The sequence below is a fragment of the Bubalus kerabau genome, chromosome X, assembly GCF_029407905.1.
Source record: "Bubalus kerabau isolate K-KA32 ecotype Philippines breed swamp buffalo chromosome X, PCC_UOA_SB_1v2, whole genome shotgun sequence".
Lineage (NCBI taxonomy): Eukaryota > Metazoa > Chordata > Mammalia > Artiodactyla > Bovidae > Bubalus > Bubalus kerabau.
In genome coordinates this window covers 18268018-18412196 of record NC_073647.1, presented here as the reverse complement: position 1 = coordinate 18412196, position 144179 = coordinate 18268018, and the positions used below count along the sequence as shown (strand labels likewise).

Here is a 144179-nt window from a genome sequence, read left to right as displayed (position 1 = left end):
TAAGAGCCTGGTAGGCTGCAGTCCATGGTGTCGTGAAGAGTTGGACACGACTTCACTTTCACTTTCACTTTCAGTGGGTAGATGAGGGCTTCCCAGGTAGCTCAGTGGCAAAGAATCCACCTGCCAATGCAGGAGACGCGGGCTCAATTCATGGGTAGGGAAGATCCCATGGAAGTTCAGTTCAGTTCAGTTGAGTCACTCAGTCATGTCCAGCTTTTTGCGATCCCATGGACTGCAGCACACCAGGCTTCCCTGTCCATCACCAACTCTCAGAGCTTACTCAAACTCATGTCCATAGAGTCAGTGATGCCATCCAACCATCCCATCCTTAGTCGACCCCTTCTTCTCCCACCTTCAATCATTCTCAGCATCAGGGTCTTTTCAAATGAGTCAGTTCTCTGCATCAGGTGGCCAAAATATTGGAGTTTCAGATTCAACATCAGTCTTTCCAATGAATATTCAGGACTTATTTCCTTCAGCATCGACTGGTTAAATCTCCTTGCTGTTCAAGGGACTCTCAAGAGTCTTGTTAAACACCACAGTTCAAAAGTATCAGTTCTTCAGTGCTCAGCCTTCTTTATAGTCCAACTCTCACATCCATACATGACTACTGGAAAGACCAAAGCTTTGACTAGATGGACCTTTGCTGGCAAAGTGATGTCTCTGCTTTTTAATATGCTATCTAGGTTGGTCATAACTTTTCTTCCAAGGAGTAAGCGTCTTTTAATTTCATGGCTGCAGTCACCATCTGCAGTGATTTTGGAGCCCCCCAAAATAAAGTTTGTCACTGTTTCCATTGTTTCTCCATCTATTTGCCATGAAGTGATGGGACCAGATGCCGTGATCTTAGTTTTCTGAATGTGAACTTTTAAGCCAACTTTTTCACTCTTTTCTTTCACTTTCATCAAGAGGCTCTTTAGTTCTTCTTCACTTTCTGCAATAAGAGTGGTGTCATCTGCATATCTGAGGTTATTGATATTTCTCCTGGCAATCTTGATTCTAGCTTGTGCTTCATCCAGCCCAGCATTTCTCATGATGTACTCTGCATTTAAGTTAAAAAAGTAGGGTGACAATATACACCCTTGATGTATTCCTTTCCTGATTTGGAACCAGTCTGTTGTTCCATGTCCAGTTCTAATTGTTGCTTCTTGACCTGCATACAGATTTCTCAGGAGGCAGGTCAGGTGGTCTGGTATTCTGATCTCTTTCAGAATTTTCCACAGTTTGCTGTGATCCACACAGTCAACAGCTTTGGCATAGTAAATAAAGCAGAAGTAGATGTTTTTCTGGAACTCTCCTGCTTTTTCAATGATCCAACGGATGTTGACACTTTGATCTCTGGTTCCTCTGCCTTTTTAAAATCCAGCTTGAACATCTGGAAGTTCATGGTTCATGTACTGTTGAAGCCCGGCTTGGAGAATTTTGAACATTACTTTGCTAGCATGTGAGATGAGTTTCAATTATGTGGTAGTTTGAGCATTCTTTGTCATTGCCTTTCTTTGGGATTGGAATGAAAAATGATCTTTTCCAGTCCTTGTGGGCACTGCTGAGTTTTCCAAATTTGCTGGCATATTGAGTGCAGCACTTTCACAGCATCACCTTTCGGGATTTGAAATAACTCAACTGGAATTCCATCACCTCCACTAGCTTTGCTCATAGTGAGCTTTCTAAGGCCCACTTGACTTCACATTCCAGCATGTCTGGCTCTAAGGGAGTGATCACACCATCATGGTTATCTGGGTCATAAGATTTTTTTGTATACTTCTGTGTATTCTTGCCATGTTTTCTTAATATCTTCTGCTTCTATTAGGTCCATACCATATCTGTCCTTTATTGTGCCCATCTTTTCATGAAATGTCCCCTTGGTATCTCTAATTTTCTTGAGAGATCTTTAGACTTTCCCATTCTGTTGTTTTCCTCTATTTCTTTGCATTGATCACTGAAGGCTTTCTTATGTCTCCTTGCTATTCTTTAGAACTCTGCATTCAAATGGGTGTATCTTTCTTTTTCTCCTTTGTCTTTCACTTCTCTTCTTTTCACAGCTACTTGTAAGGCCTCCTCAGACAACCATTTTTCCTTTTTGCATTTCTTTTTCTTGGGGATGGTCTTGATCACTGCCTCCTGTACAATGTCATGAACCTCCATCCATAGTTCTTTAGGCACTCTGTCTATCAGACCTAATCCCTTGAATCTATTTGTCACTTCCACTGCATAATCATAAGGGATTTGATTTAGGTCATACCTGAATGGTCTAGTGGTTTTCCCTACTTTCTTCAATTTAAGTCTGAATTCGGCAACAAGGAGTTCATGATCTGAGCCACAGTCAGCTCCTGGTCTTGTTTTTGCTGACTGTATAGAGCTTCTCCATCTTTGGCTGCAAAGAATATAATCAATCTGATTTCGGTGTTGACCATGTGGTGATGTCCATGTGTAGAGTCTTCTCTTGTGTTGTTGGAAGAGGGTGTTTGCTATGACCAGTGCATTCTCTTGGCAAAACTCTATTAGCCTTTGCCCTGCTTCATTCCGTATTCCAAGGCCAAATTTGCCTGTTATTCCAGGTATTTCTTGACTTCCTACTTTTGCATTCCAGTCCCTTATAATGAAATGGACATCTTTTTTGGGTGTTAGTTCTGGAAGTTCTTATAGATCTTCATAGAATCATTCAACTTCAGCTTCTTCAGCATTACTGGTCCAGTCATAGACTTGGATTACCATGATCTTGAATGGTTTGCCTTGGAAATGAATAGAGATCATTCTGTCATTTATGAGATTGCACCCAAGTACTGCATTTCGGACTCTTTTGTTGACCATGATGGCTACTCCATTTCTTCTGCGGTATTCTTGCCCACAGTAGTAGATATAAAAGTCATCTGAGTTAAATTCACCCATTCCAGTCCATTTTAGTTTCCTGGTCGGCCCCGCTTGGCCCTGCTCGAGATAATCATGACAGTGTGATCACTCACCTAGAGCTCGACATCCTGGAATGTGAAGTCCAGTTGGCCTTATAAAGCACCACTATGAACAAAGCTAGTGGAGGTGATGGAGCTATTCCAGTTGAGCTATTTCAAATCCTCAAAGATGATGCTGTGAAAGTGCTGCATTCAATATGCCAGCAAATTTGGAAAACTCAGCAGTGGCCTCAGGACTGGAAAAGGTCAGTTTTCATTCCAATCCCTAAGAAAGGCAATGCCAAAGAATGCTCAAACTACCACACAATTGCACTCATCTCACATGCTAGTAAAGTAATGTTCAAAATTCTCCAAGCCAGCCTTCAGCAATACGGGAACCGTGAACTTCCAAATGTTCAAGCTGGTTTTAGAAAAGGCAGAGGAACCAGAGATCAAATTGCCAACATCCACTGGATCATCAAAAAAGCAAGAGAGTTCCAGAAAGACATCTATTTCTGCTTTACTGACTATGCCAAAGCCTTTGACTGTGTGGATCACAATAAACTGTGGAAAATTCTTCAAGAGATGGGAATACCAGACTACCTGACCTGGCTCTTGAGAAACCTGTATGCAGGTCAGGAAGCAACAGTTAGAACTGGACATGGAACAACAGACTGGTTCCAAATAGGAAAAGGAGTACGTCAAGGCTGTATATTGTCACCCTGCTTATTTAACTTATATGCAGAGTACATCATGAGAAATGCTGGGCTGGAAGAAACACAAGCTGGAATCAAGATTGCCGGGAGAAATATCAATAACCTCAGATATGCAGATGACACCACCCTTATGGCAGAAAGTGAAGAGGAACTCAAAAGCCTCTTGATGAAAGTGAAAGAGGAGAGTGAAAAAGTTGGCTTAAAGCTCAACATTCAGAAAACTAAGATCATGGCATCCGGTCCCAACACTGCATGGGAAATAGATGGGGAAACAGTGGAAGCAGTGTCAGACTTTATTTTTTGGGGCTCCAAAATCACTGCAGATGGTGACTGCAGCCATGAAATTAAAAGACGCTTACTTTTTGGAGGGAAAGTTATGACCAACCTAGATAGCATATTGAAAAGCAGAGACACTTTGCCAACAAAGGTCCGTCTAGTCAAGGATATGGTTTTTCCAGTGGTCATGTATGGATGTGAGAGTTGGACTGTTAAGAAAGCTGAGTGCCGAAGAATTGATGCTTTTGAAGTGTGGTGTTGGAGAAGACTCTTGAGAGTCCCTTGGACTGCAAGGAGATCCAACCAGTCCATTCTGAAGGAGATCAGCCCTGGGATTTCTTTGGAAGGAATGATGCTAAAGCTGAAACTCCAGTACTTTGGCCACCTCATGCGAAGAGTTGACTCATTGGCAAAGACTCTGATGCTGGGAGGGATTGGGGGCAGGAAAAGAAGGGGACGACAGAGGATGAGATGGCTGGATGGCATCACTGACTCGATGGACGTGAGTTTGAGTGAACTCTGGGAGTTGGTGATGGACAGGGAGGCCTGGCATGCTGCGATTCATGGGTTCGCAAAGAGCTGGACACGACTGAGCGATTGAACTGAACTGAACTGAACTGAAAATGTCAATGTTCACTCTTGCCATCTCCTGTTTGATCACTTCCAATTTTCCTTGATTCATGGACCTAACATTCCAGGTTCCTATGCAATATTGCTGTTTACAGCATCGGACTTTACTTCCATCACCAGTCACATCCACAGCTGGCTGTTGTTTTTGCTTTGGCTCCGTCTCATCATTCTTTCTGGAGTTCTTTCTCCATTGATCTCCTGTAACATATTGAGCACCTACCGACCTGGGTAGTTCATCTTTCAGTGTCCTATCTTTTTGCCTTTTCATACTGTTCATGGGGTTCTCAAGGCAAGAATACTGAAGTGGTTTGCCATTCCTTTATCCCCTGGAAGAGGAAATGGCACAAACTTATCCAGTATTATTGCCTGGAAAACTCTACGGACAGAGGAGCCTGGTGGACTGCAATTCATGGGGTCACAAAGAGTTGGACATGACTTAGCGACTGACCACAAACACAAATGGGTAGATGCTAGAAGAATTTTGAGGTTCATGATATTAGAAGCCTAGATTGCCTCAAAGACAATTTTGCCTGAAATATTAATATTAAAGATGCTTTTTGAGAGGTTCTTCCCTGGTGGCTCAGACAGTAAACAATCTGCCTGCAATATAAGATTCCCAAGTTCAATCCCTGGATCAGGAAGATCCCCTGCAGAAGGGGATGGCAACCCACTCCAGTATTCTTTCCTGGAGAATCCCATGGACAAAGGAGCCTGGCGGGCTACAGTCCACAGTGTCACCAAGAGTTAGACATGACTAAAGTGACTACTGCTCCTGCTGCTAAGTCGCTTCAGTCGTGTCTGACTCTGCGTGACTCCATAGACGGAAGCCCACCAGGCTCCCCCGTCCCTGGGATTCTCCAGGCAAAAACACTGGAGTGGGTTGCCATTTCCTTCTCCAATGCATGAAAGTGAAAAGTGAAAGGGAAGTCCCTCAGTGGTGTCCAACTCTTAGTGACCCCATGGACTGCAGCCCACCAGGTTCCTCTGTCCATGGGATTTTCCAGGCAAGAGTACTGGAGTGGGGTGTTGTTGCCTTCTCCAACTAAAGTGACTAACAGATGGAAATGAGAAACAAGTTGTTGGACACCACAAGAAAGGTGATCCTTATTAAAACATAGCAAAGTACTTGGCTGAATTATCTTATGCTGTTGGTAAGTAGAACTTGTAAGTGATGAAATTTAGTTAGCTAAGAAAATTTCCTCACAAGGTGTAGAAGGTTGTAGTGTAGTTTCTCCTTAATGCTTATAAGAAGAGAGAGGAAAGAGATAAATTAAGGAACAAACTGTTAAGCAGAAAGGAATCAGAATTTGAAGATTTGAAATATTCTCAGCCTAACCACATTGCAAAAAATGAGAAAGGTCACTCTGAAGAGAACAACAAAGGTGTGGCTGGACAATCTTTAATAAGAGGTTATGAGTATGACTTTAGGATCCAATCAACCACACCAGCAGAAGCTAGGAATAGAGATGTAGTTAGCCAGTTGAGCTCTGTGGATAAACCTCTTTACCAATGGCATGGACTTCTGTGAATTGCAGGGAGGCTGACAGAGTTTTTGAGAATTTTACAACTCAATCTGGCCTCGAAGGAATAGAGAGGAACACATGAAGGAAGAATAACTGGAAGAGCCATGGATGCAGACACCAGAGCCAAAGATGTGGTTTTGGTGGGCAGTGCCACTGACCAGGCATGAGCAGGTGGGCTCGAAGTTAGTGAAGGAGGGTATGGGGCTGCTAGTCAGGGCTAGTGGATGGGGCCACCACCAGAGTCCATGAGACTGGGGCAGGCATCAGGGATTCAGAACAGGGTTACTTCCCAGGCCTGAGAGCATGGGATCTCTACCCAGAGATCAGAGGGTGGGGTCACTGCCCAAGCCTGAGAGGGTGGGGTCACTTCCCAGAGATCAGAGGGTGGGGTTACTGCCCAGAGATCAGAGGGTGAGGTCACTCTCCAGGCCTGAGAGGGTGGGGTCAGAGCCCAGATCACAGAATGATGTCACTATCTGGAGATCAGAGGGTGAGATACCTGCCCAGATATCAGAGGGTGGGGTCACAGTTCAAGCCTGAGAGTTCAGGGTGACTTCCAAAAGACCAGAGTTTGGGAGCATAGTCCAGGCCTGAGAGGATGCGGTCACTGTCCAGAGATAAGAGGGTGGGATCTTTCCCCAGAGATCAGAGGATAAGGTCACTGCACAGGCCTGAGGGGGGAGGTCACTTCCAGGATGGAGAGACTGAGGTCAGTGCACAGAGATCACAGGGTGAAGTCATGTCCAGCCTTTAGAGGGTGAGGTAAATGCCCAGAGATCAGAGGGTGAGGTCATTGCCCAGAGATCAGAGGGTAGGGTCACTGTCCAGTCCTGAGAGAGTGTGGTCACTAATGAGAGATCAGAGATGGGGTCACTGCCCTGGCCCAAGTAGGTGGGGGTCATTGTCCAGGCCTGAGATGGTGGAGTCACTGCCCAGAGATCAGACCGTGATGTCAATATCCAGAGATCAGAGGATGGTCTCTCTGCCCAGAGATCAGAGGGTAAGGTCAGTGCCTAGATATCAGAGGGTGAGGTCACTTCCCAAAGACCAGAGGGTGTGGTCCTCTCCAGGCATGGGGTGGGGGGTTGCTAACCAAAATCAGAGGGTAGGTCATGCACAGGCCAGAGATAGTGGGGTTACTGCCAAGAGATCAGAGATGGGGTCACTGCCCTGGCTGGAGAGGGTGGGGTCACTGTGCGGAGATTAGAGGGTGGGATCTGTGCCCAGAGATCAGAGATTGAGGTGACTGCCCAGAGATCAGAGGCTGGGGTCACTGTCCAGGTCTGAGAGGGAGGGGTCACTGCCCAGAAATCAGTCTCCACCCAAAGATCAGAGGGTAGAGTCATAGCCCAGGCCTAGAGCATGTGGATAAATCCCAGGCTTGAGAGGGTGGTGTGACTGCTCAAAATCAGAGGGTGGGGCACTGTCCAGGCCTAGAGGGCAGGGTAACTATCCAGAGAACAGAGGGTATGATCTCTGCCCAGAGATCAGAGGGTGGGGGTCACAGTTCAAGCCTGAGAGTTCGGGGTCATGTCAAAAAGATCAGAGTGTGGGGGCATAGTCCAGGCCTGAGAGGATGCAGTCACTGTCCAGAGATCAGAGGGTGGGATCTTTCCCCAGAGATCAGAGGGTGAGGTTACTGCACAGGCCTGAGGGGGTGGGATCATGGCCAGATCTGAGACAGTGAGGGTGAAGTCATATCCAGCCGTGAGAGGGTGGGATCTCTGCCCAGAGATGAGAAGCTGGGGTCACTGTCCAGGTCTGAGAGGGCAGGGTCACTGTCCAGAGATCAGAGGGTGGGATTTCTGCACGCAGATCAGAAGGTGAGGTCAACTGCACAGGTCTGAGGCAGTGGAGTCACTTCCAGGACTGAGCGACTGAGGTCGGTGCCCAGAGATCACAGGGTGAAGTCATGTCCAGCCTTGACAGGGTGACATCACTGCGCAGAGATCAGAGGGTGGGGTCATTGCCAGACCTGAGAGACTGAGGTCACTGACCAGAGATCAGAGGGTCAAGACATGTACAGTCCTGAGAGGGTGAGGTAACTGCCCAGAAATCAGAGGCTGAGGTCATTGCCCAGAGATCAGAGGTTGGGGTCACTGACCAGAGACCACAGCATAAGGTCAGTGTCTTGATATGAGAGGGTGAGGTCACTTCTGAAAGATCAGAGGGTATGGTCACTCTCCTAGCCAGAGAGGAGGGGTCACTAGCCAGAGACAAAGGTTGAGGTCACTGCTGGGGTCACTGTCCATGCCTGGGATGGTGGGGTCACAGTCCAGGCCTGGAAGGTGGTGTCACTGCCCAGAGATCAGAGGCTGGGGTCACTGTCCATGTCTGAGAGGACCAGTTCACTGCACAGAGATCAGAGGATGATGTCACTACCCAGGGATCAGAAGATTGGGTCACTATCCTTAGATCAGAGGGTGGGGTCAATGCTCAGAGATCAGAGGCTGAGGTCACTGCTCAGAGATCAGAGGCGGGGTCACTTTTCAGAGACCAGAGTGTAGGGTCACTTTCCAGAGATCAGAGGGTGAGGTGTCTGCCCAAAGATCAGAGGGTAGGGTCACAGTCTAGTCCTGAGAGTATGGGCCACTGCTAAAACATGATAGGGTGAGGACACTGTCCAAGCCTGAGAGGGTGAAGTCGCTGCCCAGAGATCAGATGGTGAGGTCACAGATCAGGCCCGAGAGTGTGAGGTCACTCTACAGAGAACAGAGCGTGAGGTCACTGCCCAGGCATGAGAGGGTGGGGCTACTGCCCAGACATCAGAGATAGATGAGAAGGTGAGGTCACTGCACAGAGATCAGAGGATGAGCTGTCTGCCCAGAGATCAAAGGGTGGGGTCACTGTCTAGTCTTGAGATTGTGGGAATCACTGCTAAAATATCAGAGGGTGAGGACAGTGTCCAGGCCTGAGAGGGTGGGGCCGCTGTCTAGAGATCAGAGGGTCGGACTCTGCCCAGAGATCAGAGGGTCGTCACTGTCCAGAGATTAGAGGGTAGGGTCACTGCCCAGAGAGCAGAAGGTGGGGTCACTGTCCAGTGATCAGAGGGTATGGTCACTCTCCAGTCCTGAGAGGGTGCAGTCACTAATGAGAGATCAGAGATGTGGTCACTGCCCTGGCCTGAGTAGGTGGGGTCATTGTCCAGGCCTGAGATGGTGGAGTCACTACTCGGAGATCAGACGGTGATGTCAATATCCAGAGATCAGAGTGGGGGTCAGTGCACAGAGATCAGAGGGTGAACTCAGTACCTAGAAATTAGAGAATGGGTTCACTGTCCAGAGATCAGAAGCTAGGGTCAGAGCCCAGAGATCAACGACTAGGGTCACTGCCCAGAGATCAGAAAGTGGGGTCACTGCCCAGAGTTCAGAGGGTAGTGTCACTGCCCAGACACAAGAGGGTGGGATTCCTGCCCAGAAATCAGAGGGTGTGGTCAATGTACAGGCCTGAGAGGGTGGGGTTACTCCCCAGAGATCAGAGATGGGGTCAGTCCTGGCCTGAGAGGGTGGGGTCACTCCATAGATCAGAGGGTGGGATTACTGTCCAGAAATTAGAGGGTGTGATCACTGCAGAAGCCTGAGAGGGTGGCATCACTGTCCAGAGTTCTGAGTGTGGTCACTGTCCAGGTCCAGTGGGAGGGGTCACTGCCCAGAGATCAGTCTCTGCTCAAATATCAGAGGGTGGGGTCACTGTCCAGGCCTAGTGGGTAGGGTAACTATCCAGAGAACAGAGGGTAGGATCTCTGCCCAAAGCTCAGAAGGTGTGGTCAGTGTCCAGGTCTGAGAGGGCAGGCTCACTGTCCAGAGATCACAGGGTGGGATCTCTGCACACAGATCAGAAGGTGAGGTCACTGCACAGGCCTGAGGTGGTGAGGTCACTTCCAGGACTGAGAGACTGAGGTCAGTGCCCAGAGATCACAGGATGAAGTCATGTCCAGCCTTGAGAGGGTAGGTAACTGCCCAGAGATCAGAGGGTGGGGTCATTGCCAGACCTGAGAGACTGAGGTCACTGACCATATATCAGAGGGTCAAGTCACATCCAGCCGTGAGAGGGTGAGGTAACTGCCCAGGGATCTGACTATGAGGTCACTGCCCAGAGATCAGAGGGTGATGTCAGTACCCAGAGATCAGAGCATGGGTTCACTGCCGAGAGATCAGAGGTGGGATCTGCCCAGAGATCAGAGGGTACAGTCACTGTCCAGAGATCAGAAGGTGATGTCACTGTTCACAGATCAGAGGGTAGGATCAGTGCTCAGAGATCAGTGGGTAGGGTCACTGCCCAGAGATAACAGAGTAGGGTCATTGACCAGAGATCAGAGTGTAGGGTCACTGTCCAGAGACCAAGGGTGGGATTACTACCCAGAAGTCAGAAGATGTGCTCACTGCACAGGCCTGAGAGGGTGCAGTCACTGTCCAGAGATCAGAGCATGGGGTCACTCTGCAGGTCTAGAGGGAGGGGTCACTGCCCAGAGATCAGTCTCTGCTCAGAGATCAAAGGGTGGGGTGACTGTCTAGTCCTGAGATTATGGGAATCACTGCTAAAACATCAGAGGGTGAGGACACTGTCCAGGCCTGAGAGGGTGGGGTCACTGTCTAGAGATCAGAGGGTGGGATAACTGACCAGAGATCAGAGGGTAGGGTCACTGCCCAGAGGTCAGAAGGTGGGGTTACTGTCCAGTGATCAGAGGGTATGGTCACTCTCCAGTCCTGAGAGGGTGCGGTCACTAATGAGAGATCAGAGATGAGGTCACTGCCCTGGCCTGAGTAGGTGGGGTCATTGTCCAGGCCTGAGATGGTGGAGTCACTACCCGGAGATCAGACGGTGATGTCAATATCCAGAGATCAGAGAGTGGATCTCTGCCCAGAGATCAGAGAGGGGTCAGTGCACAGAGATCAGAGGGTGAGGTCATTGCCCAGAGATCAGAGAGTGGGGTCACTGCGAAGAGATCAGAGGGTAAGGTCAGTGCCTTGATATTAGAGGGTGTGGTCAGTGGAGGGGGGGGGTTGCTAACCAAAGTCACAGGGTGAGGTCACTGCACAGACTTGAGAGGGTGGGGTTACTACCCAGAGATCAGAGGGTAGGATTTTTCCCCAGAGATTAGAGGGAGGGTCACTATCCAGATATCAGAGTATGAGGTCACTGTCCAGGTCTGAGAGTTTGGGGTCATTGTCCAGAGATCAGAGGGTGGGTTCTCTGTACACAGATCAGAAGGTGAGGTCAACCCACAGGTCTGAGGCAGTGGGGTCACTTCCAGGACTGAGAGACTGAGGTCAGTGCCCAGAGATCACAGGGTGAGGTCATGGCCAGCCTTGAGAGGGTGAGGTAACTTCCCAGAGATCAGAGTATGAGGTCACTGTCCAGAGATTAGAGGGTGAAGTCACTATCCTTAAATCAGAGGGTAGGGTCAGTGCCCAGAGATCAGAGGGTAGGGTCACTGCCCAGAGACCAGAGTGTGGGATTACTGCCCAGAAATCAGAGGGTGAGGTCACTGCATAGGCCTGAGAGTGTGGCTTCAATTCCATGACTGAGAGACTGAGGTCAGTGCCCAGAGATCACAGGGTGAAGTCATGTCCAGCCTTGAGAGGGTGTGGTAACTGCCCAGAGATCAGATGGTTGGGTCAATATGAAGAGATCAGAGGGTGATATACTATCCAGAGATCACAGGGTGAGGTCACTACCCTTAGATCAGAGGGTGGGGTCAATGCTCAGAGATCAGAGGCTGGGGTCACTGTCCATGTCTGAGAGGGCGTGGTCACTGCACAGAGATCAGAGTGTGATGTCACTATCCAGGGATCAGAGGGTTGGGTCACTGTCTTATCCCGAGAGTATGGGATGACTGTTAAAACATCGGAGGTAAAGGCCACTGTCCAGGTCTGAGAGGGCAGGGTCACTGCACAGAGATCAGAGGGTGGGGTCACTACTCAGAGTTCTGAGTATGAGGTCACCTCCAGAGATGAGAGGGTGGGGGTCCGTGCCCAGAGATCAGAGGCTGGGGTCACTGCCCAGAGACCAGCAGGTGGGGTCACTGTCTAGAAATCATAGGGTGGGGTCACTGCCCAGAGATCACAGGGTAATGTCAGTATCCAGAGATCAGAGCATGGGTTCACTCTCCAGAGTACAGAGGTGGGATCTGCCCAGAGATCAGAGGGTAGGGTCAGTGTCCAGAGATCAGAGGCTAGGGTCACTGCCCAGAGATCAGAAAGTGGGGTCACTGCCCAGAGTTCAGATTGTAGGCTCACTGCCAGAGATCAGAGAGTGGCATCTATGCACATAGATCAGATGGTGAGGTCACTACACAGGCCTGAGGGGGTGGGGTCACTTCCAGGACTGAGAGACTGAGGTCAGCGCCCAGAGATCACAGGGTGAAGTCATGTCCAGCCTTGAGAGGGTGAGGTAACTGCCCAGAGATCAGAGGATGAGGTCACTGTCCAGAGATCAGAGGGTGATGTCACTATCCTTATATCAGAGGGAGTTGTCAATGCTCAGAGATCAGAGGCTGAGGTCATTGCCCACAGTTCAGAGGGTGGAGTCACTGCCCAGAGTTCAGAGAGTGATGTCAGTACCCAGAGATCAGAGCATGGGTTCATGCCCAGAGATCAGAGGGCAGAGTCACTCTCCAGAGATTAGGTGAAGTCACTGTTCACAGATTAGAGGGTAGGGTCACTGTCCAGAGACTAGAGGGTGGGATTACTGCCCAGAAACCAGAGGGTGGGGAGTAATCACAGTACTGCACAGGCCTGTGGTGGGGTCACGTCCAGAAATCAGAGGGTGGGGTCACAGTCCGGGTCTATAGGGAGGGGTCACTGCCCAGAGATCAGTCTCTGCCCAAAGATCAGATGATGGGGTCACTATTCAGGCTTAGAGGGTAGGATAACTATCCAGAGAACAGAGGGTAGGATCTGTGCCCAGAGATCAGAGGGTGGGGTCATTGCCAGACTTGAGAGACTGAGGTCACTGACCAGAGATCAGGGGTCAAGTATTGTCCAGCCATGAGAGGGTGGGGTTGCTGCCCAGAGATCAGAGGGTGGAGTCACTGCCCAGAGACCACAGGGTAAGGTCAGTGCCTTGATATGAGAGGGTGAGGTCACTTCCCAAAGATCAGAGGGTGTGGCCACTCTCCAAGCCAAAGGGGAGTGGTCACTAACCAGAGGCAAAGGGTGAGGTCACTGCTGGGATTATTGTCCAAGCCTGAGATGGTGGGGTCACTGTCCAGGCCTGAGAGGGTGGGGTCACTGTCCAGAGATCAGAGGGTTGGGTCACTACTCAGAGTTCTGAGTATGACGTCACTGTCCAGAGATGAGAGGGTGGGGGTCAGTACCCAGAGACCAGAAACTGGGGTCACTGCCCAGAAATCATAGGGTGAGGTCACTGCCCAGAGATCACAGGGTGATGTCAGTATCCAGAGATCAGAGCATGGGTTCACTCTCCAGAGTACAGAGGTGGGATCTGCCCAGAGATCAGAGGCTAGGGTCACTGCCCAGAGATCAGAAAGTGGGGTCACTGCCCAGAGTTCAGATTGTAGGCTCACTGCCAGAGATCAGAGGGTGACATCTATGAACACAGATCAGATGGTGAGGTCACTACACAGGCCTGAGGGGGTGGGGTCACTTCCAGGACTGAGAGACTGAGGTCAGCGCCCAGAGATCACAGGGTGAAGTCATGTCCAGCCTTGAGAGGGTGAGGTAACTGCCCAGAGATCAGAGGGTGAGTTCATTGCCCGGAGATCAGACAGTTGGGTCAATATCAAGAGATCAGAGGGTTATGTCACTATCCAGAGATCAGGGGGTGAGGTCACTATCCTTAGATCAGAGGGTGGGGTCAATGCTCAGATCAGAGGCTGAGGTCATTGCCCAGAGATCAGAGGGTAGGGTCACTGCCCAGAGACCACAGGGTAAGGTCAGTGCCTTGATATGAGAGGGTGAGGTCACTTCCCAAAGATCAGAGGGTGGGGTCACTGCCCAGAGACCACAGGGTAAGGTCAGTGCCTCGATATGAGAGGGTGAGGTCACTTCCCAAAGATCAGAGGGTGTGGTCACTCTCCAAGCAGAGGGGAGGGGTCACTAACCAGAAAAAAGGGTGAGGTCACTGCTGGGGTCACTGTCTAGGCCTGGGATTGTGGGGTCACTGTCCAGGCCTGAGAGGGTGGGGTCACTGCCCAGAGATCAGAGTCTTCGGTCACTGTCCATGTCTGAGAGGGTGGGGTCACTGCACAGAGTTCAGAGCATGATGTCACTATCCAGGGATCAGAGGGTTGCATCACTGTCTTGTCCCAAGAGTGTGGGATCACTGTTGAAACAGTGGGTAAGGCCACTGCCCATGTCTGAGAGGGTGAGGTCACTGGCCAGAGACCAGAGGGTGGGGTCACTCACTACTCAGAGTTCTGAGTATGAGGTCACTATCCAGAGATGAGAGGGTGGGGTCAGTGCTGAGAGATGAGAGGGGGTGTCACTGCCCCGAAACCAGAGGGTGGGGTCACTGCACAGATATCATAGGGTGAGGTCACTGCCCAGCGATCAGAGGGTGATGTCAGTATCCAGAAATCAGAGCATGGGTTCACTGCCCAGAGATCAGAGGTGGGATCCGCCCGGAGATCAGAGGGTAGAGTCACTGTCCAGAGATCAGCTGGTGATGTCACTGTCCATAGATCAGAGGCTAGGGTCAGAGCCCAGAGATCAGAGGCTAAGGTCACTGCCCAGAGATCAGAAAGTGGGGTCACTGCCCAGATTTCAGAGTGTAGTGTCACTACCCAGAGACCAGAGGGTGGGATTCCTGCCCAGAAATCAGAGGGTGTTGTCACTGTACAGGCCTGAGAGGGTGAGGTTACTCCCCAGAGATCAGACATGGGGTCACTGTCATGGCCTGAGAGGGTCGGGTTCCTGGCCAGGCCTGAGAGGGTGGGGTCACTGTCCATATATCAGAGGGTAGGATCTGTGCCCAGAGATCACAGGCTTGGGTTACTGTTCAGAGATCAGAGTGTGGGGTCACTGTCCAGAGATGAGAGGGTGAGGTGTCTGCCCAAAGATCAGAGGGTGGGGTCACGGTCTAGTCCTGAGAGTATGGGTCACTACTAAAACATTAGAGGGTGAGGACACTGTCCAAGCCTGAGGGGATGAGGTCGCTGCCCAGAGATCAGATGGTGAGGTCACAGATCAGGCCCAAGAGTGTGAGGTCACTCCACAGAGAACAGAGCGTGAGGTCACTGCCCAGGCATGAGAGGGTGGAGTTACTGCCCAGACATCAGAGATAGATGAGAAGGTGAGGTCACTGCACAGAGATCAGAGGATGAGCTGTCTGCCCAGAGATCAAAGGGTGGGGTCACTGTCTAGTCCTAAGAGTATGGGATCACTGCTAAAACGTCAGAGGGTGAGGACACTGTCCAGGCCTGAGAGGGTGGGGTCACTGTCTAGAGATCAGAGGGTGGGACTCTGCCCAGAGATCAGAGGGTCGTCACTGTCCAGGATTAGAGGGTGGGATCACTGACCAGAGATCAGAGGGTAGGGTCACTGCCCAGAGGTCAGAAGGTGAGGTTACTGTCCAGTGATCAGAGGGTATGGTCACTCTCCAGTCCTGAGAGGGTGCAGTCACTAATGAGAGATCAGAGATGTGGTCACTGCCCTGGCCTGAGTAAGTGGGGTCATTGTCCAGGCCTGAGATGGTGGAGTCACTACCTGGAGATCAGTCGGTGATGTCAATATCCAGAGATCAGAGGGTGGGATCTCTGCCCAGAGATCAGAGTGGGGGTCAGTGCACAGAGATCAGAGGGTGAGGTCATTGCCCAGAGATGAGAGGGTGGGGTCACTGTGAAGAGATCAGAGGGTAAGGTCAGTGCCTTGATATTAGAGGATGTGGTCACTCTCTAGGCATGCAGTGCAGGAGTTGCTAACCAAAGTCAGAGGGTGAGGTCACTGCACAGACCTGAGAGAGTTGGGTTACTGCCCCGAGATCAGAGGGTGGGGTCTTTCCCCAGAGATCACAGGGTGGGTTCTCTGCACACAGATCAGAAGGTGAGGTCAACTGCACAGGTCTGAGGCAGTGGGGTCACTTCCAGGACTGAGAGACTGAGGTCAGTGCCCAGAGATCACAGGGTAGGTCATGTCCAGCCTTGAGAGGGTGAGGTAACTGCCCAGAGATCAGAGGGTGAGGTCATTGCCCAGAGATCAGAGGGTGGGGTCACCATCCAGACATCAGAGGATGGGGTCATTGACCAGAGATCAGAGGGTTGGTCACTGTCCAGAGATCAGAACGTGAGGTCAGTGCCCAGAGATCAGAGGGTTTGTTCACTCTCCAGTCCTGAGAGGGTATGGTCACTAACCAGAGATAAGAGATGGGGTCACTGCCCTGGCCTGAGAGGGTGAGGTCACTCCCCAGGCCTGAGAGGGTGGGGTTACTGCTCAGAGATCAAGGATGGGGTCACTGCCCTGGCCCAAGTAGGTGGGTCATTTCCAGGCCTCAGATGGTGAGGTCACTGCCAGAGATCAGACGGTGTTGTCAATATCCAGGAATCAGAGGGTGCAATATCTGCCCAGAGATTGGTCTCTGACCAGAAATCACTGGGTGAAGTCACTGCCCAGAGATCAAAGGATGATGTCACTATCCAGAGATCAGAGGGTGGGGTCAATGTTCAGAGATCAGAGGCTGAGGTCATTGCCCTGAGATCAGAGGGTGGGGTCACTGCCCAAAGATCAGAGGGTATGGTCAGTTTCCAGGCCAAAGGGGAGGTGTCACTAACCAGAGAGAGAGGGCGAGGTCACTGGGCAGGCCTGAGAAGGTGGGGTCACTGCACACAGATCAGAGAGTGGGTTCACGGTCCAAGCCTGAGAGTTCGGGTCACTCCTGAAAGATCAGATAGTGGGGCTGGTCCAGGCCTGAAAGGATGCGGTCACTGTCCAGAGATCAGAGGGTGGGGTCAGTGCCCATAGATCAGAGGGTATGGTCACTGTCCAGGCCTGAGAAGGCAGGGTCACTATACACAGATCAGAGGTTGGGGTCATTGCCCAGAGATCAAAGGGTGAAGCCACAGTCCAGGCCTGAGAGTGTGGTCACTTCAAAGAGAACAGAGGGAAAGGTCACTGCCCAGAGATCAGAAGGTGAGGTCACTGTCCAGAGATAACAGGGTAGTGTCAGTCCTCAGGCCTGAAGTGTGGTGCCACTGCCCAATAATCAGAGTTGGGGTCACTGCCCAGGCCTGAGAGGGTAGAGTCACTGCCCAAAGATCAGAGGGTAGGGTCATTGCCCAGAGATCAAAAGGTGAGGCCACAGTCCAGGCCTGAGAGTGTGGTCACTCCAAAGAGAACAGAGGGCGAGGTCACTGCCCAGAGATCAGAGTGTGAGGTCACTGCCTAATGATCAGAGGGTGGGGTCATTGTCCAGGCCTGATATTGTGGGATCTCTGTCTAAAGATCAGAGGATGTGTCACTGCCCAGAGATCAGACAGTGGGGTCACTGCACAAAGATCAGAGGGCAAAGTTACCACCCAGGGTGCAGAGGGCCAGGCTGCCTCCTGTTTCTCTGAAGGCAGAGCTGCTCCCTCGGTTGCAGAGGGCAGGCCTCCTGCCCATGATGGAGGCAGCTGGCCACCAGGGACTGTCCATGTTCTGGGTTCCAGAGAGTGGGGCACCCTCCTGGGTCCAGCGGTTGGAGTCTCTGCACAGGGCTCAAGGTTCAGGCTTCCTCCCGGTTACAGAATGCGGGGCTAAGTCCTCAGCAGCAGAGGGCAGCATAGCTGCTCAGGTCTGAGGGGCAGAACCTCCACACAGGGCTTGGGGACACCACCGAGAGCCAGGGGGCCTGGCCACCTCTTCTTTCCAGATGGTGGGCTGCCACCTAGAGCTGAGGTGGGCCAGTGGATAGAGCCACAGAGAATTATTCTAAACCCGTTATTCCTAATGGGATTTGCCCTGTTGTGTTACAAACTGTTTTAAAGCAGCGGCAGCTTTTTTTCCTTCCAGTTTCCCTGTTTTGGAATGGAAATGTTTGTCCTATGCCTGTCCCATTGTTATATCTTGAAAGCAGGTAACTGCTTTTCTAGGTTTCACAGATTCACAGTTGGAGAGAAACTTTACCCCAGGATCGACCCATACCCCATTTAGATGATATTTAGATGTGATTTTGGACTTGAGTTGATCCTAAAATGCATTAAGACTTGGGAGGCGATTAGAATGTGATAAATGTATTTTTCATGTGGAGAAGACATGAATTTGGGGGGGAAGCAAAGAGCAGATTGTTATCGGTTGGATTGTGTCCCCAGGAAAGGATATATTGAAGTCTTCACCCCCAGTGTCTCAGGATGTGACCTTATGTGGAAATAGAGTCATTCCAGATATAATTAATTAAAATAACAACAGAATGGGAAAGACTAGAGATCTCTTCAAGAAAATTAGAGATACCAAGGGGACATTTCATATGAAGATGGGCTCGATAAAGGACAGAAATGGTATGGACTTAACAGAAGCAGAAGATATTAAGAAGAGGTGGCAAGAATACACAGAAGAACTGTATAAAAAAGATCTTCACAACCAAGATAATCACGATGGTGATCACTCACCTAGAGCCAGACATCCTGGAATGTGAAGTCAAGTGGGCCTTAGAAAGCCCACTATGAACAAAGCTAGGGGAGGTGATGGAATTCCAGTTGAGCTATTTCAAATCCTCAAAGATGATGTTGTGAAAGTGCTGCACTCAATATGCCAGTAATTTTGGAAAACTCAGCAGTGGCCTCAGGACTGGAAAAGGTCAGTTTTCATTCCAATTCCTAATAAAGGCAATGCCAAAGAATGCTCAAACTACCGCACAATTGCACTCACCTCACATGCTAGTAAAGTAATGCTCAAAATTCTCCAAGCCAGGCTTCAGCAATACGTGCACTGTGAACTTCCAGATGTTCAAGCTGGTTTTAGAAAAGGCAGAGGAACAAGAGATCAAATTGCCAACATCCGCTGGATCATAGAAAAAGCAAGAGAGTTCCAGAAAAACATCTATTTCTGCTTTATTGACTATGCCAAAGCCTTTGACTGTGTGGATCACAATAAACTGTGGAAAATTCTGAAAGAGATGGGAATACCAGATCACCAGACCTGCCTCTTCAGAAACCTATATGCAGGTCAGGAAGCAACAGTTAGAAATGGACATGGAACAACAGACTGGTTCCAAATAGGAAAAGGAGTATGTCAAGGCTGTATACTGTCATCCTGCTTATTTAACTTATATGCAGAGTACATCATGAGAAATGCTGGGCTGGAAGAAGCACAAGCTGGAATCAAGGTTGCCAGGAGAAATATCAATAACCTCAGACATGCAGATGATACCACCCTTAGGGAAGAAAGTGAAGAGGAACTCAAAAGCCTCTTGATGAAAGTGAAAGAGGAGAGTGAAAAAGTTGGCTTAAAGCTCAACATTCAGAAAACTAAGATCACCGCATCTGGTCTTAGTTTTGGCATCACTTCATGGGAAATAGATGGGGAAACAGTGTCAGACTTTATTTTTTCGGGCTCCAAAATCACTGCAGATGGTGACTACAGCCATGAAATTAAAAGACGCTTACTTTTTGGAGGGAAAGTTATGACCAACCTAGATAGCATATTCAAAAGCAGAGACATTACTTTGCCCAAAAAGGTCCATCTAGTCAAGGCCATGGTTTTTCCAGTGATCATGTATGGATGTGAGAGTTGGACTGTGAAGAAAGCTGAGTGCCAAAGAATTGATGCTTTTGAACTGTGGTGTTGGAGAGGACTCTTCAGAGTCCCTTGGACTGCAAGGAGATCCAACCAGTCCATTCTAAAGGAGATCAGTCTTGGGTGTTCTTTGGAAGGAATGATGCTAAAGCTGAAACTCCAGTACTTTGGCCACCTCATGTGAAGAGTTGACTCATTGGAAAAGACTCTGATGCTGGGAGGGATTGGGGGCAGGAGGAGAAGGGGACGACAGAGGATGAGATGGCTGGATGGCATCACCGACTCGATGGACGTGAGTTTGAGTGACTCTGGGAGTTGGTGATGGACAGGGAGGCCTGGCGTGCTGTGATTCATGGGGTCGCAAAGAGTCGGACATGACTGAGCGACTGAACTGAACTGAACTGTGGGACCATGGCCCCACGAACACCAAGCTTTTAGGCTCGTAGCCCCGAAGACTCAGACAGCAAATTTCTCTAGTTTTAAACCATCCAGTTTGTGATACTTTGTTACAGCCCCTAATCTGCTATGACTGGTGTCTTTTCTATTAGAAGACAAACACGTGAAGAGCCCTGGTACTACACACCAGAACTCCATGTGACAATGAAAGCAGAGACTGGAGCTGTGCTGCTGCATGTCAGGGAATACCAAAGACTACTATAAACATCAGAAGCCAGGAAGAGCCAAAGAAGAATTCCTCTACAGATTTTAGAGGGACCATGGCCTCACAAACACCAAGCTTTTAGGCTTGTAGACCCCCAGACTCTGAGACAGCAAATTTCTGTAGTTTTAAACCATCTAGTTTGTGATGCTTTGTTACAGCAGCCCAGGAAAACTAATACAGACTCTGATACTCCATGCTGTCCCACACATTGCTAATCCTCCTTCCTACTCATGCCCTGAATCCCCATGCTAGACCACCCTTCCATGAAAATACCCTCATTGACCTGCTTGGGCTCTGACAGTCCACACTGAGCTGCTCGTAATCTGCTCATAAATGTAATGCCTTCCTCTCTCCTCCTGGATTCTGATTCTTTACACCAAATCAAAGAAAGAAAGTGAAGTCGCTCAGTCATGTCCAGCTCTTTGTGACCACGGGGACTGTAGCCCACCAGGCTCCTCCATCCACGGAATTTTCTAGGCAAGAATACTGGAGTGGGTTGCCGTTTCCTTCTCCATATCAACCCCCAAAGAAAAACATCCTTCTCAGGCTCTGACTCCACCCCAGGCTGCCTTCATCTGTGGTTTTCCCCCTTACCACAACTGAGCAGCCCAACCCAGCACCACTCCTCTGCTTCTTGCTCTGTCCCATCTATTGACTTCAGGACTAAATTTTTATAGAAGTGATGGGAAGCGAAGGAAAGGAAGGGGTAAAAGAATAGTCAGATTTGGTTTTAAGAAATAAAATATGAAAGATGAAGTCAAAGTCTCTTTCATATTCTTTCATGATCTCATTCACCTCCCTTTCCCCCCAGGGGTACTACTATCCTAAATGTTTTTCTCTTTCATGCAGGATTTTATACTGCTACTACTACATAAATGGTTACCCATAAACATGATTCAAACTTCAAATAAATTCTATCATTCTGCAGCTTACTGGGTTTTGCTCAATATTATGTTTTTAAAGTACATGTTGTTAACACATAGCTACAAGTCTTTCACTTAAGTTACTGCATAAGCATGAGTGTAGCATAATTTTTATCTACTGAATCTCCTGTTGATAGGCATTTAGTAAGTCCCACATTATAACTGTGGATTTGTCATATTTTACATTCTCTATATCATTTTTGTTTCATGTATTTAGAGGCTCTGTGTTTTGGTGCATGTACATTTTAAAATCATTTTGTTTCCTGGTGGATTGATCCTTTTAGCATTATGTAATGTGCCTCTTCACCCCACACCAGTACTCCTGCCTGGAAAATCCCATGGATGGAGGAGCTGGTAGGCTGCAGTCCATGGGGTCGCTGAGGGTTGGACACGACTGAGTGACTTCACTTTCACTTTCATGCATTGGAGAAGGAAATGTGAACCCACTCCAGTGTTCTTGCCTGGGGAGTCCCAGGGACGGGGGAGCCTGGTGGGCTGCCATCTATGGGGTCACACAGTCGGACACGACTGAAGTGAGTTAGCAGCAGCAGCAGCAATGTGCCTCTTTGTGTTTACCAAGTAAAGTCTACTACATCTAATATAAATATGGTTGCTTTCTTTTAAAATTAATATTTGCTTCAAATACTTTGTTCCATTATATTACATTCAACTTACGTATGTCATTATATATGAAGTGAGTGCATCTCTTATAGACATATATAGTTGGAGAATATTTTTAATCCACTCTGCTAATCTCTGTCTTTTAATAGGTTTGGTTTTTTTTTTTTTTTACTTTTTTTTTTTTTTTTTACTAAAGTATAGTGTACCACATGGTGATTCAACATTATATACATTAAAAATTGATTACCACAATAATTCTAGTAACCATCTCTCACCATACAAAGTTATTGCAATATTATTGTGCTGTATATTACATCCCTGTGATTATTTCACGATTGGAAGTTTGTGCCTCTTAATCCCATTAACCTATTTCACCCAACCTCCTACTCCCCTCCCCTCAGGAGACCACTAGTTTGTTCTCTGCTATCTATGAGTCTGTTTCTGTTTTGTTTCATTTGTTCATTTGTTTCATTTTATAGATTGCACACTATATATATATCACACAGTATTTAGCTTTCTCTAACATTTCAATTTGCATAACACCTTCTAGGTCCATGCATATTGTCACAGATGGCAAGATTTCATTCTTTTTTGTGGTTGAGTAATACTCCATTATGGGCTTCCCTGATAGCTCAGACAGTGAAGAATTCACCTGCAATGCGGGAGACCTGGATTCGAGCCCTGGGTTGGGAAGATTGCCTGGGGGAGGGCATGGCAACCCTCTCCAGAATTCCTGCCTGGAGAATCTCCATGGACAGAGGAGCCTGGTGGGCTCCAGTCCATGGGGTCGCAAAGAGTCGGACATGACTGAAACTTAGCACACACACGTGGTGGTTCCAGTTTTAATTTTCTGAGGAAACCTCCTAATTGTTTTTCATAGTGGCTGTACCAATTTTACATTTCCTCCAACAGTGCATGAAGGTCTCCTTTTCTGCACACCCTCTCGGACACTTGATCTTGTTATCGTGGTGACAGTCACTCTGACGGGTGTGAGATGATAACTCATTGTGGTTTTGATTTGCATTTCCTTGACGATTACCGATGTTGAGCATCTTTTCGTGTGTCTTTTGGCTCTCTGTCTTTCTCAGGAAAATGTGTATTCAGATCCTCTGCCCATTTTTTTAATATGACTGGGTTTTTATCTTTTTATTATTTTTTTCAACATTAACACCATCATTATTTGTTTATTCCATTGCTAATGGGAAGAGATGGTAAAGATTGAATATGACTGGGTGTTTAAAATATTGAATTGTGTGATTCTTTACATATTTTGGATACTAACCTCTTATCAGATATTTCACTTGCAAATATCTTCCCCCATTCAAGAGGTTGCCTATTCATTTTGTTGATGGTTTGCTTCACTATGAAAAAGCTTTTTAAAATGTAATCCATTTGTTTAATTTTGCTTTTATTTCCCTTGCCTGACGAGACATTTCCAAAGAAATATTGCTAAGACCAATGTCAAAGGGCATATTATACTGCCTGTGTTTTTCTCTAAGAATTTTATGGTTTCAGGTGTTACATTTAAATCTCTAATTCATTTTGAGTTTATTTTTGTGTAATGATGTAGAAAGTGGTCTATTTTCATTTTTTACAGCTGTCTGGTTTTCTTGACACCATCTATTGAAGAGACTGTTTTTTTCCCTAATTACTGTGTTTAGATTATTTACATTTAAGGTAATCATTGCTAGGTTAGGGTTTAAGTCTGCTATTTTCTATTTGTTTTCTGTTCGTTTCCTCTGTTTCTCATTACTCTGTCTTTTATTGCCTTCTTGTGGGTTACTTGAAAATTTTCAGGACTCCATCTTGATTTATGTATCATGTTTTTAAAAGCATTTTGAATAATTTTTTTAATGATTGCTCTAGGAACTGCAATATACATAGGTAACTTACCAAAGTCTACTTTGAGTGACACATAGGAAACTTACTTCCATTTATATCCCTTTACATTGCCCATTTTTAAAATATAATTGTCTTAAATATTTCCTTTACATATACAAACACCACATTAGATGGTGTTATAATTTTTGCTTTAACCATAAAATATGATTTAAGAAACACACAAAAAAATAAGATAGTCCATTATTCTTATCCTTATTTTTACCCATTTTGATGTTCGTCTTTCCTTTCTGAAGTTCTAAGTCTTCTTCTAACTTTTTTTCTCTCTATGGTTCAGATTGAGTGAATTCTATTGATCTCTCTTTAAACTTTGTCTAAACTTTGAGTTTATCCTTTGTCTTTTTCACTCTGCTATTGAGCCCATCCAATGAGTGGGGTTTTTTTAATTTCCTGTTATCACATTTTTCAGTCAGTACTATAATTTCCACTTAGTCCTTTTTTAAGCTTCTATTTCTTTGCTGAGATTTTATTTTTTATTTCAAGAAAGTATGTAATTGCTTATTGAAGCATTTTTTAATGAATGCTTTAAAATCCTTGTCAGATAATTCTGACATCTGATTCATCTGACTGTTGGCGTCATATTCAAATTGTGATTTTACTGGTTCTCAGGATGATGAGAAACTTGCTGTTTAAACCTGGATATTTTAAGTATTATAAGGCCTGGATCTTGTTTATAAATTTTGCTTTAGGAGGCCTCCCCTGACACTGCTCTAGCAAGGGAATGGGGGAGGGGGTGCTGCCTCATTCGTATCAGGGTTGGGTGGAGGGGGGTGTTCTAATGTCCACTAGGCTACCTTGCCACCACTCTAGCAGAAAATAGTAAAGGTACCTCGTTACTGCTAAGTGGTGGTGGAAGTCTACACTTTCTGTGTGGATGTAGAGAGGTTAAGAGGTAGAGGGAAAGGAGATTGTTACTGCCCAGTGAGTCTAACAGTCCCAGCTCCTGAGTCAGCTTCTCTGACATTACCCCAGCAGCAACAGCTGGGACACCATATTACAGTCTGTTAAGGTGGGGTTGCAAGGTGTTCTACTCAGCCTTATCTGCCGTGGGTAGGGATGGAACCAGAGCTTTTGTCTGCAGTGTTCGCATGTTACACAGTTGTCTAAAAGTTTTCTGTCTCTAGGCTGTCCCCTTCCTGGTCTTTGGCTGAAGAGAGCAGGATTTTCTTGAGACTGTTTGTACTCATTGGCTTTTCTGGGTTGTTAGTTTCTCCAGTCTTCAGTCTGGGACATATGAAGAGAAACCCAGGAAATTCATCTCAGGTTTTAAGGTCTCCAGCAGGTCTTTCTCTTCTATTTCAGAGAAGATCATTCTTCCTGTGTTTTTTTTTTTATATGCAATGTACATGGTTTTTAACTACACTTAGTGGGAAGAATAGGGAAAAGTATACCTGTTCCACCTTTCCAGAAGTGGAAATCTTCATCTCTGTTATTGATTCCTAGCTTATTTCTATTATGGTTTGCATTAGGTCCCCAGGGCTGCCATAACAATGTACCAAAAACTGGGTGGTTTAAAACAACAGAAATTTATCATATCACAGTTCTGGAGGCTTGAAGCCTGAAATCAAGGTGCCAGCAGGGCCATGCTCCTTGTAAAACTTATAGGGGAAAATGCTTCCTTTCTTCCTCCTAGCTCCCGGTGATTGCTGGTAATCCTTGGTATTCCTTGGTTTGCAGCTGCAGCACTTCAGTCTCAGCCTCTGTTGTCACATGGCATTCTACCTTCATGTGTCTCCTTAGAGGGACACCAGCCATATTTGATTAAGGGCACCGGACTCCAGTGCCGGGGTCCAGCCCCGGCTGATCCAGGGTATTCGAAGGAGAGACGGCTAGGCGACCTATTCAAATGTTAATTAGAGATAATAAAGAGGAATAGAATGAGGATAGCTCAGTAGGAAAATTCAGTGGAGAAAAGAAGCTGAGTGGCTTGGTTTACGCGGAAAATCAATATAACCCGTGACACCAGGTTAGCTCTGACCACGGAGGCCGCAGGCGCCCTCTCGAATAGCGGAAGGTGCCCCACCTTAGACACCTTCTCGAGTGGGTCTTAGAAGCCCAGGCAAATAAATGGTCGCAGAGGATATCCACGCTCCAGATGGACACTCAGCTGGAAGTTAAAGGGAAGGATGACATGGGGAGACCAAGCGTTGGTGAGCAAGGCCCATAGCTTTATTTTCAACAGGGGCTTTTATACCCTAAGTTACACATAGAGGACAATAGGGGATGCAAAATCAGCAGTCTTTGATGCTTATCAAAAACCAGGGTTTCTTTCCTGCAGATTTATCGTATACAAATGGTTTAGGTGATTTACATCATCTTCTGGCCAGAGGCCTATTAACATTTTATGACTCTTGACAAGGACTTATCAACAAAGACTTATTTTCTCTAAGAGTAATTATTCTAAGGTTTGGCGCCATCTTCCGAAGATAAGATTACGTTCCTATAGGGTGGATGTGTAATGGGTTTACAAAGGAAAGAATTTACTACCTTAAGGGTCTAAAGTTACTAACACCAAGGCCACTACTTATTTTTTCTGCATACCAACTATATTAATTAATGCACATTCAAGGATACAATTCAAGGGATGTGAAAACTTGGCAACAAACATTGACTCATCAATGAAATCTTTTACTAGTTTTATTCTGACAGCTTCTAATTCTCTGAGAGGCTCTAAGCTATTTGAATATCTTAAGCTTCCCGTGCCTCTGGAGGCTGGGAGACTATAAACAATCGTATGCATAGCTGTAGGTGTCCGGGTAAACTTGTCAGGCGAGTTAGAGAGCCATCTGAGGGGTTTGGATTTAAACACTCCTAATTGCCCAGGAACTTTATTAATTGGAGCTGTAAGTTAACTCTTTGACAGAGAGAGTGAGATGGTGGTGGGGGACAGCCCCCAGTAAAGTCAGAGGTGAGAGCACAAAGCAATAAAGTAGGCAGACTCTGGTTTTTGGGGGGTAGATGCTCGAGAATATCCGGGGACACTCCCAAGGCTCGATCCCGCCTTTGCGTATGCCGAGCCCCCTTCCTCATGACCTTTGTCACGAGTGGAATGTCTCTCGCCGGCTCCCGGCACTCCAGGATGATCTCATCTTAACTAATTACATCTGCAATGATCCTATTTCCAAATTCTGTCACATTCTAAGGTATGATTACAATATATGTCTTGGGAGAATACAATTTAACCAAAAACATTATCAAAGACTATACTTTCATCATTTAAATGCTTTTGAACTTAAGACTTGTTTTATGGTCCAGAGTATGTTCTGTCTGTCTTGGTGCTTGAAAAGAATGTGTGTTTGGGGTTGTTGGGTGAAGTGTGGTATAAATGTCACTTGGGATGTGCTTGTTGACAGTTCAGTTCAGGTCTCCTAGGTCCTTTACTGGTTTTCTGTCTATTTGATTATCAGTTACTGAGACAGGAGTGTTGAGCTATTTCCACGTTGTTGTTGTTGTTTAGTTGCTCAGTCGTGTCTGACTATTTTGCCATGGACTGTATAACCTGCCAGGATCCTCTGTCCATGGGATTGCCCAGGCAAAAATACTGGAGTGAGTTGCCATTTCCTTCTCCAGGGGATCTTCCTGACCCAGGGATTGAACCTGCAACTCTTGCATTGGAAAGCATATTCTTTACCACTGAGCCACCAGGGAATAATCTATCTATTGCTTTCCTCCTATCTTATCAGTTTCTGCTTCATGTATTTTAAGGCTCTATTTCTTGTTACTTCATTTCTTTCTCTTTTTTTTTTTTTTTTGCCTTTCTGTGGGCTACCTGCACATGATTTTAGGATTCCATCTTGATTTATTTTTAGGTTCCACCAGGTTTTTGTTTGTTAACCAGGACCCCCAACATATTTTTAGCTGTGAAGCCAAAAAAAGAGCAATAATGAGGCCCCAGCTTTCCTGTCTCCACTAATTCCCCCTTCACTGTTTCACTTCACTGACTAAACATGCTTAGCTTCTCAGATGGCCCTGAGAAGTGCCTATTTGTCCTAATTGTCCTATATCTCCTATTTGTCCACTCTAGCCAGCACTTCAGCATAGATGCTTAGTGACAGTTTCTCAGATCTTCTTTCTCTCCAACTCTTTGAAAGTTGTGTAAGGTCCAATGTTATTTCATAATACATATAGTGGCCCTGCCACTCCCCTGACTGAATCCTGAGAGAGAATATGAGGGCATGTGGAGAGAAGGGCCAAGACAGTCCAGCTATTTCAACCTTCAGAGCCAAGGCCCCAGATACACGAGTAGAGCCATCTTAGACCACTGAAATTGGTACTTAAAAATAATGTGCTTTTGCAAAAAAGAAAAGAAGAAGAAGAAAGGAAAAAGCTAAAACAGGTGTATTAACTTTGGGACTGAGTTGTGGGGAGAGGCTAGAAAAACAGCTAGGAAAGTGTTAGTAAAGGTTGGGAAATGGGTAAACAAAGTAGAATCTCTGAGAGTAGTGAGGAAACTGTAATAGAAGGTTGAAAAATGACATCTCATGTCATATAGGTACAAAACAACTGGCAAAACTGTCATCTGCAGTAAATGGAAGATGGAAAATATGTACCTAATGAACTTGTGTATCTACCTAAGGAGAAGGTCCAGTCAAGCAGAATGCTGATAGTGCCATTTAATATTTAGCCACATGTGATAATGTACACAAAGAGAGAGGTGAGCTGAGCAGCATTTGCAAATGGAATTTTAGAGGAAATATAGAAGAGCCAGGATTTTCTGGGTCAGAAAATAAAACTTTCGCATTTCTAGTTTTCCAAGCCAGCAAAGATTAAGAGTGTAACATAATATCCTTTGTGAAGACCCCAGAAAGATATAAGTTGGTGCTTAAGAAACCTTTTCAAATAGAAAAAAAGGCATTGTATATAGGCAGAACACTGACATAAATCATACCTGTATGTTTTTTGGATCTGTCTCCTAAGAGAAAAGAAACAAAAGCAAAAATAAACAATTGGGGCCTAATTAAACTTAAAAGCTTTATGCAGTAAAGGAAACCATCAACAAAATGGAAAGATAATATACTGAATGTGAGAAAATACTTACAAACGATATGACTGTTAAGGGGTTACTATCCAAAATATATAAACAGCTCATACATCAAAATCAACATCAACATCAAATCAACATTAAAAAAAATCCAATTTAAAAATGGGCAGAACTGCATAGACTTTTTCCAAAGAAGACATTCAGATGGCCAACAGGCAAATGAAAAGATGCTCAACACAGCTAATCATCAGAGAAATGCAAATCAAAAGCACAATGAGATATCACCTCACACCTGTCAGAATAGTTATCATCAAAAAAGACTACAGATGACCAATGTTAACTAGGATGTGGAGAAAAGGGAACCCTAGTACATTGTTGGTAGGAATGTAAATTGGTGGAGTTACTGTGGAAAACAGTATGGAGGTTCTTAAAAAACCTGAATATAGAAATACCATGTGATCCAGCAGTTCCACTCATGGATACATATCCAGTGAAATAAAAAACACTATTTCAGGGCTTCCCTGGTGGCTCAGTGATAAAGAATCTGATATTCAATCGGGAGACAAGAGTTCAATCCCTGATCCAGGAAGATCCCACATGCTGTGGGGCAACTAAGCCCCTGCACCACAGCTATTGAGCCTGTGCTCGAGAGCCCGGGAGCCACAACTACTGAGCCCTCATAACACAACTACTATAGCCCACACACCCTAGAGCCTATGCTCCACAACAAGAAAAGCCACCACAATGAGAAGCCTGCACATCACAACTAGAGAGTAACCCCCACATCCCCTACAACTAGAGAAAAGCTTGAGTAGCAACCCAGCAGAGCCAAAAATAAATAAATAAAAAATACTAGTTCAGTAAGATGCATGCACTTCAGTGCTCATAGCAGCACTTATATGGAAGCAATCTAAGTGCCCATTCAACAGATGAACAGATAAAGAAGATGCAATGGAATATTAGTCATAAAAATAGAATGAGATTTTTTCCTTTTGCAACAGCATGGATGGACCCAGAGGGTATTATTCTCACTGAATCTTAAGTCAAATACAGAAAGACAAATACATATGTTATCACTTATACGTAGAATCTAAAAAATAAAACAAATTACTAATATAACAAAACAGAAACAGACTTACAAATATAGATAACAAACTAGTGGTTACCAGTGGGGAGAGGGAAGAGAAGAGGGGCAATACAGAGGTATAAAGTATTATGCATAAAATAATCTACAAGAATATATTGTGCAGCACAGGGGATATAGCCAATATTTTATAATAATTTTAAATGGAGTATAATCTGTAAACATATTGAATCACTACGCTGTACACCAGAAACTAATGAAACACTGCAAATCAACTACACTTCAATTTAAAAAGAAAAAAGGCATTGTCCCCAGCCCTTAACATGCTATCCAAAGTAGAAAGAAGCCCATCTCAAAAAATGTTGTGGGTATAACTTGCATTCTACGGACTCAGATTCATATGAACCCCATACTTTATTCCTTTGAATCTATAAATGTTCTATATGTTCCCTTCCTCTTACTGCGCCCCCAACTGAAGTTGCTATATAACACAGGGAGCTCAGCCCAGTGTTCTGTGACAACCTACAGGGGTGGGATGGGGGGACGGGTAAGAGGGAGGGAACATATGTATACTCATGGCTGATTCATGTTGTTGTACGGCAGAAACTAATACAACATTGCAAGGCAATTATCCAATTAAAAATAAATTTTAAAAGTCACTATAAGTTCTGTACAAATATACTACAATATAATAATTAAAAAAGTATGTGTGTGCATGTGCTCACATGGTAATGTATATGTTAGGGTTTCCCTGGTAGCTCAGATACCTGGTTTCCCTGGTAATGAATCTGGCTGCAAAGCAGGAGACACGGGTTCAGTCCCTGAGTTGGAAAGATCCCCTGGAGAAGGGAACCACTACCCACTCCAGTACTCTGGCCTGGAGAAATCCATGGACAGAGGAGCCTGGCAAGGGTCCCAAAGAGTTGGACCATGGGGTCCATGGGGTCCCAAAGAATCGGACATGACTGAGCAACTTCACTTTCACTTTCAATGTATATGTTTCCATTCTACTGTCTCAATTCATCCCACCCTCTTCTTCCCCCTCTGTGCCCACAAGTCTGTTCTCTATGTCTGCATCTCTATTCCTGCCCTGCAAATAGGTTCATCAGTATCATTTTCCTAGATTCCATACATATGTGTTAATATACAATATTTGTTTTCCCCCTTCTGACTTACTTCATTCTGTATAACAGGCTCTAGGTTCACGACCTCACTAGAACTGACTCACATGCTGAACCCACATTTTTAAGAGAACTGAACTAGCAAAACCCCTTCAAATAGATCTAAGAGGGTTTGAGATTGCTCCATTTGCAAATTCCAACTGGGCCCCCAACTTTCTGTGCGTAGGGAGGGAGCAGACTGAGAAAGCCACTAAGCTGCTAACATAGGCCTTTTTTTTTTTAAATAAAAGTATGACCCATGGGGTCATGTAAAGAGCCCAGAGGATGAAAATAAGAACTATGAATAACAGTAAACTAGGAAGCCACTCCCAGGGAATAGAATGAGGATTGAGCCAAGGATTTCTCTGCTCCAAGAAAAGGGGGACCTGGCAGCACATATCCAGGTGGTTCTATGGTTGCTATGGATCAATGACTCCTTTGTACCTCTCTTTTCAAGTGGGGGTGTTTACTGTAGTTATCTTGTCCCCATAACACCAATGTGGTTGGAGGGCGGTACAGATAACTTGTGTGGCAGATTGCGTTTTTCCAAATATGGGCACATTAATATATAGATTATCCTATATGCTGTTCTCACAATGTGACATTGACAGGTCTCTTCAAGATGCTGGCATCCATGTTCCTTGCCTTTGAGTTTTGGTGGACTTTTGTAACTGCCTCAGCCAAATAAAATGTGGTGAAAGTGATGCCGTAAAGGTAACAGCTTTTGCCTGGCACCCTCTCTCACATGCTCTTGCTCTCACACTCTCTCTCGCCTTGCCTTGGAAATGCAGTGCTGTGTTGTGAGGAAGCCCAGTCAATATGAAGAGATTAGTGTGGCTGTTCTAGCTGACAACCACAGACAGGCTACTAGCCAACAGCTACAAGCCACACACTTGAGTAAACAGAGCCTTAAGATGACGCCAGCCTTCACTGATGGAGAAGGCAATGGCACCCCACTCCAGTACTCTTGCCTGGAAAATCCCATGGATGGAGGAGCCTGATAGGCTGCAGTCCATGGGGTCGCTAAGAGTCAGACACGACTGAGCGACTTCACTTTCACTTTTCACTTTCATGCATTGGAGGAGGAAATGGCAACCCACTCCAGTGTTCTTGCCTGGAGAATCCCAGGGACGGCGGGGCCTTGTGGGCTGCCATCTATGGGGTCGCACAGAGTCGGACACGACGGAAGCGACTTAGCAGCAGCAGCAGCAGCCTTCACTGAAAGGGTCTTCCAAGTGAAGCCCCAGACATCATGGAACAAACTATACCCTCTGATGCCCTGTCTGAAAGAGAAGCCAAGAAGGTAATAAATTATTTTGCATTGTTTTAAGCCACTAAGTATAGGGGTAACTTGTTATGTGGCAGTAGATAACGAATGCAAACTGTTTTACGAGAAGCTACCTCTGGGTGTGACTGTAGACATAATTCTGGACATTGAGCTGAGGCTATAATTGGATGAAATATTTGAGGTCTTAGGAGAGATAAGTATATTTTGCACATAGGAAGAACACAAATCACAGGTACCAGAGAGAGGACAGTGCTATATTGTCATATTAATCACCAACAGTGGTTAACCCTCTGCTATATTGACTACGGGCTTGACTGTGTGACATGCTTTGGCCAAGATGATGAAAGCAAAATCTTGAAACTAGTTGCATTTTGGGGTTTACCCTTTCTTACTGCTGGGGAACCTAAGACCACCATGTGAAGCAGCATAGCCTTAGCTCCTAGAGGATTAAAAAACTCAGAGTGAGAGCCCAATTATACAGGTCATTCCAGTTGAGACCCCAGAATTAGCCAGGCAAAGACAGGGCACAGTCATGCAAGGCAGAGGCACAGAGTCACAAACCGGCTGGTTGTGTGCTGTTCTATATTTCTGTAAGGTCAGGTTTGAGAGGTGCTATTGCAATAGGGTCTTGTAGAGGTAGACAGGGACCAAGGCACAAAAATGTTTTATGCTTTGTTTTCATTCTTTCTTCTTTAGGATCATTAGGGGTTTTAAGTAAGGGAGAGACACGATCAGTTAGCAATTTAGAAAGATAATTTTAGTGGCAGAACAAAAGATGGATTAGAGAGGTGAGAGGTGGGAGATATGCAGAGGTTGTGCTAATGGTGTGGTCAAGAAGTGACAAGTGGCCTAATTGGAGCCATGGTGGAAGAAGTGGCAAGGAGAGGGAAAATATGGGAAACATTTAGGAGGTGAATACACTAGGGCTTAAGGATGGATTGAATGTCAAGGTCGTGGAGGAAAGGGAGGCATCTAGGAGCATTTTCTGGGGTCTGGCTTCAGTACTACTGGTACCAGTCACTGAGGCAGGAAATATAGGAAGAATAATAAGGCCTTTTTTTTAGTTCTGTTTTAGTGAGGGGAGGCTGAGTTGAGTTTTGAGTATGTCCGTTTTAGTTGTTTGTCAGACATCCATATAGAGATGTTTGGCTGGCAGTAGTGTATATAACCAGGCTAGAGTTTTAAATGCAGGAGTTGTAGTCATATATGTGAAAATAAAACAAGAACACATACAATGTACCGATTAAGAGTATAGCTTTTGGGCTCATTTAACTTGGATTCACAGAGAAGGCAATGGCACCCCACTCCAGTACTCTTGCCTGCAAAATCCCATGGATGGAGGGGCCTGGTGGGCTGCCGTCCATGGGGTCGCTAGGAGTCGGGCACGACTGAGCGACTTCACTTTCACTTTTCACTTTCATGCATTGGAGAAGGAAATGGCAACCCACTCCAGTATACTTGCCTGGAGAATCCCAGGGACGGGGGAGCCTGGTGGGCTGCCGTCTATGGGGTTGCACAGAGTCGGACACGACTGAAGCGACTTAGCAGCAGCAGCAGCAGCAACTTGGATTCAAATCTCAGCTCCATCACATATTACCCAGAGTCATTGAGAAAAAATGTCTTCATCTACAGAGACAGAGTAAACATAGACAAGGTTGTTGTGAGGATTAAAGGAGGCAAGGTTTAGCAAAGAATCTAAAATTAATAAATTCTCAATAAATGGTAGATATTGTTACTAAATGATCAAGAAATAACAAAGAAGTAGACCAAAACCATGGAGCCAAGAAGTGGCCAAAAGGCACTTGAAAAGATGCTTAACATCACTAATCATCAGAGAAATGCAAATCAAAAGTACAATAAGATAGCACCCCACATCCATTAGGAGAGCTAGTATAAGAAGGAAAGAGAGAAAGAGAGAAAAGGAGGGAGGGAAAGAGGGAATAAAGAGAAAAAGGAAGGAAGGAAGGAAATAACAAGTGTTGGCAACAAAGTGGAGAAATTGAAACTCTTGTGTACTGTTGGGGGGATGGTAAAATAGAATAACCCCCATGGAAAACAGTAAAGATCCTCAAGAAATTTAAAATACAATCACCATATGATCCAGCAATTCCACTTCTAGGTATATATATCCAAAAATTTTTGAAATAGGGTCTCAAAGAGACATTTGCACATCCATGTTCATAGGAGTACTATTCACAATAGGTTGTCTGAGGAGGCCTTACAAATAGCTGAGAAAAGAAGAGAAGCAAAAGGCAAAGGAGAAAAGGAAAGATATACCCATCTGAAGGCAGAGTTCCAACAAATAGCAAGGAGAGAAAAGAAAGCCTTTCTAAGTGATCAATGCAAAAAGAAATAGAGGAAAACAGTAGACTGGGAAAGACTAGAGATCTCTTCAAGAAAATTACAGATACCAAGGGAACATTTCATGCAAAGATGGACACAATAAAGGACAGAAATGGTATGGACCTAACAGAAGCAGAAGATATTAAGAAGAGGTGGCAAGAATACACAGAAGAACTGTACAAAAATGATCTTCATGACCCAGATAACCACAATGGTGTGATCACTCACCTAGAGCCAGACATCATGGAGTCCAAAGTCAAGTGGGCCTTACGAAGCTTCACTACAAACAAAGCTAGTGGAGGTGATGGAATTCAAGGAATTGAATATAAGAGTCTGTTCTTATATATCACTCACTCATGAATATTAATTATATTCCTTGATATAAGTGAAATCAAGGAATCTTTTGTGATTGGCTTATTTCAATTAGCAAAATAACTTCAAAGTTCATACGTGTAGAAGCATGTGGTATGATTTCTTCCCTTTTAAAGGGTGAATAATAGTGTGTTAAATGTATCTGTCTCTATCACATTTTCTTTATCCATTCAACCATTAGTGAACATTTAGGTTGCTTCCACTTCTTCAGTCCAGTTCAGTCCCTCTGTCCTGTCTGACTTTTTGTGACCCCATGGACTGCAGCACACCAGGCTTCCCTGTCCATCATCAACTCCCAGAGCTTGCTCAAACTCATGTCCATCGAGTTGGTGATGCCATTCAACCATCTCAACTTCTGTCGTCCCCTTCTCCTCCTGCCTTCAATCTTTCCCATCATCAGGGTCTTTTCAAATGAGTCAGCTCTTCCCATCAGGTGTTTCAGCTGGTATCTGAAGGTATCTGTAACAGTCCAATTCCTAGAAACAGAAAGCAAAATGGTAGTTCACCAGGAACTGGGACAAGGGAAGAAAGGAGAATTGTTTAATGGGTACAGACTCAGTTTTGCAAAATGAAAAAATTCTGGAGATCTGTTACATAACAATTTGAATATATGTAACATTGACTGCAGCCATGAAATTAAAAGACACTTACTCCTTGGAAGAAAAGTTGTGACCAACCTAGATAGCATATTGAAAAGCAGAGACATTACTTTGCCAACAAGGGTCTGTCTAGTCAAGGATATGGTTTTTCCAGTGGTCATGTATGGATATGAGAGTTGGACTGTGAAGAAAGCTGAGTGCCGAAGAATTGATGCTTTTGAAGTGTGGTGTTGGAGAAGACTCTTGAGAGTCCCTTGGACTGCAAGGAGATCCAACCAGTCCATTCTGAAGGAGATCAGCCCTGGGATTTCTTTGGAAGGAATGATGCTAAAGCTGAAACTCCAGGACTTTGGCCACCTCATGCGAAGAGTTGACTCGTTGGCAAAGACTCTGATGCTGGGAGGGATTGGGGGCAGGAGGAGAAGGGGACGACAGAGGATGAGATGGCTGGATGGCATCACTGACTCGATGGACGTGAGTCTGAGTGAACTCCGGGAGTTGGTGATGGACAGGGAGGCCTGGCGTGCTGCGATTCATGGGGTCGCAAAGAGTCGGACATGACTGAGCAACTGTACACTTAAAAATGGTTAAGATGGTAAATTTTATATTATGCATTTTAGCACAATGAAAAGATTCATGAAAGAACATGGAGACAAAAGTACAGATTCCCGACAAACCAAGTGCAGTCTCAGCTATTAATATATTTACCATCTAGTGAGTTCCTGGGCAGCAAGAACTATGCTCTACTCACTGTTGTATCCTCAGCACCCAGCACAGTGTCTGGCAGAGCAGGCACTCAATAAATGTTGGATAATCTAATGTAAGGTGCCTACGAGCTACGTCGCGTCAGTCCTGTCTGACTCTTTGCGACCACATGGACTGTAGCCTGCCAGACTCCTCTGTCCATGGGATTTTCCAGGCAAGAATACTGGAATGGGTTGCCACTCCCTCCTCCAGGGCATCTTCCCCACCCAGGATTCAACCCATGCCTTCTGTCTCCTATATTGGCAGGCGGGTTCCTTACCTCTAGCGGCACCTGCAGTATATATCCTGTATTGGCAGGTGGGTTCTATATCACTACCGCCACATGGGGTATGTATCCTGTATTGGCAGGTGGGTTCTTTACCACAAGCTCCACCTGGGAAGCGCTGATAAGGTAGAAACCATAAGATAGAAAGAAATAGAAGACCGAGAAAGGGAGGACAAGGAGCATACAGAGATGAAGAGCCCAAAACAGGAAAGAAAGCATTGAGTCCTGGAAAAACCAGTATGTTTTAAATCAGACTAGGGAAAGGATATGCCTAGCGGAAGTGGTCGGTCCCGGGATCTATAAAGTGGGCAGATGTATTAAGCCAATCTTCTGGTCTTAGTGCAAACTCCACAATTACTCAGAGGCATGTGTTGAACAGAATCATAGCTCTTTGAGGGTCAGGAAGAATTAGAATTACAGGCAGCTATCCAGAGACAAGGGCTTTCCTAGTGGCTCAGTGGTAAAGAATCCGCCTGCCAATGCAGGAGATGTGAGTTCGATCCCTGAGTCGGGAAGATCCCCTGGAGAAGGAAATGGCAACCCACGCCAGTATTCCTGCCTGGGAACTCCCACGGCCAGAGGAGCCTGGTGGGCTACGGTCAAAAGTGTCGGACACGATTTGACGAATAAACAAGAACAATACATTGACATAACCTGATACATGGCTGCTGCTGCTGCTGCTGCTAAGTCGCTTCCGTCGTGTCCGACTCTGTGCGACCCCATAGACGGCAGCCCTCCAGGCTGCCCCATCCCTGGGATTCTCCAGGCAAAAATACTGGAGTGGGTTTCCGTTTCCTTCTCCAATGCATGAAAGGGAAAAGTGAAAGTGAAGTTGCTCAGTCGTGTCCGACTCTTAAGCGACCCCATGGACTGCAGCCTACCAGGCTCCTCCGTCCATGGGATTTTGCAGGCAAGAGTACTGGAGTGGGGGCTATTGGTTTCAGGTTGAAAGGTAATGTCAACTATGGTGGTCCTACACCAAGTCTTTTGGACCATTTCCCCATCTCACCTGGCCCTTGCGGCTTGGGCTCTGCGCATGCGCAGGAGGCCCCAGGTGGCGGCTAGTGTGGTCACAACGCCCCATCCCCTCACTTGAGGGCGACGCCCTTTGGGGAGGCGCCCTTTTAGGACGTCAGCACGGCAGCCTAGAACCCAGCATTGCGTGGGGCGTGGCCTGGAGGAGCCGTTACCCTAGTGACCACTGTCTGGGTTGCCCAGACTAGCTGCGGGCGTAGAGAGGGAAAGGTGTGCGCGAAGAGAAGAAACCGAGAAGGCTTGTGGCACCCTAGCCCCCGGCCCCCTGGGGGCTGATGGCTGTCCATGGACCGGTACCTCAATAACTGCTACAAGGCTGCCCAGGCCGCCGCCTCTAAGGCGGCCGCCAGCAGCCTAACTGCCAACAGGGAGCTGTGTGACTCTGTGAGTGGGGGCCGGTCGGTCATCCTCCTTCTCTTTCTTGCTCCAGGGCTGGGTCTTGGGAGGGAAGGAGGGCGGGCAGATGAAAGACTACGGGGGAGGACTCAGCAGAGCGGGGTGGGTCCTTGAACCTGGGTTTCTAAGCCAGTCCTCTGGTCTTAGTGCAAACTCCACAATTACTCAGAGGCGTGTGTTGAACAGAATCATAGCTCTTTGAGGGTCAGGAAGAATTAGAATTACAGGCAGCTATCCAGAGACAAGGGCTTTCCTAGTGGCTCAGTGGTAAAGAATCCGCCTGCCAATGCAGGAGATGTGAGTTCGATCCCTGAGTCGGGAAGATCCCCTGGAGAAGGAAATGGCAACCCACGCCAGTATTCCTGCCTGGGAACTCCCACGGCCAGAGGAGCCTGGTGGGCTACGGTCAAAAGTGTGGGACACGATTTGACGAATAAACGAGAACAATACATGGACAAAACCTGATACATTGCTGCTGCTGCTGCTGCTAAGTCGCTTCAGTCGTGTCCGACTCTGTGCCACCCCATAGACGGCAGCCCACCAGGCTGCCCCGTCCCTGGGATTCTCCAGGCAAAAATACTGGAGTGGGTTTCCGTTCCTTCTCCAGTGCATGAAAGGGAAAAGTGAAAGTGAAGTTGCTCAGTCGTGTCCGACTCTTAAGCGACCCCATGGACTGCAGCCTACCAGGCTCCTCCGTCCATGGGATTTTGCAGGCAAGAGTACTGGAGTGGGGGGCTATTGGTTTCAGGTTGAAAGGTAATGTCAACTATGGTGGTCCTACACCAAGTCTTTTGGACCATTTCCCCATCTCACCTGGCCCTTGCGGCTTGGGCTCTGCGAATGCGCCGGAGGCCCCAGGTGGCGGCTAGTGTGGTCACAACGCCCCATCCCCTCACTTGAGGGTGATGCCCTTTGGAGAGGCGCCCTTTTAGGTCGTCAGCAGGGCAGCCTAGAACCCAGCATTGTGTGGGGCGTGGCCTGGTGGAGCCGTTACCCTAGTGACCACTGTCTGGGTTGCCCAGACTTACTGCGGGCGTAGAGAGGGAAAGGTGTGCGCGAAGAGAAGAAACCGAGACGGCTTGTGGCACCCTAGCCCCCGGCCCCCTGGGGGCAGATGGCTGTCCATGGACCGGTACCTCAATAACTGCTACAAGGCTGCCCAGGCCGCCGCCTCTAAGGCGGCCGCCAGCAGCCTAACTGCCAACAGGGAGCTGTGTGACTCTGTGAGTGGGGGCCGGTCGGTCATCCTCCTTCTCTTTCTTGCTCCAGGGCTGGGTCTTGGGAGGGAAGGAGGGCGGGCAGATGAAAGACTACGGGGGAGGACTCAGCAGAGCGGGGTGGGTCCTTGAACCTGGGTTTCTAAGCCAGTCCTCTGGTCTTAGTGCAAACTCCACAATTACTCAGAGGCGTGTGTTGAACAGAATCATAGCTCTTTGAGGGTCAGGAAGAATTAGAATTACAGGCAGCTATCCAGAGACAAGGGCTTTCCTAGTGGCTCAGTGGTAAAGAATCCGCCTGCCAATGCAGGAGATGTGAGTTCGATCCCTGAGTCGGGAAGATCCCCTGGAGAAGGAAATGGCAACCCACGCCAGTATTCCTGCCTGGGAACTCCCACGGCCAGAGGAGCCTGGTGGGCTACGGTCAAAAGTGTGGGACACGATTTGACGAATAAACGAGAACAATACATGGACAAAACCTGATACATTGCTGCTGCTGCTGCTGCTGCTGCTGCTAAGTCGCTTCAGTCGTGTCCGACTCTGTGCGACCCCATAGACGGCAGCCCTCCAGGCTGCCCCGTCCCTGGGATTCTCCAGGCAAAAATACTGGAGTGGGTTTCCGTTCCTTCTCCAGTGCATGAAAGGGAAAAGTGAAAGTGAAGTTGCTCAGTCGTGTCCGACTCTTAAGTGACCCCATGGACTGCAGCCTACCAGGCTCCTCCGTCCATGGGATTTTGCAGGCAAGAGTACTGGAGTGGGGGGCTATTGGTTTCAGGTTGAAAGGTAATGTCAACTATGGTGGTCCTACACCAAGTCTTTTGGACCATTTCCCCATCTCGCTTGGCCCTTGCGGCTTGGGCTCTGCGCATGCGCCGGAGGTCCCAGGTGGCGGCTAGTGTGGTCACAACGCCCCATCCCCTCAGTTGAGGGCAACGCCCTTTGGGGAGGCGCCCTTTTAGGTCGTCAGCAGGGCAGCCTAGAACCCAGCATTGTGTGGGGCGTGGCCTGGTGGAGCCGTTACCCTAGTGACCACTGTCTGGGTTGCCCAGACTAGCTGCGGGCGTAGAGAGGGAAAGGTGTGCGCGAAGAGAAGAAACCGAGAAGGCTTGTGGCACCCTAGCCCCCGGCCCCCTGGGGGCTGATGGCTGTCCATGGACCGGTACCTCAATAACTGCTACAAGGCTGCCCAGGCCGCCACCTCTAAGGCGGCCGCCAGCAGCCTAACTGCCAACAGGGAGCTGTGTGACTCTGTGAGTGGGGGCCGGTCGGTCATCCTCCTTCTCTTTCTTGCTCCAGGGCTGGGTCTTGGGAGGGAAGGAGGGCGGGCAGATGAAAGACTACGGGGGAGGACTCAGCAGAGCGGGGTGGGTCCTTGAACCTGGGTTTCTAAGCCAGTCCTCTGGTCTTAGTGCAAACTCCACAATTACTCAGAGGCGTGTGTTGAACAGAATCATAGCTCTTTGAGGGTCAGGAAGAATTAGAATTACAGGCAGCTATCCAGAGACAAGGGCTTTCCTAGTGGCTCAGTGGTAAAGAATCCGCCTGCCAATGCAGGAGATGTGAGTTCGATCCCTGAGTCGGGAAGATCCCCTGGAGAAGGAAATGGCAACCCACGCCAGTATTCCTGCCTGGGAACTCCCACGGCCAGAGGAGCCTGGTGGGCTACGGTCAAAAGTGTGGGACACGATTTGACGAATAAACGAGAACAATACATGGACAAAACCTGATACATTGCTGCTGCTGCTGCTGCTGCTGCTGCTAAGTCGCTTCAGTCGTGTCCGACTCTGTGCGACCCCATAGACGGCAGCCCACCAGGCTGCCCCGTCGCTGGGATTCTCCAGGCAAAAATACTGGAGTGGGTTTCCGTTTCCTTCTCCAATGCATGAAAGGGAAAAGTGAAAGTGAAGTTGCTCAGTCGTGTCCGACTCTTAAGCGACCCCATGGACTGCAGCCTACCAGGCTCCTCCGTCCATGGGATTTTGCAGGCAAGAGTACTGGAGTGGGGGGCTATTGGTTTCAGCTTGAAAGGCAATGTCAACTAGGGTGGTCCTACACCAAGTCTTTTGGACCATTTCCCCATCTCGCTTGGCCCTTGCGACTGGGGCTTGCGCATGCGCAGGAGGTCCCAGGTGGCGGCTAGTGTGGTCACAACGCCCCATCCCCTCACTTGAGGGCGACGCCCTTTGGGGAGGCGCCCTTTTAGGACGTCAGCACGGCAGCCTAGAACCCAGCATTGCGTGGGGCGTGGCCTGGAGGAGCCGTTACCCTAGTGACCACTGTCTGGATGGCCCAGACTAGCTGCGGGCGTAGAGAGGGAAAGGTGTGCGCGAAGAGAAGAAACCGAGAAGGCTTGTGGCACCCTAGCCCCCGGCCCCCTGGGGGCTGATGGCTGTCCATGGACCGGTACCTCAATAACTGCTACAAGGCTGCCCAGGCCGCCGCCTCTAAGGCGGCCGCCAGCAGCCTAACTGCCAACAGGGAGCTGTGTGACTCTGTGAGTGGGGGCCGGTCGGTCATCCTCCTTCTCTTTCTTGCTCCAGGGCTGGGTCTTGGGAGGGAAGGAGGGCGGGCAGATGAAAGACTACGGGGGAGGACTCAGCAGAGCGGGGTGGGTCCTTGAACCTGGGTTTCTAAGCCAGTCCTCTGGTCTTAGTGCAAACTCCACAATTACTCAGAGGCGTGTGTTGAACAGAATCATAGCTCTTTGAGGGTCAGGAAGAATTAGAATTACAGGCAGCTATCCAGAGACAAGGGCTTTCCTAGTGGCTCAGTGGTAAAGAATCCGCCTGCCAATGCAGGAGATGTGAGTTCGATCCCTGAGTCGGGAAGATCCCCTGGAGAAGGAAATGGCAACCCACGCCAGTATTCCTGCCTGGGAACTCCCACGGCCAGAGGAGCCTGGTGGGCTACGGTCAAAAGTGTGGGACACGATTTGACGAATAAACGAGAACAATACATGGACAAAACCTGATACATTGCTGCTGCTGCTGCTGCTAAGTCGCTTCAGTCGTGTCCGACTCTGTGCCACCCCATAGACGGCAGCCCACCAGGCTGCCCCGTCCCTGGGATTCTCCAGGCAAAAATACTGGAGTGGGTTTCCGTTCCTTCTCCAGTGCATGAAAGGGAAAAGTGAAAGTGAAGTTGCTCAGTCGTGTCCGACTCTTAAGCGACCCCATGGACTGCAGCCTACCAGGCTCCTCCGTCCATGGGATTTTGCAGGCAAGAGTACTGGAGTGGGGGGCTATTGGTTTCAGGTTGAAAGGTAATGTCAACTATGGTGGTCCTACACCAAGTCTTTTGGACCATTTCCCCATCTCACCTGGCCCTTGCGGCTTGGGCTCTGCGAATGCGCCGGAGGCCCCAGGTGGCGGCTAGTGTGGTCACAACGCCCCATCCCCTCACTTGAGGGTGATGCCCTTTGGAGAGGCGCCCTTTTAGGTCGTCAGCAGGGCAGCCTAGAACCCAGCATTGTGTGGGGCGTGGCCTGGTGGAGCCGTTACCCTAGTGACCACTGTCTGGGTTGCCCAGACTTACTGCGGGCGTAGAGAGGGAAAGGTGTGCGCGAAGAGAAGAAACCGAGACGGCTTGTGGCACCCTAGCCCCCGGCCCCCTGGGGGCAGATGGCTGTCCATGGACCGGTACCTCAATAACTGCTACAAGGCTGCCCAGGCCGCCGCCTCTAAGGCGGCCGCCAGCAGCCTAACTGCCAACAGGGAGCTGTGTGACTCTGTGAGTGGGGGCCGGTCGGTCATCCTCCTTCTCTTTCTTGCTCCAGGGCTGGGTCTTGGGAGGGAAGGAGGGCGGGCAGATGAAAGACTACGGGGGAGGACTCAGCAGAGCGGGGTGGGTCCTTGAACCTGGGTTTCTAAGCCAGTCCTCTGGTCTTAGTGCAAACTCCACAATTACTCAGAGGCGTGTGTTGAACAGAATCATAGCTCTTTGAGGGTCAGGAAGAATTAGAATTACAGGCAGCTATCCAGAGACAAGGGCTTTCCTAGTGGCTCAGTGGTAAAGAATCCGCCTGCCAATGCAGGAGATGTGAGTTCGATCCCTGAGTCGGGAAGATCCCCTGGAGAAGGAAATGGCAACCCACGCCAGTATTCCTGCCTGGGAACTCCCACGGCCAGAGGAGCCTGGTGGGCTACGGTCAAAAGTGTGGGACACGATTTGACGAATAAACGAGAACAATACATGGACAAAACCTGATACATTGCTGCTGCTGCTGCTGCTGCTGCTGCTAAGTCGCTTCAGTCGTGTCCGACTCTGTGCGACCCCATAGACGGCAGCCCTCCAGGCTGCCCCGTCCCTGGGATTCTCCAGGCAAAAATACTGGAGTGGGTTTCCGTTCCTTCTCCAGTGCATGAAAGGGAAAAGTGAAAGTGAAGTTGCTCAGTCGTGTCCGACTCTTAAGTGACCCCATGGACTGCAGCCTACCAGGCTCCTCCGTCCATGGGATTTTGCAGGCAAGAGTACTGGAGTGGGGGGCTATTGGTTTCAGGTTGAAAGGTAATGTCAACTATGGTGGTCCTACACCAAGTCTTTTGGACCATTTCCCCATCTCGCTTGGCCCTTGCGGCTTGGGCTCTGCGCATGCGCCGGAGGTCCCAGGTGGCGGCTAGTGTGGTCACAACGCCCCATCCCCTCAGTTGAGGGCAACGCCCTTTGGGGAGGCGCCCTTTTAGGTCGTCAGCAGGGCAGCCTAGAACCCAGCATTGTGTGGGGCGTGGCCTGGTGGAGCCGTTACCCTAGTGACCACTGTCTGGGTTGCCCAGACTAGCTGCGGGCGTAGAGAGGGAAAGGTGTGCGCGAAGAGAAGAAACCGAGAAGGCTTGTGGCACCCTAGCCCCCGGCCCCCTGGGGGCTGATGGCTGTCCATGGACCGGTACCTCAATAACTGCTACAAGGCTGCCCAGGCCGCCACCTCTAAGGCGGCCGCCAGCAGCCTAACTGCCAACAGGGAGCTGTGTGACTCTGTGAGTGGGGGCCGGTCGGTCATCCTCCTTCTCTTTCTTGCTCCAGGGCTGGGTCTTGGGAGGGAAGGAGGGCGGGCAGATGAAAGACTACGGGGGAGGACTCAGCAGAGCGGGGTGGGTCCTTGAACCTGGGTTTCTAAGCCAGTCCTCTGGTCTTAGTGCAAACTCCACAATTACTCAGAGGCGTGTGTTGAACAGAATCATAGCTCTTTGAGGGTCAGGAAGAATTAGAATTACAGGCAGCTATCCAGAGACAAGGGCTTTCCTAGTGGCTCAGTGGTAAAGAATCCGCCTGCCAATGCAGGAGATGTGAGTTCGATCCCTGAGTCGGGAAGATCCCCTGGAGAAGGAAATGGCAACCCACGCCAGTATTCCTGCCTGGGAACTCCCACGGCCAGAGGAGCCTGGTGGGCTACGGTCAAAAGTGTGGGACACGATTTGACGAATAAACGAGAACAATACATGGACAAAACCTGATACATTGCTGCTGCTGCTGCTGCTGCTGCTGCTAAGTCGCTTCAGTCGTGTCCGACTCTGTGCGACCCCATAGACGGCAGCCCACCAGGCTGCCCCGTCGCTGGGATTCTCCAGGCAAAAATACTGGAGTGGGTTTCCGTTTCCTTCTCCAATGCATGAAAGGGAAAAGTGAAAGTGAAGTTGCTCAGTCGTGTCCGACTCTTAAGCGACCCCATGGACTGCAGCCTACCAGGCTCCTCCGTCCATGGGATTTTGCAGGCAAGAGTACTGGAGTGGGGGGCTATTGGTTTCAGCTTGAAAGGCAATGTCAACTAGGGTGGTCCTACACCAAGTCTTTTGGACCATTTCCCCATCTCGCTTGGCCCTTGCGACTGGGGCTTGCGCATGCGCAGGAGGTCCCAGGTGGCGGCTAGTGTGGTCACAACGCCCCATCCCCTCACTTGAGGGCGACGCCCTTTGGGGAGGCGCCCTTTTAGGACGTCAGCACGGCAGCCTAGAACCCAGCATTGCGTGGGGCGTGGCCTGGAGGAGCCGTTACCCTAGTGACCACTGTCTGGATGGCCCAGACTAGCTGCGGGCGTAGAGAGGGAAAGGTGTGCGCGAAGAGAAGAAACCGAGAAGGCTTGTGGCACCCTAGCCCCCGGCCCCCTGGGGGCTGATGGCTGTCCATGGACCGGTACCTCAATAACTGCTACAAGGCTGCCCAGGCCGCCGCCTCTAAGGCGGCCGCCAGCAGCCTAACTGCCAACAGGGAGCTGTGTGACTCTGTGAGTGGGGGCCGGTCGGTCATCCTCCTTCTCTTTCTTGCTCCAGGGCTGGGTCTTGGGAGGGAAGGAGGGCGGGCAGATGAAAGACTACGGGGGAGGACTCAGCAGAGCGGGGTGGGTCCTTGAACCTGGGTTTCTAAGCCAGTCCTCTGGTCTTAGTGCAAACTCCACAATTACTCAGAGGCGTGTGTTGAACAGAATCATAGCTCTTTGAGGGTCAGGAAGAATTAGAATTACAGGCAGCTATCCAGAGACAAGGGCTTTCCTAGTGGCTCAGTGGTAAAGAATCCGCCTGCCAATGCAGGAGATGTGAGTTCGATCCCTGAGTCGGGAAGATCCCCTGGAGAAGGAAATGGCAACCCACGCCAGTATTCCTGCCTGGGAACTCCCACGGCCAGAGGAGCCTGGTGGGCTACGGTCAAAAGTGTGGGACACGATTTGACGAATAAACGAGAACAATACATGGACAAAACCTGATACATTGCTGCTGCTGCTGCTGCTGCTGCTGCTAAGTCGCTTCAGTCGTGTCCGACTCTGTGCGACCCCATAGACGGCAGCCCTCCAGGCTGCCCCGTCCCTGGGATTCTCCAGGCAAAAATACTGGAGTGGGTTTCCGTTTCCTTCTCCAGTGCATGAAAGGGAAAAGTGAAAGTGAAGTTGCTCAGTCGTGTCCGACTCTTAAGTGACCCCATGGACTGCAGCCTACCAGGCTCCTCCGTCCATGGGATTTTGCAGGCAAGAGTACTGGAGTGGGGGGCTATTGGTTTCAGGTTGAAAGGTAATGTCAACTATGGTGGTCCTACACCAAGTCTTTTGGACCATTTCCCCATCTCGCTTGGCCCTTGCGGCTTGGGCTCTGCGCATGCGCCGGAGGTCCCAGGTGGCGGCTAGTGTGGTCACAACGCCCCATCCCCTCAGTTGAGGGCAACGCCCTTTGGGGAGGCGCCCTTTTAGGTCGTCAGCAGGGCAGCCTAGAACCCAGCATTGTGTGGGGCGTGGCCTGGTGGAGCCGTTACCCTAGTGACCACTGTCTGGGTTGCCCAGACTAGCTGCGGGCGTAGAGAGGGAAAGGTGTGCGCGAAGAGAAGAAACCGAGAAGGCTTGTGGCACCCTAGCCCCCGGCCCCCTGGGGGCTGATGGCTGTCCATGGACCGGTACCTCAATAACTGCTACAAGGCTGCCCAGGCCGCCACCTCTAAGGCGGCCGCCAGCAGCCTAACTGCCAACAGGGAGCTGTGTGACTCTGTGAGTGGGGGCCGGTCGGTCATCCTCCTTCTCTTTCTGCTCCAGGGCTGGGTCTTGGGAGGGAAGGAGGGCGGGCAGATGAAAGACTACGGGGGAGGACTCAGCAGAGCGGGGTGGGTCCTTGAACCTGGGTTTCTAAGCCAGTCTTCTAGTCTTAGTGCAAACTCCACAATTACTCAGAGGCGTGTGTTGAACAGAATCATAGCTCTTTGAGGGTCAGAAAGAATTAGAATTATAGGCGGCTATCCAGAGACAAGGGCTTTCCTAGTGGCTCAGTGGTAAAGAATCCGCCTGCCAATACAGGAGATGTGAGTTCGATCCCTGTGTCGGGAAGATCCCCTGGAGAAGGAAATGGCAACCCACGCCAGAATTCCTGCCTGTGAACTCCCACGGCCAGAGGAGCCTGGTGGGCTACGGTCAAAAGTGTCGGACACGATTTGACGAAGAAACGAGAACAATACATTGACAAAAACTGATACATTTCTGCAGCTGCTGCTGCTGCGTCTCTTCAGTCGTGTTCGAGTCTGTGCAACCCCATAGACGGCAGCCCACCAGGCTGCCCCGTCCCTGGGATTCTCCAGGCAAAAATACTGGAGTGGGTTTCCGTTTCCTCCTCCAATGCATGAAAGGGAAAAGTGAAAGTGAAGTTGCTCAGTTGTGTCCGACTCTTAGCGACCCCATGGACTGCAGCCTACCAGGCTCCTCCGTCCATGGGATTTTGCAGGCAAGAGTACTGGAGTGGGGGGCTATTGGTTTCAGGTTGAAAGGTAATGTCAACTATGGTGGTCCTACACCAAGTCTTTTGGACCATTTCCCCATCTCACCTGGCCCTTGCGGCTTGGGCTCTGCGCATGCGCCGGAGGCCCCAGGTGGCGGCTAGTGTGGTTACAACGCCCCATCCCCTCACTTGACGCCAAAGGGCGTCGCCCTTTTAAGACGTCAGCACGGCAGCCTGGAACCCAGCATTGTGAGGGGCGTGGCCTGAAGGAGCCGTTACCCTCGTGACCACTGTCTGGGTTGCCCAGACTAGCTGCGGGCGTAGAGAGGGAAAGGTGTGCGCGAAGAGAAGAAACCGAGACGGCTTGTGGCACCATAGCCCCCGGCCCCCTGGGGGCTGATGGCTGTCCATGGACCGGTACCTCAATAACTGCTACAAGGCTGCCCAGGCCGCCGCCTCTAAGGAGGCCGCCAGCAGCCTAACTGCCAACAGGGAGCTCTGTGACTCTGCGAGTGGGGGCCAGTCGGTAATCCTCCTTCTCTTTCTTGCTCCAGGGCTGAGTCTTTGAAGGGAAGAGGGCGGGCAGATTAAAGACTACGGGACAGGACTCAGCAGAGCCAGATGGGTTCTTGAAGCTGGGTTTCCGGCTCCCAGAGCCTCTGCAGTGGCTAGAGCTCTCTCTGGCCGAAATTAGCTTTGAATGGAGCTCAGAGATTTGTTTGGTAACAGGTGTCAACTGGGAGGCCTTCAGGTTATCAACAGTGCATTTTCTTTCAACCCTGAGTATGTGTCTTTGGTTTATTTGGAGGTATCAGCCCATTTAAGTTTAAGTAAATTTGTCTAAACTAAAATAATAGTACTAGAAACAAAAAACAAGTTTTCTACTTATATCTGACAGGGCACACACAAAGACCCCATCCCAGAGGTCGGAGCCGCTAAGCTATTGGATCTTCCTCTTTCGGTCAAGCTTCCGGTTATTCCAGGAAGTAATGTATTCTATACTACAAATTTAAGTGAAAAGGTAAACTAACTTTTAATGGTGCATAAGTGATTTTGTTGACTGTTTTCTGCTTGCTATTAAACTTGAAACACTGCTATTATTTTGCTTTGAGTCAACTTCAGTTTCACACACCAAGTGAAGTTAAAATGAGTTGATGTATTCAGTGTCTGAACCTCACTTTAATGATAGAAGGCCCCGTGATAGGCCTCCGCCACCCACTTCAGCCTTATCTCCGACCCAGACCTCAGCTCTGAAGGGTCTGGGTGTTTTCTCCCTGTCCACACATCGTATGATAATTTCTACTTCTGTGCCTTTGTCCATCTGGTTCCTGAAACCTGGCATGCTCTCCTCTCCTTCCTGACCTTCAATTTGAGCCGTCTTTCAAGAGCTACTATGTGAAGCCTTTCCCCAGTGTCCCAAACCCTAACGGTTTCATCTTTCCTTAGAATTTACATTGCCCTTGATCTGCATCCTCTCACTCAGCACCAAAGTACTGTTTCTGGTTCAGAGTGCTGCATGCACTGTTTAAGTCCTCTGCCTAACACTCCCCACCCTGTCCTTAGCTTTAGGCCAAGCCTGAAGGAGGTTTGGAACTCTCTGAGTGTGTGCTTTCATCACATTATTTCTACTTATTTCCTGATTTTACTTATTTCCTTACCATTCTCCTCTCTAGGGTGTCATCAAGGATGCATAGGGGGCTCCCTGGTATTTCTGATACGTGTCAAATATATATATTATTTTTTTAAGTTTTATTGCTGGAAAGCAATATAATTTCTCTTTTCAAAACCAATACATTCTACCCCTTCCCACAAATTAACATTCCTAAAACATACTCAAAGCCTATTTGACTATAAGTGATAACACTGCTTTTCAATTTGTAAATGTAGCCCTCTTCATTGGTTTCTTGTTCCGCTATCTTCTATTTCCCATATCTTCATTGTGTTACTCTTTTATTCACTTGTTAGCTACTTATTTCCTGAGTTTTTCCCCATACTTATACTGATTCACTGTACACTTTATTATATTGATTCCCCCCAAACACATGTATTTAATTATGATCAGGTACTATATTCAACTACCCTAAACGCTAACTTAGTGGGATCCTTCTTTATCTTCTAGCAATATCTCCTCAAGGAAGTAACACTATATTTTGCACATTTAGTTGTTTTTTTTTTTTTTTAACTCTACCCTTGATCTGGAGAAGGCAATGGCACCCCACTCCAGTACTCTTGCCTGGAAAATCCCATGGACGGAGGAGCCTGGTGGGCTGCAGTCCATGGGGTCACTAGAAGTCGGACATGACTGGGCGACTTCACTTTCACTTTTCACTTTCATTCATTGGAGAAGGAAATGGCAAGCCACTCCAGTGTTCTTGCCTGGAGAATCCCAGGGACGGGGGAGCCTGGTGGGCTGCCATCTATGGGGTCGCACAGAATCGGACATGACTGAAGTGACTTAGCAGCAGCAGTAGCACCCTTGACCACCTTGTAAGGTGAAGCTATGACAGATAGATGGTAGCAGAGTTTAGACTAGAACCACAGTCTCCCAATTTCTTAGGCCATGCTTCTTCACCTGACCTTGCTGCTTTGTGAACTACAAATCACTTTAGCAGAGTACCACGGAAACAGAATTTAAAGGTCTTTCATATTGATTTAAATGCAAGTGGAAGGAAAATTACAGTATTCTACTGTCTTCTTTTCAGATCAGCCCATTGTCAGTATTCTCTCACTTCAGATTCTTCTTGCATGTTTTATTTTCAATGAACAGCCTAATCACCTTAACAAATTGAGGTTTAAAAGCGTGATTTCACTCATTTTATATATGTAACACTTTTCAATCTATGTGTTTGTAGCTTTATCAACCTTCTTATGACTTTAACCTGTCTGATCCGTATTGTCAACTTTTGGAAACTGGCTATAAAAACCTGCACCATCCACATTTAAAATCGTACTATAGGGGAAAAGATATCCCGAGGAGATTAAAGAACGGTGGCTATGTCACCAGCAATAATAAGGTGGGTTGAAGTTTGCTTCCAGTTAACCAGCATAAACCCATGGTCTTGATAGAAGCTTGCTTCTGTACTTCACTGGGAACCTGTGTCAACTTTTAATTGAGCAATAAGGAATACCTGATAGAAAACTCAATGAATTACTCAATATTTGAGTAAAGAGAAATCAGGTGGCTGTTTCTAAATAAAATTGTTCCCACTTGATCATTTTTCTTTGATAAAAGCAACAGATAAACACCAAATGATTTCAATATGTAAAGACATATGCATACACATTTATTTATGCATTTTCTCTCAGCTGTATTATTAGTGCCTTTCCTTTGGCTCTAAAAGTATTAATGGCACTGTATACCCATCAAGGGATATTTCCAATATCCTTTGAGAAGACTAGAGACAAAATGGAAACCTAACAGAATACAGCTTGATGGAATAAATTCTTCTGAAAGTTAAACATCATTATTATACTGGTATCTTAATAACATTTATTTTGTGTGAACCATATTATTGAAATAATATTATTTAGGTAGACATTTCCTGGTGATACAGCCACTGTATTGCCTTCTAAATTATTACCAAAATGTGCTATCACTACCCTTGATCCCAAAATTGTTACTAAAATGAATGTTCTTATGACTCTTTTCTCTGGAAAGTTTCATGATTGTTACAACTTTCTATTTATATATTTGTTTTTATAGGTTTTATGCACCTTGAACAAATTGAATAAGTACAGGCAGTATCTCACCAGTTTGAAATTAGACTTTGAAAGAAACTATGTAAGAGAACAAGTAAGTTAAATACTTGAATTTGTTTTATTTGAGGCCTGTAAGAAAGTTTTTATGTAGGTTGTGAAGAAAGACTTAAATGCAGGTTAATTAACTATTTGTGGGCTGCAGTCCATGGGGTCACTACGAGTCGGTCACGACTGAGTAACTTCACTTTCACTTTTCACTTTCACACAATGGAGAAGGAAATGGCAACCCACTCCAGTGTTCTTGCCTGGAGAATCCCAGGGACGGGGAAGCCTGGTGGGCTGCCGTCTATGGGGTCCCACAGAGTCGGACACGACTGAAGCGACTTAGCAGCACAGGACGTTTACCAAGCCCGAAACATGAGAAGTCATATCAAAGGACAAGGTTATTTCTGGCCAATATAAACACTGTAGTTCTTTTTTTCTCCCTCCTAGAAAATGATTGAAAAACAAGTAAATAAATTGTATGAAACCAAGAGAGCCTGTGACAGTCATGGCAGTACACAGTTCCAAGATTTGCTGTTACAAGAAAATAAACAAACAACTCCAGACCAAGAGCTGTTGATAAAGCAAAGGTATGACCAAAGTTAATGCATATTTTTGTGGACGTATTGTGGACTCCAGAAAACTGTAAAAGTGCTAAAAATAATTGAAAGCAGAATTTAAAAAGTATTAGACGCAATTTAACTTCCTATAGTCTTCAATGTGGACTGAAAAGAAAGGAGATTAAGAGATAGCAGGGATTGGAAACTTTGATACCATATCTAGGAAAGAGTTTCTACCTGAGAAAATGGAGTCACGAGGAACGCAAAAGGTAAGACAAACTGATATTTGAAGAACAATTCCGAAGTACAGCTCCCTGAGCTTGGGAAACCCAAGTTCATAGTAGTAGAGGGAAAGGTGTCATTAGCACATTTCAAACTTAAGTTTAAGGGAATTACTGCCGGATAAAAGAGAGAGAGTTGCTATAACTTCATCTGATGCTAATATAAACAGGTGTTACCCCCCCAACCAACCATGTATGTTCATTTAGCTATTACTCACACACATTCAATCTTATCATTCAGCGGCTGAGCCCATGCCCCAGGAGGCAAAGGGATGAGTTATAGTTCCTTCTGTTTTTCCTTTATCAGGGATGAGGGCCAGTTCCCCATCACCTACTCTTACATTCCATGGATTCATGTCATGATATGCCAAAATATATACTGATTCATCAAAGTGGCAGACTGGTAGTCTGCAGACCTGTCTATACATGAGAGATTGTTCAAGGACTTGACAATGACAGAGAGGCCAATAGCCACTTATTTTTTAAAGAAAATTCAAATATACTTGGTTTTTGAAGTCAGTCCTTAAGTTGACTTCAGCCGTCTTTGGAAACTCATGTTACAGAGCTCCTGAATTATGACTAATCTCTGTATAAAATGCTTCAAATCAGTCTGTTCTACATTTTGCCATTGTCCCAACCACAGTAACAGTCTGATGAGTACATCATGGTGAGTTGGTGAATCAGGCTAGCTTAAAGAACTCTACATTCCTGTAGTTTAAGAAATAAAAAGCAACCCAGAAGGTGGTTTGGGAATATCAGAGTAGATAATACCATCATAAGGGAAACACCCAATTTATATTCCCTTAAATTTTCACTTTTACTTAGATATTTAGATATGATTAGCTTGGAATTAAACAAGCTTGAACACATGGCAGAAAAGCAGAATGTACTCTGGATAAAGGAAGAAGAAAGACTACATCGGGACCACATTAGAAGAAAACTTAGTCTCCGGAGACAAATTGAAGAGGTGAGAAACACCAAATTATAAATATTGATGGGGAAATTATGTGTGATTATTTTATTTATAAACATTTTTAGCAGTCCCACCATATTACCTGAAGTTATTTCAGGTCTAAGAAATAAACCACTGCTTAAAAAATCATAATTATTTTAAAATAATAAACTGCTATTAATCTTGTATCACCATTATAACAGACAAGCTTGTACTTAACATAGTGAGACTGATACCACAAATTACATACCCATCATAGTATAGACACACTTCATCTGCTCTTAAAGTTTTAGAATTTAATTCTAGTGAAAAATAATCATGTCTGTATTCTCACTCCTCAACGCTCAGACAAGGCTATTTGTTCAGGCTCTCTGTCAGAATACATTTAAGGGCAACATATTACATATGATAATTCCTCAAATCTATAAGAGAAAATCACCTTTCCAGCATCTTTTTAGATCTACCTTTGAAGCATAAGCCCATTCTAAAGCCAAGGTAAGATTTTTATTATGGTTTTCCAAGTTCCTGTCAGGGCCTTAATTTGACCTAATTTGCTTATTGACCAAAACAAACAAACAAAAAAGATTATAAAAGAGAAGGCCTGCTGACTACCCTGACATTGTGCTCCTTAGAAATGGAAAACAAATGAAATGTTACTTCTGTCAAAGATTGGAGAAGAAGTAAAAAGAGAATCAAGACTTGAAGAACAACGTAAAAAAGTCAAAGAAGATGCTCACCGTAAGGTAGAGTGACCTTTAAACAATAACTTGGACTGTTTTGAGGAAAGGGTTTTGCTAATTTTGATATTTTAAAGTGTGGATTTTCAGAAGTGACTTAAATTTACAAGGATAGCTATTGATGGAAAGAGCTAGTCTGGTCTGAACCTGGACTTTAAGGGCTGGTCTAAAATGGGACCAGTCTCCAGAAAGTAGGCAATGAGTTCAGTTGGACCTAGTTATTAAAATATATTCTTCAAGCTGGACAGCAAAAGGAAACTTACCCTTATTACCTTCCTAGCTCTGTACTCTGATTTTAGAAATCTCAAGAAAGAGGGCTTCCTTCAAATGTACCATCATATTTGAAGTATCTGTTATGCATTTCCAGTGGCAAATTGATATTAAATTTTAAACATTGAATATATTTTTTTAATATTTAGAAAAAAGCACAACTCAAGAAAAAAATCACTTATCATTTACCAAAAATGCAAAGGAATGACCTTCAGAGAGAAGGATCAGAAGAAAATGTATTTGAAAACAGAAGTCAAGATGAAACAGAAGGTGAGAGAGAAACAATAAAAGACAAAGGTAAGTAGAATATGCATAAATATTTATTAATTATCAGTGGCTTTGTTAAAACCCCTCTATGTGCTAATATAGTGAGGTGACAAAGCCCTTGCAAAGAGAAATTCAAGAAGCTCACACTTACAGGCACTTCCCAGTTACAGGTCAAGTTGTAAAGAATGTACAGACACCCACACACATTTACACAATATTGTTATGTTACAGACATTATAACAAATTACACACTTCTGTAAAGTGGCTCAGCAGACAAGACTGCCTTTACTAGGAGTTTAAAAAGGAGCCAGTAGAGGAGACAGAACAACAAAAAGGGAAAGAGACAGTTATATATAGATAGAGAAAATGAGCCAGTAAGACAAAACATTACCCCCAAAACAGACAAAGAGGGAGACAATGAATGAAAAATAGAAGGAAAATATTAACTGAGGTCCACTAAGAAAAGATTATACAAAACAGTAAGCTAGAAAGAGAAAGAGAAAAAAAATTTAAGTAGAAAAAAAGAAGAGACATTTAAAATATCCTAAGCAAGAAATAGAAATAGAAAGAACAAAAAGGTTAAAAAGGAGAAAATATGATACAAAAAGAAAGAATGGAATGGAGATATAAAGAGGAGGAAAGTGAATGAATGAATAAGAAGAATATTGAGCAGAAGAAGCTAGTAAGAAAATACACATGCACGTGTGCGTGCACACACACACTCCATGAGGGAATGGAAGGAGATAAAGGCAAAGAAACGAGAAAAGGACAAGGAGTATGAGGAAGAAAGGCAAACAAAACAGAGAATGAAAGAAAGGGAGCAAGAAAAAGACATACAGACAAAAATAGAGAAACAAAGGAGTAGGAGGAAGAGAGAGAATAAAGAAGTTTAAAAAGGATATGTGAACAGAAAAAAGTAAAAAAAAAAAAAAAAAAACAATGTGAGAGTGAGAAAAAAATTTGAAAAGAAGCCAGTAGGAAAATCTAATACAATTTGGAGTAATAGGGAAAAAATGAGAAGTTAGTAAAAGAAAGAGAGACTTAAAAAGGAGATGCCAATATGAAAAAGCAGTACATTGAAGATAGACTGAATGGAATAAAAGGATCCAGTAGGAGAGGGAGAATAGGAGAAAAGGAAAATATTAATATTAAAAAGGAGGAAGTTAAAAAGTCAGTAAAAGAAAAGAAAATAAAAAATGAAAAGATAAAAAAGGCAAAGAAGGAAATGAAAAGAGGAGAAACAGAGACACAGAGCAAAAGGGAAAGAAAAAGTATAGTACAATAAGGAAAGAGAAGGATTTCAAAAGTTACAGAAGACTAGCATTAAATAAGGGGGGAGGGGGAGGTAGAAGTGAGGGAAGATGGATAGATGGAAGGCAGAAAATATGAACATACTTCAAAAAGGAAGAGCCAGTAGCCAGTAAGAAAAGCAGTACAGGAACATAGAGAAACCATGGAAGAAAGAGAGAAGGGACAGAGAAAGAGAGAAGACAGAAATATAGAAAAGAGGTAAATAGGATGAGTTTATAAAATAGGAGCCAGTAAAAAAGGCAGGACAAAAAAAAAATAGAAGGAAGAGAGAAAGGGAGAAGGAAAGCAGTTTGAAAAGAGAAGCCTGTAAAAAGAGAATAAAATAGGAAGAAAGAAAGGGAAGAAGGCAGGCATGCAGGCGGACAAAGAAAAGAGAAAGCAAAAGAAAAGGCATGAAAAGGAGCTATTAAAAATGGGAATAAAGGAGAAAAGGACAGAATTAAAGGAAAAAATTGTAATAAGTTACAGGAAAAAATAAAATGAAGAGAATGTGGCTGTGTAAGAGAGACTTCAAAAGGAGTCAGAGGAATTAAAAAAAAAAAAAACCTGTAAAATAAACATGATAGATAATAGATAGGTAGAACCAACTTTTAAAATAACCCAGAGGGCTTTCCTGGTAGTCCAGTGGTTAGGACACTGTGCTTCAAATACAAGGGGCCTGGTTCAATCCCTGGTCAGCGAAGTAGATGCACATGCCACAGCTAAGAGTTTGCACACCACAGCTAAAGATCTCACACGCCCAACAAAGACCAAAGACACCACATGCTACAACTAAGACCTGCTACAGCCAAATAAATAAACACTTTTTAAAAGAATAACCCAGAAATAAATGTAAGTACAAAACAAGATAGCAGATGAGAGAAAGAAAGAAACCTTTCAGAAGAGGAGCCCTTAAAAGTGAGTTTAAAAGGAGCGAGAGGGATGGGGAAAGTGCTGGGGGAGGGTGAAGGAGGGAGGAGGGAAGACAAAAAATGTAAAGCAAAAGGATGAAAGGCAGCAGGTAAAAGACAAAGAGAATTAAATCAGAAAAAAAAAGAAAAAGAAGGTAAGTGTTTAAAGGATGGGACAGTAGGAAAAAGTAAAATAAAAAGAGGGAATGTGATTGTATAAGAGGCTTGAAAAGAAAGAGTAAGTAAAAAATTCAAGTACAATTTGGGGAAGAGGGCTGTTTAAAAAGGAGACTTCCGAGGAGGCTTCCCTGGTGGCTTTAGTTCAGTTCAGTTCAATCACTCAGTCGTGTCCAGCTCTTTGGGACCCCATGGACTACAGCACACCCAGGCCTCCCTGTCCATCACCGACTCCCAGAGTCTACTCAAACTTATCTCCATTGAGTCCGTGATGCCATCCAACCATCTCATCCTCGGTTGTCCCGTTCTCCTCCTGCCTTCCCAGCATAAGGGTCTTTTCAAATGAGTCAGCTCTTCACATCGGGTGGCCAAAGTATTGGAGTTTCAGCTTCAACATCAGTCCCTCCAATGAACACCCAGGACTGATTTCCTTTAGGATGGACTGCTTGGATCTCCTTGCAGTCCAAGGGACTCTCAAGAGTCTTTTCCAACACCACAGTTCAAAAGCATCAGCTCTTGGGTTCTCAGATTTCTTTTTAATCCAACACTCACATCAATACATGACCACTGGAAAAACCATAGCCTTGACTAGATGGACCTTTGTTGACAGAGTCATGTCTCTGCTTTTTAATATGCTGTCTAGGTTGGTCATAACTTTCCTTCCAGGGAGTAAGAGTCTTAATTTCATGGCTGCCATCACCATCTGCAGTGATTTTGGAGCCCCCCAAAAATAAAGTCAGCCACTGTTTCCACTGTTTCTCCATCTATTTCCCATGAAGTGATGGGACCGGATGCCATGATCTTCGTTTTCTGAATGTTGAGTTTTAAGCCAACTTTTTCACTCTCCTCTTTCACTTTCGTCAAGAGGCTTTTGAGTTCCTCTTCACTTTCTGCTATAAGAGTGGTGTCATCTGCATATCTGAGGTTATTGATATTTCTCCCAGTAATCTTGATTCCAGCTTGTGCTTCATCCAGCCCAGTGTTTCTCATGATGTACTCTGCATATAAGTTAAATAAGCAGGATGACAGTATACAGCCTTGACATACTCCTTTTCCTATTTGGAACCAGTCTGTTGTTCCATATCCAGTTCTAACTGTTGCTTCCTGACCTGCATACAGATTTCTCAAGAGGCAGGTCAGGTGGTCGGGTATTCCCATCTCTTGAAGAATTTTCCACAGTTTATTGTGATCCACACAGTCAAAGGCTTTGGCATAGTCAATAAAGCAGAAATAGATGTTTTTCTGGGACTCTCTTGCTTTTTCGATGATCCAGCGGATGTTGGCAATTGGATCTCTGGTTCCTCTGCCTTTTCTAAAACCAGCTTGAACATCTGGAAGTTCACAGTTCATGTATTGTTGAAGCCTGGCTTGGAGAATTTTGAGCATTACTTTGCTAGCGTGAGAGATGAGTGCAATTGTGCAGCAGTTTGGGCATTCCTTGGCATTGCCTTTCTTTGGGATTGGAATGAAAACTGACCTTTTCCAGTCCTGTGGCCACTGCTGAATTTTCCAAATTTGCTGGCATATTGAGTGCAGCACTTTCACAGTATCATCTTTCAGGATTTGAAATAGCTCAGCTGTAATTCCATCACCTCCACTAGCTCTGTTTGTAGTGATGCTTTCTAAGGCCCACTTTACTTAGCATTCCAGGATGTCTGGCTCTAGGTGAGCAATCACACTATTATCGTTATCTGGGTGGTGAAGATCTTTTTTGTACAGTTCTTCTGTGTATTCTTGCCACCTCTTCTTAATATCTTCTGCTTCTGTTAGGTCCATACCATTTCTGTCCTTTATTGAGCCCATCTTTGCATGAAATGTTCCCTTGGTATCTCTTATTTTCTTGAAGAGATCTCTAGTCTTCCCCATTCTATTGTTTTCCTCTATTTCTTTGCACTGGTTACTAAAGAAGGCTTGCTTATCTCTCCTTTCTATTCTTTGGAACTCTGCATTCAAATGGGTATATCTTTCATTTCCTCCTTTTCTTTTGGCTTCTCTTCTTTTCATAGCTATTTGTAAGGCCTCCTCAGACAGCCATTTTGCTTTTTGGCATTCTTTTTCTTGGGGATGGTCTTGATCACTGCCTCCTGTACAATGTCATGAACCTCCGTCCATAGTTCATCAGGCACTCTATCAGATCTAGTCCCTTAAATCTATTTCTCACTGCCACTGTATAATTGTAAGTGATTTGATTTAGGTTATACCTGAATGGTCTAGTGGTTTTCTCTAGTATCTTTAATTTAAGTCTGAATTTGGCAATAAGGAGTTCATGATCTGAGCCACAGTGCAAAAAGAATAGAAGGAACATTTAGGGGAAAAAGAGAAGAAAGAACAGTTTTTTAAATGAAGCCAGTAAGAAAATCAAGTCAAATTCTATGTGGTGTGTTGCTGAGGTATAGCTAAAGTGTAAAAATCAATAAAAAATACAGTAAAATGAAGATAGATGATTTGATACCTAGATAAACACATAGGTATAGGTAGGACTGTAAAAAGAAGCCAATGAAAAAAAGACTACAGAAAATAAAAGCGAGAAGAAGTAAAGAAGAGTGTTTAAACACTGGATACACTGAGAGGAGAGGAAGGAAGGGAAGGAGTAGAGAGGCTGCTATGACAGAGGGAACAGGCTGTTAGAGGGAGAAAGATAAGGAGAAAAGTAATGAAAGACAAAGGAAAAGAGGGTGGAGGGAAAGAGAGGAATATAGGAAGAAAGAGGAGGAGAGAAGCAGTGGGGAAAAGCAAAGAGGGAGGAGGGGGAAAAGGGCTTGCAGGCAGCAGGCAAAGAAGACAGAAAAGCCAGAGACAGAGAAAGCCATCAAGATATATAGGAAGGGGGAGGGAGGGAATGAAGACAGGAAAAGAGAAGAAAGACACAGTGAAAAAAGGGAGCAATAGATACACAGAAAGGAAAGAAGGAATGGAGGGAGAGAGGAGGAAAGGAAGGAAGGAAAGGGAGGGGGAGGAAAGGATGGAAAATGGAAGGAAAAGAGGATGAATGAGGAAAAATAAGAAAAGGACAAGTCATTCAAAAAGGAAAAGGTAAGAGATTCAAGATGAGCATGAAAGTGTTTGAAAAGGAGTAGCCAGTAGGAAAAAAATCAAGTACAACAGTCTGTACAAGTGAAAGAGATTCAAAGATGAGAAGGAATAATTTTTTAAAGACCCTAATATATAGATCAAAAAATAGATGATTTATAGTTTGGTAGCAGGCAGTCAGATGGACAGAACAGACTACAAATAGGAAGTGCCAGTGGGAAAAAAAGAGGTGTAAAAAAAAGCGTAAGAAAAATTGAGCAAAAAATGAAAAGCAGCAGGCAGGAAGAAAAACGGAGTAAAAGAAGGTGGGAAGAAGGGATGGAGGGAAGGAGAGCAGGCAGGCAACTTGAAAGAATGAATTGGTAGGAGAAAGTAAGAGGATAAAGTTTGAAAGTGAGAGAAGCTTGAAAAGATGGGGTCAGTAAGAAACTCAAGTAGGACTGTGGGGATGAGAGATTTAAAGAGAAGTTGTTGAAGAAGACAGTAAAAGATAGATAAACAGATAGAAAATAGAGTATAATTTTAAAAGAAGCCAAGTAATAAAGATAATAGAGAAAGATAGCATTGGAAAGAGAAAGATGAGACGAAAACAAAAAAGCGTAAAAACAGGTCCCTGTAAAAATACAGTAAAATCAAGCAAAAAGAAAAGAAAAGAATGCATCCATACATGGAGGCAAAGGAAACAAATACAGAGTGGGAAAGAAAGGGAATGAGAAAGAGACATGGGAAATTAAAAAAAAAGAAAGAAAGGAGGGGACAAAAGAAAATAAAGAAATTAAGATGCTAGGAGTAAGTTAGAAAAGAAAAATAAAATAAAAGAGACAAAGAGAACAAAAGAATGATTGAAATAGGGAGAGGAGATTGAAAAAGAGGACCCAGTGAGAAAATTAGCACACTAGGTGGGGAAGGGGAATTTAAAAAGAAGTCAGTCACAAAAGAAAATTAAATAAATATGTATATACAGAGATTATTAATAGACATTTTTAAAATTAAAAAAGCAAGTCAGAAAACTCAACAGGAAAAGCAGAAGGAAGAGAGGGAGGGAGGAAGGCGAGAAGAAGGGGTAAGGGAAGGATGTATGGTCAGGGAGGGAGACAAAGGAAAGGAGGGATACAGGCAGCCAGCGGACAAAGAACAGAGACACAGTGAAAGGGAGAGCTAGAGAGACACAGCCAGGAATAGAGGAAGGAAAGGAATTAGGAATTAGGAAAGGAGAGATTTAAAAGGAAGAGACTCGGGTACATCTGGGAAAGGGGAGAATGACCGATTTTTTAAGTCAATAAAAATACAGTAAAATGAAGATGATTGATAGGTACATAGCAAGGAAGATAAGTGCACAGGTTTAGGTAGGTGGAACTTTAAAAGGACAGTCCAGTAAAGACAGTATAAAGGAAGGAGAGAAGGGGGCGGGCAGGGAGAAAGAGAAGTTTAAAAAGGAGCCAGTAAAAACTTAAGAAGGAAGAAGAGGGACTTTCCTGGTGGTCCAGTGGCTAAGACACTGCACTCCTGGGTCTGATCCCTGGTCAAGGAACTAGATCCCACATACCACAACTAAGATCCAGTGCAGCCAAATAAATAAGTCAAAACATTATTTTAAAAAATGGAAGAAGGGAGAGAGGGAGGGAAGGAAATAAGGAAGGCAGGGAGGGGAAGCAGGGAGGGAAGAAGAAAATCAGTTTAGAGAGGATGTTTCAGAAGACAATTACATGAATAAGTAGAGAGAATGAGAGAGGAGGATACAGTAAGAAAATTAAGAATAACTGTGCAGGGTGGGGGAGAGTTCTAAAAGGTAGAAGTCAATACAGAAAGAGTACAATGAACATAGATCATTAATAGCTGGATAGATAGCTAGGTAAGTAGGTATTTATGTATGTAGGTAGGTGTATGGATATAAAAAGAGAGAAGAAAGGGGGAGAGGTAGGAATGGAAGGAGGGAGGGGTGAATAAAAGGAAGAAAGGGGCAGGAAAGAAAGTTTATAAGGGAAGAATCTCTGAGAAAAAGGCTAACATAAAGAGTGTGATCATGAGAGGCAGCAAGAGAATGCTGAAAAGAATAAACTAGTGAGAAAATAAAGTCATGGACAGAGAGATCTAAAAATACATTAAAATAGATAGGAAGATTGGATAGATAAGAAACAGATTTTAAAAATAGAAGCCAATAAGAATGGCAGTATAAAGGAGGTGCAGAAGACAGAAGAAAAAATTTTAAGGGGAGTCACTTAAAAAGTATAAGAAATTAAAATAGATAACCAACAAGTACCTACTGTATAGCACAGAGAACTATACTCAATATTTTGTGATAACATATAAGGGAAAAGAATCTGAAAAGTGTGATTCATAGAAACTGAATCACTTTACACGTAAAACTAACACAACATTGTTAACATTGTTAACAACTATATGCAATAAAGCATAAATAAATAAAAATTTAAAAGTATAAGTGGGGAGGGAGGGAGAGGAGGGATAAAAGCAAAGCTTTAGAGATGAGACTGCAAGAAAAGTTAAAGAAAGAGAGAGTGTGCGGGGAGCCCAGGCAAGGCAGGGCACAGGCCTTGTGACTCAGCCTCTCATGGGAGCAGGCCTCCATGGCAGGCCCTTGCCAAGCCCAACCACCAGCCCAGGGGCCTGAAGTCACCAATCCTGTTTATAGCCTGGGTTCTTGTGGGGTTCCCCATGCAGATTCCAAAGGAATGGTTATCTAGCTGGTTTCCCCATGGGCTATACAGCAGCAGCTCCAGCCTTTTCCCTCAACATATATCCTGGAGCACATCCTACCTTCCAAACAGGTACCCTGCTAACTGCCCACTCCCCAACTCCTGTCACCCCCCCACCCACCCCACCACTGTGCCAATGTATGCAGCCCCAAGAATGCCTGCCTACAGCTGTGTGCCCCCTCCCTGGTCACCCCACAGACACTTGCAGATGGAGCTGTGTAGTCACATCATGGAGGGTCCACAGCTGGTGCTGCAGGCCTCGTGTCTCCAACCAGGACTTTCTTCTTTACGCGATAGTATGTATGCTTAGTCACTCAGTCGTGTCTGACTCTTTGCAGCCCTATGGACTGTAGCCGACCAGGCTCCTCTGTCCATGGGATTCTCCAAGTAAGAATACTGGAGTGGGTTGTCATTTGCTTCTCCAGGGGTTAATGCTCTAGACAATTAGCTAAACGCTACTATGGCTGACCCAGCAGGTCCCAGCGCACTCAGTCTCCAATTGACTCTGTGGGTTGGTCTTAAAGCAAATCCTGTTTGGTGGGCTGTCAGGCAATTTTTTAGCTATCTGTAATTAAACAAAGGGAGTATTAATCTATTCTGAATCATATCTAGTTGAAATGCATGTTAAAAAAAAAAACACAAAAACAAAACTCACGTAATTTATCTGCAGTGACTGATGAAGAATCATCACATGCAAAGCTCAAAAGTATGGAAAAATATTTTACAACTTGTGTCACTAATGACTGTCATAATATATGCAAAGTCTTAAAAAAGAGACTGTGTGAGTAAGAATATCAAGTACAATTGTGTGTGGTATGGGAGAGGTTTTAAAAGTACAAGTCAGTAAAGAGACAGTAAACATACATAGATGATTGATAGCCAGATGGACAGCTAGGCATGTAGGTATGTACAAAGGAAGATAAATATATGATCTATAGAAAGAAAAGACAGAGATAGATTCATCCAAACATGCACACATATAGAAAGGACATTCATAGGAAGAAGCCAATAAAAAAGAAAGAAAAACTTAGAAATGGATGGAAAGAATGATTTTAAAAGAGGACATTAAAAGAGAATAAAAGGAGAATGGAAGGGGAAAAGTTAGAGATAGAGGAGGAAAGGAAAGAAGGAGGAAAGAGGAAAGAAGGAATTAAGGAAGGTAGAGGGTGAAGCACTGAGGGAGAGGATGGGGAAAGAACATTATTGAATGAGAAAGAAATGAGAGAAGAAAGGAAATATGAAGGGGGCAAGAGAGTGGGAAGGGAAGAAAGAATCAAAGAAGGGAAGGGGACAGATTAAAAAGAAGACCGAGGCAGGAAAGAAACAGAGGTTATGGAGTCCCTAGGAAAAAGAGTAAAATCAAAAAAGAAAAAACGTGAGTGTGAGATGAGAGTGACACATGGGTTCGACCCCTGATCTGGGAGGATCCCACATGCTGTGGAGCAACTAAGCCTGTTCGCCACAAATACTGAGCCTGTGATCTAGAGCCCACGAGCTGCAGCTGCTGAAGCCCACATGCCCAAGAGCTCATGCTCCACAATAAGAGAAGCCACCACAGTGAGAAGCCTGCACACCACAACTAGAGAGTAGCCGTCACCTGCCACAACTAGAGAAAGGCCCACACAGCAGTGAAGACCCAGCACAACCAAAATAAATACATACTTTTTTTTCGAAGAGAGAGAAGAAAGGGGAAGAGAGAAAGAAGTTGTTTAAAAAAGAAAATAAAAAGAAAATAAATATCATTACAAAAAATTTAAGAGAGAAAAAAATAACTTCTAAAAGGAGGAACCAATAAAGAATGCATAGAACAAGAATGACAGAATAAAATATAATGGAAGTAAAGAGAATGGAGGGAAAGAGGGAAAAAAGAAAATTAATACTTTGGAAAGGATGAGTGAGCTTCCAGTTCAAGATGGCAGAGTAGAGGACATGCACTCATCTCCTCCTGTGAGAGCACCAAAATCACAACTAGCTGTTAAACAGACATTGACAGGAGGATGCTGGAACCCATCAAAAAAAGATACCCTACTTCCAAAGACAAGAAGAAACTGCAATGGCATGGTAGGGGCGCAATCACGATAAAATCAAATCCCATACCCACCAAGTGGGCAGCCCACAAACTGGAGAACCATAATACCAAAGAAGTTCTCCCACTGTTGTGAAGGTTCTGAGCCCCACATCAGGCTTCCTAGCCTGAGAATCCTGCAAAGGGACTGAGACTCCCCAGGGAATCTAACCTTGAAGGCCAGTGGGATTTGATTACAGTACTTCCACAGGACTGGGGGAAACAGAGACTCCACTCTAGGAGGACATGAACAAAATCTTGCACACGCCAAGACCCAGGAGAAAGGAACAGTGATCCCACAGGAGACTGAACCAGACCTACCTGCTAGTATGGAGAGTCTCCTGTGGAGGCATGGGTCGCAGTGATTCACTGCTGTACTAGCAGCAGCAGTCCTGGAAGGTGCCCCTTGGCGTAAGTCTTTTTGCAAGTCGCCATTAACCCTACCATAGAGCCTGTAGACCCCAGGCCTGGGTCTTGCATGCTAAGTCACTTCAGTCGTGTCCAACTCTTTGAGACCCTATGGATTGTAGCCCACCAGACTCCTCTGTCCATGGGATTCTCTAGGCAAGAATACTGAAGTGGGTTGCCATGCTCTCCTCTAGGGGCTCTTCCTGACCCAGGGACTGAACCTGTATCTCTTATGTCTCCTGCATTGGCAGGCAGGTTCTTTACTACTAGGGCCACCTGGGAACCCCTAGGAAGGGAGGGAGTGCAACTCCATCCATCAGCAGATAATTGGATTAAAACTTTACTGAACATGGCCCTGCCCACCAGAGCAAGACCCAGTTTTCCCCACTGCCAGTCCCTCCCATCAGGAAACTTACACAACTCCCCTAGCCTTATCCACCAGAAGACAGAAGAAGCAAGAAGAGAACAATCCTGCAGCTGCCAGAATGAAAACCACATCACAGAAAGTTAATCAAAATGAAAATGCAGAGAGTTATATCCCAGATGAAGGGACAAGAGAAAACCTGAAGTGGAGATAGGCAACCTCCCACATAAAGGATTCAGACTAATGATAGTGAGGATGATCCAGGATCTCAGAAAAAGAATGGAGAAGATGCAAGAAATGTTTACCAAAGACATAAAAGAACTAAAGAACAAAAAACCAGATGAACAATACACTAGAAGCAATCAGTAACAGAATAATTGAGGCAGAATGGATAAGTAACCTGGAAGACAGAATGGTGGAAATCACTGCCACAAAACAGAATATAGAAAAAAGAATGAAAAAAAAAAAAAAAAAAAAACAACGAAGACAGCCTAAGAGACCTCTGGAACAACATTAAACACACCAACATTCACATTATAGGGGTCCCAGAAGAAGACAGACAGAAAGGACCTGAGAAAATATTTGAAGAGATAATAGCTGAAAGCTCCTCAAATGTGGGAAAGGAAATAGTCAACCAAGTCCAGGAAGCACACAGAGTCCCAGGCAGGATAAACCCAAGGAGGAACACACCAAGACATATAATAATGAAACTGACAAAAATTAAAGACAGATAAAATATTAAAAGCAACAAGGGAAACATACAAGGGAGCTCCCATAACATACAAGGGAGCTCCCATAATGTTATCAGCTGATTTCTCAACAGAAACTCTACAAGCCAGAAGGGAACAGCATGATATTAAAGTGATGAAAGGGAAGAACCTACAACCAAAACTCGACCCAGCAAGACTCTCCTTCAGATTTGATGGAGAAATCAAAAGCTATCCAGACAAGCGAAGTTAAGAGAATTCAGCACCACCAAACCAGCTTTACAACAAATTCTAAAGGAACTTCTCTAGGCAGGAAACACACAAGAAGGAAAAGACCTACACGAAATAAAGCCCAAACAATTAAGGAAATGGCAATAGTATCATTTATACTGATAATTACCTTAAATGTAAATGGATTAAGTACATCAAACAAAAGACATAGACTGGCTGGGTGGATGAGAACATGTGCATATATACACTTCCACTTACCATATCACTCTACTTAACCCCCCAAATTTATGTAATTGTTTTATATTGTTAGGATAATCATGTTTCCATTATGGCTGGCAGTTGTAATTATATTTTATTTTTTGTCTGACTATTGATTGTGAAAACTGATGAACATCTTTTACTACTGTGGTTTAGTTCAGTTCAGTTCAGTCTCTAAGTCATGTCCAGCTCTTTGCAACCCCATGAATCACAGCACGCCAGGCCTCCCTGTCCCTTACCAACTCCCAGAGTTCACCCAAACTCGTGTGCATCGAGTCAGTGATGCCATCCAGCCATCTCATCCTCTGTCGTCCCCTTCTCCTCCTGCCCCCAATCCCTCCCAGAATCAGGGTATTTTCCAATGAGTCAACACTTCACATGAGGTGGCCAAAGTATTAGAGTTTCAGCCTCAGCATCAGTCCTTGCAGTGAACACCCAGGACTGATCTCCTTTAGGATGGACTGGTTGGATCTCCTTGCAGTCCAAGGGACTCTCAAGAGTCTTCTCCAACACCACAGTTCAAAAGCATCAATTCTTCGGCGCTCAGCTTTCTTCACAGTCCAACTCTCACATCCATACATGACCACTGGAAAAACCATAGCCTTGACTAGATGGACCTTTGTTGGCAAAGTAATATCTCTGTTTTTTAACATGCTATCCAGGTTGGTCATAACTTTCCTTCCAAGGAGTAAGCATCTTTTAATTTCATGGCTACAGTCACCATCTGCAGTGATTTTGGAGCCCCAAAAAATAAAGTATGACACTGTTTCCACTGTTTCCCCGTCTATTTCCCATGAAGTGATGGGACCAGATGCCATGATCTTCGTTTTCTGAATGTTGAGCTTTAAGCCAACTTTTTCACTCTCCTCTTTCACTTTCATCAAGAGGCTTTTTAGTTCCTCTTCACTTTCTGCCATAAGGGTGGTGTCATCTGCATATCAGAGGTTATTGATATTCTCCCAGCAATCTTGATTCCAGCTTGTGCTTCTTGGTTACCTAACTGTTATTCACTTAATACCATTGTATCATGATTGGTCAACAGAAAATAATAAAGTTCTACATCACTAAAACTACTATTTAATAGAAAAACCTGTAATCACTTTTTAAAATCCAGATGCATATCAGAATTATCTTGGAATTTTTTGAAAAATACAAATGCCCAGGTATTGCTTTTTTTCTCCAGAGCTCCAGATGTGTTTCTAATGAGCAGCTATGTTTAAAAGCAACTGGACTATATGATGACTTTTTACTTTTATCTAATTTGTTTCACTTTTTCTATTTCATGTTTAGTGCTCCCATGTCATTTAGTTTATGTTTTCCAATTTCTCTTTTTTATTTTTTGACGTTCTTTCTCAAGCCTTTATCAACTATAGTAGAAAAGCTTTTGTATACATATATATATATATATAGATAGATATAGATACATAGTATGGAATATATATATATATATATAAATTTTAGAAAGCTTATGAATTTTTGCCTAGCTAAAAAATTTATGACATTTATGGCATTCCACTTGTTTGACTCAGTATGAATAGAATGCTAGATTTCTAATTTATACATTCACTTAGAAGTCTGATATAGTTCCATGTATTTTGCGTCTGTTATTCCTGATAAAAGTCTAGAAAGTTTATAACCTTAGTGATTTTTTAAAAATTTGAAAGAGGCTTGAAACTTCTAGTTCAATTCTGAGAGTATAAAGAAATACTATGTTGTAAAAGAAAAAAACCCCAGAAAATTAACATGTGATACAGTTATTAAATATAGACTTTGTTCAAATTTCACACACAAAAAAAGAGTGGATATATGTATGTATAACTGATTCACTTTGCTGTACACTTGACACTAACACAACATTGTAAATCAACCCTTCTCCAATACATAAAAATTTTTTAAAAGGGATGAGGCTAGGAAAAAATATGAAATAAAAAACAAAATGTGAGTGAGAGACGCTGAGGAGATTAAAAAGAGATGTTGATAAAATTAAGTATAATTGAAGGCATGGAGAGAGAGATCTCAAAGAAATCAGTTTAAAATGGTAAAATAATGATACATTGATAGATGACAGGTTGATAATAGATATTCATAAAGGAGAAACCAGTAGTAGTACGACAGGACAAAGAATACAGAAAATGAGAGAAGAAAAAGGTTTTTTCAAAGAAGACAGTAAAAGAAGAAAGGAAGAATCAAATTCAATGAAGGATGAGTCAGGGAAAAGAATGGCATACAGAAGGAGAAGGAATGTGAGAGTATAATGGAGGATAAGTAGGAAAACCAAGTACAACTGTGTGATGTGCAAATAGTTAAAAGTAGAAGACAATAAATGTAACATAAAGCTAAATGATTGATATCTATGTAAATAGCCAGCTAGATAGGTAGGATATTTAGGTAGAAAAAAGTTTTTACAGGAGAAGGCAGTTGTAAGGAGAAGACTGTATAAAGAAAGAGAGAGGAAAGGAAAGAAAAAAGTTTTAGGAGTAGTAATAGAAGAAGGGAGTGGGGAGGAAGGAAAGGAGAAGGAGGGAATACAAATGAAGGAAGACAAGAGGGGAGAAGGGTGGTAGGGTGGATGATGAAAGGAGGTAGGAGGAAGGAATAAGACACGAGGAAAGGGAGGAGGGACAGGAAGGAAAGAGAGAGCAGGGGCTTCCTTAGTGGTCCAGTGGCTAAGACTCTGAGCTCCCAATGCAGGGGGCCTGGGTTCCATCCCTCTAGGTAGGTAGAACTTTAAAAGGACAATCCAGTTAAGACAGTGTAAAGAAAGGAGAGAGGAATGGGGGGCGGGGGATAGGAAGAAAGAAGTTTCAAAAGAAGCCAGTATAAAAGCTTAAGAAGGAAGAAGAGGGACTCCCTGGTGGTCCAATGGTTAAGACTCTGCACTGCCAACGCAGGGGGCCTGGGTTTGATCCCTGGTCAGGGAACTAGATTCCACATACCATAACTAAGACCCAACCAAATACACAAATATTTTAATAATAATAATAAAATTAATTTCACTTTAAAAAGAAATAGTGATGAAAAGAAAAATCTTTAAAAATAGGAGACAATGCAAAAAGAATGGAAGAAGAGTAGAAAGAGGGAAGTAGGGAAGGAATGGAAGAAGGAAGGAGGAGAGAAAAGGGATGACAGAAGGAAGAGATAAAAATAGAGGAGGAAAGACAAAGAGAAAAGGACAATGAATGAAGCAGAGCTAGAAGGGACAGAAAGAAGCTTTTAAAGAAGGACAAAAAGAAGAGGCAAGATCGAAAGGAGGAAGTGGGAGGAAAGAAGTTTAAAATGATGAGCCTGTATAAAGTGTAAAATATAAAAGAAATGAAACAGAGTGTGAAGGGCTTGAAAAGGACGCATTAATAAAAAAATTAAGGAAAGTTGTGGACAGTGGGGAAAGAAATCTAAAAAGAAGCCAGTTAAAATATTTCAGTGATATAAGATTCATGGATGAATTGACAGGAGAGTAGGTTGATAAGTAGGAAAGTATATAAAATATAAATAGAACCATAGGTGATTGATAGATGATCGATGGTTGGATGGATAGATAGGTCTTATTTTTAAAAAGAGAACTGAGTTTCTAAGTCAGTAAGAAGTCAGTACATACATATACACAATGCAGTATTACTCAGCCATTAAAAAGAATACATTTGAATCAATTCTAATGAGGTGGATGAAACTGGAGCCTATTATACAGAGTGAAGTAAGCCAGAAAGAAAAACACCAATACAGTATACTAACGCATATATATGGAATTTAGAAAGGTGGTAACCATAACTCTATGTGAGACAGCAAAAGAGACACAGATGTATAGAACAGTCTTTCGGACTCTGTGGGAGAGGGCGAGGGTGGGATGATTTGGGAGAATGGCATTGAAACATGTATAATATCATATGTGAGATGAATCGCCAGTCCAGGTTTGATGTATGATACAGGATGCTCGGGGCTGGTGCACTGGGATGACCCAGAGGGATGGTACTGGGAAGGAGGTGGGAGGGGGGTTCAGGATGGGGAACCCATGTATACCCATGGCAGATTCATGTTGATGTATGGCAACAATACAATATTGTTAAGTAATTAGCCTCCAATTAAAATAAATAAATTTATATTAAAAAATAAATAAAAGTCAGTACATAAAAGATAGAAAAAGAGAAAGGGAAAGAAGTTAAAAAATATTTTTCAAAGGGGCCAGTACACAGAGAATAAAAGAAAAAGGGAAGATGGACAGTACAGGATAGGATAGGGTAAAGTAGGAAAGGGAAACAGGAAGGCAGGGAGGCTGCATGCAGACAAGCACAGAGAAGAAAGAAATACAAAAAGGGAACAAGAAAATGATGAACAGAAATCGAATAACAGAAGGAAAGAACGAAGGAAGAAAGGAAGACATATGAAAGCAAAAAAGAGGAGAGGTTTCAAATGAAATAAAATTATAAGAAAATGTAAAATAGAGAAAAATACGAGAATGGGAGACATAAAGGAAAGAAAAAAGGCGAGTCAGAGACAGAAAGAAAGGAAGAATGTCTCACAGGCCAAAAAGTTTTAAAAGTAGGAGCCAATTTAAGAGTGATTGACAGCTGGATATAGAGCCAGCTGGCTAGGTAGGTAGATAGGTAGAAAGAACAGATTTTTTAAAGGAGAAAGCAGTAGTAAAGATAATAGCAAAATGTATAAAGAAATCGAGAAGGAAACAAAGGAAATGTTTTGCAAAAGGAGTAGTATAAACAAAGCAAAAGAAGAATAGAAGGAAGGAGGAAGGGAAGAAAGAAGGAAATGGGAGAGAGAAAGGGGGGGAAGAGGAAGGAGACAGGAATGGACAGAAGCAGAGAGAAGCAAATGAAAGAGGATGAGAGAGCGAGCGTGGGTGGATGGATGGAGAAAGGAAAGGAGGAGGCAGGAGCAAGGAAGAAAGACATAAGGAAAGGGCGAAGGGGCAGTGGACAGTAAGAGGGGAGGAAGGGATGGAGGAAAGGAGGAAGCGAGGGAGGGGAGGGGGAAGACATGCATGCAGGCGGGGAAAGAAGAGAGAGACAGAGACCACGGAATGAATGGAGTGAGGAGAAGACGGAGAAAGAGGAGAAAGTGAGAGGAGACAGGAAGGAGGGAAGAAGAAAGGGAGGCTGTAGGGAGTGAGGAGAGAAAGCTCTAAAAAAGAGGAACTCAGTTAAAAACAAAGATGAATGGAGAACAGCTAGGTAGTTTGGTAGGCTGATGGACAGATGGGTAAGTAGACAGGATTTTTATGTGGAAGATCTAGTTTTTAAAAGTCAATATTAAAAAGATGAAGACAAACAGGTTTAAAAGAGGAAAACCAAAAAATTGGATATAAGAGGAAGAGAGGGGGAAGGAAGTAAGGGAGAAGGAAGGAAAGGAAGAAGGAAGTCAGGAAGGCAGGAAGTAGGGGAGATAGGGAGGGAAGGAGGAAGGCAGGCAGGCAATAAGTTTACAAAGGGTGGAACTTGCATGGTGGCTCAGTGGATAAGAATCCACCTGCCAATGCAGGGGACACAGGTTCGATCCCTGGTCCAGGAAGATCCCACATGCCATGGAGCAACCAAGCTCATGTGCCACAACTACTGAGCCCATACTCTAGAACCTGTGAGCTGCAATTATTGAAGCTCTCATGCCCTAGAGTCTGGCTCTGCAGTGAGAAGCCTGCCCACTGCAACTAGAGAGTAGGCCCTGTTTGCTGCAACTAGAGAAAGCCTGCAAGCAGGAACAAAGACCCAGCGCAACCAAAAATAAATAAAAATTTAAAAATAAAGGATGAGTCAGTAGGGAAGACAGCTAAAGAAGGGAAGAGAATGTAAGAGTGAAAATGTAGGAACCATTTTCCTACAAAAAACCTAAAACAGTTGTGTAGCGGGGGACAGATTGTAAAAGTAGGAGTCAGGAAAGCAAAGACAAAAATAAAGACAAAGATAAATGGTTGAGAGCTGAATAGGTAGGTAGGCAGTTATACAGATGATAGGTAAGTAGGTAGGTAGGTATATAATTTTAAAAGTGGAAGCCAGTAAGGAGGAATGCATGAAAAAGAGAATGAGAGAGTTAGAGCAGGAAGGAAAAAATAAAAGGGGAGCCAGCAGAAAGAGAGTAAAAGGAGGATGGGAGGAAGGAAGACAGGAGGGTGGGAAGGGCAAAGATAAAGAAGGAAGGAAGGAAGATAGGAAGAAAGGATGACAGAACAAAAGTAAGAAATAATGAAGAAAGGAAAGAGGTTTCTAAGTGATGAGTCAGTAGGGGAAAGTGAGAAAAAGCAGAAAAAGACAATGTGAGAATGAGGGGGAGAACCAATAAAGCCAAGTACAATTGTGTGTGATGGAGGGAGATGGGTTTAAAAAGTAGAAGTCAGTTTTTTTTAAAAAAGAGAATATAATATAGATGGATAGATGGCTAGGTAAGTAGAGGGATAGGTAGGTACGGCAGATAGGTAGATGGATGATAGGTAGAAACATACATACATACATCCCTGCATACATACATACACACATAGAACTGATTTGGAAAAGGAGAAACCAGTGAAAAGTCAGTACATGAAAGGTAGAGAGTTGGAAAGAGAAGGAATGAAAAACTTTTTAAAAGTGGATCGCTAAGTAGTAAAAAGGAAGAAAAGAGAGGACAGGAGACAAGATGTGTGAGGGGGGACAAAAGAGAAAGAAGGGAAAAGAACCAGATAAAAAGAAGTTTTAAAGGAAAGCATAAAAGACTTCACTTTTAAATAAATGAGCAAGAGAATGGGTTCAAGAGAACTTTTAAAAAGGACCAGTCAGTAAACACAATGTGAGAGGGAGGAAGGAACGAAAAGTTTGTGAAGGAAGAGTCAGTAACAAAAGCTCACAGTTCAGTTCAGTGAGATGAGGGTGTAACCTTCTGCCTCTGAAACAGTACATCACTTTAGCAGCCAGCTTTCTCCCTCCATCTTCAACTGTTAACTTCCCCTTCCAGTAGGAGGAAAGTTTCAGGTAGGCATCTTAAACAGTACCCACCTCAAATGCTTTTTGCAAAAGAAAACATAAAAGAACTTGATGTTCACAGTATTACAGAGGTGACAGGAGAATGAAGATGTCTATTTCACATATGAAATTGACTTATCACTGTAACAAAGACATCATGTTCTACCATGTCAACACCAAGGAATACACATAAGTCTAATGAAAACCCAGTTAGCACACATATAGTTTAGAATCCTTTTGTCTATTTCTAAATGATTAGAAACAGGAACGGCAGTCACGTTTTTCACAAATCAAGTGTATGGGTGTATGGTTGCCTCAGCCAGATTTTTGAGGCACAACCAAGAATTGTCATGGCCACTGTGGGGTCTCCAGCACATAGCCTCCAGGGTCTCTAGCACAGGTATTATGCTGGTCTGCATCCCCACACAAAGAAAAAGCCATGTTCTTCTTGAGCAGGACAGAGGGATGGAGTTTTTTCCCTTTTGCCAGAAGACAGTTCTGCCCCCCGCCCAGTAGAGCTTTAACTATACAAGATAATATTATAAAAGTGATTGTCCTGCCTCATCACATCTATCCTAAGGTTTCTTAACCTTGCCACTTGGCATGTTGCACTGGATAATTGCTTATTATGGGGACCATCCTGTGCATTGTAGTATGTGTAGCATCATACGTGGCCCCTATCCACTAGATGCCAGGAGAAATCCCTCTCCCTGATTTGTAACAACCAAAAATGTCTCCAGACATGTCCCAATTCCATTGTCCTCTGGGGTACAAATTTGCCTCCCACTGAGACCTACTACGTCCCCTCTCCAGTTTCTCCCCATATACAGATTAGGATATGGTTCTCCCCCTAGTGGGCATAAAAGGATAAATAGAATCTCTCTTGAATATCTTTGTCATCACCACTATTAATTTTTTTTTTAAGCTTCTTATCCAAAGATCAAGAAAATGAGTGTCACTGCCGGTCACCAGAAGTCACACCAAGGACAAAAAAGTAATTGAAATAATTAGAAATACTAAAATAGTCATTTGTGCTTCTTTCCCAAAGGTGTTGTCTGGGGCAAGAGGTGTGGCTTATGTTCTTACTCCTCTAAGTGTCAGCAGTTATGGGCCACTGAGGCACTTATTATAAAAGCACAGTCTCAGGCACTGCCCCACTACTGAATCAGAACCTGCATTTTCACAAGACCCCAGTGCATGACACGCACATTGACTTTTGGGGAACACTGGCTTCCATAGCCCCATGGAGGCAGAATAAAGTAAGGGTGCTTGGATGACTATTTGTCCTCTGCCTCCTCTGGTCTTCAGAGACATGCCCTTATCTCCACTGAGATAGTGCTTGGCCTGTCATCATTCACAGTTAAATTGGCCATCACTGCAATGACTCATGGTCTGGTCTCGCTGGGCTTAGTAGAACCCTCTGGATTTCCCACGCCACCTGAGTCCTGACTGCCTGCTCCATAACACTCTGGGAGGAGCCCTCTTACCCCCAGCCCAGGGACTCCCCTTGACGAGCTTCCCAGCTAGACCCTCAGCCCTTCCTGGGCCATGTGTATACCACATGGGAACCAAGAGTGGCTTAAGAAAGCAAAACCTCAAGGGGAAATAGGGAGAGGTTGGTCAAACGGTACACATTTCCAGCTGTAAGATGAATAAGGTCTGAGGATCTGATGTATAACTTGGTGACTATAGTTGAAAACACTGTATTGTATAATTGAAATTTGCTAAGAACAACATGATAAATATGTGAGGTGATGGATATGTTAATTAACTAAATGGGTGAGGGGGGAGAAATCTTTTCACAGTATACATATGTATCAAATCACCACAATGTACACTTTAGCTATCTTACAATTTTATGTGTCCATTATATAAGTCAGTAAAGCTGAAATGTTTTAAAACTGTAAGAAAAAGAAAGCAAAACTTCAGCGAGAACCTTGCTCTGCTTGACCACAGTGTATTACAAAGTTTGGGGTCCATGACCCCAGTGAGGAGGAAGAGTCAGAGTAGGAATAGCCAAGGAAATCTCTTTCTAGAGTCTTAAACAGAGAGCTGAGCAATAGTTCTTTTCTCTCCATTAACCTCAGTTATCTGAAGCACCAAGGCCCAAAGTAAGCAAAATGTGAAGCCCTGTCTGATTTCTTTGGTGTCCAGTCACTCTCACCACCTTCCCATTTTCCCACCATCTCTGAGCTGCTAAAGGAGTGGACATTTTCCCCCTAACTTTCCTAAAGTCATATCCTTTTTCTTCCTGAGCCCAGATAACCCTTATTTGGTAAGCTAAGGGTATCTCCAGGACACTATGAAGAATTTTCTCAACTAAGTATTCTAGGATGTTTCTACACAAAAAGGAAGATAAAATTTAAGGAAATTCTTGAGACAACTGCATGGCTTGCAAGGCATAATGTCTTGGTTGTGTCATCATTTTGGGGGATGACAGATATTGAATATTATTACCTGGGTGTTCATCATTGCATTTGTCCTGTTAAAAATTCTAACTTCTCCTTCCTTCCCTAGCTCTACCCCCAGATAAGTGAAAGCCTATGAAAGATGAGGGTAGAGATCTTGTACTTAGTCAAAAAATGAAAAAGTAATATAAAATTTAAAAAATAGCCCTGTTGCATAATGGCTGTTTCTCATTTTTCAAGCCCCAAAAGTGAGTACAACAAAAGGTAGTCTCCAGACCTACATCTAGAAGGCATGATCACCATTAAAAAAAATGTAAAATATAGAAAAATGTAATATATGTAATGTGACAACGTAATAAACTTGGGCAAAAGGCATGAACAAACATTTGACTGAAGATACACAGATGGCAAATAAGCACACAAAACACTGTTTAATATCTTTATTCCTTAGGGAAATAGAAATCAAACCACAATGAGATACCACTACACACCCAGTAGAATGTCTAGTAGAATTGAAGTAACTGACCATACCAAGTATTTGCAAGGACTTGAAGCAACTAGTGGAGAAGGCAGTGGCATCCAGTACTCTTGCCTGGAAAATCCCATGGACGGAGGAGCCTGATAGGCTGCAGTCCGTGGGGTTGCTAAGAGTCGGACACGACCGAGTGACTTCACTTTGACTTTTCACTGTCATGCATTGGAGGAGGAAATGGCAACCCACTCCAGTGTTCTTGCCTGGAGAATCCCATGGACAGAGGAGCCTGGTGGGCTGCCGTCTATGGGGTCTCACAGAGTCAGACACGACTGAAGCGACTTGGCAGCAGCAGCAACAGAAGCAACTAGAACTGTCTGACATTGCAGGTGGGAATGTAAAATGGTACACCCACTGTGGAAAAAATTTTGGCAGCTCAAGTTAAACTACATCTGCCATGTGATTCAGTCATTTCACTCCTAGGTAGGTGCCCACAAGATATGAAAATATATGTTCAGATAAAGACTTGTACATCAATGTCCATAGCAGCATTATAGTCAAATTGGAAACAACCTAAATGCCCTTCAGCAGGCAAATGGATAAACTAGTGTATCCATACCATGGGATACTACTCAGAAATAAAAAGGAATAAAGTATTAATACAGGCAACAATATTGATGAATATCAAAATATGCTGAGTGAAGGAAGCCAGATCATCACCCTCCCCCAACAAAAAAAAGGGTGGTACAACCCCTGTTTGATTCCATGTATAGCAAACTGTAGAGAATGCAAACTAATTTATAGTAAAGCAGATCAGTGATTGCCTGGGAGATAGGAGAAGAGAGAGGGATGAACTATAAGGGGGCACAAGGAAACTTTTGGGGATGATGTAAATGTTTACCTTGATTGTGGTGATGGTTTCAAGGGTTTATATATATACATATATATATGCCAAAGCCAAATGGTACATTTTAAATATGTTGAGTTTATTGTACTTCAGTTACAGTTCAATCAAATTTAAAAATTAAATGATTTCTCTTTCATTTGCCTATAGGACCATCCCAGCATTTATATAGTTCTGTAAAGACTCCTGAAAGAAGATCAACCTTGTTGCATTCTCCACATGATGTGCAGAGTAAAACAACAGAACAAAAGGTATAAAGCTGTATGTCTCAGGTGCTTTGTATTGGCCTCTCATTTTTCTGGTTAATTTTTCTTTCTAGGGAATATCCCCATTCACTGGGCATGGTACTGATTGGTTAGAAATAATGGAGTTCTACACAGATCTGAACCGTCTTCCTGATAGAGAAGGTTCTGAGTCAGCTTCATGCTAAATGTACCATGTAGTTGAGCAGAAACTAACAAATATTTGATGATGATAATGATGATGATGACGCTAGCTAATGTTTATTGACAACCTGCTGTGGGCCAGGTCCTAGTAGAAAGTAGGGAAAGGTAGAAGGAAGGGGAAAGGGGGGAAGTAGGTGACATAGGATACAAAGATAGAAAAGACATCACTGCTCTTGGGGATGCACTGTCCAGGGATCAGACACATAAATAAAAGTCCTTACAGTCAAATGAGAGAAGACTTTTGCTTTGTATAAAATATGAAGCACAGAAAGTGTGGAGAAATAGCCCTGCCTAGAGAAATCTAAAAAAGCTTTATAAAAGGAGGGCTTCATTGAATTGTAATATTCCCTGGTGGCTCAGAGGGTAAAGCAGATGTCTACCTGCAATGCAGGAGACCTGGGTTCAATCCCTGGGTCAGGAAGATCCCCTGGAGAAGGAAATGGCAACCCACTCCAATACTCTTGCCTGGAAAATCCCATGGACAGAGAAGCCTGGTAGACTACAGTCCATAGGATTGCAAAGAGTTGGACACGACTAAGCGACTTCAGTTTCATTGAATTAGGTCTTGAAACATGAGTGGGAAGTTTTCAGATGAGTAGATGTGAGGATGTAGTGAGGCAGTATTGCAGACAGGCTTACAGTGTTAAGTGAAAGCATGAAAGCTCAAGCCAGCAAAACCAGAGCAGTGGAACAGAAGAGACTGAAATGGTAGGTTGAAGCCAGAACTTCGTATCCCTTGCTGAAGTATGAATTCATTCTCTCAGTAGTAGAAAACCATTGCCAGTTTTTTAGTAGGATGTGAGATAAAAATGATTTGGGTTTTAAAAGATACTCTAGTTGCAGTGTGAGATAGCTACATAGAGGAGATTAGAGGCAAGATCGTTTTGAGTCTACTGGGATAGTCCAGATAAAAATGATAAAGGCCTGAACTAAGGCTGTGACAATGAGGGTGAACCAGAGGCCACAGATTTAAGATATTTCAGAGTCAGAGAATGTCAGGATTTGGTGACTCAACAGATGTGTGGACCTAGAGAAAAGGAGATGACAACGATGGTGATGATTTAATTTTTGTGTGCAGGTCTGGTATGCTCTCATAGTGCTGAGGCCTACTTCTATCTCAGAGCTCATTATCCTCCATCATATTTGTCTGTCTTTTCTACTGGGTGATAAACTTCTTGAGGTCAGGAATTATGTATCTTAGTTCCAGGCAGTGTACTCAATAAATATTAGACTGGATTAAACTAGCCTTATCTGAAATAAACAGAACAATTCTATGCTTTCTGGAATGGAGCACTGGATGATTATCATTGGTTATAGGACTATTATACCTATAACCAAAATGTGGAAGACAGACAAGTAGCAAGTTTGAAAAGATAGGAAAAGATAGCATACATGGGTACAATATAAGCTTCATTTTAAACTAGTTAAAGTGAGGTACGTGTAAAAGATAGCCAGTAAGAAGTTAATAATATGTATTAGCATTGAGACCAGCACCTAGTAGAGTGGTAGAGATGAGGGGAAGGGGGAGATAAGATACTGTATTATTCTGATTGCTTTAGAATCAGCAGAAATGTCTTTTAGAAGAATAATTACTAATTAATTTTTTTCTTGAATGTTAAACCATACAGAAAGATAGAGAAACAATTAGGATGTCATATCCTTCAAATGATGGAGGTAAGAAAATGAACAATATTTATAATTGCTCTTATATCTTTTGGTTAAATAATTCATTTTGTCATATAGTCTTCCAAGTTATGCTTTTTTCTGTGATTATAAAATCCATGATTAATTTGATAAAGGAAGATAGAAGAATTATTCATGGTTGTAAATATAAGCATCACATTTTTAAGTGATTGCTGGGAGAATAGGCCTTCTAGAATCGACAAGGTGTGAGGAAGTTAGAGTCTCTGCTGTGACTGCCTCTGTAAGTTCCTGACAATGCAGCCATTAGAGAGTCCCAGTGAAGAGAATTCTCCCCAGGAAGGTCTCTTTTACCATCTTTTCTCCCCAGACATAAAAATCCATCCTGTTTCCCATCTCCCAGGGCTGGACTAGAGATTAGCTAAGTCTCTGTTCATCTCCATAAAAGATTCCCATGCATAACCTCCACACTTACTAAGAGCGCTGGGACATCTTCACCTGGGCGGCCCATGAGTACCTCAGATCCAACATGTGCAAAACCAGATTCATCCCCAAACCAGCGCTCTGTTCCTCCTAACTTTATTCAGGCACAAAACCTGAGTCATTTTTGACTCTTTGCTATTTGCTCCAGTCCAGTCTGCCTCCTTAAATTCTCTCATAACTTTCCCTTCCTTTCCATTCATGCTTCCTGTGCCATTAAGCACCGTAATAATTAGTCTCCAATCTCTTTTTCATGTTGATCTGTCCTACATTTTGCTGTGAATGTAACCTTCCTGAAATACAGCTTTGGACATATAATTCCTCTACCCAAAAGTCCTCTGTGGTTCCCCTTTGCTTACTGAAAGAAGTGCAGAACAGTTTGCTCTAGGGCAGGGGAGTGTTGAGAAGTTTAGCTGGCAAAGTAACTTAGAGCCAGGGAGTTCAGGCTTGTCCCTAATGGCAGCAGTGGCCCCTGGAAGCTGGTAAGCAGGGGACTTCACAAAAGGGGATCTTATAGTCAGAGATACTGCCTTAATGTCCATAAATACATACATTCTCGATTATGGTAATCTTAGACTTTATGGCAGCCCAGCAAGGAGAACTATATGATTTTTTCATATTTAAAGTTACCTCTTCTTTTCCCTAGAAATTACTACACTTCAGAGTCCAGGTGTTTCTGCGAAAACACCAAGTATATGTAAATACTCTCTACAGGATACTTCAAAACAACAGGCAAGTAACTTTTCTTTTGTCCCAGATACACACAGAAACAATGAAGTATAGAATGAGGATCAAGATTGACATAACACAATTTCATTCATTAAATGACAATTCAGAACAGTCTCATTCCCAGAAATTAACCATCCTATAGAAAGATTTTATTTTAAAAAAAATCAAAATGCGAATCCACAGTAATAATCCTGTCACTTCAGACTTCCAATGCTTATGGCTATCTGTTGTGTTAGTGTTGCCATACTCTAAGTGTAGGGAGTATCAATAACAACTAGTAAGCTAACAAAAGAAAAATGGTGAGCCTGAGATTTTAAATGTGTTAAATAGACCCAAAATTTGAATACTTGTCTCAATTCTTAATAGAAATTACCAGAAACAATGTGAGTGTTCTCACTTAGCTCTTAGTATGTAGGCTTCTTAAAAGATGAGCTTCAAGTCCATTCACACGGGAAGCAACACTCATGCTGATGGGTTGTACAGAAGCAGCCATACGGCCTCACCTTCTCCCCTTTGTGGTCAGTGATCACTCAGTCGATGGTGGGAAATTGACAACAAACATTTAGGGTACAGCCTCTGGTCACAGCATCTGTCATCTCTGTGGGTCACCAATTGGTCATTCACTTTCAGACTCAAACCCACATCCTTGGCTCCGTTAGCGCTGTATTAAGTGACTCACCTGTTCTAAAAAGTTAACACATTTTCCTATATCCTATGTTAAATGCATAGTAAGTGACAGACTCAATTATATGTAACTCTTCAAATGTAACATGTTAGCCACAATATGCTTTTCTATATAAACAAATATTTATGAAACACCTGCTATGTCCAGGGTGCTGTGCTACTGTATTAACATCCATAATCTGTATTCTCAGTATCTGAAGAAAGAATCTTAACTACCTTAAGACAGTATATTAGTTGCACATCAGGAGTTAATAACTTTTTTCACTTGCCTCACTATGCCTGTATGCTAAGTCGCTTCAGTCATGTCTGACTCTATGCGACCCTATGGACAGCAGTCCACCAGGCTCCTCTGTATACAGGATTCTCTAGGCAAGAATACTGGAGTGGGTTGCCATTTCCTTCTCCATGCCTCACTATAGAGTCAGAAAAAAAAGTTTTTTCTGAGTATAGTATGGATGGCAAACTTAATACTATCAGTACATATGTTACCCCCAAAATAAGCAATAAACAAATTTAGACCATCTGTTTTTTAAGGCCTTAAAATAAAATACATTGGACAATATGAGTAAGTCAGTTCAGTTCAGTTCAGTTCAGTCGCTCAGTCGTGTCCGACTCTTTGCGACCCCATGAATCGCAGCACGCCAGGCCTGCCTGTCCACCACCAACTCCCGGAGTTCACTCAGACTCACATCCATCGAGTCAGTGATGCCATCCAGCCATCTCATCCTCTGTCGTCCCCTTCTCCTCCTGCCCCCAATCCCTCCCAGCATCAGAGTCTTTTCCAATGAGTCAACTCTTCGCATGAGGTGGCCAAAGTACTGGAGTTTCAGCTTTAGCATCATTTCTTCCAAAAAAATCTCAGGGCTGATCTCCTTCAGAATGGACTGGTTGGATCTCCTTGCAGTTCAAGGGACTCTCAGGAGTCTTCTCCAACACCACAGTTCAAAAGCATCAATTCTTCAGGGTTCAGCCCTCTTCACAGTCCAACTCTCACATCCATACATGACCACAGGAAAAACCATAGCCTTAACTAGACGGACCTTTGTTGGCAAAGTAATGTCTCTGCTTTTGAATATGCTATCTAGGTTGGACATAACTTTCCTTCCAAGGAGTAAGCGTCTTTTAATTTCATGGCTGCAGTCACCATCTGCAGTGATTTTGGAGCCCCCCAAAATAAAGTCTGACACTGTTTCCACTGTTTCCCCATCTATTTCCCATGAAGTGATGGGACCAGATGCCATGATCTTCGTTTTCTGAATGTTGAGCTTTAAGCCAACTTTTTCACTCTCCACTTTTACTTTCACCAAGAGGCTTTTGAGTTCCTCTTCACTTTCTGCCATAAGGGTGGTGTCATCTGCATATCTGAGGTTATTGATATTTCTCCCGGCAATCTTGAGTCCAGTCAAATCGTCACAAATACCTAATTTGGTTTGAGAAATAGTATGACCACTTTTATCACAACAAAATCCAATACTATTTTCCAGCTTATTTCACCCATCCCATCAGTGTCAAGAAATGTATTTCTGGTGGCTTGTGTTCAGTTCTCAGGCCTAGGAAAAAACAAAGTCTACTCTGTTGGATTTCTCTTCCTTATGATTACCTAAGTAGGTAGAGCTCTTGGCCAACTGAGAGAGCCACATCCCACATATGCAGAAAAGCTGCCCTCTGCCTTCAAGCTCCCTCACAGCATTCCCCCTGTGCTTAACATTCTTTAAAACCCACACATATTCTTTTTAGCTATTCAACTGATTGCCTTCCATGCTGGTCAGCGTACTCTTCAGTTAATTAATTTTAGCATACTAGGAACTCTGTAAGCCTTTGAATTATGTAAGTAATGGAAACCAAATAAAACATGTATATTTATGATAAATAGACTTCTAAAATCACTTTATTAAATTTCTGTGAGACATAGGTGATGTTCAAATTCTTTGAAAACTCCTTTAAGGATTTTTTTTGTTTTCATTTTTCTTGTGGCATGTATAGGTGACACGTGCTGATTTGAATGGGGAAAAGGCCAAGAAATCAAGCTTAAACTATGAGCCAGGTAAACATTATCAACAGCTATTAAGGAAATCCTGCAATGCATTAATACATTCAACTAACATTTACTAAGCTTTTGCTACACACCATGCACTATACTAATTACTGAACAAAGTAGAGAAGCCATGGTTCCTATCCTGGATTTTACAGTGTAGTATAAAACAGTCATGCCAGTAATCACAACACAATATAATAAGTGCAATAAAGGAGGCAAATACAAAGTCCACCGGAAGCATAGGGGAGACAAGGAAGCTTCTACAGAAGATGCCACACGAGCTCAGACATGAAGGACGAGATGTTGATGTATGGCAAAACCAATACAATATTGTAAAGTAATTAGCCTCCAATCAAAATAAATAAATTTATAAGAAAAAAAAGAGAGAAAGAATTTTCTAAGCAGACAAATGGAAAGAGAACTTCCAGGAGAAAGGATACATTTACCAAGATATATACATTAGAGCCTAGTGGGTTTGTAGAAATGCAGATTTTTTTTCAGAATTGTTTTAGCTAAAAGTTCAAGTCAGAATTACAGAAGATGAAGCTTGATAGATCAACTGGTAGATATCAGTTGATCATTAAGATTCTGGTAAGCTGTGCCAGGAGATCTACCTTTTATCCTATTATCAAAGTATACTATCGAAGAATATTGACAGGAACCTAATATGGTCAGAATTTGCCTTTTCTACCCACAGAGATAGAAAATGAACTTCTGGTTACCAAACGGGAAAGTGGGTTGGGGGGATGAGTAAATTAGGAATTTGGGATTAATAGGTACACACTACTATATATGAAGTAGATATACAACAAGGACCTACTGCATAGCATGGGGAACTATATTCAATATCTTGTAATAACCTGTAATGGAAAAGAATCTGAAAAGGGATGTGTATATATATATATATATATATATATATAAAATATATATATAACTAAATTACTTTGTTGTACACCTGAAACTAACACAACATTGTAAATTAATTAAACTTCAAAAAATGACCCAAAAAAGAAGGAAAGAATTTGCCTTTTCTAAAAAAGGAAAGCAGAATTAGAGGTGAGGAGACTTGAGACAATGAGACAATAAAAATAATAGCATATTGAACACTCACTATGTACCAGGTACTATGCTAAACTGTATTCTCTCATTTAACCCTCTGAACAACATAACTGTTTTACCTACCATTTTACACATGAATAAACTAAGTCTCAGAGTTGTAAATTATCATGCCCAAGATTTCACGTAACATGTGGCAAAGCCAAGGTTTTAGAAGCCAGGTCTATCTTACTCAACCAATCCTAACCACAATACCACACTGCCCCTTATTTCAATTAAGAGGCTATTATAATAGTCAAAGCTAGAAATGAGTCCTAAACAAAGTCAGTGGCAGTAAAGATGAAGAGCTGGGCAGATTTGACTCAGACTAAGAAAGGCAAATGGATGAGATCTGGCTACTGATTGAATATGGGAGAAGAATGAATTGAAGACAACACCCATATTTCTAGTACAGGCAACTTAATGGATTGTGGTGCCATTCAACAGATAGGCAATACAGAAAGATGAACAAGTTTGGAAGACAGATATTTAGTTCAGCTTTGAATATATTGTGTTTGAAATGCCTGAGGGCATCCAAGTGGGACATCTAAGTGGAGCAGTCAAGGGGGCAGTTATAGATATTGGTCTGGGATGCATGGGAGAAGAAATTAAAGGAATGCCTTATGTCAAAACCTATGGGAAATAATAAAAGCCGTTCCCATAGGTTTGATATAAATGTTCTTTTTAAGGTAGGTTATGCTTTCTCCTCTTTATTCCATCTTTGATCTAAGAGTTATCCTTAAGTATGTTTCTTAATTATCAAGAAATTCATATTTTCAGTCACATTTTTAAAGTTAGATTCAGAGAATGTAGCCTGTAAATATTCAACACATTGAAGTTGTTGACATTTTCTTTGTGGCCAAATATGTGATTGATATTTTGAAAGTGTTCCATAGACATACAAAAAATATATATTCTCTATTTAAAGGCTGTAAGGCTCTAAATGAATTTTAAATTCTACTTATTGATTATATTATTCAACTGTTATATGTCTTTTCTAATTTTTTGGTCTACTATTTGCTGAATAACAAATCACCCTAAAACCTGGCAGCTTAAAAAAAACATTATCTCACAGTTTCTGTGGTTAGGAATATAGAAACAACTTAGCTGGATGGTTCTGATTCAGGGGTTCTCATGAGGTTACAGTCAAGATGTCATCCAGGGCTGCTTCAGTCATCTAAAGTCTTGATTGGGACTGAAGAGGTCACTTCCAAGGTGGCTTACTCACATGGCTGTTGGCGGGAGGTCTCAGTTCCTCACCATGTGGGCATCTGCATACATCTCTGAGTATCCTCATGATATGGCATCTGGCTTCTCCCAGAGTGGGTGGTCCAAGAGAGAGGGGCAGAAGCCACACTATATTTTATAGCCTAGTCTCAGCACACTCTCACTTCCACTCATCACTTCCACTCTATTCATTGGAAGCAAGTCTCTAAGTACAACCTGCACTCAAGGGGGAAAAGAATTAACCTCCACCACTTGGAGACAGCATTATCAAAGAATTTGTAGACGTATTTTAAAAACACTACAACAGTATTCTCTTCACACTTATTTTTTCAGGTATATGCACTATTAATTCCAGCTCCTTCCTTTCAAAACTGTACACACTCAAACATACACTCACACACAAAGAAACTTAAAGTACAGAGAATTGAAGTTAACTTTGATGCAGATCATTGGAATTCATTGATTATTCAAAATACATGTTATATTCATTGGGAGAACAATAGCTATTCACCCTGACTTTGAAATGACTTTTAATTGGTAACATTACTTTTTATTATTCAAAGTATTCTGTTTGTCTAAGACTGTTTAGTCATGTATGTGCATAACTGATGGCCTTCCTCAATGGCTCAGAGGTAAAGAATCAGCCTGCAATGCAGGGGACACAGGTTCAATCCTTGAATTGGGAAGATCCCCTGGAGAAGGGCATGGCAAACCAATCCAGTATTCTTGCCTGGAGAATCCCATGGACAGAGGAGCCTGGTGGGCTGCAGTCCATTGGGTTGCACAGAGTTGGACATGACCGAAGTGACTTAGCACGCACACACGTGCATAACTGACATACACCATCCCAGTATTCCTATGGACATATTCTACATGAAGACTTGCTTTAGTATCATTATCCAGAAATAGTTACTAAAATCCACTTATGGAACTTTGCTAGACGGCATACAAAGCATGTTAGTATTTAAGTGGGAAGAGATTAATGACAGGAAGACGAATGAACATTGAGTCAATACATATGTTAAAGAATTAATTGAACAAGTAAATGTTCTTGAGTGCTTACTATATGCCAGGCACTGTAAACTAGTACAGTACAGCATAGTAAGTCCTATAACAGAGGGATGTATAGGGCACTTCAGGAGCTTGACAGAGAACGCCTGTCTATCTGGGAAGATATAAAGGAAGGCTCTCTGAAGGAGGTGACACAACCTGAATGAGTCCTAAAGGATGGGAAGTTTTAAAAAGGGACCTGAGTTACAAGGGAAATAGTGAAGGCAGAAGAACTGTGTGTTGTTCAGTACTTCTGGAGCAGAGAATGGTGACCATAGATGAGGCTGATGAGGTAGGCAGTCACCCCAAATCTTAAGGTATTTGATGCCTGTCTGGTAGTCCCTGGAGGACTTAAAAAGAGTGTTGACAGCAGGGAATGAAAGACCTATTAAGGGACTTCCCTGGAGGTCCAGTGGGTAAGACTCCAAACTCCTAATGCAGGAGGTCCAGGTTCAATCCCTGATCAGGGAACGAGATCCCACATGCTGTAAAAAAAAAGTCCCATATGCCACAACGAAGATGAAAGATCCTGAGGCTGCAATTAAGACCCAGCACAGCCAAATAAATAAATGTATTTTTTAAAAAAAAAGACCTATTCAGTTCAGTTCAGTCGCTCAGTCGTGTCCCACTCTTTGTGACCCCATGAATCGCAGCATGCCAGGCCTCCCTGTCCACCACCAACTCCCAGAGTTCACTCAGACTCAGTCCATCGAGTCAGTGATGCCATCCAGCCATCTCATCCTCTGTCGTCCCCTTCTCCTCCTGCCCCCAATCCCTCTCAGCATCAGAGTCTTTTCCAATGAGTCAACTCTTCGCATGAGGTGGCCAAAGTACTGGAGTTTCAGCTTTAGCATCATTCCTTCCAAAGAAATCCCAGGGCTGATCTCCTTCAGAATGGACTGGTTGGATCTCCTTGCAGTCCAAGGGACTCTCAAGAGTCTTCTCCAACACCACACTTCAAAAGCATCAATTCTTCGGCACTCAGCTTTCTTCACAGTCCAACTCTCACATCCATACATGACCACTGGAAAAACCACAGCCTTAATTACAATTTTATAAGTAGCCTGTGAAGGATACCAACAAATAGTAATTTTCTTTTTCTCTCTGAAAATTCATCTGCAGCTCCTGCAGTCTCCTTCATTCACGACTCACCCATTAGGTAAGTATCTAAGAAAGCTAATAAAGGAATGTGTTATTTTAAATTAATATTTAAATAATTACACAAGAGAGGGAGGGAGGCAGGGGAAAAAATAATAATTACACAAAAGTGCTGCCTGAATCCTCTACTCTTGAAGTTTTACTTGTCTGTAGTAAAAGTCTCACCTTTTGCAACCTCTCAGGACTAAGCTAAAATTGTAAAGTAGGCAAAGTTAATCATTCATGCTCTTCCAGTTCCTCCTCTGATCTCACTTTAGTCCTGGGCTCTCCTCATAGGCAATACTTTGACTCCCCTTTCACGTAGCATTACTACTTCTAGGATCTGGATCTGTTCTTTTCCCCTGTCCCCACTCAAAAATGCATAACTTGTACCATTTGAGGTTATTGGTTTTCAAATGATGATAAATTAGTTTACCATATAGTATTAATGACGTAATCTCTTACCCCCTAAGGATATTTGCATTTTCATCCAAAGTAAATCAATCTCTCATGATCTAAAATAAAGGCCAATGGAGAAGTTTTCTTTTGGCCTGGGGCCTTTCAGCTCTCAAACATTGATGGCCACCCATTCTGCTGATGTCCTGTTCCCCTCAAATTTTAATAATAGTTCATGCATATAAAATACCTCCTGATGGAACGTACATACCTATCATCTTTTATAAACCCTCAACAAACCAAATTAGGTTCAGGATAATTTTTATAAATCCCAAACTTTGATGAATTGGTTAGGTAAAGGGAAGTAGTGTATGATGGTTAGTGATGTTGATGTTCAGACCAGGCTTCTTAGAAAAGGATTTTGAGGTAGGAGTAATTGCAGTCAGTTTCATTTACGGTGGGCTCATGGGGTACAAGGATGCTGAAGGAAAGAAATTGACTAGCTCAGTATCAAGGTAGTTTCAAGAAATAAAGGTGAGAGAATGTGTGCATTGTAGAGAGTTAATTCCTGCCTGCCTCTTCTTCCTGTCCCCACTATCATCCTAGACTACAGAACTACAGAATCACTTGAGTCTTTTCAACAGCAAATGTTCTGGATATCGCTTTATTATAAAAATCAGCTAAGATGAAGAACTATGCACATGACCCAAAGCTGCTATCTCATTCCTCACAAATACACAAGTTAAGATACCTTTAGCTGAGCCTAGGACAGTTCCAAGCCAGAACACAATGGAGAAGGCAATGGCAACACACTCCAGTACTCTTGCCTGGAAAATCCCATGGACAGAGGAGTCTGGTAGGCTGCAGTCCATGGGGTCACTAAGAGTTGGACACGACTGAGCGACTTCACTTTCACTTTTCACTTTCATGCATTGGAGAAGGAAATGGCAACCCACTCCAGTGTTCTTGCCTAGAGAATCCCAGGGATGGGGGAGCCTGGTGGGCTGCCATCTTTGGGGTTGCACAGAGTCGAACACGACTAAAGCAACTTAGCAGCAGCAGCAGCAGCAGGACAATTCCAAGCCAGAACACAAGAAAACACAGCTAGAATACCATCTGGTATGGCTCTGCCCATTGCACCCATGCCACACCTCTTTACCTTACAGGAAAGAACACAGGTTCAAGGCCTCTGGCTTAGTCCTCTTGATCTGTTGCAGCTCCTTGCTCCCTGATACTCAAGTGTGGGTGCATTATGTCTATTCCATCACTTACCTCATCTCCTCTTCCTCCACCTCCGTAGTTCTCTGTTTTTTCTAATGCTAACATAAAGACATACACAGTAAACTTCAGTTCAGTTCAGTTCAGTCACTCAGTCGTGTCCAACTCTTTGCGACCCCATGAATCACAGCACGCCAGGCCTCCCTGTCCACCACCAACTCCCGGAGTCCACCCAACCCATGTCCATCGAGTCGGTGGTGCCATCCAACCATCTCATCCTCTGTCGTCCCCTTCTCCTCCTGCCCTCAATCTTTCCCAACATCAGGGTCTTTTCAAGTGAGTCAGCTCCTCACATCAGGTGGCCAAAGTATTGGAGTTTCAGCTTCAACATCAGTCCTTCCAATGAACACCCAGGACTGATCTCCTTTAGGATGGACTGGTTGGATCTCCTTGCAGTCCAAGGGACTCTCAAGAGTCTTCTCCAACACCACACTTCAAAAGCATCAATTCTTCGGTGCTCAGTTTTCTTTATAGTCCAACTCTCACATCCATACATGACTACTGGAAAAACCATAGCCTTGACTAGACTGACCTTTGTTGGCAAAGTAATATCTCTGCTTTTTAATATGCTATCTACGTTGGTCATAACTTTCCCTCCAAGGAGCAAGTATCTTTTAATTTCATGGCTGCAATCACCATCTGCAGTGATTTTGGAGCCCCCAAAAATAAAGTCTGCCATTGTTTCCACTGTTTTCCTCATCTATTTGCCATGAAGTGATGGGACTGGATGCCATGATCTTAGTTTTCTGAATGTTGAGCTTTAAGCAAATTTTTTCACTCTCCTCTTTCACTTTCATCAAGAGGCTTTTTAGTTCTTCTTCACTTTCTGCCATAAGGGTGGTGTCATCTGCATATCTGAGGTTATTGATATTTTTCCTGGCAATCTTGATTCCAGCTTGTGCTTCATCCAGCCCGGCATTTTGCATGATGTACTCTGCATATAAGTTAAATAAGCAGGGTGACAATACACAGCCTTGACGTACTCCTTTTCCTGTTTGGAACCAGTCTGTTGTTCCATGTCCAGTTCTGTTGCTTCCTGACCGGCATACAGGTTTCTCAAGAGGCAGTCAGGTGAGCTTAATAAAATAGAATTAGGAACCAAAAAAATCAGGACAAGAGGATGCCAATGTGATAAGATAGTGATGGGGTAAACAGTAGTAATAATTAAACAGATTTGGTGATAGAATGGACCACATGTATGTATGATCAGGAGGTATCAGGCATCACCCCAAGCTAGGGGCCTGAGGTACCAATAGAGGATCACCAATTACAATTAAATTAAAACTTAGATATTCAGAAGGATTAGGCAGATGGACTAAAATTTAGTCTTGTTACATTAATCCTCAAGGGGTGGTTGGCCAGTTATTTTCGGGACTAAAGTAAGGTTGTATGGAGGAAAAGGTTAGGAACAGAAAGGTTATGTTTATAGTTTTATAACATGGAAAATTAAACTGTGAAAAACTGGGCCTTATCTTTGGGGCTTCTAAACTAAGTGTCATTAATATCACTGCCCTCTTTAAGAAGTAGAGTTGGCAGTACAAACGAACCTAAACCTTTGACACTTTAGTAGTATCAACCTATCAGGGAAAAACACTGCAGACTAGAGAAAAGTGGATGTAATATCATGGCACTCCTAGAATTGTGGGGGAACTTTCCCACATAACAATGAGTTTATTTGCATGTTTCTGCTCAGTTGACTCCAATGAGAAACTGATAATTCGTGGCAAACTGCAGATTTGTATCCAATATTACAACTAGTTTCTAGTGGTCTTATATAAGGTTTTTTTTTCATCTATATGGTTAGTTTTGTTCTTAGGTCTGTGCTGTTTCCTTTTATCCTAAAGTATGCCTTTGGGACAGAAAGTCTGGAGACAGGTAGAAACATACATAGGACTCCACTTACTGCCTATGGTATGAGGTTAGGGAGAGCAGGAAAAAAAGAATCTGGGTGCGTTAGATTGCAGAGGATCTACAAAGAGGAAATTGTGCTGGAGATGGCCTGAGAAACCGGGTCTCAGAAAAATTAATGAAGCCAGGGATAGGAACTATGTCACTGATGGTGAGCATTCATGTTCTAGGTTCCATATTGCAAAAAGGTATTAATCCTAGGAGGCGCTATTGCTGCCTAACCCTAGCTGAGACCTTTTCCTACTAGTGTTAAAGTTGTCATTTCACAGTCTGACTGTATGTCTCAGTATTGGATTGTTAGGCCTTGGTAGAAAAAAGTAAACTTGATAACTAAGGGCAGGCCAAGTAAAAATGAAAGTAGAGCACCATGTTTCCTTTAAGAGGGTCAAGAAGATATGGCAAGGGGTCCATGCAGGCAGTAAAATATGAAAGTAAATCAGACTTAGGCTTTGTTTTTTTTTTAACTTTTTGTTGTTATCCTATAATCTACATGATTTTGTTGTTCTCTTGCTACAATTTAATAAAATATAATTTTGGTTCCATGTAGTAGATCAGAATAAACAATCCTGATTAGAACATAGAAGAGAATATTGTGATACCTAGAAAGGGGCTCCATCTAATTTGGCTTTGCATGTCATCTGAAACCCACTATTTTAATGTCATTGTCAGTAATCATACATAGATCTTCTACTGTGGGGTGAGGAGAGGAGATTAGGAATTTTGAGGGGGTGAATAGAAAGTGAATTATCAGAAAGCTCTGATCAAGCAGGGCAAGTGGAAAGAACTAGCCCATCCCCTGTCTTTCCAACCCCATGCTCTTCTCAACTCACTACAGAACAAACATGGCTAAGGTGGGTCAAGAGTGGCAACATCAAGTGTTAGTTTATACAGCACCTATTATTCTACTGTTTATGCTGCAATTATTCTGCATAATAATTCTTCTGGGTAATAGAGCATATCCTATGCCCAGGGGCCAATATCTAAATAAGAGGATAAATTGGGGGATTAGATAAAAAAATAAAGCTTATTCTTCTTTGTGAATTGCTGGGGAGAAAACAAAACTCCCAAGCACAGAACAGGTAATCTGATTCAATGATTAGGAATTTGGAGGAAACTTACATAAATGATTAACCATAAGTAATCAAATCAATCTCTTTTTACTTTTTCAGACAAGACTACCATCCAAATCGCTGTCCAGAGAAAGTATGTATGATGAAATTCACTGTAGAGCAATTAAGGATATTTTCTAATATGTTATTAGAGAAAAATCTGTGAATCAGACTACCAGCAAAATCATCTGTTGATTTTAGTCAGTTTTCCTCTTTGCCTTTTTCTCTTCCTTGACTTTCACTCTCTGTTAATCTTGAATTTTGCCAAGGTCCGAAATTATTGTTCAAAGACTTATTGTTATGGGGGGTACAAAGTTACTGTTATTGCCATTTTGCGCAGGGGCCTCAGGAGGGTACATTGGGGGAGCTTTGGGAGGTTTAATCATCACAAAGAAAACATCCAATACCACACACTCACTCCATAATGGGAAGGCATTACAGGAAATGCCTTTGCAGACCCTTGCAGATCTGGCTGAAGGGCTGAGCACCCTGCCCCTCAGGTAAGTGAACCAAGATGCTTAGATCTATCATAATTCTCCTGGGAGTAAGAAGACTCTTAGGATGGCTACTCCATCAAAAGAAGGGGGTCTCAAGAGAGCTGCAACTTGGACCAGGTGAAGAGCATAAGGTAAGTCTGATAAGCCCCAAGTTTGGGGCTAGACAGAGGAAACATGAACTAGAAAGGGGTTCAGGGGAGTGGCACATTCACATACTTTTTCACACGTACGTGAGAGTTTCATAGACCGTCCAACAAACACAAAGGCTGAGACATACTGGCACCAGGAAGATATTTCTTGGTTTACTAGTATAGTGAAAATGAGCTAAAAATCAGATTCTACTTATCACATTTCACTTCACTAAAAACTTGACAAATGTCCCAATTTTATATGTCAAAGTTGGACATGCTTCTCAGCTACCCTAAGAGTAATAATGTAGATCTACTTACTGTACATTATCTCTGGTAATAAGAAAATAATATGTATTGAAATGCCTAGCTCATATGTATTGGAACAGCTTTCGATCAATTTAGACCAAGAAGGTGAGTAACTTATTTATTAATATTTAAATGTGATTCTTAGAAGTGTCTGATTTAGGTCATGTTTATGTAAAACAAGTGTTTTTGAACTGTATGCTGTCATTTCAAATTATTAATATGTTCTTCAAACTCAGTAGCCATTTTCTGGTCTGCACGGTAGGTGACAAAAAATGCATTACAAGAACTAGATAGTAGTAATGTTTGCATAACACTGTGAATGTACTTAATGCTGCTCAACTGTATAAGCTAAAATGGCCAATTTTATGTTATGTGCATTTTATCACAATAAAACATACATTAAGAGATTTGGGAAGGATTCTAATAACACGACTTTTCTTGGAGGTGTCCTTCAAACCTTCTCTAACTGGTCAAGAGAGAATATGCTACATTCAGCAAGGTGTTAACTTTTCTCTGAATGTTGGCCTAACCTTGAACAATCTGAGGCTAACTTCAGAGATAATTGTGAATTAACAACCACATGATAGGGAATCCGGTGCCCAAATGCCAGGATATCAAACAATGCACAGCTAAAATGCCAGGCATCCAGCCTTTGCTGCCACTGGCTTGTAGCCATAGCGTTGAGAAACAGTTCCTGTGGAAGGTACACATGCTTGGTCTGGCTGTCTTGAGGATAATAACAACTTTAAAAAGAATGCTATTTTATTATAGGCAAAAGGATTTTTATGACCCCCAAATATATCTGCAATAAGTAAATGTACACAAACAGTTATAGAGTCTGGCAGGTGCACTTGTCATCTGCCCCTGGTCCCCTGTCTAAGCTGTAACAATAAACACAATTAAACATGAGGAAATGGCTGTTCAAGTCCAGGCCCTGGGTTTCTACTTCAGCACTTACTGAAAGAGACCCCAACTTCCCTCAAAGTGCTCCACCTTCTGGCTGTTTGAGCCAAGTTCGGGCTCAGCCTTTTTTCCCTCTGCCTCCCAATCTAAGACAGTTTGCACTGATAATCTTTTATTGGACCTAAGCCTGTTCATTTCCCTTAAATCATCAGTGCTAATTGTTGCCCATTGAATAAACTTAAACAAGTGGCTGTAGTGATTTGCATATGCAAATCAACACAGTCAATTGACTGAGAAAGGCAGCAACAGACCAGCCAGGGAGCCCACAGGCTGACCTCTCCACAGTGAGGCTTTATTTTTCACCCTCATCTCCTAGCTAAACAGGATGCCTAAGTAAAAGGGGACTCTGTCCACAAAGGCACATACATGTTTGAACTGCAAATTTGTTTCATGGAATAGTTTGTTAGAGGCAATCTGGTTTTTTTAAGTATCGCTTGGATCATAACATAGTCTTACCTCTTGCTAGAGCATTTGTTTTCTATGAGCTTGGCTATTTTTTTCTAACCAAGAAGCCATTTGCCCTCAGTAATAAACTATTATATAGTTCCAAGGGATTTTTTTTTCTGCTTTATTTTTCAATGGGTGTACTATTTTATTAACATTTAAATTTCACCAACAGTGAGCTCAAGTATATGCTAGGCATATGTTCAGATTTTTGAAATAAAGATAAAATGGACAGAGAGCTTTAAGGGTGCTACACTGCACAATAAATATTCAACAATTAGACAATCTAGGGGATGATATAAGTATACATTTAGGAGCACAAGTATAGAGTCCTTATTCAGAAAATAGATCATAGCCATAGAGAATAAACCAACTTGAAATTAATCTGGTGTTCTAAATAGAGTTCCTATGTTCTCTTTATACACCATGGCTGGATTCTAACTATGCATTGTTTGATATAAGGAATTAAAAGTTAGTTGCTGTCCCTAAAACGAGTAATTTATCCATGATTTCCCTTCTATCTCCACTCACCTCCTTTCCAGGTAACTTCTGAAGAACTGAACAGTATAATTCAAAATGTCATGACCTGGGTCGTGGCTGCAGTGACCAATGTATTATACCCAGCCATCACAAAATATGAAGAAAGATTGCAAAATATTACATGCCCAATGCCTGATAACTCCACCCTCTCTTCTAATAGTGAGAGTTGCTGCAGCACATGCTGTGAGACATTTCTGTATGAAACAAGTAAGATGGTTCAGGCAGAGCCCTGTACAGAGGCAGCTGACAGGTCAATAGAGCAGCCAGTGGCCCCATCAAAATCATCTCTTGCCCGTAAAGAAAGAACAGATGTAGAAACAACATATCATAGGAAAGAACACTTGGAAGACAAACCTAAAGCCCCCAAACCTGAATATAATGAGATATCTGAATCCGCCAACCTTAAAACCTGTAAATCCGATAGTCACCTTGTTGTACGGATTGAAACAGGCACTAAGAAATGTAAAGATGCTACCACCGAAACAGATAGCCTAGAATGCCAACTGTCTTCAGATGAAAAAGCAAAAGCTATCAATGAGATGCAGGAGTTAAATAATGTTTTTGTTAACTTTAAACATCATCTAAAAGAGGAAGCTGAGTTGATTTTAAGAAACATTTTTCAGGAAATGGTGTCTGAACTAACCCAGACCATCCCCACCCTTTCCTCTGTTACGACCGAAACTTTGCCTGCCCAAACTGACACTGACAAAGGAGACTTGCTCTCCAATGTTGATATTTCCTCAGCAGCTGCTGAAATGATGGAAAATGTGCTTGAGAAGTTACAGTCTGCAGTTAAGAAAACATGTACTGAGGAATTTTCACCAGGAAATATATCAGTTCACTTTAAATCAGATTTAGTCAGTGGAGAACATTTTATTTCTCCAAAAGAAAAAACTTCAGAAGTTTCACTGCCTTATGCTTTGGAGAACATGAATGATGTTGCAGAGGACATGGTTCGTGTGATTTTAGAAAAGCTGACGGTCCTTGCATCTTCTAAGCAAAGTGAATTGGCTCATCTTAAAATCACTACTGACCCAGCTTATCAGCAACACAGAGAAGATCCAACGTATACGTTCCTTCAAAGAGCCAGCAAACGGAAATCCAGTGCTAAGACTGATGCTGCCAGTTTGATTGGCAAAGAAGAAATACAAAATTTAGTGTCAACTATTTGTTCCCAGTCCTCTCTGGTTGGTTATATAAAGGAAGCAATCAGCACTATACTAGGTTATATACAAGTTGGACTTCATAATGAAAGGCTAGTTGCAACTGAAGAAACAGTGATCATCCTACAGCTACTTGATGTTCTCTTGGCTCAGCTACATCAGAAACCAGTGAAAACAGATATCCGAAAGAGCAGACACTCCAGAATGAGCAGTCCTTCTGGCACTGAAGAAAGGAACAGACTCACCAGGACTGGAGTAGCTAGTGCTCCTAGGTGCGGGAGCCTATTTCCACCTATTAATGTTCCTGGTGTGGCCCTTTATTCTGAAGACAAAAATGAAGAAATAGACAGAATTGTAGAAAATGTATTGATTTCACCTATCAAAGACGAAAAAGCAAAATTACAAGAACAGGCTCCTGACTACTGGTTAACTGGGGAAAACAATGATTTTAAACGCAAAAGAAATATGAACTTACCTACAAAGCCTGCTTATGGACGCAAAGTAGCATTTCATGATCAGGGATTAAATACTGACCTTTCAACTTTTAATAAGGACCCTTTAAAGGACAAGCCAGGTTTGAATAAAGACATTTTGCTTTTCAGTCAAGATGAAACATATCAAATACAAAAAGCCTCAGAAGATATAATTAGGAGTATTTTAGCAAAGATGCTCAAAGATCTATCTTCTGGGCCGTCTGATCACTCAGATTATGAAGATGGTAGAGAGGCTTCACTTCTTACGTCAAGAAAACCACAAGATCCATCACATCAAGAATGGGTGGACCAGATGTTCTCTGTGTCAGAAATCCATACGGTATCTCAAGATATTGTAGATGCTATATTAAAAATACTTCACTTAACTTCTCGCCATATTATTGAACATTCTTCATCAGTACATCAAACTTCTCTAGATAATGCTGACATACCAAACAAAGAGTCATTACAAATATGGTTTGACAGTAAAAGGAAGATGAAATTTCTATCTGCACTTAGCGTGGACCCTACAAAACTTCCCTGGGTAGAATCTGGAACAAGTGGCTCAACATCAGAATCTGTAGATAACCTTAATGATAAAATCATTAGCACAGTTTTTAAGAAGTTGAACTCATTTATTTGTCCAAAATTACAAACCTGCTTCAAACCAGAAAGCCATGCTGCCCATTCAAAGCCTGCTCCTGACAAGAAATCTTTGTTTCAATCTCACCTTAGTACTTTCACAACTAAAGTGGTAAAAATTGTTTTGGATGCTATCCAGAAAGAACTACAACACAATAAGAAAAATCTAAATGTTGGGAAGAATAGCCCTCCCAAGAACATTAGAGATACAGGATTTTTTGCTGATGCTGAGAATGAATTAGACTCTGTTGTCACAAAGCTAAATAATGGCATTATGACAAGTTCATTAGCTACTTGCATTTGTGAGGTGTTAAGTGGAAACACAGATAAAAGTAATATTTTACTCCCTTCAGATAAGCTAAGGTCTAAAATCTCACATGGGACTGATGGCATTGATCAACAAAAACTTTTGCTTTCTCATCACCCTCACATGCAGGAGGAAGTTCACCAATATACTGGATTTCAAGTGTTAGATAGAATTGGAGATGCCTTGTATGGTATGTTATGCAAGCTCACTGGAGACCACCCACATGCTCCCCTATCTGATGAGCAAAATACAGAGGGGATCAATAAGAATTTGAGAACAACCAGTACACTGCAGTCCAGTATTAAGCTCATTTCTCGTACAATTCTAGAAGGTATTGTTTCAAAACTATGTGGTGTTGAGACAGATGGCATTTTCAGAAATTCAGAATTTAAAGCTATCTCAGAGCATATTGACACTGATAGCCTGTCATTTGCTTTGCTTCTTGAGGAAATGAGCAGATGCTATGACATAATCTCAACCATAGCATCCAATGTGACCTGGCCAGGTAGCCAAGAGGTAACTAACAAGGGGAAAACTACAGCCCCCAAAATAAGAACCACACAAAAAAAGCATCTGAATAAACTGAAAACCTTGGCCTCAGACATCTTTGAAATGGTTTATGCTAAGTTGGAAGGGTTTGCCAATAGAAATTTAGAAAATCTTGGTGCTATAATCTGTAGAAATAAAAAGAACAAGACATGCTGTGAAAGTGAAAATACCAACAGTTGTGGTAAAACACATGAAAAACGATTGCAGTCGACTTTATACAGGCATGCAAAGAAAGTGTCAAGTACTATTTTGAAAGCTCTTCAAACTGAATTAAACATGAACTTGCCAGATTTGGAAACATGTATAAGTAAGCCACTACAAGAGAAACAAATACTTAAGAGTTTAGTCAACTTCATTTTAGATGCAATTTCTCCAGATATGTTTAATGAACCTGAACCAGAAGAGAGAGGCATTGAAAATTACAGATATAGGCCAATCTATGGAAATTTTCTTCCTGGAGGAGCTGACCCAGATTCATATCTAGAAGATCCTGCAGATACAGAGAAAGAAAGTGCTGGGGAGGAAAGACCAACAGAAGATGAAACTAAATCAGATTCTCTTAAGCAACAGGAACTCGAAAAAACATTAAAAACTTTTGAAGTAGAACTCAAAGAGCCAAAAAAGTCCCCAGTTGTGCCCATTGTAAGAAATATTTTGAATGAAATTTTTCAGAATGATTTAATTGGTCAGTTAAAGGTGTTTACTCTTCCCCCGTCCCATTTATGTGACATTCCTCATGCTGATGATGAACCATTTGCTCAAACATCTGTTCAGTCCCTGGATAAAACAGTGGGCCCTTTAGTATCTGAAGCAGATGTAACCATTGTTGCAGATGATGTCATTAGAACCATATTTCAAAAACTTTATTCTGCTGCCATGACAGATAGAAATGAAAGTGAAAATAGGTATAATACTATCACCTTTCCAGCAGATATCTCTTTTCCTAAACATACCTGTGGAGGAAAGTCCCCTGTTTATTCTACCATACTGGACAGAAATCCATGCACACTTCAGTCCACTATCAATATTGGTAAACTGACCAAAATAAATGTAGTTGAAGATATTATACAGTCAATATTAACAAATTTAGAAGCATTTACAACTTCCAAAGTAAAGGCGCTCTTTTGTCCTCACAGCAGTTTCACAGTTCCTGTGGCTTTACCTTCACAGCAGGATGAGATTGCTTTACAACAACCATGGTTATCCACCAAAGATTCATATTCTGAAGACCAATTTTCTTGTTGCTCAATGGATCACAGTAAATCAGGAAATACCGCCTCGATATGTCAACTGAGTGCCTCTAAATTAAATATGTATGCAACAGAAGTGGCTAGACAAATTTTACAAGGAATCAAACATAAATTAGATCAAGACATAAGTCCATTCTTAACTCAGAGTGTTGTAGCTTTTGAAAGTATTCCAAGTCAGGTTGTTAGCACAATGTTAGATATTGTGTCTACTAAAGGCAAATATGAAAAAAATGTAATTGACAGAGAGACTGATCCAGTTGCGCCAGAAGATATTATTGAAAAGCTATTCAATAAAAGTGATTATCGTAAAAAGCTTCAATTTCAAATACTAGATACCATTGAAGGTATCTTAATTGATATCTGTGAGGAAACAATAGATGAGAATAATCTCCCACTTGCTGTATCCACTCTTAAATGTAATGTAAGTGGGAGACATTTCGAAACAAACTCTGAAAGGGACCCTAGGTATACAAATAAGGCTATTCTTACACTTTTAGTTCCTAAGGAGTGCGTTGCTATGATTTCCAATGATATGGTGGATATTGTTCTTCAAAATCTCACTTCTGCTATCATGGTTTGCATCAGTGCAAATGATTCCATTTCTCCAAGATTGTCTACAGCATTTTCTGATGCATTTGCCAAAGCAGAGCATCAACAATCCCCTATTAAAGACTCAGTGAATGGAAGGGCAGAGGGTCAACAACCTCTTTTTACAGACTCAGTGAATGAAAGGGCAAAGCGTAAGCAACCTCCTGTTATAGATTCAGTGAATGAAAGGAAAAGGGAGAGATTTCCTTTTGCAAGAAAGGGAAGAGATGTTCAGCTGAAATCAGCTCTTTCTGATGATAATCAGACAACTGTACTTAAGAAACAAGATGCCAAGAAATCTACTCCTGATCCATGTAAGGAAAATGCTCACTTTATTACTAAAACTATTTTGAATAGATTAAAATCTTTTGCCACAGAAAGAATAGATTTGCTACTTATTCTTGATCCTGAGACTAGAGAAAAACCAGATGTTGGCTCAGAATTTACAAATTGTAAACAAAATGACAGTGTGTTTCTTGAATCAAACCAAACGCCATTAGATGTGACTGTCCCGAAAATATCAACAGCTGGAACCATTCTCAATCAAGAAGTCACAAATTACACATTAGCTAATTACAGAGAAAACCGTAGACCTGCAATTCATATACCACAAGCTAGTCTTAAGGAATATGCTGACCTAATCGCCAATACCATTTTGACGCTTATAAAAAATGACATAGACCTAGAAATCCAAAAGATGTATACATATCAGAACAATACTTCATTTCAAGAAAACATCATTGCAAGTAAAACTGTCAACAACATCTTGAAGAGTTTATGTAATAAAATATCTTTGAAGGCAAGTGGCTTTTACTCAAAGCAGGACCCTGATCTTTTTACCCAACTAGCTGTACAAAATGAAATAGTGCCAGGTCAAAGAAAAATGGAAGACAACACCAAACTGTCTCTCTTTTCAAAATACTCAGGTGAAAACCAAAAAACACCAAAAGTGGAAAACCAGAGAAGGACATTAGAAGAAATATTTAGAAATGGAGAATCTGGACAGGAAAAAACAAATGCTTTGTTAAGTATAGTTAAGGAAATTTTAAAGAAAGCATATCAAAAGGTATTGGAAAACACAGAACATTGTTCTCCATTCAGTGAACTCCCCCATTTTACATCTGATTCTAAAATTAAAACATCACGAAAAAAAGCCTTACAGTCACATATAAGCAGTGTTGCAAATGACATAGTTGAAAGTGTTTACACAAAAATGTTCTCAGTAATTATGACCTCGTTATATGAAAACAGTGAGACCAGAGGAGAAATGGAAGCCTCTGGCAGTGATGGATTACTGATGAATCCATCATGCTTTAGAGAACTGAAACAAGCAGAAAAAAGCAGTGTTCCCCCTAAACCTGTGATACCACAAGTTTATCCTTACACAGGCATTGGAAGTGTCAGTTCATTGGAAAACACCTTATTGCAATTTTCTCCATTGCGACTGGGCAAACACTTGGTTCAAAAGGTTCTCAAAAAAATCACAGATTTTGCTTTGCTGAATCTAGGAGAGAATTCATCCCCTAAAGGTCAATCTGATGAAATTCTGAGGCCATGCAATTCTAAAGCTAGACCCAAGGGCAGCCCTAGGGCAAGTGTTAAGACAAATTTTAAAACAAAATCAAAAGTTACCTTTTTGTCTAAATTTGGAACAAAACCACAGCTCAGACCTAGTGGAGCTAAAGCCCAAAGCAAAACCAAGTTAGGTCCTAGAGAGAAGACCCTAAAAGGTAGCTGGTCCAAGACTTCCGTTGGGCTCCCACACATACTGTCAATAGGGGAGGCCAAAAGTCCCTCACTGAGAGCAAAACTCCCCACTGCGGAGCTAAAAATGTATGCCAGGGATATACTACGTAATATTCTGCAAACAATTGTGAATGAATTTGAAGAGGTGAGGCAAAATAGAGCAGTGGCAAATGTAAACACTTTACTTTCTGATCAAATTGAGAGAGCAAGTGGAATAGTGAGTGCAGTTTTGCAACGACTACATGCTATGAAGAATAATTTGGCCAATCCAATAAAAGGCTCACATTCAGATGATCTCAAACTTCCACGGGGGTATTTTAGTACAACCTCTGCTGCAAATCCAGAAGCCCGTTTCTCTTTGGAGAATGTTTCTTCACAACTAGATAAATTCTTTCCCAAAGAAGATACTTTTAAACAAACGTTTGACAAATGGCAAACAGAATCAAGCAACATGGATAATGAAAAATACAAGCTACTGATGATAGCCGAGGCTGTTTTGAATGAAATTTCAACAAAAGCAAAAGAATTAGAACAATCGGTTTCACTTTTGTCACTTCTTGAGCCATGTGAAAGCAGTCACCATCATTTTAAAAGAGCTGCTTCTAGAGTTCAGGATTCTCAAGCACAAATTAATGTATTTGGCCAGGAAATCATTAAAAAACTATTTGAAAAATTAGAGTTGTGCTTCTTGACTCAGATGTTCACAACGGATAGTAAAGAAACACTACAAAGCAAGGAAAAAACTGCTGCTAGAAGAAAATGTGGTTCCTCACGAACAAACAGTCTCAACGATGTACCAACGTATAACACCAAGTTGAAAGACAAAACACTGGGGATCGCTGACCACCAAATCACTCAAGAGATATTGGAAGGGGTTCTGAACACCTTAGAGTCATTTGCAGACCTACAGTTTAAACATGTCTCTACATATGCTTTTTCTGAAATTGTGAGAACACCTATTGAAAACTTTTTTGCTATTCAACAGAAACCACCAATGAAAACAATATTTCCCAAGTTACAAACACTGACTATATTTCCTGATGAATCTAAATCAAGTAGTATGATTTCCCAGGAAAACATAAACAACGCCCTAAAACAGCTTTACTTTTTCCATTCAGAATTGCTTACTTATGCTGTTAATACTGTCACTGACATGCTTAGTATAATTAAGAACAGACTAGACAAAGAAAAATGCCACAAGGAACCATCTTCAACTAGCATATTTAAAGAAAACATTGTAGGAAGTCAGATCATTAGCACACTGATAGACCAGTGCACTGATTTCTATGAGTTGATGATCAAAAGCCATCCAAAGGAAAATCTGCTCCAAGGAACTAAAAATGCCTGCACTGTTAATTGCTCCCGATTTACAACTGGACCAGAAATGTCCACTTCAAAGTCAAAGGGAATTAGCTGCTGGGATGTTCCTCCACAAATCTCCAGCTTGTTGTCTTATTCAGAGGAAGATATGAAAATAAAGGACAAGACTTCCTTAGATGTACCTTCATACGTCAGATACTCTATAGGAGGAGATTCAGCTAAAACCATAGAGCCAATGGAAGGGCTCGAATCAGAGTTTAAACCATCATCTTCTAGAAGTGAAGCCCAAGTCTTCAGCCATTTTGATCAAGCTGTGAAAGGAGACTACTCTCTCCCAGAAGGCACTGTCTTACAAATTTCATCTCAGAAATCCAGTGACTCTGCACAGGCAGCACTAGAGCACCCCATGTCTTTCAGAGAAATGGAAGAGGGTGAAAATCAAAGAGTGCTTCACTATGAGCCCCTCAAACCAGTTGTTAACCCAGATGAAATACAGACTACCATTTCTTCACTCAAAATATGTTTAGCTGCAGAAAATATTGTCAATACCATGCTGACAAGTTTTGGCCTTTCAAATCAAACATCACACACTACTGAAAATATGGAAACCATGAAGCCGTTTTATATATCAAAGGAAATGCTTCATTGCCTAACATCTGAACAACTAAAGAATGAGAAAAGCCTACTTAAAATATGGGGAAAAAGAAACAGCTATGGAACTGAAGAAGAAAACAAAGGCCTTGTGGCAAGTGGAGAAGATTCCATTTTACTGGAAAAGTGGAAAAATAAGTACCTGAAGTTAGAGAAAACTCTTGAAGAGCCTGGAGTCATTGATTTTGCTGATTGGGAACTGGGACCACATGAAGTCCACCTAGTAGCAAGATATGTTACTACATCAGTGGTCACACATTTCAACAACTTTGAAACCAAAGGTGAGTTAGGGATGACTTATAAAGAGCTAGCATGGTTTTAGGGGCAAAAAAGTCAATGACAGCGTTAAGAGTGTTGTTTTTAGCCCTCACATGCAAGAAGCTACATTTACCACTTCTCTGAAAATAACCTTAGATTTGGGGTGGCTGTTTATCTACCTATGTAGCTGTGTGTTTTTCAGCTGGGCAATATGCTAAAAGAAAAAATGTTACCCATTTCCATAATTTTTATATGGAGGAGTGTTTTTCAGTTTTCCCTATCTAGAGATGAGATTAAATAGGCGTAATTTAAAGTGGGATATTTTGGTTGGGCATGAGGTAAATAGGCGTAATTTAAAGTGGGATATTTTGGTTGGGCATGAGGTATGGCTATGAAATGATGTCTTGCTTGAGACATAAACTGCTTTAAAGGCAGTTCCCAAACAGAAGTTCCAAGAGGGTTGTTTTTTTTTAAGTTCTTTAAAAAACAACTTCTTACATTATGGTCAGACCTCATGCATAGCTGGGCTTCCCTTGTGGCTCAACTGGTAAAGAATCCACCTGCAATGAGGGAGACCTGGGTTCGATCCCTGGGTTGGGACGATCCCCTGGAGATGGGAATGGCTACCCAGTCTCAACTGGTAAAGAATCCACCTGCAATGAGGGAGACCTGGGTTCGATCCCTGGGTTGGGATGATCCCCTGGAGATGGGAATGGCTACCCAGTCCATAATTCTGGCCTGGAGAATTCCATGGACTACAGCATCCATGGGGTCGCAAAGAGTCAGACATGACTGAGTGACTTTCACTTTCTTGCATAGTTAATTGACTGTAATTATCCAACTTCTTTTTGAGGTATACAGTTAAAGTCTTTGAAGTTATTGATGATAGTTTATAAGGACAGTGGCACTAAACTTCTGGTTCTGTTCATGTTCCAGTGTTCTGACCTAAAGTCTTTTAGGTATAATTCTCTAAACCCATGCTTACAAGTATGATATCTGTACTCCTTTTCTATGAATGTTCCTATGCATATATTGGGTTGAAACCATATGAAATAGCTTTTTCTATATGTCAACACATTCAAACATCAACAGTTTCATCCTGTTCAATTTATTATATACTGTTTAGTCCCAAATGGGATAGTTGGCTAAATAGCCAAGAATGTTTTTAAGAATTTATGAAATCTCTAAATATCACTGGAATCACTCTAGGGCCTTGTAACAGTAAAAGCTAGAAATCATTTTTCTGCCCCAGAATTTCTAGCTTCTTAAAGCAACATAGCTAGCCAAGGAAGAAACCAGCAATTAGAGATTTGAATTTTAAATGGGCTTCCCAGCAGAAGTAAAGATTTCACAGGTGGGAAATAGACATTTGAAGAAAACTCAGTTCCTTTCTTGACTAGGTTTTTTTATTTCTTGAGTAAGGTATTCAGTTCAGTTCAGTTCAGTTCAGTCCAGTCACTCAGTCATGTCCGACTCTTTGCGACCCCATGAATTGCAGCACGCCAGGCCTCCCTGTCCATCACCAACTCCCGGAGTTCACTCAGACTCACGTCCATCGAGTCGGTGATGCCATGCAGCCATCTCATCCTCTGTTGTCCCCTTCTCCTCCTGCCCCCAATCCCTCCCAGCATCAGAGTCTTTTCCAATGAGTCAACTCTTTGCATGAGGTGGCCAAAGTACTGGAGTTTCAGCTTTAGCATCATTCCTTCCAAAGAAATCCCAGGGCTGATCAGTGAAATTCATATATAAAATATTGCCAGTATTTTGAATGGTCAACATTGTTCCTTAATGCATGTTAAAAAAATACCAATGTTTTCTATTTCAAGGTCCTGTTGATGAAAAAGTATCTATTAGTTCCACACTACTAAGCAAAAAATATGAATCAAAACAGCCTCTAAGAAGCATCAACACTGATTCTTCACTTAATCAATTTTGTGAACATCTCACTGAACTGGTTATTTCCTATATAATTTCAAGCATTTCTGATTGTACCAAAGATGGTGAAACAAAACAGAAATCACTAAGAAATGAAGACACAACTTATAGCGAGGTTATTTTAATTCATTCCCAAGTGTTTGAGCATCGGTCAATTTCTATCAGAGGACTTGCTTTAAGCATTTCTGAGGTCATTATTCAAATCCTTTTAAATAGTGACATTTTAAAGGGAGATGTTACAAAAGTGGTTTCTATGAAAGCAAAATATATTTATTGCCCAAAAGCAGCTGTGGCTGATTTCAGTGATCTCTTTCAGGATCTCTTAATAGGAGTGATCCATGTTCTGTCCAAAGAAATAGGAATAAATCATCACCTTGACAGGAAAGGAAAAAACAAATCACTCTCCACACCTAAAAGCCATAGTTTGCTCAATTGCAACAAAGCGAAAACTATGAAAAGACAGATACATGCCAAAGGTTGGAAATCAGCTCCTACTCACCAACTTAATCAACTAATACAGAAAGGTAAACTAAATTCTCTAGCATGTAAGTTAAACACTCTGGTTGGCAGCCTAAGATCTCCTGAATCCAAAGAAGTAGTCAACAAAATTTTCAATATTGTTTTTGATTTGTTTTTGCCAGATGAATGCCCAAATTGGGATACAGATTCTGGTAAAACAGCAAGAAAAAAGTTCCTATCTTCAAATAACCCACAAAGTCATAGAATTCCTAGAAATAACCTAGGGCTCTCCCCTAAATCAGCTTTTCTTCTGAATGTTGTGTGTGAGAAACTTATTAGAATGCTTTTGGGAAAATGTACAACCAACAACTTTCTTACAAATAGTCCTCTTTCTGACAAAATATCAATAGAAGGTCAACTGTTCAACACACTTCAAAATATAGATGATTATTCCAGTTTAACAATGGACTATGGCTTACCATTTGAGGAATATGATATGTCAGACCTTTTTGAAAATTTGGCAGAAATAGATCAAGAGTCTATGCTTAGTATTATTTCCCATAGCTTGGTAAAATCCTTAATGGAAAAATTGTCATGCGGTATACAGCAACCTCCCAGAAGTCCACCAGTTACAGACAAACATTTAACATACAGGACAAGCGAGAGACTTCCCAGTTTCCCCAAAGCAAAAAGGCCAGAATTAAAAGAATCAAAACAGGGTAAAAACTCTGTGCGATTCATGAGTTATGATAGCAAACCTCTGACAGGACCATCAGATGATCTTAGGGTGATTCATTCCAAGATGCAAACCCCATTCAGTAAGCAATTTTCAGGAAAATTCCCGTCTCTTCAAAGACCAGATAAAAAGGCAACAGCCTTTCTTAACATACAATATCCAGGAGGCATGAACACGGGCGTGTACTCTGCCACATTTCTGGAGGAAGTAATTGTGGACATTTTTCTTAATCTCACCACCTCATTGCAAGGCAAAAATGTGAATATCACTGAAGCCCAGCTTAATGAGATGAATATATTAGATATCAACTGCGTGGTGAATGAGTTTAATACTGCTCAAGTCACTGTTTTACGGGACATTGAAGAAAAGATGTGTTTTCCACCGGTCTATAAAGAAACTGTTAGTAAGATTGGTAACTCCATTTATAATGATGTATCATGGGACTACACATTGCAAGTTACCTGTAGTGATCATCTGGCATATGCTGCCATGTCAATAGCAGAACAGATAACTAGTGGCATATTGAAAGAGAGTATAGACTACCAGCTCCCATTGTGCTTTATAAGAAAGCTCATGCCTAATTCATATCACCCTCTCAAAGCTGAAAATATACTACTGAAACTTCAAAACAACCTAAGTGAACTTAATTACCAAAGTCAACATTCAACAGGCTATATCACTATGCTCTCCTACTCATTTTTAGCAGATGTCATCAGAAGACTATTATCTCAGCTCATTCTTCCACCCATAGAGGCTTCATGCTTAGGAAATAAATACCTAAAGACATTAGATTTTAATGAAGTATCCACCTGTATAATAAATAAAGTTTTGTTAGCCATTTCAAAGCATAAAATTTGGCTCACTAAATATGATTGTCAATGTGTATATACAGAACAAAACCTTCAAAATATGGTGGAGTCTATTTATAATAATATTTTGCAGATGTCTGACTCACTTGCGTCAATACAGAAAAGCATAGAAAGCCAAAGCCCAATTATGGTTGACCGAATGGCCGGTCTTATTATTCAAGAGATTATTGAAAATCATCTTCAACCCTTTTTGTGTGAAGAGAGCTTACCTCATTCAATGTCTCCATTGGATGAAATATCAAATATGGTTAAAGAGGTTCTCGGTGAAGTCACAGGGTCACACAGACCCCAGAAGTCATCATCACTAGGTATAAGCTTTTATCCTAATGCATTTGTAGAAGAAATTGTTGCCAGACTATTATCAAAGGTCTTCAATCCAAAATATAACATGGAGTGTGATTTGGATAAAATGACCTCAAAAATAGTAAACTCAATAAACAACCATTTTAAGAAGGCTAAAATCTGTGTTCTTCGTGATGACCAAGAGCAGCCATTCCCCACTGTCGATACAGACACCATGGATGAACTTGTCAATTCAGTTTATAAGAATGTTCTGAAACAGCATGGGCTGGCTGTTGATAGTAAAGAACTCAAAGACAGTGATATTTTTGCAGAAAATATCACCAATTTAATTGTAGCAGCTATATCTGATTATCTTTTTCATCCGCTGTTTTCTGGAGATTTGTCAGCTTCTTCCTACACTATTTTGACAGCAGAGAACATAATTCAGAACATCTTTAGAGGCATCACTAAACCTACCCAGCCAAGCCAGCATTTATCACCATATAACACTTTGCTGCCATACACATTTTTAGAAGAAATAATCAGAGAATTATTATCTAGAATCTTTCCTTCTGCATCTAACATGGTTCCATACAGCAAAACTCCAAAAGATAGATCAGAAAGTAATCACAGTGAAATCTCTTCAAAGTTAATCAGTGATATTAGAATGAAAATTTCTCAACATGAGATTCGATTTTCAAAAGATGAAGATGAAACTGAATCTGTTTATTCAGAGGATGATGTTCAGTGTCTCGTTGATTCCACATTCAGAAATATCGGGCAAAACTCTGGGTCTGAAGAAGCAGTTGAGCACGATATCACAAGCAGTGACAATGTTTTTATTGATAGAATAGCAAGTTTTATCATTAAAAATATTTGCCAACAACATCTTCATCCATTTTTGTACGGAAAGTTGTCATTTACTTCATCATATAGATACTTTGATAGTACAAGAAGAAGACATTCTTTTTTTGCCCGTGTTTACTCCTCAGCCTTTTTGGAAGATGTGATCTCTGGAGTTTTAAGTAAAATATTCCACAGAGCATTAGGTATTGTACAAACAAAATCACTAAGAGATTCAGAAAAAGAACTGTTGGAAACAGCCAAAAAATTCATATATTTGATAACGGAAGAATTCTCAAAAGTTCAAGTTAGTACCCTAGAAAATGCTGAGGAACAATTGTGTTTGCCACCAGTAGATAGAGACACAGTGATAAAAATTATCAATGCAGCATATAGCAAAGTTTTACAGGAATATGAACTGGAACCTAATAAGGACTTTTTCAGTGACACCAAGACACTGGCTGAGAGGCTTACTAAAATTATCCTGGCTGAAGTTTTTGATTTCCAAATTCCTCCATATTTCATAGCAAAGCTACCTTTCAAATCATATTCAAAACTCAATGCTGATGTTTTGATAAAGAGAGTTCATTACACAATCAATACATCAAGCCTCCGAAGACAGACTTGTACAACATATACCACCATATTGTCACATACACATTTGGAAAAAATAGTAACTCAGGTTTTATCTCAGATAAGTCTATTGAACTGCAATGCAGAAGACCCATACTTTTTGCAGTCAGACTTCAACAACACAGTTGTGAGTCTGATTGATGAAATCATGTCAATAATTTCTAAACATGCAATATGCATCATTAAAGATGGAAATGAAAATAAAAATGTAATTTCAGAAAACAGTATCCAGGCTATGGTTGATGCCATTTTTACTGCCATTTCTCATTCAAAGCTATACCAGTCTGTTTCAAAAGATAAAAAAGGCATAAGTAATATACCTGTAACAAAAATAGCAAGTTATATAATAAGGGAAATATTTAACCATCATCTTGAGTCATTTTTACCTGGAGATAAAACTCTTCCTTGTACAGTGGAGCAAATTTATCAGCAGAGAGCAATAGATCCTAAACAAAGAGAATTATCCTTCATCGTGAATTCAGCTGTCTTTTTGGAGGAAGTAATTTCTGAGCTTTTATGCAAAATTCTTTGTATATTCTCATATGTCTTGGCTACTGAAAATCCATGTAAAGCAAAAGCCAATGTTACAGATATTGTTACAAGATTAGTAAAATCAATTGTGCTGGAATTCACCACTTCACAAATTTTAGTTGCAGATCACTTGCATGAAAATCTCTATTTTTCAGAAGGATACAAAGAAATGGTTAGAAAAACTGTTAGCATTATTTATGAAAAAATATTAGATGATTATCAATCTCTGTTTCATATTTATAGAGCTATACAAAATGATGCTGTTGGTTTTGGGGAAAAAATATATCATCTTCTGTTAGAAGAAATTTATGATTATCAGGTGGAGTCATTAGTTTTAGGAAAATTAGAAACTTCTTCCTATTCCTCCCTCCAAGAGAAGAATATCATCAGAAATGTACTCAACGCCATCAACAATGATAGCCATGACTTGCCATCATGCATTACTGTATTGCCTCGTTCCCTTTTAGAAAATATGACTTACAAGCTTCTGACACGTATGTTTCCTTCACCTGAGACTCAAATAGAACCAAACGAGGAAGAGGTGCCACCAGATTATGAGTTTGTGAATACAGCTTCAAAACTAACTGATGATATTATAACAGAAATTTCTGAACATGAGATTAGACTTGCCGAGGCAGAGGAACATGTGGAAAATTTGCAATTAGGGGCAATTGATGACTTTGTTGACTCTATATGTAACAATATTATTAAAAAAATTAAGTTTGAAGATGAAGTGCAGAAAGATGCATACAAAAGAGGAGGCTCATTCCTTGGGAGAATAGCTGGTTTCATTATGAAGGAAATTGTGGACCACCATCTGCAACCATTTCTATGTGATGAAAAATCATTTCCCAGTGACTTACCCAGAAATGATGATGTCATTGAACTCTTGAATCCCATTAAAGAAAAAATACAGTCCTTGCCCCAGACTTCTGTATACTCTGCTACATTTTTGGAAGATGTCATCTTTGACCTTGTTCGCAAATTTTATACTCTACCAAGAATTGCTGAAAATCCTAAGGACAAAGAGATATCGGAAAGAAGTATGGGCCTGGCTATTAAATTTGCAAATGTTCTGATAGGGGAATTTAGGAAAAGCGAAATTAAAGTTCTAACAAATGCTGAAAAAACGTTTGCATTTCCACCAGTAGATAAAGAAACAGTTGATAAAGTATGTGATTCTGTGTATGATGAGGTGACAGAAATATATGGATCTAAAAATGTTCAGAAACATGATAGAAGTAACATTGTTATAGAGATGGTTGCTGCTTTAACTAAGAAGGCAATCTCTGCTTTCAAGATTCAGCCACTTTTTTCAGGAGGCCGGTCTTCCACCTTGTTTTCATATCTAGATGTGGATAGCATCATGCAAAGAATTCAACACCTACCATATAAAACCTTTACAAAGATAAACAGAAGCTTGAAGGAGAACCCAGTTTCTTCACTAGAACAGTTATCTACACGTATTCCCCTAAGCTCAGACCTGAAAAACAAAATGGACACTTTGGAAATAGACAGCAGAGCAGTTAATGGAAAAGAGAACTTCAAAAAGAAGACATCAATGAAAACAGGCAGCAGCCAGCAGCCAATATGTATTAATATAAGTAGTATTATGAAGAGCAAAGTAACTACCATAGCATTAGAGTCAGTTGGAGGTATGGCAAAGAAAAAGAAAGGGGATGAAAAGAAAAAGGAAACTTCAATTGGAAAAGATGAGAACGTATCAAAACTTACTTCAACGACAACCAGTGTGAAAAGTAAAGATACTCCGGGGCCAGATTTGGGTACAGCATTTACAAAGAATGAAATCAAGAAGAAAGACCACGTGTCTAGAAGAGATGAGAAAGGGCGAGGTGATGAGCTATATCAACATCTTTCACCAGCTATTGATGATACAAAAAACAAAGTTGTCCTGAAACCAAGTTTTGAAATATGTGGTAAAAAGAAGTGTGACAAGAAAAAAGGAAACAAAGTTGTCCTGAAACCAAGTTTTGAAATATGTGGTAAAAAGAAGTGTGACAAGAAAAAAGGAAGTTCATTAGGAAAAGGGGATATACCTCTTGAATTACCATCTCTGACATCCAAGGTGAGAAATACAGAGATCCAAAAAAAGAGGAGGGATTCTCCAGCTTACCCAGCTACAAATGGCAAACAGATCTTACATTCTAAACATGCCCAAAATGTCCCTGTAAGCATTTACAGAAATGTTTTAGAAACATCATCTCTCCAAGGACCAGTGGATGATTTAAATTACCCAAGCCTCCTAGGTGAAAACGCAGCATATGTAACTCAAGCTTGTGGCAAGGATTTTGCCCAGCATGCCTCAGTGAATTCAGCTAAACAAAATGCTCCTGCAAAAGAGGAAGAGAATGAGATCCAAAGGCAACCTCGTAAATGGGACAATCCTCAGAACCTACTAGAAAATAAATCCAGGATTTTCCCTGCTAACTTTTTAGAGGATGTTATCTTTGAAATAGTTAACAAATTGATTTTTTCTTCTTCACTGGATACATATGATGCATGTCAAAATGTAACCAATGATGTAAATCCAGCTGAGCTCTATGGCATGGCTATGAAACTGATTGATTCCCTGTTAAAGGAGTTTTCAGATGCTCAAATTAAAGTATTAAACCCAGATCAAGGAATTAAGTTCCTTCCATCAGAGGATAACGTTTCAGCAGTTCATAAAGCACCTCTCAGGCAAAAAGAACTGTCTGTGGTTAAAAGACCTTCCAAGAAAAAGATAATTATGGATAATATACCACCCATACATAACATGGTACCTACAACTAAAGTACCTTCTTCAGGTCAGACACCTTTTATGGCTAAAATACCATCAATTGATAAAATGTTGGTCAATAAGATTGTTCACTCCTCTATATGCAATATCTTACAGGATTATAGATCTCAGGACTCCATCTGTGAGGACATAAATTTTAATGTTGAAAAATTAGCAAAAAGGCTAGCTAATGCAGTAATAGAAGAAATTCTTCAGTATCAGCTAAACTTGCTATTTTATGATGAGGGTTCAGATCCAGAATGTTTGCCTCTAGAATCTAAGAAGGTTATGAAAAAGGTCCATAAAGTGGCCCAGACAGCCTGCAAAGAATGTCAGACATCATCACCATATACCATAATGCTGCCTTATGAATTTGTAGAAAGGATAATTTCTTCTCTTCTATCAAGAATTTTCTCAGCAGTAGCCAATGCTAAAACAGAAATGTCTGAGGATAATTTGTACACAGAGTTAGATTTCCTTCAAATGAAGTTAGCAAGTACAGTTAAAACAGAGATCTCCAAAGATGAAGATATGATTATACAGTATGTAAAATCCTTACATCCTAATGATGATGAAATTATTCAGTTAGTGGTTCAAACTGTTTATAATAATCTCTTGCCTCAATTTGGATCTCAAGAGAGCATACGAAAGTGTATTAGCAGTGGTTGCAAAATCCTTTTAGAAGCCATAGTTAATTTAGTTGTACAGGAAGTGACTGGAAATCAGTTACAAAACTATTTTTCTGGAGAACTAACACCACTTCAGTGTACAGAAATTGATAGTACTATTGACAATATCCTTAGAGGTGTTACCCAAACTAGTGAAGTTCCCCAGCCTCAACCATCCCGGGCTTACAAACTGCCTTTTAACATAATAGAAGAAATTGCTGTCAAGTTTTTGTCAAAGCTTCTATCTATGTTTCCAAAAGCAGATAAGGAACAAAACAATTTTCTGAACGCTGAAATGCAAAAAATAAGCTCAAAAATCTTGAGTTCATTTCAACAATATATCTCTCAAAGTCATATTACAGTAGTGCCACAGGTCAAAGAGTCCTCCACTGTGTCTTTAACAGACAGTGCAACTATTGAAAAAGTCGTTACTTCTGTTTATAGCACTGTTCTAAAGCACTCTGGCTCCCATATTTCAGTGTACAAAGATTTAATGGGGAAGAGCAATGTCCTTTCTGACATAATAGGATTTTTAATGGTGAAGGAAATTTCCAATTCAGAATTTCATCCTCAAGAACAGGAAGAAACATCAAGTTCAGAGTTAGTTCTAGAACCCGTCAAAATTATGGAAAAGGTGGCTAAGATTATTGATGATCTGAAGTCAAATAAAAAGTCTCCAACCAAAAAAGAGGCTGTATTAGATGCCAGGTTTTTAGAGGAAACACTTGCCTTGTTCTTGGCTAAACTAGTCAAGTTGCCAAGTGCCTCAAGCAAAGATGCTGAAAACTTATCAAAGCCTGAGTTAAATAAAATTGCATCTCAATTGACAAAATCCATGACAGCTGAAATTTCCAGGAAAAACATTCGTATTGTAGCTGCCAATCCTGAAGAATACTTTTTAAATCCAGAAAGCATAGAAATTATTTCTCAGATGGTTGATTCTGTTTATAATTGTGTACTACAACAATCTGGAACACATGAAGAACTTTATCATGATATGAAAGATACAAACTACATCTTTCCTAAAGAAATGGCTTCTTTAATTATCAGGAAAGTTTCCAGTTGTCCATTAGCAATGATTAGCTCAGGAGATCCATGTGCTAATCTCTTTGGTGATTTGGACATTGATCGAATTGTTGAAAAGGTGCATGAGCGTGCTATCAAAATAGAACCTGGACTAGAGCAAAAAGGGTTAGATCAAGGTTTAAGGCAAGAGGAGCTTTCGGTTAGGATAATTCCTCACCTTGGCAAAGAACCAATTAATATTGATCCCGACATTGTTGCAGAGCACTTAGGGGTCATTTCTATAAAAACACAGTCTCTTGAGAAGCTGCAGACTGAGTGTTTAGCTAGAACTGGACACAGCATTGAAACACTGAGAAGAGCATCAATAAATGGGAAGAGTTACTCAACTGAGATACCTGCTGCGGGAAACAGAAAGAAAGAAAAACGCATTTATTTGGATCAGATGGGACGACTGAATGTAAAGCCTTTAGAGGTAAGTGCAAAAGGCAGTGGTGAAAAGAAATGAGCAATTAGTAAGACCTGTCTGTCGTCCTTCTGTGATTTCCTTTTTCAGGGAGGTCTGTGGGAATGCACTTGTAAAGTATGGTCAATTTCTCTTGCCCAGCCCAGTAGAATTAGGGACTCTGATTCCTCCAGTACAATCCTCTGCTTTCCTGGGACTAACCCCATCAGCAATGTGGCTCATGTAAAGGTGGCAGGCTAGTTTCCAGTAGCCAGTCAAACTGAACTGCCATTTCTTGAAGAATGGGAGTGCAGAGAAACACCCTTAATAGCAAACAGAGCTGATTGGAATTGTAGTTTTCATTTGGCAACTCAGAGGAAATACAATTCTGACAGTTACCACAATTCTTTTTAATGGATATACATTGTCATAGTACCATATGAGTCCAAAAGGGCCAGTTAGAATATCAGCTAAACTAGTCTCTATTGGATTGAAATCCTCAATCTTAAAGCTCCTCAGAAGTATTATTTTCACTTAGTAACATTTATCAACAAACATTAGACCAAAAGCTCTTTAGAGTTTTCTTCTTATTTCACTTTTTTTCCCTTTGTTTCCCAGTTCTCTATATACATCCTCAGCACAAACTAAGTTTCTTTCCCATTCTAGCCTTGTTCTGGATCCAGTTGTCTTTGTGCTGCTATTTTTATGAACTAGTTTCTCTGCAGTCCCATATTTGGGCTCCAAATGTACTTCAGTAATGGGGATCTGAATTGCCAAAATGCTGTCCTTAGTACAATGCAACTATTTGAAAAAGTAGTTTGTTCTGTTTACGGATCTTGGGGGCAGTGTTGCCAGGAGATAGAGTTCCACTGACCGACCCCATTTTCTCATTGAATACCAAAGCCCCTAGGTGTAAATGAGCCTCTTGCACTGTGCACTCACACACCTGTGGCTCACAAACAGGGCAAAGTTCTATGGAACTAGCCTGCCTGGAGCCTAGGCCCAGGAGCATGTTTTCCTTAACACCATTTTCCAACTCACTGAACTAAGTCTCAGAGCTAGTGAATACATTGATGGGTACTTTTTTTTGGTTCCAAATACTGAGACTGTCATACACTGATGGAAATCTCCCTGGTCCTTAGTTTCTTGGACTAGATAAAGGTCCTTTCTAGCTCTCAAATGTCCTTTTCTCTCTGGGTTTCAAAATTACATTAGTATTTACTTAGTAGTCTTCATTTATATGTAAGTAATTCCTTGGGCACAAAATCTGTCTAAACTGTAGAACATGACTCTCATGTCATTACTTCTTAACCATCTGCAGACATACCCATCAGTTCTTCTTCTTGGTTACCTGCTTTCATCTCTTACATCCTTTATCAGTAGTTTAACTATCTCTTATAGCCCAGAAGAACTTGAAAGAGAACCAGATCAGATCAGATCAGTGGCTCAGTCATGTCCGACTCTTTGCAACCCCATGAATCACAGCACGCCAGGCCTCCCTGTCCATCACTAACGCCCGGAGTTCACTGAGACTTATGTCCATCGAGTCAGTGATGCCATCCAGCCATCTCATCCTCTGTCGTCCCCTTCTCCTCTTGCCCCCAATCCCTCCCAGCATCAGAATCTTTTCCAATGAGTCAGCTCTTCGCATGAGGTGGCCAAAGTACTGGAGTTTCAGCTTTAGCATCATTCCTTCCAAAGAAATCCCAGGGCTGATCTCCTTCAGAATGGATTCGTTGGATCTCCTTGCAGTCCAAGGGACTCTCAAGAGTCTTCTCCAACACCACAGTTCAAAAGCATCAATTCTTCAGCGCTCATCCTTCTTCACAGTCCAACTCTCACATCCATACATGAGCACTGGAAAACCATAGCCTTGACTAGACGAACCTTTGTTGGCAAAGTAATGTCTCTGCTTTTGAATATGCTATCTAGGTTGGTCATAACTTTCCTTCCAAGGAGTAAGCATCTTTTAATTTCATGGCTGCAGCTTTTGAATATGCTGTCTAGGTTGGTCATAACTTTCCTTCCAAGGAGTAAGCGTCTTTTAATTTCATGGCTGCAGTCACCATCTGCAGTGATTTTGGAGCCCAGAAAAATAAAGTCTGACACTGTTTCCACTGTTTCCCCATTTCCCATGAAGTGATGGGACCAGATGCCATGATCTTCGTTTTCTGAATGTTGAGCTTTAAGCCAACTTTTTCACTCTCCACTTCACTTTCATTAAGAGGCTTTTGAGTTCCTCTTCACTTTCTGCCATAAGGGTGGTATCATCTGCATATCTGAGGTGATTGATATTTCTCCCGGCAATCTTGATTCCAGCTTGTGTTTCTTCCAGTCCAGCGTTTCTCATGATGTACTCTGCATATAAGTTAAATAAACAGGGTGACAATATACAGCCTTGATGTACTCCTTTTCCTATTTGGAACCAGTCCGTTGTTCCATGTCCAGTTCTAACTGTTGCTTCCTGATCTGCATACAAATTTCTCAAGAGGCAGATCAGGTGGTCTGGTATTCCCATCTCTTGAAGAATTTTCCACAGTTTATTGTGATCCACACAGTCAAAGGCTTTGGCACAGTCAACAAAGCAGAAATAGATGTTTTTCTGGAACTCTCTTGCTTTTTCCATGATCCAGCAGATGTTGGCAATTTGATCTCTGGTTCCTCTGCCTTTTCTAAAACTAGCTTGAACATCAGGAAGTTCACAGTTCACATTATTGCTGAAGCCTGGCTTGGAGAATTTTGAGCATTACTTTACTAGCGTGTGAAATGAGTGCAATTGTGCGGTAGTTTGAGCATTCTTTGGCATTCCCTTTCTTTGGGATTGGAATGAAAACTGACCTTTTCCAGTCCTGTGGCCACTGCTGAGTTTTCCAAATTTGCTGGCATATTGAGTGCAGCACTTTCACAGCATCATCTTTCAGGATTTGGAATAGCTCAACTGGAATTCTATCACCTCCACTAGCTTTGTTCATAGTGATGCTTTCTAAGGCCCACTTGACTTCACATTCCAGGATGTCTGGCTCTAGGTCAGTGATCACACCATCATGATTATCTGGGTCATGAAGATCTTTTTTGTAGAGTTCTTCTGTGTATTCTTGCCATCTCTTCTTAATATCTTCTGCTTCTGTTAGGTCCCTACCATTTCTGTCCTTTATCGAGCCCATCTTTGCATGAAATGTTCCTTTGGTATCTCTGATTTTCTTGAAGAGATCCCTAGTCTTTCCCATTCTGTTGTTTTCCTCTATTTCTTTGCATTGATCGCTGAAGAAGGCTTTCTTATCTCTTCTTGCTATTCTTTGGAACTCTGCATTCAGATATTTATATCTTTCCTTTTCTCCTTTGCTTTTCGCTTCTCTTCTTTTCACAGCTATTTGTAAGGCCTCCCCAGACAGCCATTTTGCTTTTTTGCATTTCTTTTCCATGGGGATGGTCTTGATCCCTGTCTCCTGTACAATGTCACGAACCTCATTCCATAGTTCATCAGGCAGTCTATCTATCAGATCTAGTCCCTTAAATCTATTTCTCACTTCCACTGTATAATGATAAGGGATTTGATTTAGGTCATACCTGAATGGTCTAGTGGTTTTCCCTACTTTCTTCAATTTAAGTTTGAATTTGGCAATAAGGAGTTCATGATCTGAGCCACAGTCAGCTCCTGGTCTTGTTTTTGCTGACTGTATAGAGCTTCTCCATCTTTGGCTGCAAAGAATATCATCAGATTTCAGTGTTGACCATCTGGTGATGTCCATGTATAGAATCTTCTCTTGCATTGTTGGAAGAGGGTGTTTGTTATGACCAGTGCATTTTCTTGGCAAAACTCTATTTATCTTTGCCCTGCTTCATTCCGTATTCCAAGGCCAAATTTGCCTGTTACTCCAGGTGTTTCTTGACTTCCTACTTTTGCATTCCAGTCCCCTATAATGAAAAGGACATCTTTTTTGGGTGTTAGTTCTAAAAGGTCTTGTAGGTCTTCATAGAACCGTTCAACTTCAGCTTCTTCAGCATTACTGGTTGGGGCATAGACTTGGATTACTGTGATATTGAATGGTTTGCCTTGGAAATGAACAGAGATCATTCTGTCGTTTTTGAGATTGCATCCAAGTACTGCATTTCAGACTCTTTTGTTGACCATTATGGCCACTCCATTTCTTCTGAGGGATTCCTGCCCGCAGTAGTAGGTATAATGGTCATCTGAGTTAAATTCACCCACTCCAGTCCATTTCAGTTCGCTGATTCCTAGAATGTCGACATTCCTTCTTGCCATCTCTTGTTTGACAACTTCCAATTTGCCTTGATTCATGGACCTGACATTCCAGGTTCCTATGCAATATTGCTCTTTACAGCATCGGACCGTGCTCTTATCACCAGTCACATCCACAGCTGGGTATTCTTTTTGCTTTGGCTCCATCCCTTCATTCTTTCTGGAGTTATTTCTCCACTGATCTGCAGTACCATATTGGGCACCTACTGACCTGGGGAGTTTCTCTTTCAGTATCCTATCATTTTGCCTTTTCATACTGTTCATGGGGTTCTCAAGGCAAGAATACTGAAGTGGTTTTCCATTCCCTTCTCCAGTGGACCACATTCTGTCAGACCTGTCCACCATGACCCGCCCATCTTGGGTTACCCCACGGGCATGGCTTAGTTTCATTGAGTTAGACAAGGCTATGGTCCTAGTGTGATTAGATTGACTAGTTTTCTGTGAGTATGGTTTCAATGTGTTTGCCCTCTGATGCCCTCTTGCAACACCTACCGTCTTACTTGGGTTTCTCTTACCTTGGGCATGGGGTATCTCTTCACGGCTGCTCCAGCAAAGCGCAGCCATTGCTCCTTACCTTGGAAAGAGAATAGCTAATCCGAAACAACTACCCCTGCTAACCTTAAGGGAAGTGAAAGTTGCCTTAAAGACAGTAGACACAGGTAGCGCAGCATGCTTCAGTTGTTTTGATTCCTTCCAGCTATCTGAATAGCAGTGTCATGAGGATGAGGGTTACAGAAAGAATAGATCGGTTTAGAAAACCCAGACAACTCTGTCAGAAATCTACAAGCCAGGCCTCATTTGCTATTTTGAGGTACCAAAACTTCCTAATACACCAGACACATGCCTATTAAAGCTCATACTGTGTCACATTCACATTCCAAAGCCATATACAATGATCTTTCTATTTTTTTTGACCCCTTTCCCTCCACCAGCACAGATAACCAAAATTGATTATTTCCATTTCTTACAGAAGTTCTTTAATTTTGTTTTGCACAAAGGATATTTCTTTAAGGCAGCATTTATCTGAAAATCTGGTTTGCAGTGTTACAGAGGGATCTAAGATTGATAACTCAAATTAACTTGAAAGTTCTGTGGCATCATCAAAAGGCTACAGAAATGGGAAAAGTTATTTGTTTAATTGTAATGGTCTCTTCCTTAATCTGTCTTTAACATTGCAAAATGGAAAGTAACATTTGACTAGGGAAGTGAGGAGAATGAAAATTTACTCTTTGAAGCTTCCTTTGGAAAATATGTTCCAAGGATTAGGGTGTTGGAGGGGTGAGGAGTGAACATTCAAAGTCCTTCACAATTTGCCATTATTCATCAGTTTTAAAAATCCCGGTCAGCCAACACTTTGTCTTTTTCATGAAAATTTCTTTATTTAGATTGGTGTGTTAGTTCCCTAGTAAGGAGTTCAGAAAAACATGTTATCGTGTCTAAATCTGTTATAAGACTTTCAAAGCAAATGATGAGAACAGTGTACTTAAAGTATGCATTTTGCATTTCTTATAAAATTTGAAGCAAAAGGAGGAACCTTAGTTAGGGTCTCTTCTTTGAACTGGACTGTTAATCTTGAATACAAAAAAGAATTCTAGAAAAGAGCAAATATTGCTTATGATTTTCACTTATTTTTTCTTTTAAACATATGACTAATATTTAGTAAAAGGCACTTAAAGATAAGTAATTTTACTAAATTGAAATATAAACCATGTGAAAGTTGCCTTACTATTCAATACAATAGAACCACAGCAAAAATGACTGAATTGATTGTTTTTTAACATTCATTGTCTCTTTAATTCCAGATTTGTAGTAGGAATTCATTTCAGAGTTTAATAAAGCCCGACATCACCAAAGTGGAGCTTTTAAAAGATGTCCAAAACAAAAAAGATCTTATCATTCGGTTAATAACTCATGATATTAGTCAAGAAAATTTAGAAAATAAAGAAGAAAGCTTAGCTTCTGATGAAGATGAAGTTGTTTTACAAGAGGTTATAAAAGAAGAAGAATTTCCAGAAAGCCCACTTGAAGATCAAGTAAAAGAAGACATGAAGCTCACTACCAGCACAGTGGCTCACCCTAAGCCACCGACTAGCAATCGCAGTCTGAAAAAATGTTTGTCAGTAGGAAAATGTCAGCCCAAATCCAGTGTAACTATAATGACTGAAGTGTCACCAGCAAAACAGACGGAATCTGAACAGACACTAATAAGAACTGATTCTAACATTGATGTAACTGCCTCAGAATGCTTGACTGTCACAAACTCGTCTTGGGAGAAAAAGACACAACTGAGCGTAAGTGAGAAATGTAACTATCAGTGACCAGGTTTCTATAGAAAGGGTAGAGAGTTTCACAAACTTAGTCCAAGTAATACACATTGGGTAGGAAGATAAGGGCATCAACTGGATCCCATGTAGTCTCTCCCAGCTCTGATGATATTTACAACAAAAGGGAAATGATTAACAGATGAAGCCAGGAGCCTCAATTGAAGAAAAACAGATCATGGAAAGAGTCCTAGGCTATTTAGGACAAGAAAAACAGAAAATAGAAACTGGTTAGGAGAAACACAAGCTAATTATTTAAAATGCTAGGTTGTGGGGGGTTTTGGTACACTGTACTGCCCTGTAAATATTCATTGGAAGTTTTGTGTGTACCAACTCCATTCCAGTGGGCAGGACCAGAAGATGGACTTGAAGGGGAGTAAAAACATTCATGCAAATTCAGCCTATCTAGGTTTGAATTCTGGCTTTGTCACTTAGTAGCTATGTGACTTTGGGGAAAGTTATTTAACCAACTATCTTCTTAAAAATTACTTATCCAGCTTGTTAGTTGAATATGTTGAATATTCCCCCTGTAAACAGCCCATAAACTCTAGCTCTTATCCCTAGTTCTGTACCCTTCTAGTTGTGATCTGGGCCTCACTGACCTCTTGGGTTAGCCCTCCCCCAAAAATTGTACCTTACTCATATGTATGTGGATTACACATGATTTAGAATTTCCTAGTAAAACAATCCCATGGATTATCCATTTGCAGGAAACCTGGGTTCAATCCCTGGGTTGGGGAGATCCTCTGGAGAAGGGAAAGGCTACCCACTCCAATATTCTGGCCTGGAGAATTCCATGGACTACAGTCTATGGAGTTGCAAAGAGTCATACATGACTGAGCAACTTTCACTTTTACTTCTTTCCAGTTAACTCAGAAGCAGCAATGGACCAGAGAAAACAAAACACAGGACTATGACTCTGGCCAGTTCAGGAGCTCATCAGGTCAATAGCCTTGCACAAACTCTATGTATTGGGATCTGTTTATTTACTGGAAAGCCATGTGAAATCTCATGAGCAAACAAAGTGTGCCTGGTCAGAAATGCTGGCTATATAGATAACTAAGGAAATGTTGTGGTATGTTTTATTTATTATAAACACTCTTTTGTGTCTTGTATTTTTCCAGGAAACAGAAATGAGACCTAGCACTGAACCAACACATCACTTCATCCATAGAATGATGAGTGCATCCTCATATACTGAAGAAGATCTGGCTTCATTTTCTAGGTACAGTCAGTTAAAGTAATACTAGTTGGCTAAGGAAATAGAAATCTGAAATGAAGATTATGTTGAAGGGAAGAATGGGCCCCTCAAGTAAACCTGTGAGGAAGCCAGTTTAGCCCTTCAATCTCCCCTCACTCCTTCCCCTAACTCCCCTCTGTGTTTACTTCCTGGGCCCTCCCTTCACATCTTTTCTCCTATTCCTATTTATCTGGTCTCTACTTTCTTCTCCTGGGATCTGCTTTCTTGTTTAGTTACTTTGAGTCTTTAAATGTGTTAGGTTCTTGAATCTGGGAGACAGGCTCTGAGTCAACAGTCCCCACTTAGTTCACGTATGTACCTAAATGCTCAGCAGGGTGGCAGTGTCAGAAGAATCCCAAGGACATAGAGGGGCAGTGTAAATTAGAGCACTCAGGGAAGAATTCTCAAAAGCATTAGAGTTGGAGTCGGGCTTTAAATGATGGATAAGATTTAGATAAGACCATCCAGGTTGGAAAAGACTATAAGAGAAAGGCTGGACCATGTGGTATGTATAGGGACAGGGAGGAACAAAGTACACTGAAGTCTTAATAGTTTTTCTAGAAAAGCCAAAACATGTCTAAAATGGCCCTTGTGTTCATAAGAATATTCACAAACTGGGAACAGTAGCACTCTGTTTTTGTGTTTTAAAACTTTTTATTTTATATTGGAGTATCACCAATGAACAATGTTGTAATAATTTCAGGTAGACAGCAAAAGGATTCAGCCATACATGTATACATGTATCCATTCTCCCCCAAACTCCCTTCCCATCCAGGCTGCCACATAACATTGGGCAGAATTCCCTGTGCTATACAGTACTTCCTTGTTGGTTATCCACTTTAAATACAGCAGTGTGTGCATGTCCATCCCAAACTCCCTAACCATCCCTTCACCCCACCCTCCCCGCTGGTAACCATAAGCTCGGAACAGTAGCACTTTGTATCATGGGAGAAATAGGGCATAAGGAAGAAAATCCACCCTGTCCCAACTATATCCTTTTCCACCTGGCACCATGAAATTAAGGGTTCTTTTTGACCCGATGCCATTTTAGGACATCCACTCCTGGCCCACCACTGGCTTTATCTCCACTCACGCTTGTCTTAACATACATAATTAGTATTGCAGGCAAATCTCAACTATTGGTATCATTGCATAAGACAAGTGGGAACATACAAAACCAAAGTCAACGTAGCTGTCATTTTTATTTTGACATACCATGCCAGGTTTGCATCTATATAAATAAAGACTTGCACAGATGGTTCTTTAACAGTCATTATTATTCATTAATCATTATTCATTCCTTCATATAAAATACAAAGAAAATGAAATGTCTTGTATCTTTTCTTTAGTTTTGATGACGACCATTCCACAGATCCAAGTGCCAAGGTTATAGAAGGTTGGATTGATTTCTTTTCTTACTTTAAATTAGATTGTATTTAAAAAGAGAGTTTGTTCATCACATTGACAAATACTGAGTTTTCCAGTAGGCTGATCTAAATTGGAGGAATCAGTGTCAGTTAACCAGTTAGTGTGATGAACTAGTTTGCTTTTTCTGAAACGCTAGTAAGATTCCATTAATAATTGTGGTGAAAAGTATGTAGTGTGACTATAAGTTTACAGTTACCATGATCCTGTGGGAAATATCCAGGAAATAAAGGTTTATCACATCTGTATGTAGACTACAGCCCATGCTACTAGGATTTAATAATCTCTTTAAGAATGTATGCTTGCTTTATATAACTAGGTTGCTGCTGCTGCTAAGTCGCTTCAGTCGTGTCCGACTCTGTGCGACCCCACAGACAGCAGCCCACCAGGCTCCCCGTCCCTGGGATTCTCCAGGCAAGAACACTGGAGTGGGTTGCCATTTCCTTCTCCAATGCAGGAAAGTGAAAAGTGAAAGTGAAGTCGCTCAGTCGTGTCCGACTCTTAGTGACCCCATGGACTGCAGCCCACCAGGCTCCTCCGTCCATGGGATTTTCCAGGCAAGAGTACTGGAGTGGGGTGCCATTGCCTTCTCTGATATAACTAGGTTAGCCCTAGTAAAATATATTTAAAAGCTTTTAAAGCTAAAAATGAAACCTACATTTATTTGCTTACATTAAATCCTGGCTAGGGTGGACCCCACTTTAATTCTGTCTCTGTTAAAACTGACTCATTATTTATGAGTTGGGTTTGGTCCTCTATTCTTTTAAAGCTCAAAGGATCAATGTGGCTCTAACAGTGGGACAGCACTGAGGTAGGGGTATCATGTTTACTGTAAAGATGGCCTGAAAACTCCAACTACAGAGCTGGAGTTGGCCTTGGTTGTTTCAAGCCTGCACCCACTCAGGAAGTTATTCAAGAAATATATCCTCTCCATTTGAGAGTGGGAATAACATTCATTAAAAGATGAACCCTGTGTACGAGACAGCAAAAGAGACACTGATGTATAGATCAGTCTTATGGACTCTGTGGGAGAGGGAGAGGGTAGGGAGATTTGGGAGAATGGCATTGAAACGTATAATATCATGTATGAAACGAGTCGCCAGTCCAGGTTCGATGCACGATACTGGATGCTTGGGGCTGGTGCACTGGGATGACCCAGAGGGAGGGTATAGGGAGGGAGGAGGGAGGAGGGTTCAGGATGGGGAACACAGATATACCTGTGGCGGATTCATTTCGATATTTGGCAAAACTAATACAATATTGTAAAGTTTAAAAATAAAATTAAAAAAAAAAAAAAGATGAATCATAGAATGGAGGTAAATTGCCAGAATCCCATAAACAGGTCATCATCAGAGGATGATACATCACTGGTGTGTTTCCTGTATTATGGAATCATAGGCTGTCAGAGCCAGAAAGTAGCTAGTATAACCTTATTTTACAGCTGAAGAGACCGAGGTTCAGGGTAGGAAAGTGACTTGTCCAAGGTCATACTGTCAGTCAGAATATAGATCCCACGTCTCCTAAATCTGAACTCAACGTCATTGTTTTCTTCAACTTCACTGCAGTGAGTCACACTTAGATATAGGTATCCTGTGGTAATATTTAATATTGCACCTGTCCAGTTCATGCATTCATTCACATTCAACAGAGTCACTGGGCACTTTCTTTGGGCTGGACACTGTTCTAAGTTGTGGAGATACAGCTGCGAATGAGAGACAAAGTCTTCACCTCCTTCTAATTGGGAAGGGGATATAAACACAATAGGGCTTCCTCTGGGGTGGTGACGAGTTGGCCAGGACTGAGTGACTGAGTACAGCACATAAACACAATAATTCTGGATAGGAATAAGTACTTCCCATTTCACCCAGGATAAAAGCCAGGGTCTTTACAATGGCTTACAAGGCCACACATGGTCTGGATTCCACTCGCCCCTCCTGGTGACCTGTCTTGACCACCTCTCTTTATGATCCCTCTTAATCACTCCACTCCAGCCACATGAACATTTATCTTCTTCAGATCTTTGCTGAAATATTATATTCAAAGTCAAAAATTCCCTGAACACTTTTCTTTAAAACTGAAACCCCAATGCCACCCCAGCACTCCCTGCTTTAATTTTATCCCTAGCATTTGTACCATCTGAAAGCTTTTTTAAAATTTTGTTTATTGACTCTCTCCCTTCCCTAGAATGTTAGTTCCATGAGGGCAGGGATTTTTCTCTGTTCACTGTATCCCCACGTGTCTACAAAAGAAGCACAGAGTAAATACTCAGTACATATTTGTGAAATTCATGAATGAATATGAAAAAAAATAATAAAGAAGAGCCCAAGTGATACAGAATGACTGACTAGATTAGTTTGGTCCAAGAAGTCTAGAAACATCAGATCTTAATAACGGGAAGGAAGTGACCACAAGAAGATCTGGAAGCAGAGGGTCCCACACACAGAGTTCAGTAAGTGCAAGGACCCTAGATGGGATGAGCTTGGCATGTTAGAGGCATCTTCCCCACGACCTGTGCCCAGAATTTGAGGATCTCACCTCTTTCGGTTTCTTCTGCTTGCCTAGTTTCTGCGATTCTCTGATGAAATTATTGAGGTTATTTTTGTGCCAAAATGTGTACATGTCTCAGAAATAACTGTTTTCCAATATTGTGTTTTGATCACAGAAAGTCTTGAATGTCCATGTCTGGAGAATTTGAGCAGTCTTGAGGTAAATATTTTTCACTGGCTCCCCTCACTGTGAGCCAGTGGAACCCTGACAGAAATGAGGGAGTGCCTTAAAGTAAGGGTGTGGCGTGCCTTAAGGGGCCTCAGGAAGCACTCCCAGTTGGGGCCAACCCCTGGTTGAAGTTATTGTCCCCGAGTAAGTGCATAGGGTAAGCCCCTTAGCACCTGAGAACAATGGCATGCAAGGAGTGAGGCCCTTGAACTGGAAGGCCCGGTGGGGGCAGGGAGGGAACAGATGCTTCAAAGAGGAAGGGGCGCTGGCTGAGGGAAGTGAACGCTGGCTCCATCTGCTTTGCAGGGTACCCTTGCTAGGCAGCTTTCCAAAAATCTGGCCCACTCCTTAGTGTGATCCCAGGAAATTCCCTCCACCTAAAGCCCTCTTAGGAAGTCTCTGAGGAGATTGAAACTACAGATCCTCCTAGATCCTCCTCTCTGTTTTGTATTACTTTTGCTTTACTCTTGGTTCACTTTAACCATCCCCCAGCATGCGTGTACGCACACATTATCATAAACCATCCCCCTTATCCTGCATTATTTTCTTCACAGCACTTAGATCACCATTTAGTCATTTATTCAACATCAAGTGCCTACTATGTGCCAAGGGCTAGAGATTCAGAAGTAAACAAAGCTGTCAAATATTCCTGCCCTCATCCTCTGGCAGAGGATTCACTTGAGTATAAGCTTCATGACAGCAAGGGCTTGTCTCTTTCACTCATAACTGTATGCCCAGCACCTAACATAGGACTGAGATAAAGTAGATGCTCAATAAATGTTTGTCAGAAGAACAGCCTTAGCACCATCAGAGTCAAATTTCAACTAAGTCAGGAGTGCCTCAACTCCTACCCCCATAAAGCTGATGGACAGCCCTGTGTGGGAACTGTTAGACAGAGCAGAGGTTCTCAACCCTGGCTGCACCCTGGAATCAACTTTAACAACTGACGCCCAGCATTCCATCCCCAGAGATTCGAATTCAGTTGGTCTGGGTTGCAGCCTGGGCCCTGGGTGATTTTGATGAACAGCCAGTGTTGAGAACCACTGAGTTAACAGACTTGTGTCTGGCCATTTAGTAGCATCTGCCCCTTCCCCTCCTTCCTTTAGATAAGGAATTTTCAACCTGACTTCATGCTAGAGTCACCCAGGCAACTTAGAAAAGAGAATGCTTGCCCCAGCCCCAGGGATTCCTGTTCATTTGGGGCGGGGTCCAAGCATGCCTATTTGTAATATTTCTCCAGATGGTTGTGTTGTACAGCCAACGTTGAGAACCAGTCCCTTAGATTGTTCTGTCCCAGTTTATCCCTTTATATATCCTATCCTCAGTATCTTAATCCATAAACTGCCTCAAATCCAAAATTTCACCATAATACTCTGCTCTCCATACCAATGATAGGTGTTGGTGTGGAGAGCTTCTCTCATCTCTCATGCTTCTCTCATCTTGCCTTCACTGATTTGCCCCATCCTTTTTAACCGCCCTCACCATGGCACACCTAGCCCAGCCACCTCCCCCAGCCTACTGCAGGCCCTTCTGGGACCCTGCTGCTTCTGCATTCCAGGGGGTGAGGAAGGTCCACAGAGCAAAGCCAGCACCTGAGCCACCATCTCCGCCCTGCCCCCTCCAGGCTGCTGCAACCTCACACTACCACTTTCTTGCTCCAGACCTCACAATGGTTAAGAATTATTTCAAAGAAGATTGGGGTAGTAAAATGGACCTCCCCTTGCCTCCTCCTTCCCTTAAGACCTCCACTATCATTAGCTTTGCTCAGAGAAGGATCGAAAATGTTTTATTTGTTCCAAGTTCCAGGAGGGGAAGGGCAGCATGGCTGACATTGTTCTGTGACCTGGGACACGTGAGCCCTTGAAATTATCCGCCAGGGGCAGCCCTTGTCTGAGTCTGGCGCCAATCCTGGGTGTCCTAATTAGCAAGAATTATGAGAAGTCATGCCTAGGAATAACCAAAGTCCCAGAAGATAATTCTTTGAGACTGAGGGGCCCTGAGATTACTATGTATGATGCCACCATGGTTGTGCTCCCTTCAGGGTTTCTAGTGTTCGCTGTCCATCAAAGGGCAGAGGCTTAAGCTAGTATTTCACCTTTGTCTTGGCAGTTTCTCACCCTCTATCAACATAGAAGTGACCGGACCAGCCAATATTCCTCAAACGATGGCACTTCAGGTACAACAAATTTATCATTTTAGAATGAAGCTCTCAATTATGTCATTTTGAACATAGAGGAGTTTTGATCATTCACCCCCCTTGCCCATCACATTGAGTGGCTCTTGCCTTGCAGCACACCCACCCACCACCAATATGAGGATGAGATAATATGACTTAGTATGTATGTGTGTGTGTATGTGAGTCGCTGTTGTGTCTGACTCTTTGCTACTCCATGGATTGTAGCCCTCCAGGCTCCTTTGTCCATGGGATTCTCCAGGCAAGGATACTGGAGTGAGTGGCCATTTCCTTCTCCCTTAGTATGTATGTAGATTGCAATTTGCAGGTTATTATGCAGTTCTCTGACTTAAACTTCACAGCAAAGGGGTGACAGGTACTGGAAGTAACATTTATTAGGGACCGGCCATGTACCAGGCATTCTGCTAAGTGCTTTTCTCACATCCACCCTGTGAAGCACCATTTCCATTATATCGACAAGGTAAGTCACTAAAGCTGATCATACCATGCTTCCTTGCAAGTCTTGAAGCTCTCTCTCAGAGAGGAGAAAATGGAGGCAAATGACCTGCCTGAGGTGGCACAGCCAGCAGGTGGCTGAGCCAGGGCTCAAACATCACAGGTCTTGAGGCTCTATCCCATATTCTTTTTCCTGCCAAACAGGGACCACATCTCAGAACTAAGCGGTGACCAGGAACTGCCTGCAGAGTTCAGTGATAAGTAGAAAAGATCCCATCTAGGTTTCCAAGTAGCATGTCCAGTCAAAGAGTAAAATCACATTCTTCTGTGACTTTAGTTTGATGGGGATGCCTCCTCCCAACCCTGTAGGTTCTACACATTAGAGGAGTTCACTGAGAAGCAGTTCAGATAACCTATTTTTGCTCTGATAAGGGCTTTTGGAGGAAGAAATGCAGAAATGGCTCACCCTGTGCTAAGGTGCTCAAAGTAGTAAAGCTCCCCACAGAGGAGAATTTACATTGAATTTGAAATTACAATGATACCTGCTTAGGAAAACCCACCCCAAAAGAGGGGACTTCTGGACCAACACAGGCTCATTACAGCTTATTTTTCACGAATAGGATTTTGGGGGAATCAAAATCAGTTCATGGTACGACGTGTCATTCCCTAGCCCTTGGCATGTGTCATGGCCATAAACACCCAGGTACATTTCTCTCTTCAGAGTGACCAGTACCAACCAAGTGAAGTCCATGGTGCTGCCCACAAAGCAGATCAAAGCAGCAGCAGGGTGTCTTGAAGGAGACCTGGAAATGGTGGCCAGGCATCTACATTTTTAACAAGACCCGCAAATTGCAAAAACAAAGCTTTGTTTTTCCCCTCAAGATTTTCAGAATGTGGCCTTGCAGTATATGCTTGAATTCTGTTACTAAGTCTTTGTCTTACTTTTTCAGAAGAGATCTCTCCATTCAAGCCTTTACTTTTGCAAATTTTGGCTTTTTCATTATTAATTTCCTGGTTCTTATTTTGTTTAAACTATCAGCACATTCCAGTACTGCATTATTGATCTGAAGAGCTAAACTATTCCTACTCCCCTTTATTTGGGGTTAAATTTGCTATCTGCTACCTTAGAACCTTCCCTGGTAGCTCAGACGGTAAAGCGTCTACCTACAATGCAGGAGACTCAGGTTCGACCCCTGGGTCGGGAAGATCCCCTGGAGAAGGAAATGGCACCCCACTCCAGTACTCTTGCCTGGAAAATCCCATGGACTGAGGAGCCTGTTGGGCTACAGTCCATGGGGTTGCAAAGAGTCGGACACGACTGAGCGACTTCACTACTTCTTCACTTCTTCACCTTAGTTTTAATCATAGATCCTTGAGGTTCCTAAGGTTATATTGCTAAAGAGAAAAACTGAGGATTTGCAAGAGGTCTAGGAGAACCATATCTTTTACTAGAAATAAGAAGGTATGTTCTTTATTGCCCTGTGTCTTCTTATGACATCCTGTCACAATTCATCAGCAACAAAGATAAATGCTCATTTCTGCCCTTACAGATACAACAATCATTTTGTTAACATAAACTATTAGATGCTTTAAGAGCCCTTTGCACAAGACAAGTGGTATAGAACAATGAGTCCAAATGAAGACTTTTATTGGCCACTCAAGTCCTGTATAGCTCACACAAACAAACAGATCACTTGGGTCAGACAACTGAAAATGTTCCCAGACTGAGTGAGAAATGCTAGCCTTTTGTAGTGCACAGCTGCTTTTGCCTGGACATTTTGAAATGGACACCAGTACTGTTGAGAGTTGAAAGTTACCTTCTTGTGTGGAATTAGCTCATCAGGCTACCCATGTGACCTTAGACAAGGCATCTGACTTCACTGGGTTTCTCCTGCTTTCTTCCAAAGGCTGTCAGAAGGAGCAAACTACTCTTTGTGAAAGCACTTTTAAAAACAAAAGCTATTATATAACTACTTATTTCTGAATCCTAAATGATCACTCCCCGGGGCCTGACAGCAATTGGAAAGCCTGGTAACTGATCACATTTCTCTCTTGGTTGTTCACAGACTTTGAAAAGCCCCATACTTCCTCTAGACAGAGGTCTGAAGTGTTTTCAAGATCTAACACCAGTGTTCGGAAACCTTCTTCACCCTCACCCCCTCACCAAGAGAGAAAGTGAGACTGTAATACCCAATAACAATAAGCATGTTGACCTTCCTCAAAAAATAAATGGTTGTTAAAGCTGACATTGTGTCCTACACACTGATTCTTATAAATATTGAAAATAAGAGCAAAGAAAACATAAAAAGGCAGTTGGAGAAAAGGAGGGTTTTGATAAATGCTTCTGACAAGCATTTTGGGATGAAAAGAGCAGCTCTGTGTCACATAGAGATCCATCTAGCAAGCAGTGTGGGGTTGAAGCTCTGCTCTTGAGGGCCCTGCAGCCTTGCTGGGAAGATGAGAACTAACTTCAAAGCAAACGTGTGATACCAACAAAACAACGTGTCATCACATCTTTCAGGCAGCCTGGGTGTTCAAAGAAGGGAGTCATCGCTGTGGGCTGGAGTGGTCAGGATACATTTGCTGGAGGAAGTGGAATTCAGACAATCCTCAAAGGACCATTAGGATTAGGGAGGCCTTGACGGCACCAGGAAGGCTATCCCCTAAGGTCACACACCTGCATACACTGCCGCCACGCCTGAACAATTTAGCTCTGGCCCATAGGACATTCTACGATAATGGAAATGGTCTGTATCTGCTCAGTTTGGTACAGGAGGCACCAGCCCCACGTGGCTATTGTCACTAGCATGACTGAGGAACCCAGTCTTTCCATTTTATTTCAGTTTAAATAGCCACATGTAGCTAGTGGTTCCCTTATCAGACAGCACTAGTCTAATTGGTACAAGGCCTCAGGGACAGCTGCTGCTGCTAAGTCGCTTCAGTCGTGTCCGACTCTGTGCAACCCCAGAGATGACAGCCCACCAGGCTCCCCCATCCCTGGGATTCTCCAGGCAAGAACACTGGAGTGGGTTGCCATTTCCTTCTCCAGTACATCAAAGTGAAAAGTGAAAGTGAAGTCGCTCAGTTGTGTCCGACTCTTAGCGACCCCATGGACTGCAGCCTACCAGGCTCCTCTGTCCATGGGATTTTCCAGGCAAGAGTACTGGAGTGGGGTGCCACTGCCTTCTCCGTCAGGGACAGCAGCCAATTCCAATTAGGTTGAAGGATTCCCTGAAAGTTCATTTCCAAAGTCTATCCTCAAACAAAGACGTGTAGAGATCTAACTCCTCAGGGGGGCTTTGAAGCCTCCATGCATCCTCTTGGTTCCTTTAAGAGACATGAACCACCAGTGTGGCCAGAGAGGAGCTCATGGTTTCCAGTCATATTTGTGCCACTGTACTTGTCAAAACTCAATTGATGGAGAAAGGATAAGCCCCATGGAGAACACCAAAGTCAGGGAATCACAAATAGAAAATTGGAACCTGCATCTGCCAGCTGGCCTCAAGCAGTGCTTTGGCTAGAAACGGCTTCCAGGAGACAGCAACACATGAAGAAGATCACTCACTAGTCGTTCTCATACCCCAGCTTTATCCAGGAATTTAGGTCAGTGGAAGGTCTCAGCCTTATACTAATGCCCAAGGGAAATATTTCTATGAAAGTAAATTTCCTTTATGCTGTACCTATAGTCCAGAAATGTTATGTTAAGTGAAGTTTAGTAAATAGAATGGCAGGTAGTTCTGCCCAAATATCACATATACCTAAATTGCGCTGCCTTCATCTCATTTCTGCCCTTACATACTGAAGTTCATCGCACGCGGCAGCATAAGTTTAAACTTAGCTTTTAAAGATGCACAATAATGACAAGCACTGATCTTACATAAGCCTTTGTTTTTATTAAAAAGTAATACCAAAAAATAAAACTTTTTTAAAGTAATAGCAATCCAGTTTGGAAATCAAAAGGTATAAAAGCTACAGTGAAAAGTTTCCCTCTCCTCTCCCAGCTGTTGGCCTGGTTCACCTCTCCCAAAGCAATCTCTATTACCAATGGGACCAGTATCCTTCTCAGAGATAGGCTTTGGATAACAAGTGTATTTTCATATGACTTTAGCAAGAAGTCTAATATCCTCCCTCAAAAAAGGCAGAAAACAGAGAGGAAGAGGGAGGTGAGAATGGAAGGAGAGAATGCATGCACGCTATCTGACAGCTACTATGTCCTAATATCACTGCATTCATAGTCTCAAAGTCAGTCATTTTTTCAAATGCTCTTTTGTCTAATGAACTAAATGTCAAAAGGTGAGTGCCAGAATGCGAGGAAAGGTGCTTACCATAGCTCTTCAATGTCTGCTGGCCAAAATACATTAAGAGTGTATGAGCTGGTAACTACAGTCCTTAGAGAGAGAACCATTTAAATATTTTTAAAAAATGAAAGCACTAAAAGTAACAATGCAGTGAAATAAAATGCAAATTAGAATAACCCAAATGTATCACAATATACCTTTTAGAGAAGAAAACAGGAATAAAATGATAAAAATCCAGTGTTGCCCAGATGTGGGGAATTACATTTCAACTCTACAGTGGTGGCAATCCCACAAATCTGATCTTTCTGAAAAGCAGTCTAACAATAAGATGGGTTATGGTTCCAGCTGTACTTTTGGACCTGGTAACTACATTTAGGTAAATTTGGTCCAAGGGAATAATATAAAGTGAAAAAAATGTAAAAGACTATATGAAAATGTACATAGCATTACTATTAATTATGAAGACAAATTAAAACAATCCTAGTGGGACACTCGGAGAAGGCAATGGCACCCCACTCCAGTACTCTCGCCTGGAAAATCCCATGGACGGAGGAGCCTGGTGGGCTGCAGTCCATGGGGTCGCTAAGAGTCGGATACGACTGAGCGACTTCACTTTCACTTTTCACCCTCATGCATTGGAGAAGGAAATGGCAACCCACTCCATCATTCTTGCCTGGAGAATCCCAGGGACGGGGGAGCCTGGTGGGCTGCCGTCTATGGGGTCGCACAGAGTCGGACACGACTGATGCGACTTAGCAGCAGCAGCAGCAGCAGCGGGACACTGGTGTGGTGTATTATCAGGAAAGAATGCTATACAGGCACTGAAAAATGACAAGGATAGTGAAAATCTACACACACAGAAATGCAGATATTAAATAAGTAAAACCAGCACACAAATAAAATGTGAGCACAAAATAAGGCCCTGTTTGGGCCTCCCCACAGGGGCACTGGGAGGGGAGGTCAGTGCCCCTCCCCTCCCCCTCATGCCGTGCACGTGTTCCAAGGGGCCCAATCGGGCCTGCCAAGCAAGCAGGACGTGAACCAGAAGGCGGCCACAGACCCAAGGAGACCCCAGGGTTTCCTACAACCACCAGGGAAGGCTAGAGGAAAAAAAAAAGATGTCACACTGATAACAATCACACAGTATACTTTATGATTTGGCAACCATATGATAAACTAATAAAAATTCAAAAAACTTAAGAGATCTAAATAATCAAGAAGGACTTTTTTTTTTTTTGGCTGCTGTTAGCTGCTTGCTAACAAATGCCTTTCTCTTGAGGAAACATCATCACAACCATCTCCAACATCAATTCTTATGCCAATTCTAAACCTAGCCTAAGGTGGATAAAAACAAATGCCTCAGTTTCTTATGAGGCGTAGAAAAACAAAGCATTAGTTCAGATTTTTTTGAACAACTTCTGTAAAGACAGTAGGTCATCTTCAGTCAATCCCAAGGTGTTCTTCTAAATTCTAAGCTGGCAGAAGGTAACCAAATTTTTGACTGATGTTCATTATAGAAAGTATATTGGCATTAAATATACAATAGCTATATAGCTAGGTGACAAGCATATATTTTAGAGTAACTTGTGTCATATGGTTTTGCCCCTTTTTAGGACCCAGCATATAATTTCAGTATTTTTAATGATTCATCTAGGGACCAATGTGTCTTTGATGACACGCTATTGGTCACACTTAGTTTGCATGCATGCTAAGTTGCTTCATTTGTGTCCAACTCTTTACAACCCAATGGACTGTAGCCTGCTAGGCTCCTCTGTCCATGGAATTCTCTAGGCAAGAATACAGGAGTGGGTTTCCATGCCCTCATCCAGGGGATCTTCCTGATACAGGGATCAAACTTACACCTCGTACACTGCAGGCGGACTCTGTACCACTGAGCCACCAGGGAAGCCCATACTTAAAGAATAACAAATGCTTATCACAGATATAATTATTATTTCCAACTGGAAAAAATGATCTGTTCTTATCATTCATTTTATGATGGAGTTCCCAGTAACACTTGCAGAAATCAGGGGCCACCTATTTAGTACAGAAAAGATACTAGGTTAAATCCTTACAGTGCAAATAGTCACACCCAAACATGTCTTCTAAGCTTACCTTTTCAGATGAAAGATATCAGCAAATGTTTGACTTTATTGTTTGGTCTCAACAGCATAGTGCACAGCACTTTATACTTCACTAGACTACCATTTAGACAATGACCAGGCTATTCCTTTCAAAAACCTTCAAAACATGTTTACAGAACATCTCCTGTACTAGATAAGGATCACTTCCAATTTAGGATTCACTGAGTCCATAAACTGCCAAGATAGATACTTATGAGGTACACATTCTAGTAGGTTAGAGGAAGGAAAGAGACAGACTAGGGTGTTAATCAGGCCACATGAAAGAAATACTGATATGCCAAGAAGTAAAAGATGTTCTTAATGAGCCCTTTATTCACTGGCTGTTCAGTTTTGAGGTCACTGCGAGTTTGTCCACCAATGAATTGCAACTCTTCTGTGAAGTGAACCCATGAAAGGAACCAGTAAACATTCGTTGTTGCCAAATATCAAGTAAAACCAATAGCTAGCTGGTTGCTCTCAGCTGGGCATAGTGCAGCGTGTATTTGCCCCTCTCAGATCTCTGACTCCAGGGAGCACAAGTGACTGACTGCCACAGCTATTGAGCTCTGAAATGCAGTGCTGCTGCACTTTCCATCATCGCTGCATTTTCACCAAGGCCAAATTTCTCATGGGCTACTCTCGGCCAATGGCAGAGTGTAGCAGAGATGCTAAGATTGGTTATTCCTGCAAGACACAGGACTTCCCCCACAGGTGACTGGGCAGGGATGCTGTCAGGGAAGAAGCCCATCCTCACAAAGGATGGCAGGTCGACCTGATCCCACATTACAGATGCAAAGTAGACAGACTTCATGGGGCAGAACAAGATAGTAATACTTTATCAGCAAACAGCATGGGTATCAGTGGAGTTCTGCCAGTCCCCCAAGGGCAATGCAATGGGCTCAGAGACATGCTACCTATGTGGCGGGTTGCATCACTGCCGAGGAACCCAGGGTCAAGGGCCCAGGACCTTCTGAGCAATGAACAAACAAACCAGTGCTCCCTCCCCTGGGAAGCGAGTGGTTAAACAGTAGTCATACTATGGTCACTTTGCCCTACACAGAAATGGTTCAGCATCAAGAAGCAGGTAAACTGTGCTTTCAAGAACCTCAGCAAGAATGTGCAGATGCTCAGGGCCGATGGTGGACTGCCTGTGCTGAAAGACGCATTTGCTTCGCAATGTCCTTAGAATTGCACCACCTGGTTAAGAATTTTCCTCTCCACACTTCCTCCCTTTCCTCTCTCCACCAGGGTTAGAGACCTGCATCTAGTCCCACAGCTCTCCCCTGACTCCCTCCCCACTCTCCCTCATAGGCCTTTACCCTGATAAATCTCTTGTGTTTAATCCCATCTTGGCCCCTGCTTCTCAGAGAACCCGAATTATCACAGATGGTGCTGGCAGTGGTCCAAGAGAACAGGCTGTGTAAGATGGGGCCTGGGACTGCTTCAGTCACTGCCTGGTGGGCAGAATGGACACTGTCCTGAGGGGATGTGGGGCACGGATAGTCCTAGGCCTTAAGGACCCAACTGCTACAGATTTCTCTGGAGATGATGTGGGAAAACTGAGAAAACAGGCTGCCAGATGTGGTGATTCAGACTTTTGAAAATGGAGGAATAAGGAAGGCCTACAAAGACAGTGGAAATGGCTGGATATTGTTAAGTGTACTGATGCCCTGCAGCAGGGTAATGAGAAATGGATGACCGTTAAGTAAAGAGTATGTGTGAGAGCCAGAGGGCCTCCAGCGAGCTTCCAAAGAGGCCCCCGGTTCCTGCAGTGGAGGAGTGGATGCAGCAGAGCAACAAAGAAGCCATAAGAGTTGCAGAACTCCAGGGAGATTAAATACTCAATATTCAATATATGGCAGGTCGGCTTTGCTGCAGTCAGGGCCACATGACTTCATATGGTTGGAAAATCCTTGGGACCCTGAAACGTGGGGTAGGAACATCTGGTTAGACTCTCCTGAAGGCGGTGGCTCTGGAAACACCCCCACCCAGCTCTCAGTATGCAAAGGGGGCCATTCTTTCCAAACAAGGGCTTGCCCACCCTGTGCTGGAAGATGCTAGAGGCTGCTCCCCTCACCAGACATGCAGTGCCCCCCCCAGGAGCTGTGTCCAGCCTCTTTCCTGGTTACCAAACTGCTATCTAGGATTAAATTCCAGCATTACCTGGCTAGGGAAGTGCTGGGCCTGCCAAAAAGCTGCAAGAATTAACTGGCAGGTACTGACAGGAGCCATGGGAACACTGGGTTTGGTTTTCAAGGGTGCTATATCAAGAATCAGAAAAGCAAGAATTCAGACTTAGAACTCAGCATATAGGATTTAGAGGGCTTCCCAAGTGGCTCAGTGGTAAAAGAATCCAGCTGCAATGCAGGAGACATAGAAGATGCAGGTTCGATCCCTGGGTGGGGAAGATCCCCTGGAGGAGGGCAGAGCAACCCACTCCAGTATTCTTGCCTGGAGAAGTCCGCTGTCAGAGGAGCCTGGTGGGCTAGTCTATAGGGTTGCAGACTCAGACATGACTGTAGCAACTGAACACACGCACACACATACATACAGAATTTAACCCCCAGGCAAGAACTGCAGGGGGTGAGCAGCTTCCAGAGGTGGCTCACAGAGGACTGGAGAAAGTGCTGGCCACCACTAGGCAAAGTAGAAACACCTGAGCTGTCCTGGCAAACGACCAAGGAAGGAATGAAGAGGCCAAGGGGAGTAGGTATCCTGGAGAGATTGCATGAGGTAAGAAACCTCACCAGAGGGTAGTATTCCATAGCAGGGTCCAGAGGATATCCCACTCACCGAGGCACACACTGCTGAGAGGGGCACCAGTGTCAATAGGTTGAGAGGTGGCCTCCTCTGCAGACCAGGGATGGCAGTAAGAGATCATCACACAGCTGGGGCCCCACAGTAATAAAAACCTAGGAAGTGCCGAAGAATTGACACTTTTGAACTGTAGTGGTGAAGACCCTTGAGAGTCCCCTGGACTGCAAGGAGATCAAACCAGTCAATCCTAAAGGAAATCAATTCTGAATAGTATTGGAAGGACTGATGCTGAAGCTGAGGCTCCAATACTGTGGCCACATGATGCAAAGAGCTGACTCATTAGAAAAGCCCCTTGACGCTGGGAAAGATTGATGGTGGGAGGAGAAGGGGGCAACAGAGGATGAGATGGTTGGATGGCATCACGGACTCGATGGACATGAGTTTGAGCAAGCTCCAGTTGGTGAAAGACAGGGAAGCCTGGTGTGCTTCAGTCCACGGGGTTGCAGAGTCGGACATGACTGAGTGAACTGAACTGAACTGAGCGGTGCTTATCCACCAGAAGCCAGGAAGACACAAATACTAAAGCGAACCTCAAGGTCAGAAGGGCAACCAAGCGGGCTTCACCCACATGGACTCATGGAAACAGCATAAATGGACCATGGTATCCCTAGAAGCAATACAGAGAGCCACCAAGGGTTAATCACTCAAGATCTACAAGCTGAAAAAGGCAAAAGTGGAGAAACAGGGGGCCAAGGGAGGTTCTCCCCAATAAAAAGTCCAAATTACTTGCTCAATTTCCAGACATCAGTCCATCCTCACATCTAGAAGAGGTAGCTGGGCCCCTAGAAGGAAGGACAATGCCATGTAATGCTTCTCCCAGCACTAACTAATGAAGGGACCTAAAGCCACTCATTTGGGTGTATGTACACTGGGGCAAGAATAGCCAGACATTTGAATACTGGATGCAAGATATAGATGGCGTATGTAGATTATATATATATATATATATATATATATATATATATATACACACACACATACATATATGTATACCCTGTTTCTCTGAAAAAACCCTAATTGATACATAAATCAAATACATATTCCATGGAGATGCAGTAGATCAGCGCTGCCGTTAAACACCTGAATGATGCAGACAGTGGTACGCTCTATGGTAACTCTGCACCTATGGCCATATGGGGATTCCTGTATGACCAGCTGAAGGAGGAAACAGCTTGAGCCTGGTTTACAGATGGGTCAGCACTCAATATCTAAGTACAAAACGAAGATGGGTGGTATCTATATAACAGCAGATACGTTCACGGGGGAGAAGGGAATTTTCCCAGTGGATGGAACAAGCAGGGCACTTGACTTGGTGTGGAAAAAGTGGCCCAAAGTGAGACCGTTTATTGAATACATAAGACTCCTGGAAGTGGCCAATGGCTTGACCATCCAATTGGAAGTCTTGAAGGAAAAGGGCTGGAAGATCAGAGACAAGGTGATCTGATGCAAAGGCTGTGGACTGACACATGGGAGCATGCAAAGTGTGAAGATTTCTGCATCATATGTTAACCACCACCAGAAAACATCTCTTATGGAAGAGGCACTGAACCACCAGGCAGACACAACGACTCAGCCAGGTGCAGGGGCCTTCATTAGTTACTACACAACTGGCATGATGGACACGAGCAGAGTGGTCACGATGGCTGACAGAAGTCCAGCAGCAAGGACGCCTGTTTACCAAGGCTCATCTCCTGGGACTCCTCTGACAGGTGACGCTTGATCAAGGGCTCACCACTGGTCTTGCCGAAATAGTCTTAGAACTCCACTGCAGTCTTAAGACTTTTCCTATGTAACTTCCTTCTTTCCCTCCCTTTCTTCTCCAGAAGTCAGACATACGTCATAGTCTGACAGCTTTCCCAATCTCCGCCAGCTCCCTCCCCACTCTCCTTCATGGACATCCCAACCACCAATGTAGGTGCACATCTCATCTAGGACCCATACAAACACACCAGTTACTTTAACTTAGCACATTCACTATTAAAGCTCTAGTCCTATGTTTTACAGTGTCAGAAATTCCATTTTAATAATTCAGCAGAGGTATTACGGTTTTGTGGACTGTTCCTATCAAATTCATAAAGGATTGATTAAATAAATAAGTAGAATAAAATAAATAAATAAAAAGAATCTCAAAATGAGAAAGAACTACCCATCAGACCAGACAGATATGCAATGGAGCTGACAAAGTGTTCCCACCTCACCAAGAGCAGCTACGTGAAAAGCAGACTAATACAATATTGTAAAGTAAAAAAAAAATTTAAAAAGCAGACTAAGCACATAACAGGTTGGTATACCTGGCTAGCCAAAAGGTGGAAACAACCCACATGTCTATCCATTCAGGAGTGGGAAACAAAACATGGAATATCTATACAATGGGACATTATCCATAAAAACAAATGAGGTGTCTGGAGAAGGGAATGGCTACCCACTCCAATATTCTTGACTGGAGAATTCCATGGACAGAGGAACCTGGAAGGCTACAGTCCATGGGATCACAAAGAGCTGGACACGACTGAGTAACATTTTCACTGATACAATATGGATGCACCTCAAAAGTATTATACTAAGTAAAAGGCCCCAAACACAAAAGGCCACATGTACAATTCCACTTACAAGAAATGTCCAGAATAGGTAAATCTACAGGAACTGAAAGCAGATTGGTAGTTGCCAGGGACAAGGAGGAGGAGGGGATGGGGAAGAGCTGCTTAATGGGTATACAGGGTTTCGTTTTGGGGTGATGAAAATATTTTGGAACTAGATATGGTTGGTGGTTTTATAACACTGTCAATGTACCAAACTGCACTGAATGTTCCCTTTAAAATGGTTAATTTCAAGATAAATATCATATACTAATGCACTATATGGAATCTAGAAAGATGGTACTGATGAATTTGCAAGGCAGACATGGAGAAACATAGAAAACAGACTTATGGACACAGCGAGAGGGGAGGAGAGGGTGAGATGTATGGAGAGAGTAACATGGAAACTTACGTTACCATATGTAAAATAGATAGCCAACGAGAATTTGCTGTATGGCTCAGGAAACTCAAACGGGCTCTGTATCAACCTAGAGGGTTGGGATGGGGAGGGAGATGGGAGGCTCAAGAGGGAGGGGACATATGTACACCTATGGCTGATTCATGCTGATGTTTGACAGAAAACAGAACTCTGTAAAGCAATTATCCTTAAATTAAAAAATAAATAAATTTTTAATGGTTAATTTCATGTGAATTTCTTCTCAATCAAATAAATACATTATAAGGGAAAAAATGTAGACATATCAACCAAAACAAAAACAGCAAAATTGAAAAAAGATGTCCACAATTTCAAAAAACAGGGGGCAGGTAGGCAAAAATAAGGAAGGAGCAGGCTGATGTTAAGAATCCTTATCACATGCATAGCAACCTGTCTGAACCTAGTTAAGCCACACTTCTCTGCTCAATGGTTATAGCTGCCAACTGGAAAGGTTCTTAACATGTAGCACAAAGACTGGAATTCTAGAACTGTCTGGTATTTCTCCTTCCTGGTCATTTCATCATAAATTGGGGTCATGAATTCAATGGCCATATTTATGAACCCAGATTTAGGTACATGCTCTGGTATGTACCAAAAGTACCAAGTATATTCCCAGGGACAATGGATTCTGCTCAAAAATCCAGGATATTTAGCTGTTAAAAACTACAGCTCTCTTGATGATTATTATACTCAAGGGATCAAAAGAATTCATTCTCAAAGACTTTACATGTAAATATAGTAAAAGAATAACTGAATTTCATTGTATTTGAAAAATACAGCTCAGTTTTAATTCTACCATGCTGAATAGCTAAATAGGCTGCGGCATCAGTGATGCCTGAGCTCCCTAGGATTAGAGGACTCCCGGTCCCGGGAGTGCCGGGACCTCTTATGCCGGTGGGATTTATCTCGGCTCCTACTTCTACTCCTGTGACTACGCCCCTCAGAGCCCCTGTCATGCCGCCCCTCAGAGCGCCTGTCATGTCGTCTGGAATGTGTGTCTGAGCTTCTACCCCTGTCTCTCTCTCTGTGCCTGTCTTCTCTCTCTTCCCTCCTGCTTGATGACTTGTGTTCATGCTTGGACTTCTCCTTTCTTGGCTCCCTCTCTTGGTCCTCCGTTCCACCACGGCAGGTCATCCTGACCTCAGGGGAACTGGGGTGGGACTTCCGCACCTCCCTGGACTCTGACTTCTGACCCTTCTCTGCGGTCTCTGAGTGCTTGCCACTGTGCTTTTTAGAGCCAGGGTCATCCTTTTCCTTTATCATCTTGCTTCTGGGCAATGAAGAGGAGGCTGGCTGCTCTGCCTGTACCTCCCGGCCAGTCTTCTCTTTGTCTTTCTTTTTTTTCTTTTTTTCCTTTTTGTCTGGAGGAAAAGAGGGGCACAATCAGTAAGAAAAAGAAGATGGAAAAGATGGAGGATATACAAAAGGAAAGCATGCTTGGCAGCAGTGTGAACCACTCACAGTCTCTACTTCTAGAAAAGTGCCTCCAAGAATCCAAGCTGGATGTCTGTCACCCTTAATATGTCAGGTTGCTGTATAAGGCAATTCCAGCTCTTAATTCTCTCTCTAAAGACCCAACCTCCAAACAGTCAAATTGTTAGGTACCAGAGGGTTAGGACTTCAATATATGCATTTTGGTGGCCAGAATTTAGCCCATAGCATTAGTCTTCTGCTGATACTTCTTCTTTCCCAGTTAAAGTAAGGTTCCCCACACCTGCCCCCTTGCACACTTGAGAACTGACTACCAACTCTCAGTGAAGGCTAAGAAGAGCAAACATTAAGCCTACCCAGAATCTTCTCACAGGCTTTAACCATTTACCTTTTTTGTGTTTTTTGGTGGGTTTGTCATCTTCAGAGCCCTCAGATGAACTTGGTGGAGGAGTATGAGTCCCACAGCCCTTCTCCTGCAGCTCTC

At 42.8% G+C, this 144179-nt stretch overlaps 3 protein-coding genes and 1 long non-coding RNA gene across 5 annotated transcripts in view; 2 read left to right on the top strand and 2 right to left on the bottom strand.

Moving 5' to 3' along the window:
• Positions 1-33696: 33696 nt before the first annotated feature.
• Positions 33697-37776, bottom strand: LOC129639370 (uncharacterized). 2 transcript variants are annotated; one of them, XR_008708362.1, is made up of 3 exons: positions 37674-37776; positions 34892-35511; positions 33697-33946 (listed from the first exon to the last, which is right to left on the bottom strand). It is a non-coding gene; the product is annotated as an uncharacterized LOC129639370 (long non-coding RNA). The 2 variants fall into 2 exon arrangements; XR_008708361.1 differs by lacking the exon at positions 37674-37776 and adding an exon at positions 36343-36602.
• Positions 37777-47759: 9983 nt separating this feature from the next.
• LOC129639570 (fibrous sheath-interacting protein 2-like) lies at positions 47760-109062 on the top strand. Its single transcript, XM_055564708.1, has 17 exons — positions 47760-48018; positions 48391-48513; positions 50345-50506; positions 51196-51285; positions 51684-51823; positions 52900-53041; positions 53659-53769; positions 54183-54330; positions 77328-77428; positions 79252-79297; positions 80391-80476; positions 83141-83201; positions 87687-87723; positions 92453-92486; positions 95276-104243; positions 106047-108903; positions 109035-109062. The coding sequence occupies exons 1-17, from the start codon at positions 47902-47904 to the stop codon at positions 109060-109062; spliced, it is 13251 nt and encodes a 4416-aa protein (XP_055420683.1). The 5' UTR covers positions 47760-47901.
• LOC129638442 (fibrous sheath-interacting protein 2-like) lies at positions 108866-132250 on the top strand. The gene is made up of 7 exons (XM_055562861.1): positions 108866-115453; positions 121487-121975; positions 123130-123230; positions 124595-124641; positions 127333-127376; positions 129495-129561; positions 132081-132250. Exons 1-7 carry the CDS (start codon positions 109085-109087, stop codon positions 132191-132193), a joined length of 7230 nt encoding a protein of 2409 aa, XP_055418836.1. The 5' UTR covers positions 108866-109084; the 3' UTR covers positions 132194-132250.
• A 10178-nt stretch (positions 132251-142428) lies between these two features.
• RBMX2 (RNA binding motif protein X-linked 2) overlaps positions 142429-144179 on the bottom strand; it is an 11683-nt gene continuing 9932 nt past the window's right edge. The window contains exons 5-6 of the mRNA XM_055562862.1: positions 144084-144179; positions 142429-143625 (exon numbers count right to left, since the gene is read on the bottom strand). The exon at positions 144084-144179 is cut by the window's right edge and continues 82 nt beyond it. Of these exons, the coding sequence (XP_055418837.1) occupies positions 143090-143625; positions 144084-144179 (632 nt within the window). The 3' untranslated portion in view covers positions 142429-143089. The remainder of the gene's footprint in view (positions 143626-144083) is intronic.

What these genes read in the sequence shown, in the direction of transcription:
- LOC129639570 (XM_055564708.1), top strand. Translation starts at nt 47,902, where the DNA reads ATGGACCGGTACCTCAATAACTGCTACAAGGCTGCCCAGGCCGCCGCC. An exon ending in ATGTCACCAGCAATAATAAG is followed by an intron (nt 50,507 to 51,195) that starts GTGGGTTGAAGT and finishes TTGTTTTTATAG; the next exon opens with GTTTTATGCACCTTGAACAA. An exon ending in GAGCTGTTGATAAAGCAAAG is followed by an intron (nt 51,824 to 52,899) that starts GTATGACCAAAG and finishes ACTTTTACTTAG; the next exon opens with ATATTTAGATATGATTAGCT.
- LOC129638442 (XM_055562861.1), top strand. Translation starts at nt 109,085, where the DNA reads ATGGTTCCATACAGCAAAACTCCAAAAGATAGATCAGAAAGTAATCAC. An exon ending in TGAATGTAAAGCCTTTAGAG is followed by an intron (nt 115,454 to 121,486) that starts GTAAGTGCAAAA and finishes CTTTAATTCCAG; the next exon opens with ATTTGTAGTAGGAATTCATT. An exon ending in AAGTGCCAAGGTTATAGAAG is followed by an intron (nt 124,642 to 127,332) that starts GTTGGATTGATT and finishes TTTTGATCACAG; the next exon opens with AAAGTCTTGAATGTCCATGT.